At 45.9% G+C, this 144,179-nt stretch overlaps 4 protein-coding genes and 2 long non-coding RNA genes across 18 annotated transcripts; 4 read left to right on the top strand and 2 right to left on the bottom strand.

Moving 5' to 3' along the window:
- Positions 1-47,022: 47,022 nt before the first annotated feature.
- LOC139839124 (uncharacterized) lies at positions 47,023-48,020 on the top strand. The gene is made up of 5 exons (XM_071829170.1): positions 47,023-47,052; positions 47,088-47,350; positions 47,444-47,648; positions 47,744-47,940; positions 47,984-48,020. Exons 1-5 carry the CDS (start codon positions 47,023-47,025, stop codon positions 48,018-48,020), a joined length of 732 nt encoding a protein of 243 aa, XP_071685271.1.
- A 2,836-nt stretch (positions 48,021-50,856) lies between these two features.
- Positions 50,857-53,247, top strand: LOC127293931 (protein VERNALIZATION 3). The gene is made up of 4 exons (XM_051323644.1): positions 50,857-51,129; positions 51,759-51,820; positions 52,004-52,044; positions 52,767-53,247. The coding sequence occupies exons 1-4, from the start codon at positions 50,923-50,925 to the stop codon at positions 52,994-52,996; spliced, it is 540 nt and encodes a 179-aa protein (XP_051179604.1). The 5' UTR covers positions 50,857-50,922; the 3' UTR covers positions 52,997-53,247.
- A 5,187-nt stretch (positions 53,248-58,434) lies between these two features.
- LOC127293929 (uncharacterized) lies at positions 58,435-61,980 on the bottom strand. 6 transcript variants are annotated; one of them, XR_007846243.2, is made up of 6 exons: positions 61,514-61,978; positions 61,128-61,221; positions 60,085-60,121; positions 59,561-59,710; positions 58,793-59,008; positions 58,435-58,710 (listed from the first exon to the last, which is right to left on the bottom strand). It is a non-coding gene; the product is annotated as an uncharacterized lncRNA (long non-coding RNA). The 6 variants fall into 6 exon arrangements; XR_007846242.2 differs by having other exon boundaries at positions 61,521-61,978; XR_007846241.2 differs by having other exon boundaries at positions 60,001-60,121; positions 61,128-61,980.
- A 1,296-nt stretch (positions 61,981-63,276) lies between these two features.
- On the bottom strand, positions 63,277-71,897 carry LOC127293926 (plant UBX domain-containing protein 11). 2 transcript variants are annotated; one of them, XM_051323640.2, is made up of 11 exons: positions 71,701-71,897; positions 71,414-71,478; positions 70,743-70,842; positions 70,489-70,541; positions 70,289-70,370; positions 69,744-69,809; positions 69,582-69,649; positions 68,090-68,302; positions 67,502-68,000; positions 63,878-64,135; positions 63,277-63,737 (listed from the first exon to the last, which is right to left on the bottom strand). In XM_051323640.2, the coding sequence occupies exons 3-11, from the start codon at positions 70,840-70,842 to the stop codon at positions 63,496-63,498; spliced, it is 1,581 nt and encodes a 526-aa protein (XP_051179600.1). In that variant the 5' UTR covers positions 71,414-71,478; positions 71,701-71,897; the 3' UTR covers positions 63,277-63,495. The 2 variants fall into 2 exon arrangements, with proteins under 2 accessions (XP_051179600.1, XP_051179599.1); XM_051323639.2 differs by lacking the exon at positions 71,414-71,478.
- Positions 71,898-72,266: 369 nt separating this feature from the next.
- LOC127293928 (uncharacterized) lies at positions 72,267-75,373 on the top strand. Of its 6 annotated transcripts, none has more exons than XR_007846237.2 (3): positions 72,267-72,821; positions 73,094-73,904; positions 74,111-75,373. It is a non-coding gene; the product is annotated as an uncharacterized lncRNA (long non-coding RNA). The 6 variants fall into 6 exon arrangements; XR_011742825.1 differs by having other exon boundaries at positions 72,267-73,198; positions 73,492-73,904; XR_007846238.2 differs by having other exon boundaries at positions 72,267-73,274; positions 73,492-73,904.
- Positions 75,374-93,903: 18,530 nt separating this feature from the next.
- LOC127293927 (adenylylsulfatase HINT3) lies at positions 93,904-98,253 on the top strand. 2 transcript variants are annotated; one of them, XM_051323642.2, is made up of 7 exons: positions 93,904-94,210; positions 94,539-94,594; positions 95,703-95,760; positions 96,121-96,187; positions 97,196-97,251; positions 97,371-97,477; positions 97,606-98,253. In XM_051323642.2, exons 1-6 carry the CDS (start codon positions 93,971-93,973, stop codon positions 97,437-97,439), a joined length of 546 nt encoding a protein of 181 aa, XP_051179602.1. In that variant the 5' UTR covers positions 93,904-93,970; the 3' UTR covers positions 97,440-97,477; positions 97,606-98,253. The 2 variants fall into 2 exon arrangements, with proteins under 2 accessions (XP_051179602.1, XP_051179601.1); XM_051323641.2 differs by having other exon boundaries at positions 93,907-94,210; positions 97,424-97,477.
- The last annotated feature ends 45,926 nt before the right edge of the window (positions 98,254-144,179 follow it).

The raw sequence follows: 144,179 nt of genomic DNA, 5'->3' as shown, positions 1-144,179 counted from the left end.
TGGCGTCTTTATGTTTTATGTAACCCTTGTACCAATTTAGCAGACCTTTCATTTGTCGAGGTAGATCCTCTTCCTGCGCAGGCTCGACGAGAGGGCCATTCTTCACATATGTAAATACTACGTCCTTCATTGGCGCCTCATCAAGGCCTAGCAGTGCACGAAGAGTGATACCTAACTCGGCCGCTTGTTCTACGGCACTCGTTACAGTCAATCCATGTGCTGCCGCAGCTGCTATGATATCGGGGGCATCCGGATCGGCGGCTTGCACTATGAGCGGGGCGATCGATTGTTTACTTTGTTCCCCGAGCTGGGCAACTTCTTTCCCCCTTTCTAATTTTGACTCGGCCTCGTCCTTCAAGGCTTTCTTCTCCGCCAACTCTTTCCTGTTCTTGAACGCGAGTGCTTGCCTACGAAGTTCCACGTAAATAGTCGTCGAGCAGATTCTTCGCGGCTTGGGACGGTGTGTTCAAAAATGACTTAGCCCACTGCTTTTCCTTGTCGGAATATCGGCTTGGGCTCGCCCTCTATTTTCTTCTTGACGCCCGCCTTCCATTTCTCTAAATCAGCAGCCGCGCCGCCTCGACTTCCTCGGCACTACTTTCCCAAGGCCTCCTGGAGAGGCTTCGATGATACCTCCGGTACCTTTGTTTTCTTAGGTACGTAAGGGTCCGGGTTAATAACCCAGGACTGCTTCTCGCTTCTTCGCCGGAGGTGGATTGGGGCGGTACCGGTGTCGATCACCCGCCGGACGAGGAGGCCTGGGGGCGGCGGCGTCGGGCGACGTGAATGAGGTGTATTAGGTGAAGCACCACCGCCACCGTCACCGCCACCGCCACAGTCACCGCCACAGCCCCCCCCAACGTCACCGACACCGCCACCAACACCACCGTACGGGGTGGACTTGTTGGCGCCTCGCACCGGAAACTTGATAAATTTTTTTACGCCATAGAATGAACGGCGCTTGACATCTCCAAGTCTTTTCACCCCTTCGTGTGTAGCAATGTCAATGTCCGGGTCCTCAAACCCTTGGACTATCTCCTCCACCGTCACACGAGCATAGCCATCTTGAATGGGGTTGTTGTGGTGGAGTGCTCCAGTGGTAAAGCACTGCCGATGGCTACCTTCATGGACATGTTCCCGATAGGATAATACAGATGACATGCTTTCATCTCCTTTATATCGTCCACGGGGTAGCGAGGAGGCTCCGGTGCGGTAATTTCGACCACCGAGAGGCTCCGGTGCGATAATTTCTATCGTCGGTGCACCAGCCGGTGAGGCCTCCGTGGAAGCCACGCTGCTTCTTCTCCGCTGCTGGCTTCCGAGATCCATTGGATGATCTTCAGCATGCTGCGCCCGAGCTGCATCTCTTTCGGCGACTAGTACACTCACGGTTTTCTTCATCACATCCATTTCCGTTACCAACTTCGCCACAACATCGCATCCCGATCCATCTTTCTCTTACGGCTTCGTAACCGTACGGGTCATCGTTACGGGGAACCCTATTTTCCACGGAATGGGCCCCATGCCTCGTATACGTCCTCCGTGTTCGGGGTTCCCGAGGGCTTTTGTCGGGCGTCGTTCTCTCTGTTGAACCTGATCCTCCCTCTTGAGCCTCCCTCATTGCCTCAATAAGCTTTTTGGTGGGTGTAATTATTTTGCCCTGGTAAACACACTCCCCTGTCTCGGGTTCAGCGATCCCCCATGCCCGTACCACCAGCTTTTGGCCCTTGGGTCCCATCCCTCCGTACTGACGGATTCCTCGCGCCCTCGGCTCGTTCTCCATCTTCTCCCACTTAGGCTGCCAAAAGCGATACCCTCCTGGCCCCATTTTATGATTGTACTCCTTCTTGGCCGCATTTTCCTTATTTTTTTCGATAGTTCAAGGAACTGCTCCGATTTCTTTTGCTTCACAAATTCTGGCCAATCATGTTGCAGTTTCTCATATTGTCCTTTGAAATTCGGAGTCTTGCCCTGGTTGACAAAGTCATGGGCTAGATTTTGCTTGTATTTCCGGAATGCGTTGGCCATCCTAGAAAGAGCGAACTGTTTGACTAGCTTGCGCCTCTCCTTGTTTTCCGCAATCTTGTTACCCTCCTCATCGTATTTGCGGTATTCCGGAGGTAGAACGAAATGTTCCATAAGCTTGTTGAAGCAATCTTTTTTTTCTCTCTTATCGACAAAAGTGAAACCAACACGTGCCTTCTTTGGCTCATTCCACTCCTGGCGGGTGATCGAGACGTTGTCTCTAACAACGGCTCCGCATTGGCTGACAAACTTGGTGGCGTTCTTGCTGGGCTCCAGCGGCCTGCCGGTTGCTTCGTCGACAACATCGATGGTGCATGTTTCTCCTGCTTTCATCGTCTTGGTTGCGCCACGCTTTGACGACGTACTCGATTTTTCGACGATCCGGCCGAGGGCTAAAATAAGAAAGAGAGTCGCGCGCGTTAGTACACACACATTTATTCAAATCAGTTAGTTGTATCACCAGACGCTCAATATGTATATATATATACCTCGGCGCCGGAGGTGGTTGCTACTTCCAATTGAAGATCGTCGTTTATCGACGTTTCTTCGGCATCATCTTGCTGACGGCGCCCTTCATCTTCACCCTCAAGGTTCAGATAAGAAGAGATATCATCTTCTTCTTCTCCGGTCGGCACAAATGGAATATCACCATTTATGATGCCGAACATATGGTCTTCAGCGTCCGGATCATAGTTGTCCAGAATCGGGTCAGCTCTATCGTCCGCCATATGTTAGTCCTGAAAACATGTAGTCAAAACAAATTAATTAAGTGAACAAGGGCGGTGGCGGTGGCGAAAGGGCGGTGGCAAAAGGAGAGGGCGAGGAAGGGGTGGGAGAGGGTGTCGCGGCGGATTCATCGGACAAGTGCCGTGGCGAGGGGAAGGGCGACGTGAACCGGTTGGGCAAACAGAGACGGCGCGGTCTCGTGCGCGCGCGGCGGCGCGGCCAGCGTCTCGTTGTGCGTGCACGGGCGGCGACGACTTACGGCGGCCGAGGCGGAGGTGGCGGTTATAAGTTACAAAGTTTTAAGTTTTTTGTTATAAGTTACAAAGTTTTAAGTTTTTTTTGTTAAGTGTATAGTTAAAATTAAAACTAATTAATCCTGGCGGTGGCGAAAGGGGGGCGGTGGCGGTGGTAAAAGGGCGGTGGCTGTGGCGAAAGGGCGGTGGCGAAAGGGGGGCGGCGATGGCGAAAGGACGGTGGCCCTCACCACACCCCCTCCGTATACGCGCGGGGTCGGTGTGTGCATGCATGTCTCTCTCTCCATCTCTAAAAAAACAAAAAAAGCGCCGCCCCGCCCCCTCCGTATACGCGCGGTACCGGGTTTGACGTCGTTATTAAGTTTGACGCGCGGGTACGTGCGGTTCCGTTTGACGCGCGGGGTACCGGTTCCGTAAAATAACTAATTCATGTTAAGTTATTTTTTTGTTAAGTTAATTATTTATTTGTTAAGTTAATTTTTTCTTAAGTTAATTATTTATTTGTTAAGTTAATTATTTATTTGTTAAGTTACAATTTAATTAAGTTACAAATTTAATTAGTTAAAAAAAAACAAAAAAAACAAAAAAAAACAAAAAAAAAAGTGGGCGGGCGCCCGGCCCTTCTCTCTCCTTGCTCTCTCTGTCTGGCCGAGAAAGCGCGCGCCTTGATCGCCGCGGCTTGAGATCGAGAGGGGCGGCAGCGCGTGGCGCGACGCGTGTGGAGTGCGCGGCGTCGGCGAGTGCGGGCGGGCGCGCGAAATGCGGCCGGCGGCGCATGCAGCCGGTGAAGTTAAGCGCGCTCGTCGAGAAGAGCGCGGCGAGAAATCGTCGACGTACGGGGGATGCGCGCGGAAAGCAATGGCGGCGCGGCGTCGTTGGCGTCGGCGGCTCGAGCGCGCGACGATCGGCGGCTCGGGCGCGGCGACGGTCGGCGGCGGTGGATCGGGCGAGGCTTTGCCAGATTCGTTCGCGCGGAGAAGAAGAGGAACTGGCCGCTCAGGCGTGTCGCGCGCGTATTTATAACCCACACCTTTAGTCGCGGTTGGGGAGGCGACCCGCGACTAAAGGGTACCCTTTAGTCGCGGTTGGCCAGACCAACCGCGACTAAAGGATTTTTTCGCCGGGTTTTTCGTTCCCGCGCGCAACGACCTTTAGTCGCGGTTGGCAAAAATCTTAAAAATACAAATAATATATCAAAAAAATCAGAAAAATAAAACTAATTCATTTCAAAATTTTAAAAATACAAATAATATATCAAAAAATCAGAAAAAAAAACTAATGCAATTCAAAATCTTAAAAATACAAATAATATATCAAAAAACTAAGAAAAATAAAACTAATTCAATTCAAAATGTTTAAAATACATATAATATATCAAAAAATTCATAAAAATAAAACTAATTCAATTCAAAATCTTAAAAATACAAATAATATATCAAAAAAATCATAAAAATAAAACTAATTCAATACAAAATCTTAAAAATACAAATAATATATCAAAAAATTCATAAAAATAAAACTAATTCAATTCAAAATCTTAAAAATACAAATAATATATCAAAAAATTTAGAAAAATAAAACTAATTCAATTCAAAAATTTAAAAATACAAATTATCAAAAAATTCATAAAAATAAAACTAATTCAATTCAAAAGTTCGTTGGCCCCCTCTTCCCGCCTCTTTCCGCCGACCCCCTCTTCCCTCCTCGTCTTCCCGCCATTTCTTCCCTGTCTTCCCGCCTCTTTCTTCCCGCCAATTGTTTCCCGCCAATTTCTTCCGGCCTCTTTCTTCCCGCCAATTTTTTCCCGCCAATTTCTTCCCGCCACTTTCTCCCCGCCTCTTTCTTCCCGCCTCCTGTCTTCCCGCTCCCATTTTTCCCGCCATTTGTCACTACATATAGGTAGCCCGGCTTGGCCGACATCACATCTCTGCAATCTCTCATCACTCTCTCATGGCTTCCACCGCACCCACTCTAACCTACCAGCAGGTGGAGGAGCTTTGCGCCTCGAACTACCCTTGCCCTCCGGGCTACCGCGTCCTGCCTGGAGCCTAAGCGCCGGCGGCGTGCGGTCCCTCCCGTCCCTCGAGTGCTGCGCGCCGGGCGGCCATCACGAACCACTACTACCTCGACCTCACGCCGGAGCAGCGGATGAATCCTCGGCGGCATCCCGATAACCAGCATACTTGGGACGCCTTCTTCATCAATCGGCGTGAGAGGGCGCTCGCCGAGGTATGAGGAGGACGGTCCGCCTCCGGAAACTTCCACGAGGCCGGCCGTCGGCTATGGTGGTACGGCCGGACTCTGCAGAGCGTCATGGACTACATCACGGCCGGCGATATCCCCGCTGCGCTACCCTCGATTCGAGCCACGAGCGCCGCCCGGCAACGACGACGACAGCAGTGACGATGACGCCGGCAACTTAGAAGGCGACGACTACCAGTACAATGGCGGCGGCTATGAAGACTACGAGTATGCATATTATACGCCTAGGCAGGAGTATGACTAAATCACTCCAAATTTCATGTATGTAGGAGTATGACTTAGTCACTCCAAATTTCCTATATGCAGGAGTATGACTTAGTCACTCCAAATTTCATGTATGCAGGAGTATGACCTAGTCACTCCAAATTTCATGTATCATCAGTGCTATCTCGAGTCAATTGAATCATTCGAAAATGGACACCAAACACATCACGGGTAATATAATTCACATGATTCATTCAACAAAGTTTGGTACAATAAATTATTACACATCATTTCTTCCCTTGTGTCCCTGCTTGCTTACGATTGTGCCGTATCCATGGAGCATCCTCATCATTTAACTTAATGCTTGGGTCGGTGTTCACTTTGAAGGGCGGAATTTCAGCAAACATATTATAATCTTCTGACATGTCTGTCTTGTCCTCCACTCCCACGATGTTTCTTTTCCCTGAAAGAACAATGTGGCGCTTTGGATCATCGCATGATGTACTGATCGTTTTCTTATCTTTCCGTTTCCTCGGTTTGCTACTCATGTCCTTCACATAGAAAACCTGAGCGACATCTTTCGCTAGGACGAATGGCTCGTCAAGGTAACCAAGATTGTTGAAATCCACCATTGTCATTCCGTATTGCTGGTCCACCTTTACCCCACCTCCTGTTAGCTTGAACCATTTGCAGGAACAAAGGGACCCTAAAGGAGGGTCCATAGTCAAGTTCCCATATCTCCTCTATGTAACCATAATATGTGACCTTTTGCCCATTCTCGGTTGCTGCATCAAAGCGGACACCACTGTTTTGGTTGGTGCTCTTTTTATCTTGGGCGATCGTGTAAAATGTATTCCCATTTATCTCGTACCCTTGGAAAGTCGTTATAGTCGAAGATGGTGTCTTGGCCAACATGTACAGCTGATCTACAACCTTATTGTCACTCATTAAATGTTTTCTCAACCAACTACCGAAAGTCTCCATGTGGGCCTTCCTAATCCAGGATTCGGGCTTCCCGGGGTTGTCCGAGCGTAAAATATTCTTGTGTTTCTCAAAGTACGGAGCCACCAAGCTGGAATTGGTCGAAGCGTGTGGTGTGCTTCGATCGAGAGAATGGCCGTCCATACATATCATTGATTTCCTTCCGATCGTGCCTTTTCCACTTAGTCTCCCCCTCGTGCCGCGATCGAGGAAGACCAATCGGCTTAAGGTCAGGAACAAAGTCAACACAAAACTCAATTACCTCCTCATTTCCATAGCCCTTGGCGATGCTTCCTTCTGGCCTAGCACGGTTACGAACATATTTCTTTAATACTCCCATGAACCTCTCGAAGGGGAACATATTGTGTAGAAATACGGGACCGAGAATGGAAATCTCATCGACTAGGTGAACCAGGAGGTGCGTCATAATATTGAAGAAGGATGGCGGGAACACCAACTCGAAACGACAAGACATTGGATCACATCGTTACGTAACCGTGGTAGAACTTCTGGATTGATTACCTTACGAGAGATTGCATTGAGGAATGCACATAGCTTCACAATGGCTACTCGAACATTTTCCGGCAGGAGCCCCCTCAAAGCAATCGGAAGCAATTGCGTCATAATCACGTGGCAGTCGTGAGACTTCAGGTTTTGGAACTTTTTCTCCGCCATGTTTATTATTCCCTTTATATTGGACGAGAATCCTGACGGGACCTTCATACTGCTCAGGCATTCAAAAAAGATGACCTACACTTCTTTGGTCACAGCGTAGCTGCCACGACCTTGAAACCGTTCCGGATGCTGGTCATCAGGGTCTTTCAAACTTTGCTTTGGTCCTGCCGTGCTTCCTTTGTATCATTTGACTTCCCATACACGCCCAAGAAGCTTAGGATGTTCACGCAAATATTCTTCGTAACGTGCATCACGTCGATTGCAGAGCGGACTTCTAGGACTTTCCAATATTCTAGCTCCCGAATATAGATTTCTTCTTCCACATGGCTACGTGCCCGTCGGCTCCCTTCGGAACTGATTGTCCGCCAGACCCTTTCCAAAGATGACTTTCAAACCCTTGACCATATCAAATACCTCGGCACCGGTGTGTTCCGCAGGCTTCGGCCGGTGATCTGCCTTGCCGTTGTAATGCTTGCCTTTCTTTCTTCTTGGATGACCTTTCGGAAGAAATCGACGATGCCCAAGGTACACGTTCTTCTTACAATTTGGCAAATGTACACTTTCGGTCTCATGTAAGCGGTGCGTGCATGCATTGTATCCCTTATTTGTGAGTCCCGAAAGGTTACTAAGAGCAGGCCAATCGTTGATGGTTACGAAAAGCAACGCTCGTAGGTCAAATTCCTCTTCTTTGTGCTCATCCCACACGGACACCAGGTCTGCCCCACAGCTGTAAAAGTTCATCAACTAATGGCCTTAGGTACACATCGATGTCGTTGCCGGGTTGCTTCGGACCTTGGATGAGCACGGCATCATAATGAACTTCCGCTTCATGCACAACCAAGGAGGAAGGTTGTAGATTCATAGAGTCACGGGCAAGGTACTATGGCTGGAGCTATGCTAGCCAAAAGGATTCATGCCATCCGTACTTAGTCCAAATCTTTTTTTCCTTGCGTCAGGTGCAAAATCTTTGAACTCTCTGTCGATCTTTCTCCATTGCGTTCCATCTGCGGGGTGTCTCAACTCCCCGTCCGACTTACGGTCCTCTTTGTGCCATCGCAACAACTTGGCATGCTCTTTGTTCCTGAGCAGGACGTTTCAACCGTGGTATTATAGGAGCATACCACATCACCTTGGCGGGAACCCTCTTCCTGGGTTTCTGGCCCTCAACATCGTCACCAGGGTCATCGCCTCTGATCTTATAACGCAATGCAGTGCATACCGGGCATTCATTCAAATTCTCGTATTCACCGCGGTAGAGGATGCAGTCGTTGATGCATGCATGTATCTTCAGAACCTCTAAATCTAGAGGGCAGACAACCTTCTTTGCTTCGTACGTAGTGGCGGGCAACTCGTTATTCTTTGGAAACATATTCTTCAACATTTTCAGCAAGTTTTCAAATGCCGAGTCAGCTACACCTGCCTGTGCCTTCCATCTCAGCAAATCCAGTGTGCAGCCCAGCTTTTTCAGACCATCATCGCATCCGGGGTACAGCGCCTTCCTGTGATCCTCTAACATGCGATCCAAATTCTCCCTCTCTTTTTCAGTTTCGCAGTGTCTCCGTGCATCAGCAATGGTCCGACCAAGATCATCAACGGGATCATCACGTGCCTCTTCTTCACCTTCCCCTTCACCTTCCCCTTCACCTTCAGCATCCTCCATGAAAGTATCACCGAAATGAGAAAGATAGCTTTCATCATTGAAATCATCCCCTTCTTCATCTTCTTCCATTATAACCCCTCTTTCTCCATGCTTGGTCCAACAATTATAGCTTGGCATGAAACCGTGCCGAAGCAGGTGCATGTGAACATCTCTTGAGGAAGAGTAACCCTTCTGATTCTTACACTTAACACATGGACAGATAACAAAACCCTCCTGCTTGTTCGCATTAGCCACTACGAGGAAATCTTTCAAACCCGTACTGAACTCGCCGGAGAGTCGGTTACCGTACATCCATTGCCGATTCATCTGCATTATTATAATATAAAATATATAATTAACCATGCATCATGCATTTGTTAAACTAACTAGCTACAAACAATATAAATTAAACAATGAACTACACACACATGCATATTTTATCAATGACACATCAAAGGTTCAAGTTGCTAACCGCGATCGAGGAGGAAAAAATAAATGAGAAAGCTCAAGTGTGACTCCAACACTTCATATCATGTTTGTTTCATGCTCTTGGGGCATTTCATCAAACACCTTATGTGCATAAGAGGAACCAAAAGCAAACCTAACACTCACTTGTGAAGTTTGTGAAGAGAATGGCTCCAAATGGCTAAGTGTTGGCTGCTGGATGGGTATATATAGGGGAGGGGCTTTAGTCCCGGTTGGCCTGGCCAACCGCGACTAAAGGCCTTCGGGCACCTTTAGTCGCGGTTGGGCTGGCCAACCGCGACTAAAGCCCCCCACGTGCACCAGCTGGCCACCGTGCGCCCTGGGCCCAGGCCTTTGGTCGCGGTTCGCCACACGAACCGCGACTAAAGACCCCATTAGTCGCGGTTCCTTTACCTTCGCGACTTATGGGGCTTCCCGGAAGCCTGTTTTTCCACCAGTGTAAGACATAAATAATATATTTTAGATGAGTTGGAGGAGAGAGAAGGGTGGGTCATATGTTAATAAAGTACTTCATTTTTTATAGCCAACTATTATAAATGTTAGCTATATGGTGATTATAAATGACATGCATCTTATTATAGCCCCCAGTTAGCATTGGAATTGCTCTTATTTACATGTGAGGCGATCCTTTGAGCTGAACTTATGTTCAAACAGCTCCACAAGCGCGTGCACCATGACTTCATGCATTCTCAGCAAAGGAGAAGGTCGAACCTGCCCTCCTCAAAGTTATACGTTCCTCTGAACTGCTAATGAACTTTTTTTTAGAGAGAAAGAGGGTGGAGGTACGTGCAGGCATCCCTTGATTAATGGCTTTTGCGACTTTTGATAAGCAGATTTGCAATTTAATAATATCAGGGACAATCATTTGATAGTATATTGGTGGAATGATTCTGAAAGGGTTCATCCATTCTAGAAAGGCCCATATGTTAAAAAGCTAGCTATCTAGACTTGTAGTATAGCCATGCATATTAGCCTACATGACTAACGCCAATTAGCGTGTTATTTGTTTCAATAATGTGATATGATATGTATGAGCATAACAGGCATCCTTGTTTGTCAAAAAGGCCGGCCGATGGGAAAGGGGAGATGAAGAATATAAATGTTCATCAACGGATGGAAGCTATAGCACGGAGAAACAATGACACTATGAAAGGTAGATCTGCTAAGCCAGCGTTTCAGCTCACCTCGTCATACCATGAGCTCGCTACACTAGTATCCTGGCCTATCCACGCCTAATCAAATAATAACTTGAGCATATATAAGAGGTCATGAACCCTCTTCTCCAGGGAAATTAGCGTTGTGAAAGGGATTGCCGTCAGTTGCAATCTTTGTAAATCACAAAATCATGCTCTGTCTCTTTCAATAAGTCACTGGGGGCAATAACAACAAACACGTACTAGTAGAAAAAGGAGATTTAGTCCCGGTTCATAAGGAGCTTAACCGGGACTAAAGCCCACCTCTTTAGTTTCGGTTGCTTACGAACCGGGACTAAAGGTCCATCTACGTGGGCTGCCTATGTCGGGGCGAAAATGTTTCCTGGTGAAAAAAAATTATTTTATTTTTTCTAATTTTTTCAACTCATTTTTTCTGTTTTTTTAGAATTTCTATTATTTCAGTTATTTGCATAGTTTAGTCTCTACCTACACTTATCACTAGTCAAATTACTTACTCGTGGTCAAACTTCCCGCTCGTTCACCCATCCTCCCACTACTCCAGCACTAGCACGCTTAACTTCCGAGATCCATCTCATCTCGCATCTAAGTGCTTCGCGCGCATGTATGTGATACTAGTATCATATCAATTCTATTAACATGTTGGTCGGTGTCATATTTCTTTATTGTTTGAATTTTAAATAATTCTTTTAATAAAAAAGTAATGATGTAATAATAATCTTGAATAAATAAATAAACATTAACTTTTAAATTTGTATTATTTTTAAATTTTAAATTTTTTTATTTTTTTTGCCAAACCTGAAATCTAAAAATTGGGTAAAAGTAATAGTAATCTTTATGTAGGATGCAATTATTATTTTTAATTTTTTGAAAAATAAAAAATATAAATCCGTAATTTATAGGAAAAACTAAAATCTTCCTGCTTTCATATTTTCATTTAGAATTTTGAGAATCTAAAAATTGGCTAATCGGGTAAATCTAGGTGAATTCGGATGTAATTTTTTTCCACGATGATTTTGATATATTATACGTTTTTTCCGACGTCGTAGGCAAAAGTTAATGCGGTTTTACCATTTTTCAAACCTTTTTTGCAAAAAAAAATAGTGAAAATTTGAATTTCTTTATTTCACCGAATAGTAGGTTGCATAACATACAAGAATCTGAAAACATTATATTTTTTAAATTTTCTATCATTTTCTTTTGTATTTTACAAAGGAAAAAAAGGCGATCCACGGAAGGGTGAAGGGTGCGTGGGGAGTAAAAAACCCGAAAAAATCTTTAGTCCCGGTTGAAGATACCAACCGGTAATAAAGAGGTATGCGTCGGCCGCAGCCTGCCATAGCCCTTTAGTTCCGGCCGGAACATTAGTCCCGGTTCCCCAGCAGAATCGAGACTAAAGACCCCTTTAGTCCCAGACCAAAATTTTAAGGACTAATGTGTTGGGATGAAAGAACTTTTTTCTACTTGTGAAACACCAGGGACCCCACAACGTAACCATGACGGGCATCACTGGGATGACTGATATTTGTATCCAGATGATATAACTTTACACAATCATATGCCCGCTAAACCGGAGTTCCAACCTCTATTATGCCACGTTCTCACTACACCAGCATCTCAGCCTGTCCAGATTCAACCACAAAGCAACACAATCTTATAAGAGGTCCTGGGAATTTCTCCCAAGAGAGACTATCTAGATACGATGGGATATGATACTGGCCCGATGGTATGCATGTCACCTTTCACCGCTAATGGGGGGATAAATCCAACAAATCTTCTACTCACTCGTCGAGTATCCACCCGCAAAGCTATTGTGAGTGTCGAGATATATATCCGAGCGCCAGGACTATTTTCCTAACTATGTTGTTGCACAGATCTAGAGCTGTTAAATTGGATTATAACCACCATTGTGCCATGGGCATGCTTATAAGATGTCTTTTGACTTTTGAGCCATATCATTCATAAAGGGTAGCATGAATTTTTTTTTAACAAAAGAGTAGCATGATAGAGGTGCTACTCTCAAACTTAATTATAAGTTGTGCTTTGCCTCCTTGTATAACATATGCAGGACTAAGCTCAACAAAATCTTAGCATCAAGGCCCAGGATTGCGTAGCAAGCGGTATTAGATACTAGGTGCCAAGATATAAATCTTAGTTTATGTACGGCTTTTGGTTATGGTTGACTACTGATTTTCTTGGCCAGGGTTTCAACTTAGAACAGCTGCGTTATATATTCTCTCTAGATCTCTCTCGACTGCTAACGTGATACGATTGGAGACTTTACGTATCCTCCCTTTGCGGTGTTCATAACAGTTGGCGTGCTTCTCTATTAGGCATTAAAAAAATCATTTCGACAATTTATATTACTCGACATTAATATAGATGTATTTAGACACATTTTAATTGTTGACATAACCATTTTCGTGGCAAGTAATATGGATCAGAGGGAGTATATTTTTGATTCATTAATGGGAAATAACTTATGATTGGAAGGTTAGGAGGACAGTAGCACCCCCAACCCAGCAGGCTTGATATATACTTTGGTGTTTCATAAGAAGGCGGAATATTCTTCAGTGGAAGGCGGTGTTCCCGTCGATAGCGAGCCGTCTGTGGTGACTTCGTCAATCTCAAGACCCACACAATCAGTCTCTTAAAGGTGTTCACAGAGGTAAGTTGTGCGTGCGTGCATTCATAGGGGTCTTCATCTGTATTAGATTTCGCAAAAAAGTTTCATATTTTAACTATTATTATTTTATAATCCACATAGAAAACTTAATTTATTATTTTTGGAACATCTGATTAGCGTGGGAATTTACGGAAATCATGTTCATTATATTCCATTTTTAAAGAAGTTTTCATTGGAAAGGATTTTACCAAGATTTCCTCAGCTATACGGCCTGACATTAAAAATTCACAATCTTAATATTTTGAAGAAAAAATATAGTAACACAAATTTGTTTTTTTTAGAAAAGAAGGGTTGAGACCTGGACACTGCATCAAAAAGATTCATATGACCCACTTATTATTTTTATTAAACAAATGGCTGGCACAAAAGCATAAATCAAACAACCCGAAACCTCTACAACCCACCTACAACCTCGACAATGGGGAAGATCATGACATCAGAGTCTTGTGCTCTAGAATCACAACAACGCCCCACCAGCTAGATCCGGAGCATCACAAAGTCATTGTATGGCGAGCCAGGAGCATGCATCCAATCCAGCGGATAATTAGCACGCACCGCATGCACATGTTTACGAGATAGCACCTCCGACTCATCTTCAGGGAAAAGATCCACATAACCGCATATTACAAGAGATAAAAATTGGCCAAATTCTTGTCCTAATGAAACAACATACATCGTACTCCCTTCGTCCTAAAATAGAAGGCAAACATTTTTTTGTACGATCTTTGATGTCAACGTTAACCACTAATATCTACCAAATTATATGGATTCGGAATTTATAAATTGTATCACTACATTCATCTTGTAAATCACTTCCAATTTACATATACTAATCATTTTTTATTTATTGGACATATTATAAATACAAATCATAGTTAAAGCTGTAAGTTGTTGACCAACACAATATAAGAGCAACTTATATTTTGGACTAGGAGGGAGTATTTTTTATGGAGGGGGTAATTACACCGGTAGTGCATGAATTAAAGATATATATACGTTTCTTCCAATGATTGCATTTCTACTTATAGGAATCTTATAGCATACTACTGGTTAGCTACGTTTTATATGGTGCTTAGGCCTAACCGCTTTCGATGCGGACGTTTAGGACTCGGTTACGCGGGAGGTTGAAATCGCAGAGGATTGCTATGAGATTAGCATGTAATATATATAGCATGTAGTTAATACATAGCTTTTACTTTTAATTATCTCTTGGATACGCAGGAAATGCATACCTGGGTCGTCGTATGCATGTGCGGGTGGTTTGATTGCAAAATAAGTAGTACATGGTGCAGTATTCGTACTCTGCACACACACATATAGCGCAGAATAAGTCGTGGTAATTTTAATGCGCATGCACGCTGACGTGCTTTCCCCTCCTTCATTAATACTCGATTATTTTCAAACAAGCATATAATTAGCAAACATGGTTGCACATGTAAATTGCAAGGGATTATCTTAACTAACATCATTTTTTCAAATAGAACCATTCAACAAAAGTAAATAAAATGCAGAGTTATCATTATCAAAATGGTAACAAATGCAAGGAGTCCCAAAAAAGTTACCAACATACAGACTAAGGTAGGGAGAAGTAATTTCATTTCTAAGAACAATCAGGAATTTATAGTATGCAGAAAGATGGATGTTGCAGCTAAGAAAATTAACAAATGTTGGACATAGTCAAATTATTTAATTTGAAACACAAATTCTTTAATACACTTCTTTTAATCAAATCAAACATTTTTTACTAGCGGTGCAAATAATAAAATGTTAGTTTGGTTTAATCCAAAATGGGGAAATCCAATTCGGCTCCCGGGTGTATATGCTCCCTATACCGGAAAATTATGTTTCGAAATGTCAAAAAAATTCTACATGTACATCTCCACAATATATGTGTGTTTGCCAAGTCTCGTGAGGAACAATTATTTTTTCTGGTCTATGTAAAAAAGGGAAAATTTATCTTCTTAAAAGCCTTATTTTAAGAATTGAATTGTGTCTTTTTCACACACGACAAGACAAGTCATACCACGTGAAGATGTGCGTGCTAATTTTTTGTTTCAAATTTTTTAAAATTTTAAAATATGTGTAACATGCATTTCAAAATAAAGGGGGCATATGCTCCCATGTACCAAAACACCACTCCCTCCAAAATGAACATTTTATCCTAATGGCACAGCCGGTGAAACTGTGACTTTTTTTTTGAGAAACCCAGTACAACGCAGACGCTCACATACACGCGCATACACTCACCCCATGAATGCACACACGCACACCCTACCCCTATGAGCACCTCCGAAAGACTGAGCCGGCGGGGATCTTGAAATTGACGAAGTCACCACTGGCGCATCGCTGTCGACGGGAACGTCTCCTCCCACTGAATGAATATTCTGCCTTAATGAGACACACAGATGTCAAATCTGGGATTTGAACTCTGGTGGGCTGGAGGTAAAACCACCGTGATTTTGTACCAATTTAAATAAAATATTTTTACTAATTGTGTCCCGTTATAATAATAATTAGCCATTGGTGGAGATAGTCAAAATGGTCGATTTTGAAACACAAATTTTAAACACCATTTTTTAGTATATAGAAGAGGCATGCAGAGCAGTACTAAAGTCGAGCATGCACTAGTTCAGTAGTTGGATCAGAATGAGATGAAAAAAAATATTTAGAAAACCAACACGTAAAACAAAAGGAAACAAAATTAAGAAAATTGATCCATATCCTACATACAAAAAGGACTTCGCGCAGAGGAGCATGCTGGAGAGTGCACTTTCAGAGCAGGTGCTTGGTGAGCACCCATATCCAGACCGTCTATACTGTTTCAAGATCCGTGCAAGTTCTTGTTGTTCTCATCTCAAACAATTTCTCATTTTTGTATCTCTCACACCACACATTGTTTGAACTGAAAAATTTGCAGATCACTTAAACATAACAATTGGAATGTGGGAAAAATATTTTAGATTTTTTATGTCATTATTTATATATGTATTTCAAGATTTTTTAAATTTTAAATATTTTAAATTTTAAATTTCCACAAAAAAATCAGAACTATTTTTCATCTATTCTATTTTTTACTTTTTAGTGACTTGCAAAAAATCTAATCGAAATATTATCTAATTTGAGAGATAAAAAAAGAAAGACAAAAAATGAGAAGGTGCTCTCCATGCACCTGCTCCACCACACTTTTTCCAGCATGGTGGCGAGCTCGCTCCCATGGAGCTTGCGATGAGGAGCTCGCTGCCATGCAGCCTTGTTGGAGCAAGCGGCCGGAGAGCTCACTGCCATGAAGCTTTGCGCAGAGGAGCATAGTGACCGGAGGGCCTCACTGTCATGGAGCTCGTGTGGATGAGCACGACACCCGGAGGAGCTCACGCGGAGGGTCACGCCGGCAAGAGATCAGAGGAGCTGGCCACCTTAGAACTCAATGTCGACATGATAAATGAGGATTGCCTACTTGAAGAACAAGGTGGATGACAGATGGGTTAGACTAGTTATAGTGGTTAGTATCATAGGTGTAGTAACATAAAATGCTACATTTATTAAGTTGTAGACTAATCTTGCTTTGAAATGTGTGATGTGATGGTAACATAGCTAGTTACCACTATGCTCTCTTTACTCAATTAATAACATTCCATATCATCAAAATGCTTAGCATTACATGTTATTGATGTTACTACCTACGCTACTCCCCACTATGAGTAGTCTCACGATGCGAGGGTCACACCGGCAAGATATCAAAGGTTCTAGCTACCTTGGAACTCGATATCAAGATGGGCTGTCGTTTGGTTTGGTGTTAATGCCACATGGATTAGCAGGAGTAATAAGCCATTACAACGAATACTTAACCATTGGGCAATGTCAGAATACACGCGTGAGGTGGTAATACATATCGAATCTCTAACCAGTGCACCCTGCGGAAATGTCATCCTCGAGCAGAGACGGGTTCTCCTATGTATTTTCATGACCGCTTTAGTTTATTATGTAAAAGCATATTGTTCGAACGCTCGGACTAATAAACTTAACTATATGAAGAGTAGGTCGATAATTTAATATGCAAGATCATCAAGAGCTAAGCAGCCACAAGCCAAAAAAATCTCCAGTGTAGCTCTCCTTTAGCGGCCTTGGAGGCCCCTAACCCTACCACCTCTATACCCCCCCCCCCCCCCCCCCGTGTCCTCTCCCTCGCCACTGCTGGTCAACCTGCAGCAGCAGACCTCCCCCACCACCTTCTCCTCTATCACGAGCTACGTCACATTTCTGTCGTTGGTTCGAGTTTTCGTGGGCGCAATTTTGGGCTGCCTCACGATCTTGGAGGGTTCACTACACATGGAGGGGTCATCACCCTTCATCGGTGTGCTCAAGCATCGGGGCCATGGACGCCATCCTTGGGCACCATCGGTGCCATAGGCTGGGGCCACACCCCTCATTAGCATGGGTCCCACAGTGTCGTGCTCCACCAGATCTGGCCAGTGTGGTCGGTCTGTCGCCATGGCCAACAACCTCGGCGCTTGATTTGTTGCGTGGATTCACTTTTGTTCCACACATATTTTATTTGTGTCGTCTTCTTCCTCTACTGGTGGTCATCATTGGGTTGTGTTCTCCGTGGCTGCCTATGTGGCTGTGGGGTTGGTGTGTTGCGCTTGTGGCTTGTGTTCTCAGAGGGTAGTTAGGTTGTTTCCTAGTACTCTGGAGCGGTGGCTCCAGGTTGTGGGAACGAAGACGCCTGTGTGGCGGGTGGCGTCGTGAGGGTATTGGTTAGTTTCCTCGATCGTGAAGACAAAAATGTTGTTTGTGTGGAAAACACTCGTGGTCTAGAGGTCGCGAGATTGGTTTCTCCAGTCTATATCTAAGCAATGTCTTCTCTGAACCAGTTTCACCTTGCAGTGTGCGGTTTGTTGGTTGATGAAAGCTTTTCTGGTACGTAGCCAGTTTCCAGAGCGAAAGCCTTGCCAAACAATGTCGGTGCCGACGATGGCAATGCTTTTGATCATCGTTCCCTCCTGGGAGGCATCGCCGTGAGTTTGTCCCCTTCAACCTTGGCCTCAAACGAAAATGTTAGTCTAGTTTGATGGACCGGTTGGCGGCAATGCTTAGGCTTTGTTCCCTTCCTGGAAGTGCCATCCTATGATCCTTGATTTTCTTCGGCTACTTGTCAGGGGATGGTTTTGGTGGGTGTTTGTTATGTTGGCACATAATATGGTCTCGCTCGCGGCGGTGGACGGGCTTGGAGCTTTTTCTCCCATGGTGTTCAGGTTTCTTGTTTCCATTTGGTGCTCAGGGTGAGATCTATGTCTTCCAACGGTGTGGTGCCCTTCGAGCAAAGGCGAGGAGCAGTGGTCCCGGCCCTCTTCGAAGGATTGATGATAGCAGGATGACATCTCCCCCTTTCGAAATTGCGAAGACCTATATACTAAGTGCTTGCTAAGATTTTGACGTACTCCCTCTTGGGACGGATACATCCAAATTTAGATAAATCTCGGACAAATTTCCGTTGGATACATCCAAATTTAGATAAATCTCGGACAAATTTCCGTCTACTATTCTTCACCGCACCTACGCATGTGCTTTCAATGTAAGCTGGTTTTTTAGACAAAATAGATGTCTCACTTTTATCTAAATACGACCAATAAGAGCAGTAGTCCTCGAGGGCAAAGGAAGGATATACCTTCATCCTCAGAAAATAGCAAGTCGCAGATATTTCGAATTTAATTTACTTGCAAAACTTAATAGTTGAGTTTTATTAATTAAATCCATGTCTGAAATAAAGTGAAGTGAAGGATAATAACTACACATGAAATATGGATGAAAAGGATGCACAAAACCGGCCAAATATTTTCCAATTATTGCCATGTACGTCCATGGTTGTCTTCATAGCGCGTGGAGAATCGAGACCTGTTTGTCAAGGTGTATACATGGTTGAAGGACACGGCGAAAAATATTTTTATCCAACATAGATGACAGGGTGATCACCCGATTGGTATGACATCACCTTAGGCCACTAGTAGAAATATCTTATAGGAGAAAAAAAATAGTGACGGCAAGCTCTGAAAAGACCACGTTGCCGGTATTTTGCCAACATACATGCGGCGTGATACATCAGAAAACAACGCCGCAGATTTTGGCTACTGGCAGCGTGGCAGAAGGAATGGACGCCTCTGCTATGGTGACCCTAGTGACCCGGCCCGAACAAAAAAACAGACGGTGTAGCACATTGTGCTACGCCGCCCGTATAACATGTACCAACGATGTAGCCTAGTGTGACACACCGCATATATATAGTGCGGGCCCACCTACCTGGAAGGGAGACTTGTTCGACCTCACCCCGCGCGTTGTTGGTATCACTTCATCTCCCCCAACTACGCCGCCACCTCGGATCCACCCCTCAGGGCCCCGCCTCACACCACGGCGCAATGGATCCATCCCACCCCATGCCGTCGTTTATTCACTGCACCCCATGACGTTGTTTCCATGCCCCTGTGCCACAGCCTCTGTCCACACCACTATCGACCCACCGCGCCGCCTCCTCATTGAGTGTCGCGCCACCGTCTCCCTCCATTTTGATAGAATTGTATGTTATATGTGTAGTGGTAGGGTTTTTGTATTTGTTAAACAAAAATTTATTTGATTTAGATTGTGGTTCGAAAATACTCAGTCGATCTATCGGGCCGCCGCTCGATGAGTGTCGCGCCACCGCCTTTCATATAAAGTTGCTAGTTGACTTCCGCGCCGTTGCCTCCCTGTCTTGATAAAAAAATGACAGTGCTAGTTGATTGTCGCGTCACTGCCTCCATACCCTGATCTAAAATGAAATTGCTAGTTGATATATGATTTTTGTCTATATGATTTAGATGATGAACATTGTGTAGTAGATTCAAAACTTGCCTATTCTTTTATACAGGATATGGCACCGTGCAGAGTTTGTAGGAATGAACATCCTCATGGCCCTAATGTGTCGGGCTCCCGGTTCCATAACATGATGAGACCTAGGAATTTCGAGAATTCGGTGGTACAATGAATTAGTATTTTTCCATGCATTTATATCCATTTTATAGCCCCATTTATGTAATGCACACTAGTGGAAAATAGGGCTTTCGTGGGAGCCATTTGTCGCGGGCGCGCCTGCACCCGCGACAAATGGGGTGGCCACGTCGCTCCGAATCCGGCAGAGGCTTTTGTCGCGGGCCGTATTACGACCCGCGACAAAAGGGGCGGCACCCCTTTTGTCGCGGGTCGTAATACGGCCCGCGACAAAATGGCCATGCCTATATATATAGACAAGCAGCCAGCCACCCCCCACCTCATTTTTTCCTTGGTGGTGAAGGTGGAGGTGTATGCTAGCTCATTTTTTCTACATGTGCACAAGAGGTGTTTGATGGAATGCTTGTGAGAGGGATGCCACTTTGTTTTATTTGATAAGATTTCTCCTCTTTTTGATCCTAAAAGGTTAGCAACTATTTTCTCATATATATATACATAGTCCGTACAATACTAATTTTAGCAAGGTGATTGCATCTGATACATATATAATTGTACTTATGATGCAGATGAGTCATCCATGGATGTACGGTAACCGATGTGCCCCCGCTTTCAGAGAGGGCGTGAATTCTTTCCTACTTGTGGCCCAGGCCAACAAGTCGAAGCAAGGTTTTATGTGTTGTCCATGTCAAAAATGTAAGAACGAGAAGGATTACTCTTGCTCAAGAGACATTAAGAGCCACCTGCTTCGGTTTGGATTCATGTCCAGCTATAATGTTTGGACCAAGCACGGAGAAGAAGGAGTTATGATGGAAGACGGCGATGAAGAAGAAGATAATGATGAGTAGTACCGATCTATGTTCTCTGAATGCGATGATACTGCAATGGACGACAATGAAGAAGAAGGAGGTGAAGAACAGGCATCAGATGATCCTGTTGATGATGATCTTCGTCGGGCCATTTCTGATGCAAGAAGAGACTGTGGCACGGATAAGGAGAGGTTGCAGTTCGACAAGATGTTAGAGGACCACCACAAATTGTTGTACCCAGGTTGTGAAGATGGGCATAGAAAGCTGGGTAGCATATTGGAATTGCTGAAATGGAAGGCAGAGGTCGGTGTGATTGACTCGGGATTTGAGAAATTGATGATAATATTAAAGAAGCTGTTTCCAAGAAATAATGAATTGCTCGTCAGTACATATGAAGCAAAGAAGCTTGTCTGCCCTCTAGGATTAGATGTGCAGAAGATACATGCATGCATTAATGACTGTATCCTCTACCGCGGTGAGAAGTACGAGAATTTGAATAAATGTCTGATATGTGGTGCATTGCGGTATAAGATCAGAAAAGATGACCCTGGTGATGTTGAGGGCGAGCCACCCAGGAAGAGGGTTCCTGCGAAGGTGATGTGGTATGCTCCAATAATACCACGGTTGAAACGTTTGTTCAGAAACAAAGAGCATGCCAAGTTGTTGCGATGGCACATGGAAGAACGTAAGAAAGACGCGATGTTGAGGCACCCCGCTGATGGTCGGCAGTGGAGAAACATCGGGAGAGAGTTCCCGGATTTTGCAGGTGAGGCAAGGAACTTATACTTTGGTCTAAGTACAGATGGCATGAATCCTTTTGGGGAGCAGAGCTGCAGTCACAGCACCTGGCCCGTGACTCTATGTATCTACAACCTTCCTCCTTGGTTGTGCATGAAGCGGAAGTTCATTATGATGCCAGTGCTTATCCAAGGCCCAAAGCAACCGGGCAACGACATTGATGTGTACCTAAGGCCATTAGTCGATGAACTTTTGGAGTTGTGGGCCAAACCAGGTGTACGTGTGTGGGATGAGCACACGGAGCAAGAATTTGACCTACGAGCGTTGCTATTCGTAACCATCAATGATTGGCCTGCTCTCAGTAACATTTCAGGACAGATGAACAAAGGATACAATGCATGCACACACTGTTTAGATGAGACTGAAAGTAAATATTTGGGAAAAAGCAGAAAAGTTGTGTACCCGTTCAATCGTCGTTTCCTTACGCGCAAGCATCCCTTAAGGAAAAAAGGCAAGAATTTCGATGGCGAGGCAGACCGCCGTCCGAAGCCTGTCCCCCGTAGTGGTGCTGATATATTTGACATGGTCAAGGATTTAAATGTTATCTTTGGAAAGGGTCCAGGCAGTCGACCTGTTCCGAAAGACGATGACGGACACGCGCCCATGTGGAAGAAGAAATCTATTTTTTGGGAGCTAGAATATTGGAAAGTCCTGGAAGTCCGCTCTGCAATCGACGTGATGCACCTGACCAAGAATCTTTGTGTGAATATTCTAGGTTTTCTGGGCGTGTATGGAAAGACAAAAGATACACCAGAAGCACGGGAGGACCAGGAACTTCATAAAGGACGAAACGGCAATCATCCAGGGCAGTTTGTAGGGCCTGCCAGCTACGCTCTTACCAAACAAGAGAAGGAGATCTTTTTTGAAGCCCTATTCAGTATCAAGGTTCCGTCTGGTTTCTCGTCGAATATAAAGGGGATAGTAAATATAAAGGAGAAAAAATTCCAGAACCTGAAGTCCCATGACTGTCACGTGCTTATGACACAATTGCTTCCGGTTGCATTGATGGGACTTCTACCAGAAAATGTTCGACTAGCCATTGTGAAGATATGTGCATTCCTCAACGCAATTTCTCAGAAGGTAATGGATCCAGAAACTTTGTCAGGATTACAGGAAGATGTGGTTGAATGTCTTGTCAGCTTCGAGTTGTTGTTCCCACCATCCTTCTTCAATATTATGACGCACCTCCTCGTTCACCTAGTTGAAGAGATTAGAATTCTCGGTCCTGTATTTCTACACAATATGTTCCCCTTCGAGAGGTTCATGGGAGTCTTAAAGAAATATGTTCATAACCGAGCTAGGCCGGAAGGAAGTATCTCAAAGGGCTACGGAACTGAGGAGGTCATTGAGTTTTGTGTTGACTTTCTTCCTGACCTTAAGCCGATTGGTGTTCCTGAATCTCGGTATGAGGGGAGGCTGACTGGAAAAGGCACACTAGGAAGGAAAGCAACGGTGTGCAGGGACAAGATTTCTTTCAATCAAGCACACTACACAGTTCTATACAATTCCAGCTTGGTGGCTCCGTACATCGAGAAACATAAGAATGTTTTACGAGAAATAAACCCGGGCCAGCCCGAGTCCTTGATTACACGTCAACACATGAATACCTTCGGCAGTTGGTTGCAAAGACATCTCATTAATGACCCATATGTTGTGGAGCAGCTGTACTTGTTGGCCAGGTTACCATCTTCAAACATATGTACATTCCAAGGGTACGAGATAAATGGGAATACATTTTACACGATCGACCAAGATAAAAAGAGCACCAACCAAAATAGCGGTGTCCGCTTCGATGCAAAAGACGAGAATGGGCAGACCACCACATACTATGGATACATAGAGGAGATATGGGAACTTGACTATGGTCCCACTTTTAAGGTCCCTTTGTTTCGGTGCAAATGGGTGAAGCTCAGCGCTATACATATTGACGATAAGTACGGTATGATAACAGTGGATCCCAACAATCTTGCGTGCACAGACGAGCCTTTTGTCCTAGCCAGCGAGGTGGCTCAAGTTTTCTACGTGAAGGACATGTCTAGCAAATCAAGAAAAAGAAATCAACAAAAGAATACATCAACCGAGGAGCCAAAGCGCCACATAGTTCTTTCGGGGAAAAGAAACATCGTGGGAGTGGATGACAAGACAGACATGTCAGAAGATTATAATAAGTTTAAAGAAATTCCGCCCTTCACGGTGAAAATTGACCCAAGCATCTTGCTAAATGATGAAGATTCTCCATGGCTACGGCGTAGAAGATCACAACACTAGATGGCGATGTAATAATGTATTCTTCATTTATACTTCCCAAGACAATCTCTACATTTATGTAATAATGAGAACCCTTTCCCCAACATTGTTAGAGGAGACGGAGTCTTTCACGGGCTTGCATGGAAATTTTTCCGAGGAGCAGCTTCCGAAGATGTCGTAGGGCGTGTGCACCAACGACATCTTCGAGAAGCTGCGCCACGGGAGATTTCCCAACCCTTTCCTTCATCCATGGGAATGAAACTGTGCTTGGCTTGTTGATCTGCTTGGCAAGGCGTATCGATGCTCCTTTTATAGGCACGGCACCGCTTCTACTTTGTCTTATTCCTTCGACAGGGCGTCGTGCGCTACATGCTTTATCTCATCGAGCAGTGCGTCCACCCACGCGTCCTTATCCTGCCGACAGCTTTAGTCGCGGTTGCAGCCACCAACCGTGACAAAAGGTTACCGACACATCCTTAGCCTGCCGACAGCTTTAGTCGCGGTTGCAGCCACCAACCGTGACAAAAGGCCCTCCTAGATAAGCCTCCCCCAGTCTTTTGTCCCGGTTTGAGCCTCCACCCGGGATGAAAGTTTCGCGCGCCACTTCGTTAATTCCAGCCTATTTTCTTCCCGCATTCCCGCCATTTTTCCACTATATAAATGTAGGCTTGGACTCATATCTGCAAACCTCATCACTCTCTCCCATGGCTTCCATCGTATGTCTAACACCCCGGGAGGCGGAGGCGCTTTGCGCCTCGAACTACCCCTGCCCGCCCGGCTACCGCGTCCCGACCGGCTGGTTGCTGAGCGTCGGAGGCGTACCGGTCCCTCCTATCCCTCTTGGTGTGCCACGCGAGATGGCCATCACGAACCACTACTATTTCGAGCTCACGCCTGAGCAGCGGAGGAATCCCCAGTGGCATCCCGACTACAGCCCGACTTGGGACAGCTTCTTCATCAATCGGCGTGAGAGGGCGGTTGCCAGGTACGAGGAGGACGGCCCGCCTCCTTCGAACTTCAACAAGGCCGGCCGTCGGATGTGGTGGCGCGGCCGGACTCTCCAGAGCGTCATGGCCTATCGTGGCCCCCGCCTGCTCTACCCTCAATCCTAGCCCACGCGTGCTCACCCGCCGAGGTTCGACAACCGCGACCCCGATGCTAGCGACGATGACGTCGGCGACTATGATGACTACAGTGGCGACTATTATAGGGCTAGGCACGACTATGATTGAATGGCTCCAACATTCGAATCTGGCCATGTATCTTAATTTTCAGTTGAGCTCTGTACTTTAATTTCAGTTCAGTCGTAATAAATTTCGTGTCAACCACTTTATTGAATAAAAACAACCGTCAACGACTTTATAAACTAAATTTAAACTAATAGAACCGATAACGACTTTATTGAAATTACAATAAAATAGATAAATTACTAGTCTAGTCTCTACTCGTCGTCGGAGGTTGTCTCCGTCCAAATGTCATCCCACCGAGGGTCGTTTTCGGTCCAAGTTGTATTCGGGTTCTCGAGCTCGAAGGTGGCGACGGCCCGACAGTGGCGCCTGTTGGACCTGCGTTGTGCCCTAAGGATAGCGAAGAACGCGTCGGTGTTGTCGACGTCGTTGGGGAACTGCGCGCTCCACTGGCGCATCAACTCCTCGTCGTGCTCGGCGATGGCGATCCTGCGCTGCACCTGGCGGTGCCGGCGACGGTCCTCGTCATCGACGAGGCACGGCGGTGGCGCGAGGAACTCTGCCTCCTCTAGCGATTCAACATCCGGGAAGTTCATGTCGCGCCGTGGCCGCCGAAAACGCCACGCCGCCGCGTCGTAAGCGCGCGCCGCCAGCTCCGGCGTGTTGTACGTGCCGAGGGTGAGGCGGAAGCCACCGGCGCGTATCTCAGCGTAGAACCTACCGCTCGGACGCACTCAAACGCCATGGAAACCGGACGCCCCTCGACGACGTGGAGGCATCCCGAAGATGAGAATGAGCGGAGGAGGCGGTGGCGACGTGTGGTTGCGCCCGCACTCATCGCTATATATAGCGCACGCGGGGCATGGCACGTGTAAGCCACGGCTACACACGTCGCACGCCGCCGTCGGCGGGGTGAGGCACGTGGAAGCGGTGGCTACACGTCGCACGATGGCGTCGACGGGGCGAGGCACGTGTAAGCGGTGGCTACACGTCGCACGACGGCGTCGGCGGGGCGAGGCACGTGGAAGCGGTGGCTACACGTCGCACGACGGCGTCGGCGGGGCGAGGCACGTGGAAGCGGTGGCTACACGTCGCACGACGGCGTCGACGGGTAAGCGACACGTGTGGCACGGCGGTGAAACGTTTGATATGATGCGAGATGCAAATAGTTATATGGATGTCATATTCATGTTCATTGGATTTTTCTGATCAATTTTCATATATAAAACTTTTCTATTTGAGTTACCATTTAAAAGTTATTGAATTAACAGTTTTATTAAGTTAAAATAGAGGGTTTATTTTTAAAACAGAAAAAAAGGCTCCAGGGGCTGATCCGCGTCCAACGGCTCCAGGCCGTTGGATTCAAACGGCCAGAGCCGTTGGATGCACTTGGCGCGGATCCCCCTCCACCCCCTTTTGTCGCGGGTCGTGCCACGGCCCGCGATAAAAGACCCCCCCTTTTATCGCGGGTGGTGGCACGACCCGCGATAAAAGGGGGCCTTTTATCGCGGGCCGAGCCACGACCCGCGACAAAAGGGTCTAGGTATAAAAGGGCGCACCGCGGGCGGAGCCGCCACCCGCGACACACGGAAGAACCCTAACGAGGACTACTGCGCCGCCCGGGCTGCCCAATTCGCGCGCCGCGCCGCCGTCGTCTCGCCTCCGGCAGCCGCCCCGCCACCCTCTGCGCCGCCCTCGCCGACGTGTGCGCCGGCCCGCGCCACCCTCCGCCGCCCCGATTTCCCCTCACGCGCCGCCTCGCGCGCGCCACCCTGCGCCGCCTCCGCGCCAACCTCTGCGCCGCCCCGTGCCGCCGTCCGCCGGCCAGCGCCACCCTCCGCCCGGCGCCGCGCGACCCTCCGCCGTCGCCCGCGCCACCCGCAGGTAGCCGTCGACCCGCGCGGCCGCCGGTGCCGACCGGCCGCCCCGGCTTTTTTTTTCTTTAAGTTTTTGTTTTGTAATTTTTGTTAGTTTATTTAATTAGTATTTAGTTAGTTAGTTAGTTAGTTTAGTTTAGTTAGTATTAGTATTAGTATTTAGTTTTAATTAGTATTAGTTAGTTAGTATTAGTATTAGTATTTAGATTAAATTTAGTATTAGTTAGTTAGTTTAAATTTTTGTAGTTCATTAGTTAATTCAAATTTTGTAGTTAGTTAATTCAAATTTTGTATTAATTCAAATATTGTAGTTTGTTAATTGGCTAATTCAAATTTTGTATTAATTCAAATTTTGTAGTTAGTTAATTCAAATTTTGTATTAATTCAAATTTTGTTGTAACCGCGCGCGCCCCTCTCGCAAACACCCGCCGAGACCCCTCTCGCAAACAACCGACGTCGACTCCCTCCCCCCTCGCAAAAACCCGTCGCCGACACCCTCCCCCTCTCACAAACAGGCGCCCTCTCCCTCTCGCAAACACGCGCCGACACCCCTCTCCCTCTCGCAAACACGCGCACTCTCCCTCTCGCAAACACGCGCCCTCTCCCTCTCGCAAACACGCGCCGACACCCCTCTCCCTCTCGCAAACACGCGCACTCTCTCTCTCTCGCAAACACGCGCCGACACCCCTCTCCCTCTCGCAAACACGCGCCGCCGAGACCCTCTCCCTCTCGCAAACACACGTCGCCGACACCCTCTCCCTCTCGCAAACACGTGAGCATTGTCGAGATCCTCTACCTGACGCGCCCTCTTCTCCCTGCTCCACGCCGAGACTTCCCCTCCTTGAGCCTACCCCATCTGTGGTTAGGGTTAGGGTTTGGTTAGTGTTTGATTAGGGTTAGGGTTAGAACATGTACTTATCGATTTAATTCTTTTGCAGAAACAATGGATCCATTCGAACGGGACTTGGAACAGGAAGACATTTTCGCGAACATAATCCGCGATGGTACAGAAGCCGACCGAGAAGACCGCGACTCCGGTGATGGAGTAGCCCGCGACTCCGGTGATGGAGAAGCCCGCGGCTCCGGTCATGGAGAAGCCGACGGCTCCGGTGACGGAGAAGCCGACGGCTCCGGTCATGACGAGGTATACGATTAGTATAGAGGCATTAATGGAATTCTATATGTACATATGTATAGAGGCATTAATGGAATTCTATATGTATTCTCTTAGGCCTCCGAAGATAAGTTTGAGAAACGAGGCCCGGCAAAGAAGTTGGGCAAAAAAGACCACTTCGCAATTGAAGCTATATCACCGGAAGGCCAACCGGTGGTACCCGCGAATGTCGGAGTGACATTTAAAAATCAGTGCGGAGTTGTGGTTAGAGATCGTCTCCCGATCACTATCAGAGAATGGAACAAGACCAAGAATGTGTCCAAAAATCAGGTTGCCGATAGGTACAAAGACACACTTTTCGGCGACCTCATGGCACATTTCACTTTGCCAGATTTGGGATCGGAGTCTGAGAATGCTAAGCAGAGGGCGCTAGTGAAGAAGTGGGCTCTTAAGAAGATGGGGGAACTTTTCCGGGCGTATAAGAACCGGTTATGGAAAAATTATAAGAAAGAGAAGAAGCCTCCATTATTCGAGAACTATCTAGCGAAGCAGGAGCATCATTGGGAAGAATTTGTGAAGTACAAAGAATCGGAGGAGGCTGTGAACCTGTCCAAGAAAAACAAGAAGAATGCAAGCGAAAAGAAATATCACCATCATACGGGGCGAGGGGGCTACGGAGTAGCCATGCCTAAGTGGGATGCACAAGAGGCTGATATGGAGCTGAATGGGATCACTCCAGAACCCACGCGAGAAGGATGGGACATTAGGGCTCGAAATTGGTTCCTCGCGCATGGTTGTGAGTATGACATGAAGACAGGGAACATTGTTGAAAGTGACAGCAGGGTTAGGGTACCCAGGGAAAAATGGATTTCCATGACGACAGATATAAAGGCGGGAAAACTAAAGTTTGCTCCCGATAGAGAGAAAGACTTGCTGACGCTTGTCCTCGGTAATCCTGAGAAGGGAGGACGAACAAGAGGCTTCGGCCCTAGTGTTCCGTGGTCGCTTGGGTTTCCGGCCGACGCGGAGACTTATAGAAGCCGAGCGAGAGCTAAACAACGCCAGCTGAAGGTGCAGAATGACCGGATGTCCGAGTTCCAACGCCGACTTGACCAGCAGCAGCGGGAGCTTCAGCAGCAGCAGCGGGAGATAAATGAACTAAAAGGACAGCGCCCGCCAGATAATACCGCTGGCATATCTCAGCAACGAGACAGCAGCGTGGCCGACTCGGAGGCCCCTCCTACACGGATGATGATAGATGCCGGTCCTGGTGACCCCTTGGATGGAATCAAGGAGCAAACACCTTGTGATCTCCATGAGGTGTTCAGGAAGGTGTCTGTTAAGGTGGCGGTCGGCTATGTCTTACCGGCATTTGGACCTGAAGGTGAGCCGGCAACATGGCATGGCAATCCGATTCCAGCTGGGTATGCTCGTGTCGGGGTGGATTCAGTTGTCCCGTCGTGGGAGACATTGGAGCTCGAAATCCCTGGAGGTGATGGGGGGCTTACACTCAGAGAGGTGCTGGGAGAAATCATTCTCTGGGAAAAGAAGAACATCAGGCTGCCAGGCTGGGTAGCCCCTAGTACCAGTCGTCCCAGCAGGTCACCATCACCTCCTCCAGGTGATCGCAGGCCACCATCACCTCCTCCTACTGATCACATGTCGCCACCATCACCCCGTGGGTACGACGTCGACCACGACATCTGTAGTCCATCTCCATCTCCAGCGCCGCCACCTCCGCCCACTAAGACTCGGAATGCACCCAGCCGGAAGCGTTTCAAGAGTCCTGTCCGCAAGATGTCGCCCCTCCCAAAAGTACCAAAGGTTCCTCCCCCCCGTCCTTACGATCGTACTGAGGAGGAAAATGATGCCATTGTTAAGAAATACAATTATGATTTTTTTCATAAGCCAAAATCTCCATCGCCAGAGCCATACACAGAGAAGCAAATAGAATATGCTACTAGTTTTCTGAACACACCATCGCAATATGACTTACACGAGAAGAAGGATGACTATACACGCACTCTTGCGAAGGTAATTGACAATAAGAAGGATGAAAAGGCTAAGGAGAAGGCCATTGCTGGCACGAGCAAATCATCAGCTAGAAGTGCAGCCGAGAAAAAGTCAAGTTCAACAAGTGCACCCCTCAAGGCCAAGCAAACGACAAAAGGCAAAAAGAGAAAGGAAGTTCCCCTCCTCGGAGATCAGCCCAAACAATCGATCCCAGCACTCAAAGTGTTTAATGTTCCCAAGGTGTACCAGGAACATGGTGGTCTCGATATGGAAGAAGCTGCAAGGCTAGCGGCTTCCTGTTCCGTGGAGGAATTGCTGTCTGCAGCAGATGCTGCACTACCCACTGCTGATATAGCTCCTAAATTTGTCTACGGGGCCGACTTGGTCAGCAGAGACCAGCTGCATAAACTGCCAACATATATGCGGAATTTGCATCAGTGGTACCTTGATGCATGCAAGGAGAACATAAGGTACATCGTGGCGAGTATACCATGGGAATATTACTACCGAAAGGAGGAGATCCATATTGAGATGAATGAACTCTGGCAGTTATTCAATCTAGATGCCCTCGACAAATCTCTCATGAGTTGCTATTGCTTGTAAGTTGTTAACTACATATAAGTTCATTTTCATTCAGTTCATGTTCGTTTTCATTGCATATACTCATTATATCTTATGTGTTCTCTTATGCAGACTGAAGATCAGTGAATGCAAAAGTAATAACATTATCAATGTTGGGTTTATTGACCCAGATAAAATACATGTTGAAACGGTAAAGCATAAACGCGAAGAAACGGGGGGAAACCTACTAGGCAGTGTTTGGTTGCACGGAATTGAGGCTCGGAATTGGAATTGAGGTCCAAAAAGGCCAATTCGGCTTTTTTGTTGCGTTTGGAATTGGGCCGTGGAATTCGGAGGCCAATTCCGAGGTCCAGCCCCGCTAGTGCAATTTTCTGCCCCGCCAATTCAGAGGTCCAGACCTCTGAATTGGCTCGGAATTGGCTCGGGCCACCCACTGCCGCCTGCCGCCACCCGCCACCGCCCGCCGCTGCTAGGCCACCCGCCGCCGCCCACCGCCGTCGCCCGCCGCCACCCACCACCGCTCGCCGCCGCCACCGTCGTCGCCCGCCGCCACCCATCACTGCCCGTCGCCCGGGCCACCCGCCGCCACCCACCGCCACCCGCCGCCGCCGCCGCCACTTGCCGCCGCCCACCATCGTCGCCCGCCGCCTCCCACCACCGCTCGCCGCCGCCGCCACGCCACTGCCGTCACCCACCGCCACCCACCACCGCCCGCCGCCGCTGGGCCACCCGCCGCCGCCCACCGCCCGCCGCCCGCCGCCACCCACCGCCACCCGCCGGCGTCGGGCCACCCGCCGCTGCCTGCCAGAAGAGCGCCGCCACCGGCCAGACGAGCGCCGCCGCCGGAGAGCCTCTTCTTCCTCTGCCACCGGCGCGGTCCCGACTACCTCCGCCTCCCCGTCATCCTGCTCGGCTCCGCCTCCTTCCCCTGCGGCCGGCAGGAGGCGGCGCATCTCCGGCCTCCCCTGCACCAGCTCGCCGGCCGGTGGTCTGCTCCCTTTGCCCCCTTTGGTGGAGAAGAAGAAGTGCTGATTCAAGAAATTTTGCAATTCCACACAATGTGCATCCAAACAAGATTTAGAATTCCATTGATCTTTTGATTCTATAGCTGAATACCACGCGCATCCAAACAACATTTGTGGTATTGAATTGAATTGGTTGATTTGGTTTTCCATTGCCAATTCAATTCAGAGCCCAATTCATTGCAACCAAACACAGCACTAAGGTTTTTGGGGGAGCAATATTTCTGTGATTAAATATTGTTTCCTTACAACTACGAGTGAGAGTCTTAATGATCTTTTATGCACATTCAATTTTTCTTACTCGATGTTAAGTGTAATTCCTGACGTATATGCATAACATGTGCAGCTTCCACTGGATTCTACTAGACATTCAACCTGATAAGGGAATAGTTGAAGTAAGAGACCCACTGAGTAGAGGCGTGGACGGGTTCCACGACTTGCAGAAGTTGCTCCAAGTGTAATTTTCTTCATCGCCGCGCTTTATCTTTCGTGAGATATCAATTAATTATCCACTCATTCAATCATTCTTTTGCCTGGCAGGGCTTAGCAAGCTTTGAAGAATCATCATAAGGAGATTACCTGGGCAAAGAAGCTAACATTTACTCCTGTACCGTGCCCCCAGCAGCCACAAGGGACGAATCTATGTGGATACTACGTTTGCGAGTCCATTCGCATGTTAACCACTGAGAAGCAGAACAAAAATAAATTTGAAGTAAGCAATAACATTCACAACTTCATTTATTATCATCAATATTTCGTTATCAAGATTGATATAGTCATACTCATCTCATTTTCGTATATAGGTCGACTACATGCGGGACATACTCCAACCAAAGGAACACCTACTAGGAATCGCCGAGGAACTGGCGGGACTTTTGGTTAGAGAAGTATTAAACAACAAAGGCTTGTTTAGTCCAAATAGATGCTCTACCTCCAAATAGACGGTCGTTAGTACCGCTTGTCAGTCGACCGTGAGCTCCATGTATATATATATGTAAGGGAAGAATATGTAAGGGGAATCCACTTTTGCTTCCAATATTTGTTTGATCGATATATATAATGAATGAACGTGTACAACTTCTAGTAGCGTACAAATATATGCAACTTTTATTTTCGAATGAAAAAAATGAAATAACAGGCGGTCGGTGGCGGGGGGGGGGGGGTGCTGCACCCCTCAAACCCTAAAGCAGCTGCGTTGTGCGCGCGCCACGTAGAGGGCCTTTTGTCGCGGGTGGTAATACCGTCCGCGACAAAAGGGCCTGTGCCCTGCGCGCCCCGCGGCTGCCACGTGGTGGACCTTATGTCGCGGGTCGTAAGCGACCCGCGACAAAAGGGTGACCTTTTGTCGCGCCTCCCTTGTCGCGGCTGGCCGCCCGCGACAAAAGGGTCATACGACCAGCGACATTAGGCCTGTTTTCCACTAGTGGCATATAGGTGGTGTGCAAACTATCCGTGCAATATAAGGTTGCAGTTTAATAAAATTATAGGAGAGTCTGCACACTAACTATATGCATTACGTAGTTGGCCACCTATGTAATGCATATAGTTGGCCACCTATAGTTGGGGCTTTTGGTAGGTATCACTACAGGAAAATCAGGCGCTGCCGTGCAGCATATCATTGCCGTGAGGCACCGCACGGCAAAGAATTCTTTGCCGTGCGCCGCAAGAGGCACGCACGGCAAAGAATATGTGCACGGCAAAGTTAAAGGGCGGCGCACGGCAAAGATAAAGAGCACGGCAACCTCACCCATGCCGCACGGCAACGTTCCCTCGCACGGCAAAGTTCCTCAAACGCGCACGGCAAAGAAAACATGACGGCAAAGCCAACAGAGGCCGCACGGCAAAGAAACTGTGCTCGGCAAAGGACTGGGACATTGCCGTGGGCCTCCCTTTGCCGTGCGGCCAGATAAAATGCACGGCAAAGACGCCTTTGCCGTGCACTCCTTCTTTGCCGTGCGCCATACTTCATTTTATTTGTTTTTCTTTCTATTTTATTTCATCTAATACTTATATTTATTTTTTTATTAGTTTTACTTTTTGATGACTATTTATTAGTGTTACTTAAGACAATGTGCAATACAAAATTAATCTCCATGCTCATCCCCCACAAATATGAGGGTTCCGGTGCTCCGTGACCGTCCCCCTCCTTCCCCCAAAAGCGGGACGGCGGGTCTACCCCCGTTGATTTCTCCGCGCGAGGGTGCACAATGTACTTTTTCATTCTCTTAGGTTTGTTAGGGTAGGTTTTAGGTCCAGTTGCAAGTTTTGGTTGCATTTCGGTGCTCCGGGGGTCATTCCCCCCTAAAAACGGCTGTCTGTGGGCCCCGGATGGTCTACCCCTAGATGTCTCCGCGCGAGGGTCCACCAATATACCTTTGCATAGGTTTAGGTTTGTTGAGTCCATGGACATATGGAAAACCTTGTGTGGCACCCTTTGGCACAGTCTAGCCCCCGATATACCCGCGGCGGGACACTTCACCGTACACGTCCAGGAATCTGTTAAGTGTTATCGCCCGAAGGTGAGGGATGTCAGACCGGGGATCCATGCCATGCACCATTTGGTGAATTACACCTAGCATCACACTTTGACACATATCATAGGTCCACATGCAAGGTTTGGTGGGGTTCCGGTGCTCCGGCGGTCGTTATCCCCTCCTCCCCCCAAAGCAATGGAACGCGTGCCCAGCGGGTCTACCCCCGTTGATTTCTCCGCGCGAGGGTGCACCAATGTAACTTTTCATTATTTTAGGTTTGTTTTGTACATATACACATGGAGAACCAAAGATTGGGACCCTTTGGCACATATACCAGCAGCTAGAGCCATTATCACACGATCGACGGTGTGCCTGATCTACTGGTTAGGGTTAGGGTGTAGGGTTAGGGCTAGGGTTTAGGGGCTAGGGCTAGGGTTTAGGTTAAAGGGTAAGTATTTATGGTTAGGTTTAGGTTTAGGGTTTAGGGTTAGGGTTAGGGTTTATGATGCATGCTTCTGCGACTCGGCGTCGTGGTTTAGGGATTTAGAGGGGTTTAGGGCTCGAAGCCTCCCCAGTTTAGGGTTTAGGGTTTAGGGGAGCTACTTTTGCACCATTAGACCTTGCACCACACTTTGACACATATCATAGGTCCACATGCAAGGTTTGGTGGGGTTACGGTGCTCCGGCGGTCGTTATCCCCCTCCTCCCCCAAAACAGCGGAACGTGTGCCCCGGCGGGTCTACCCCCCTAGATTTCTCCGCGCGAGGTTCCACCAATATACCTTTTCATAGGTTTAGGTTTGTTTAGTCCATGGACATATGGAAAACCATGTGTGGCACCCTTTGGCACAGTCTAGCCCCCGATATACCCGCGGCGGGACACTTCACCGTACACGTCCAGGAATCTGTTAAGTGTTATCGCCCGAAGGTGAGGGATGTCAGACCGGGGATCCATGCCATGCACCATTTGGTGAATTACACCTAGCATCACACTTTGACACATATCATAGGTCCACATGCAAGGTTTGGTGGGGTTCCGGTGCTCCGGTCGTTATCCCCTCCTCCCCCCAAAACAGCGGAACGCGTGCCCCGGCGGGTCTACCCCCCTAGATTTCTCCGCGCGAGGGTGCACCAATGTAACTTTTCATTATTTTAGGTTTGTTTTGTACATATACACATGGAGAACCAAAGATTGGGACCCTTTGGCACATATACCAGCAGCTAGAGCCATTATCACACGATCGACGGTGTGCCTGATCTACTGGTTAGGGTTAGGGTGTAGGGTTAGGGCTAGGGTTTAGGGGCTAGGGCTAGGGTTTAGGTTAAAGGGTAAGTATTTATGGTTAGGTTTAGGTTTAGGGTTTAGGGTTAGGGTTAGGGTTTATGATGCATGCTTCTGCAGCTCCGGCGTCGTGGTTTAGGGATTTAGAGGGGTTTAGGGCTCGAAGCCTCCCGATCTAGGGTTTAGGGTTTAGGGGAGCTACTTTTGCACCATTAGACCTTGCACCACACTTTGACACATATCATAGGTCCACATGCAAGGTTTGGTGGGGTTACGGTGCTCCGGCGGTCGTTATCCCCCTCCTCCCCCAAAACAGCGGAAAACGTGTGCCCCGGCGGGTCTACCCCCCTAGATTTCTCCGCGCGAGGTTCCACCAATATACCTTTTCATAGGTTTAGGTTTGTTTAGTCCATGGACATATGGAAAACCATGTGTGGCACCCTTTGGCACAGTCTAGCCCCCGATATACCCGCGGCGGGACACTTCACCGTACACGTCCAGGAATCTGTTAAGTGTTATCGCCCGAAGGTGAGGGATGTCAGACCGGGGATCCATGCCATGCACCATTTGGTGAATTACACCTAGCATCACACTTTGACACATATCATAGGTCCACATGCAAGGTTTGGTGGGGTTCCGGTGCTCCGGCGGTCGTTATCCCCCTCCTCCCCCAAAACAGCGGAACGTGTGCCCCGGCGGGTCTACCCCCCTAGATTTCTCCGCGAGGGTGCACCAATGTAACTTTTCATTATTTTAGGTTTGTTTTGTACATATACACATGGAGAACCAAAGATTGGGACCCTTTGGCACATATACCGGCAGCTAGAGCCATTATCACACGATCGACGGTGTGCACGATCTCTTGGTTAGGGTTAGGGTGTAGGGTTAGGGCTAGGGTTTAGGGGCTAGGGCTAGGGTTTAGGTTAAAGGGTAAGTATTTATGGTTAGGTTTAGGTTTAGGGTTTAGGGTTAGGGTTAGGGTTTATGATGCATGCTTCTGCAGCTCCGGCGTCGTGGTTTAGGGATTTAGAGGGGTTTAGGGCTCGAAGCCTCCCCAGTTTAGGGTTTAGGGTTTAGGGGAGCTACTTTTGCACCATTAGACCTTGCACCACACTTTGACACATATCATAGGTCCACATGCAAGGTTTGGTGGGGTTACGGTGCTCCGGCGGTCGTTATCCCCCTCCTCCCCCAAAACAATGAACGTGTGCCCCGGCGGGTCTACCCCCTAGATTTCTCCGCGAGGTTCCACCAATATACCTTTTCATAGGTTTAGGTTTGTTTAGTCCATGGACATATGGAAAACCATGTGTGGCACCCTTTGGCACAGTCTAGCCCCGATATACCCGCGGCGGGACACTTCACCGTACACGTCCGGGGAATCATTAAGTGTTATCGCCCGAAGGTGAGGGATGTCAGACCGGGGATCCATGCCATGCACCATTTGGTGAATTACACCTTGCATCACACTTTGACACATATCATAGGTCCACATGCAAGGTTTGGTGGGGTTCCGGTGCTCCGGCGGTCGTTATCCCCCTCCTCCCCCAAAACAGCGGAACGTGTGCCCCGGCGGGTCTACCCCCCTAGATTTCTCCGCGGAGTGCACCAATGTAACTTTTCATTATTTTAGGTTTGTTTTGTAAATATTCTCATGTAGAACCAATGTTTGGGACCCTTTGGCACATATACCAGCAATAGCTAGAGCCATTATCACACGATCGACGGTGTGCCTGATCTACTGGTTAGGGTTAGGGTGTAGGGTTAGGGCTAGGGTTTAGGGGCTAGGGCTAGGGTTTAGGTTAAAGGGTAAGTATTTATGGTTAGGTTTAGGTTTAGGGTTTAGGGTTAGGGTTAGGGTTTATGATGCATGCTTCTGCAGCTCCGGCGTCGTGGTTTAGGGATTTAGAGGGGTTTAGGGCTCGAAGCCTCCCAGTTTAGGGTTTAGGGTTTAGGGGAGCTACTTTTGCACCATTAGACCTTGCACCACACTTTGACACATATCATAGGTCCACATGCAAGGTTTGGTGGGGTTACGGTGCTCCGGCGGTCGTTATCCCCAACAACCCCCAAAACAGCGGAACGTGTGCCCCGGCGGGTCTACCCCCCTAGATTTCTCCGCGCGAGGTTCCACCAATATACCTTTTCATAGGTTTAGGTTTGTTTAGTCCATGGACATATGGAAAACCATGTGTGGCACCCTTTGGCACAGTCTAGCCCCCGATATACCCGCGGCGGGACACTTCACCGTACACGTCCGGGAATACGGTAAGTGTTATCGCCCGAAGGTGAGGGATGTCAGACCGGGGATCCATGCCATGCACCATTTGGTGAATTACACCTTGCATCACACTTTGACACATATCATAGGTCCACATGCAAGGTTTGGTGGGGTTCCGGTGCTCCGGCGGTCGTTATCCCCTCCTCCCCCCAAAACAGCGGAACGCGTGCCCCGGCGGGTCTACCCCCCTAGATTTCTCCGCGCGAGGGTGCACCAATGTAACTTTTCATTATTTTAGGTTTGTTTAGTACATATACACATGGAGAACCAAAGATTGGGACCCTTTGGCACATATACCAGCAGCTAGAGCCATTATCACACGATCGACGGTGTGCCTGATCTACTGGTTAGGGTTAGGTGTAGGGTTAGGGCTAGGGTTTAGGGGCTAGGGCTAGGGTTTAGGTTAAAGGGTAAGTATTTATGGTTAGGTTTAGGTTTAGGGTTTAGGGTTAGGGTTAGGGTTTATGATGCATGCTTCTGACTCCGGCGTCGTGGTTTAGGGATTTAGAGGGGTTTAGGGCTCGAAGCCTCCCGAGTTTAGGGTTTAGGGTTTAGGGGAGCTACTTTTGCACCATTAGACCTTGCACCACACTTTGACACATATCATAGGTCCACATGCAAGGTTTGGTGGGGTTACGGTGCTCCGGCGGTCGTTATCCCCTCCTCCCCCAAAACAATGAACGTGTGCCCCGGCGGGTCTACCCCCCTAGATTTCTCCGCGCGAGGTTCCACCAATATACCTTTTCATAGGTTTAGGTTTGTTTAGTCCATGGACATATGGAAAACCATGTGTGGCACCCTTTGGCACAGTCTAGCCCCGATATACCCGCGGCGGGACACTTCACCGTACACGTCCGTGAATCATTAAGTGTTATCGCCCGAAGGTGAGGGATGTCGGACCGGGGATCCATGCCATGCACCATTTGGTGAATTACACCTTGCATCACACTTTGACACATATCATAGGTCCACATGCAAGGTTTGGTGGGGTTCCGGTGCTCCGGCGGTCGTTATCCCCCTCCTCCCCCAAAACAGCGGAACGTGTGCCCCGGCGGGTCTACCCCCCTAGATTTCTCCGCGCAAGGGTGCACCAATGTAACTTTTCATTATTTTAGGTTTGTTTAGTACATATACACATGGATAACCAAATATTGGGACCCTTTGGAAAATATACCAGCAGCTATAGCCATTAACACACGATCGACGGTGTGCTCCGATCTTGGTTAGGGTTAGGTGTAGGGTTAGGGCTAGGGTTTAGGGGCTAGGGCTAGGGTTTAGGTTAACGGGTAAGTATTTATTGATAGGTTTTGGTTTAGGGTTTAGGGTTTGGGTTATGGTTTTTGATGCATTCTTCTTCAGCTCCGGCGTCGTGGTTTAGGGATTTAGAGGGGTTTAGGGCTCGAAGCCTCCCGGTTTAGGGTTTAGGGTTTAGGGGTGCTACTTTTGCTGCATTAGACCTTGCACCACACTTTGACACATATCATAGGTCCACATGCAAGGTTTGGTGGGGTTCCGGTGCTCCGGCGGTCGTTATCCCCTCCTCCCCCAAAGCAATGAACGTGTGCCCCGGCGGGTCTACCCCCCTAGATTTCTCCGCGCGAGGGTGCACCAATGTAACTTTTCATAGGTTTAGGTTTGTTTAGTCCATGGACATATGGAAAACCATGTGTGGCACCCTTTGGCACAGTCTAGCCCCCGATATACCCGCGGCGGGACACTTCAGCGTACACGTCCAGGAATCTGTTAAGTGTTATCGCCCGAAGGTGAGGAATGTCAGACCGGGGATCCATGCCATGCACCATTTTGTGAATCACACCTTGCATCACACTTTGACACATAGAATAGGTCCACATGCAAGGTTTGGTGGGGTTCCGGTGCTCGGCGGTCGTTATCCCCCTCCTCCCCCCAAAACAGCGGAACGTGTGCCCCAGCGGGTCTACCCCACTAGATTTCTCCGCGCGAGGGTGCACCAATGTAACTTTTCATTCCTTTATGTTTGTTTAGTACATATACACATGGAGAACCAAAGATTGGGACCCTTTGGTACATATACCAGCAGCTAGAGCCATTATCACACGATCGACGGTGTGCACGGTCTCTACTGGTTAGGGTTAGGTGTAGGGTTAGGGCTAGGGTTTAGGGGCTAGGGCTAGGGTTTAGGTTAAAGGGTAAGTATTTATTGTTAGGTTTAGGTTTAGGGTTTAGGGTTAGGGTTAGGGTTTATGATGCATGCTTCTGCAGCTCCGGCGTCGTGGTTTAGGGATTTAGAGGGGTTTAGGGCTCGAAGCCTCCCCAGTTTAGGGTTTAGGGTTTAGGGGAGCTACTTTTGCACCATTACACCTTGCACCACACTTTCACACATAGCATAGGCCCACATGCAAGATTTGGTGGGGTTCCGGTGTTCCGGCGGTCGTTCTCCCCCTCCTCCCCCAAATACAGAGAATCGGGTTCGACGGCTGTTCTACCGCGATAGATTTCTCCGCGCGAGGGTGCACCAATGTAACTTTTCATTCTTTTAGGTTTGTTTAGTACATATACACATGGAGAACCAAAGATTTAGGTTAAAGGGTAAGTATTTATGGTTAGGTATAGGTTTAGGGTTTAGGGTTAGAGTTAGGGTTTATGATGCATGGTTAAGTATTAATGTGTTAGGATTTATGGTTAAGTATTAATGTGTTAGGATTTAGGGTTAGGGTTTAGGGTTAGGGTTATGATTTAGGGTTATATGATTTAGGGTTATATGATTTAGGGTTAGGGTTATGATTAATGTGGCTAGATCAATGGGTTAGGATTTAGGGTTAGGGTTAGGGTTATGGTTAATCACACATTTCTTGAAAAACATGAAACATATAGTATTACATAATACACATTTTGAAAAACAAGTTTAATATAATTTACAAATAAAACTTAATGTTATTGATAATTTACAATTAAAATTCTTAGTGTTATAGAAGTGGTAAAAATAAAAAAAAATGCTTTGCCGTGCGCAGGCGCACGGCAAAGAAGCCTGCCGCACGGCAAAGGCACCTTCACATGCGCAGCAAAGCTTCCCTCAAGACGGCAAAGAACCTTTGCCGCACGGCAAAGAAGGCCGCACGGCAAAGAAGGCGGATAAGGCGCGGTCGGGACGTCCTGAGCCAGACAAATTTCTCCCCACCTCCACGCATCCGCACGACCTCCCCACACGCCGACCTCCCCACACGCCGCCGCCGCCACCTCGACCACGCCGCCGCCGCTGCCTCCTGCTGCTCCTCCCAGGCGCCGCGCCGCCACCTCGACCACGCCGCCGCCGCCACCTGCTGCTCCTCCCGGGCGCCGCGCCGCCGTTCGCCCCCACGACGCCGTCGCCGCCACCTCCTGCTCCTCCCAGCCGCCGCCCGGCCCACGACCACGCCGCCGCAGCCCCTTCCCCGGTCCACGGAGTCTCAGGTCAGGCCCCCTCCCCTCCTCCTTCCCATTCGCACACCGTGGCGACCGCCGACAGCAGCACCACCACGACGGGGCCGGGAGGCCGGCCGCGCGGCGGGGAGCGGGCCGACGAAGGAGTTGACGGAGAGGTCGAGGTGTGTTAGCGCGTTGCACCCGGCGACGGCGGCCTCCGGCCGAGGTAGTTGGCGCCGAGGTCGAGGGACGCGAGGCGCGGGATGCGGCAGAGCGACGCGGGGAACGGGCCGGCGAGGTTGGTGTTAGCGAGGGAGAGCGCGGTGACGGCGCCGGCGGCGTCGCAGGTGACGCCCGTCCAGGCGCAGGGCGTGGCGGCGGTCGGGTTCCAGTCGGTGAGCGTGCCGTCGGGCACGGTGAGCGCGCGCTTGGCGTCGAGCAGGTGGAGGCCGTCCTGGGTCAGGGCTTGCGACGGCGTGGCCAGCAGGCCGGCATTGGCCGCGACGGCGAGCAGCAGGAGGGGGAGGAAGGCGCCCATGGCGGCGGCGGGAGGGTTCTTTGTCTGCGCGCGCGCGAGGCGTGTCAGGTCAGGGTCAGGCGCAGGACGGCGACATGGTCGTCGGCATTGGGAGCGGCACAAAGGCCAGGACCCAACGGCAAGGAGCACAAGGAGCTCCATTGTAGTAGTGGGTTTAGCTAGGGCAGTGTTTGTTTACGGTTCCGTGCCACCGTGCGTGTCTTTATGTAGAGATGACGGCCTAGCTAGCTTTACTGGCATCCCGGTATGCACATACGGCGAGCAAGTGACTGAAAGTTCTGCCACGGATCAAAAATGGTTCAAAGTCTTGTAAAATATAAGCAGTTGGTGCATAGCAGAGCGTCTAGTAAGCCAGAAGATGGAGCATGTTAAGACAAATGCTCCGAGCCCTCGCTGTCCTCTTCTTAGATGTAACATTGCATTACCTCATTCACAAAGCAGCAAAAGTAACATTGGCTTTCTACTGCTCCATATACTCTATATACGCGCATACATGGTAATTATTAATAGCCCCTAATTGGTTTTTTTTTGTTATGCAGGCGATGCTTCGAGGTGGACACGAGGGGCGGCGTCGCGGGGGTGTTTGACGGGCGTTTCGGATCTTCTTCGACGATTCTCTCAGAGGGTCGTTGGTCTTCTTCGCCGGCTGTCGGTCACGCTTCGAGGGTGAGAATCCGTTCGCCTCTCTTGTACCTAGGTTTTTTCTTTATGTCTAGATCACCAAGTCTGTCGCGATACCTAGGCGTCTCTTCCCGACCGTAAGGGTTACGCGGATAAATATGCATTAGTGGTCTCGCATATTATGAACCGTAACTCTTACGGCATTTATCGGGACAGCCGGCGGATGCGTAGTTGGGTACGTTCTCCCTGCTCTACCCCGATCCGAGACAGGATTTCGGTAGCGCCTCCCCGTTGTTCTCCGGATGCACACCCTCTCGGCTTTTTGCCGAGACGTGTATCGGGAGAGCAGCGGGGAGGTGCCCGAAATTCTGTCTCGGATCGGGGTAGAGCTGGGAGAACGTACTCAATCTACGGATCCGGCGGCTGCTAGGAGCCCACCTAGTAGAGTTTCAGGTTGATGCACGCGTAAAATAAATAAATATATGATGCATTTATTTCGTATTTGATATATAAATGCTATGTTCGTCTGTTTTGTTGCTGATTAGAGGATGGATAATCGTGGCTGGATGTACGATGGCAGAATCGGTCGGTGGAACTATCTTGATGAATGGGGAGAAAAGACCGAGCGCTTGTGGATAGGGCGTTTGCCATCCCTAGCAGACCTATAAGTGTTTGGTGCCCTTGTAGTAAGTGCGCTAACCGAAAGGCACAGGACAAGGAAACTATGAGTATGCACCTGATCAAGTTTGGGTTCACACCGTCCTCAGGATTTGGACTTACCATGGAGAAAAGGCAAAGAAACGTGCTAGGAAGGAGGTGCGGCAGATTCAACCTAGGGGGGAATATGACACTGGTTTTGATAGGTGCTTAGAAAACTTGGCTAATGGTAATGTGCCTGAAAGCTCTCATGTAGAGGTGGAGACACCTCAGGATGCGGAGACAAGTGAGGACCCGGAGGAAAACACAAAGGAGTACTATGAGGCTCTGTTTGCTTCGCGAAACCCCTACATGAAAATACAGAGGTTACCCAACTAGATGCCATCGCTCGCCTTATGGCCTTGAAGTGCCATAGGAACTTGTGCAAAGATGGGTTCGATGAACTTCTGGTCATCGTAGGCAGCCTTCTGCCGAAAGGGCACCTCTTGCCGCAAAACTTCTACTATTCGACCAAATTGCTCAGTGACCTTAAGATGTCATCTCAGCAGATACACGCTTGTCCAAAGGGATGCATGCTATTCGTGAGAGGAGCACGCTGACACAAATTATTGCATCAAATGCAATTCCTCTAGGTACTTTGAGGTGGACCGCAATGGTGATGGTCAGAAGAGGCAGACCACGGTTGCCAAGAATATCCTCCGCTATCTTCCAGTTCTACCGAGGATCCAGCGGCTCTTCATGACCGAGGATACTGCCCAGCAGATGAGGTGGGCCGTGGAAGGAAACAGATACACCGACAAGATGATACATCCGTCGGATGGTACTGCATGGAAGAACTTTGTGAAGAAATTTCCATTGAAAGCAGGTGACCCGAGGAGCGTAGCAGTTGCGATATCAACTGATGGGTTCAATCCATATGGTATGTCGGCTGCAGTATACAATTGTTGGCCAGTGTTTGTTATTCCCATGAACCTCCCCCCTGGCGTCTGCATGAGATCAGAGAACATGTTTGTGTCGATGATAATCCCAGGGCCCAAATACCCGGGCAAGAACATGAATGTGTACCTGGAACCGCTGGTGGATGACTTGGTTCGTGGCTGGGAAGGTCGCGGGATCCGAACATATGACGCATCAAAGAAGGAGTACTTCGATATGTATGTGTGGTACCACACGTCCCTGCATGACCTGCCAGCACGTGCTTTGTTCTGCGGCTGGTGTACACATGGGAAGAGGCCTTGCCCACAAGCAAGATGCCAGCCGTGACTTTCTTCGGCTAAACAAGGGAGGCAATTATTCATGATTTGATGATGCTCGTCAGTTCCTTGAGCGGAGGCATGAATACTGGAGTGATTTAAAGATTTTCAAGAAAGGCCGTGTTGTCCGTGGCCCGAAGCCAATTCCGAAGACCGGAACGGAAATCAAGGCCGAGTTAGATGCTCTTCAGCCTAGCCCTGATGGGAATGGTTTCTTAGGATATGGGGAGACACACCAATGGACTCACAAGCCGTGCTTATGGAAGCTCCCTTACTTTGAGTTTCTCGAGCTCCCGCATAACATTGATGTAATGCACACCGAGAAGAATATCAGTGAAGCCATTTGGAGCACGATTGTGGACACTGAGAAGACGAAGGATAACATAAAGGCTCGAATTGATCAAGAAAGGTGGTGTGATAGGCCGGAGTTGAACATGCAGCCACCTAATGGTGCCAAAAAAACTTGGACTAAGCCACACGCTCCGTTCTGCCTCACAAAGGCCCAAAAAAGGGAGGTCTTCCAATGGATGAAGGACTCCTTGTTTTTCCCCGATGGGTTCGCAGCCAACTGGATGAGGGGCCTGAACATTGAAACGCTGCGAGTACAAGGACTGAAGAGTCATGACTACCACATATGGCTTGAGCGGATAATGCCGGTGATGATTCGAGGCTATGTCCCTGAGAAGACTTGGCGAGTGCTAGCGAGGTTGAGTTTTTTCTTCCGCCAGATTTGTGCTAGGGAGTTAGACACTAAAGTGATTGAGAAGCTGGATGAAGAGGCACCCGTGTTGCTTTGCGATCTGGAGAAGATCTTTCCTCCGGGGGTTTTTTAATCCGATGCAACACATGATCCTGCACCTCGCGGAGGAGTGCTTAAAGGGGGCCCGGGTGGGGCCGTTGGCGATTTGGTCCCGAGAGAGAAACACAAAAGCTTCGTCAAATGACCGGCAATAAATGCAAGATCGAAGCATCCACAAATGAGGCAGTCCTGAACGTGGAGGTGGCAAACTTCACCACTAAGCACTATGATCCCAACATTCCCACAAAGCACAACCCGGTCCTCCGTTTAAATGCCGCCAACAATGAAGAAGTACCCAAGCTTAGCATCTTCGTGGGGCTTGGTGGCAAGTCAAGTGGCTCGAAGCCGTACAGAACGGACCTACCGAGCGGACCTTGATCCACTCGTATGTCTTAAACACCATGGTCGAAGTGAAGCCGTACATCGAGTAAGTGCGAACCATTTAATTATTCGCAAACGTTCACTCGTATGTTCGTGGCTAACTCTTCCTCTTTTCATCGGTATAGGAAATTCAAGGCTATACATTGGAAGAATACCCACAGGGAGCCTACCCCGGAAGAATCCAAGCAAATTTTCGATAAGGGAGGCGGTTTCGGTTTCAGTAGCTGGTTTTGTAATTTGGTACTATTCTATCCAAATTAGCTAGCACTTCCTACATTTATCGGTCATTTCTCGTTCTAAACTTCTTGTGCTAAACTTGTAGGCAAGAACTGACAAAGAGATGAAGTCAGAGCTAAGAAAAATTGCTAGGGGCTTTGACCATTCCGTAGAAGCGTTCAACTCCTATGACGTGAACGGGTATCGCTTCCAGACCCATCAATACACAACAAGCCGGCCCAACGCGAAGACAATAAATAGTGGGGTGGTATGTCAAGGTGATGATGGGCTCCATTACTATGGAAGAGTCGAGGGTATATACGAGCTGAATTACGGGTTTCACAAAGGGCTAAATCCCGTCGTCTTCAAATGCCATTGGTTTGACCCACGTCGGGTGAGACGGGATCCTGAAATTGGGTTGGTCGAAGTTGAAAGGAACTCCATTTATAAGGGAGAGGATGTGTACATCTTGGCAACCCAGGCCTTTCAAGTATTCTATCTCCCGTACGCGTGCAGAAACCCGACAAAACGTCTACATGGATGGGATGTTGTGATGACGGTGCCTTCACGCAATAGGCCGCCCCCGCCAAACAAGGACGATTACCGCCGCGTAGACCCCACAACAAGGAGTGTCGAGTTTTATCAGGAAGAAGGGCTCCCCGGCCATTTCACAATCGGCTTGCCGACTATCGATGACATGGTCGTAGACGATGAACAAGAAGACGCGGGCATGGATGGAGACAATGCAGAAGATGAAGCTGAGGATGTCTGTGCCCCGGAAGACCTGAGTTTGCTCGAGGCGTTCAAAGCAGGGATTGACCTCGATGCAGATGGACCACCTCCAGGTTTCATTGATGATTATTGGTTCGCCGAGCCTGATGACGATGAGGAGACACGCGGTCCAATCACGGATGGCGACACAGGCTACTGATCTATGTAGTAGTAATTGTGAGGCTAGCCTATTTGTAATAACTCCGTGTAATAGAGATTGTCTAGCTAGGTTATTTGTAAGAACTCCGTGCTATGTTTGAGAGAACTCTATGGTAGCTATTTGTTGCTTCCACTAATTAATTAATGTTCATCCTTTTGCATTATTTGTTGCTTTCATTAATGTTCATCTACTTATATTTCTGTTGCTTTCACTAATATTTATCTCTTTACAATATTGCGTACTAATAAACCACTCTCTTCATTTGTGTTTGCAGGTGATTGAAGCATGCCGCCAAAAAAAAGGGGTGGCGGTCTTAAAAAGAAGCTCAAGGACTTGGTAGGTGTAGGGACTTCGAGGCGGGGCCCCCCACCTAGCCCCCCTCCTAGCCCCCCTCCTGTCGCTCCCACAGGGCGGCCTCGTAGGAAGAATGCGACGCGGGTACTCACTCCTAGTCCTAGCCCCCCTCCCGCAGCCGATGATGATGACGAGGAGGAGGAGGGGGTGGGTGGGGAGGACCAGGAGGAGGAGGTGGGTGGGGAGGACCAGGAGGAGGAGGGGGGTGGGGAGGACCAGGAGGAGGAGGGGGACGAGGAGGACCTCTCGGAGGATGAGGGGTTGGGGAACTTAGTGTTCGATCCTGATCCAAGCCTAGAGTGGTGTGAGCCGGAGGATTACCAGTACGTTCCAGCTTTGGAGAGGCTGAGGCCACGTGATAGGAAGCCATATCGGCGTGGGATAACACAGCTCCCCTCGCTGAGAAGCTGGCGCTACAGGCACGTTGTTCTTGTGCCCTATGGAAGGAGGTACATGTTATTTTTTGGCATTTCGTTATCGCAATTTTGTCATTATCAAAATTATTATCACATACATATTGATGTTGTCGTTTCATGGTGCAGCTCGTTCCAGTTTGAAGACCCGACGCAGAGACCGCCACGTGGGTACTCGAACATCCTTGGGGGCCTACTTAGGTGGTATTTCCCTGGGATAGTCAACTTCCCTACTGGTGGCTGCGACGTAGCTTGGAGGTGGGCGCACTACAGCCTCGCGGAAGATCCTCTTGGCCGCGGCACCGCGGCGGATATGGTTGTTGCCAAATTCTGGGTACGTGACTTTTGACTTCTTACCATTCATACACTCTCCTTGGTTCACAATAATTGCACTAATGCCCCTTGTTTTACCTATGTGCATGGTTGCAGAAATACTTCAAGAGGGCCGAGGGCAAGGAGAATGCGTGCGATGATGTCCTACACCAGCTTGCAAGGAAGAGGGTGACTGGCATGCACTACGAGGCACGTATTCAATGCGTCCGCGACTGGCACGCCGACCGCTTCGTCCACATGAGTAAGGAGGACGCTCGCGACACGCTCATGCAGCCGTGGCGCATTTCTTGCAGGTATTTGCATTTTTGTTTTATTGATTTATTTATCGAAATGTAGTTTATTTTACCATAATGGGTTTATCTTGTGCATTTAGAACCCTCTCTCGACGTCGGCAACGACGATAGGTGCTTTCGTGCGATGGTCATGTGGTGGACATGCCCCCGCACCTCAAGAAGCACGAGGAGGGCAAGGCGAAGCGGGCAGAGATGCGAGGTGGATCGCATATCCAAGGCAGCATCCCCATCTCTCTTCACCTGCGAAGGAGGTGAGCAAATTAATGGTTCCTTCATTCTTTGAATTCATGTTATATATTTGTTAACTCCGCAAGGGTGTGTCACTTCACTCAATTACATGTTCTCTTTTGCAGAAGTCGGGACAGAGCGAAGCCTAACGTCTTTGCCGTGCTAAAGAAGATGAAGCAAAGGAAGACGCCCGATCCCGAGACGGGGTCCTTGTGGGTTAACCCGCAATCCGAGACCCAAAGGCACGGCGTATGTCTCCCAGTTCACGCAGAAGCACGGCGAGGACGCCACTCCAGCCGCCGAGGACTTTGACCCAGAGGTCGCGGTGCTTGCGGGAGAAGGCTTGAAGCATGGCCGCCTATGGTTTGGTGACGGGTGCGTCGACCCAGCGAGGGTTCCCTCTCTCCGCCAGATCCGTCGTGGTCGTAAGAGCGGCCAGCCTGAGGTAGAGCCCCGGCCACGGGCTTCGGATCTAGCTGTCGAGCGGTTACGGGTATGTTCTTCCTCGGGTCTCTACATTTCCTTTACATGCTTTCCATTGAAATGTTAATGACATCGCGGCAACACAACGTAGGAGGAGATGGCAGCGAAGGAGCAGGCGGCCCAGGAGCAAAGGGCGCAGATGGAGCAGCAGATTCTCAGCACCAAAGCAGAAGCAGACACGTATGATGCAGCAGATGCAACAAGAAGAGCAGATGATGCAGCAAAGAAAGCAGTACGTATGAGCTGGCTCATGAGCCGACGGCTCTGTCTTCTCCACCGGGAGTCTTCCTCCTCCACCTTACTCCATGTGGATGCCGCCACCGCCCACTCAGACCCGGGGACACCTATCACCGTCAACAACATGAACATCATCCGGAGCATGAACCTCGGTGAGTCCTCTTGTGCCCAACCCGCTACTTGTACTTGTTCAAGTGTTCAATATGCAATGCAAATGTTCATTCCATCAACCTGCTTATAGATTTTATGTCACAAGGCAATGACAATGAGGCCGGCGGAAGCGGAGGAGGACAAGGTTGATGGCATGGTCTTCGTGCACTCGTGGTCGTTGCAATGGATTGTTCGCACTTGTTATGGATTGTAATATGGACATTGCTATGCATGAACTATGTGTGCTCGATGTGGACTCTATGTAACGGATTGTATGCATGAACTATGTGTGCTCGATGTATTTGTGGTGTTGTTGATGTGTTTGGTGATCTTATGTTGATATATATGTTATATATGCTATATTTGTGAAATGCAATATTTGAAATGCAGGGATAATTGAAAAATAGCAAAAAAATGAAAAAACCAGGCCCCTTTGCCGTGTGTGTGCACACGGCAAAGGACATTTGGTCTCTTTGCCGTGTGCACACGCACGGCAAAGGGGCCACGTGTCGCCTAACCGTGCTCCTGGAGCTCCTGGGGCGTGCCCGCATGGTTCTTTGCCGTGCGTGGCAGAGCAAGGCCGCACGGCAAAGCGTCGCACGGCAAACATTGTTGCGCACGGCAACGCAGGGCGCACGGCAAAGAAGTAGGGCGCACGGCAAAGCAACGGCGCACGGCAGCGATGGCGACGCACGGCAAAGATCCCTCGCACGGCAGCGTCCGCAGCGCACGGCAGAGATGGCGACGCACGGCAAAGGGCGTTGCCGTGCAATCCGTCCATGCGCACGGCAAAGGCAGCTTTGCCGTCGAAGACTTTGCCGTGCAAACTATGCCGTGCGTGCACGCACGGCAAAGCCTTTGCCGTGCGTATAGGCCTCTTTGCCGTCCAATGGCTCGCACGGCAAAGCCTGTTTCTCCCGTAGTGTATATACGACTTTGACTTCGGCCAAACCTTATATTTTTTAACAGAGGGAGTAACAAGATTTTGTTTTAGAAAATATATTACTCCCTCCGATTTATATTACTTGCCATTGATATGGATGTATGTAGAACTAAAATATATCTATATACATCTATACTAGAATCAACTAATATGGGTCGGAGGGAGTATTAAATGCAGGAGTACAAAGACATAGTAGCCACAATACATCTTGTCCCGACAGTTTATTTCGTGTATCCATGGTTGATTTCCTTAGCATGCTAATCATACCTGCTACAATCTCCGAATTTTATGATACTTTACATGGAGTGCCGAACCGAATGCTGTGGACCCATTATCTGGAAAAGAGAGAATGCCATGGTGTGACATGGAGTCACGTGTCTGATGTCATAACCAATTAGACTAAGAGCGACAAACGAAGTCTAACACCTAATATGCCTTCGTTCTCCCATGAGGCAACCATGACTACTCCACCACACTCATCTGGCCTAGCTAGCGAGCTTGTCATTTCAGCTAGCAGCGGCAGTGTCGTGCTTGACGGGGCCTGGCCTTAAAGTTAGTTCACTTTTATGCGATAATATACGTTATATGCATCAAACAGGTCCAGATCTAGGGAATGTGTGACGGTGCAGCCTAAAGATTTATTCACAAACGAAAGAGAGGAAATGATCAATGCGCCCGCACTAACCCGTAAAGGATGAAGAAGGAGCTTCTTAACCTATTGCCACCATCTAAATACATTCTTATATGTCCTAGAACATATTCCGAGATTCTTGTAGAAATTTGGCCTCCGGCTAGCTAGTGATCAGGATGTCTTGATCATCCTGATCTATAAATAGCCCCCTTCTCTTCGACATCTTATTAAGCCCTAACAGTAAGCCACATTTGAGCGTCTTACATTATCCTAGCTCATCAAGCTCTAGTAGTGTCCCTTTCTCCCAATCATGTCGATGATAAATATGTCCAGGGACCCCTTGGTCGTCGGGCACATTGTTGGCGATATCGTGGACCCTTTCATGACCACTGCGTCGCTGAGGATCTTCTTCAACAACAAGGAAATGACGAACGGGTCTGAGCTCAAACCATCTCAGGTGTTCAAGGTTCCAAGAGTTTATATTGGTGGGCGAGACATGAGGAACCTCTACACGCTTGTAAGTGTGCATGCTGGAAAATCATTTATTTTGTTTTTAAGACGCTTCACGTAAGATTGCGTCGATTAATCAGCTGTGGTTTTGTTTTCATGTGTTTAACTTAAATTCCGAGACTGGTCCTTGCTAGAAGATAATTTAATTAGGTTTCCGCGTGTCTACATATATTAGTTGACCCAGCTCAGGATATCTCCTAAAGCGTCTACAATAGCCCCTGGAAATATTGAATGGAAAGCAAGGAATATAAATTTCGTGTCGACTTCTAGAGCCTTGAGGCGCTGCGTCTGTTAGTTGATAATCCTAACTCACTTCGGTAAGGTGTAGTATTTGGAGCACAACTCAGTTGTAGTTTGAATTGCGGCCTAATTTTGCATAATGGTAACACCATAATATTGTGGATTTGTCTGCCGTCGTTAAAATTTTGCATATTGGTAACTCAGTATATGATAGCATTGGATATTTTATGAATTGGTGAAAGAGATATAACTCACAATCTTCATATCTAGGTGATGGTAGATATTGTGGATTTGTCTTTGGTCGTTAAAATTTTGCATATTGGTAACTCAGTATATGATAGCATTGGATTTTTACAAATTGGTGAAAGAGATATAACTCATAATCTTTTTATCTAGGTGATGGTAGACCCTGATGCACCTAGTCCCAGCAACCCTACTGAAAGAGAGAACCTTCATTGGTAAGCTCTTCCATTTAACTTTTCTCCACGCGCCTGAGTGGTAATCCACACACCGTCTCCGGCCAGTACAAGTTCACTTTATATGCATGCCCTCGGGTATGCTGCTCTTCGTGGTTGATTAGAGGAACATACGTACTATCGTCTCAACATAGTACTAATTGTCACTTTCTCTTCCATGTCTAGGTTGGTAACTGACATTCCAGAGACTACTGATGCAAGTTTTGGTAAGTGATTTAACTCAGTGGTCCGTCTTGTTCAAGTTGTTCAAGACAATTAATGTTTTAAGTTTCGGCGCCCACAAAGCCAAAGACACCGTCAGGGTTTCTATGCTACAACCAAATAAATAAACATGTAGTAATTAGGATTGCATTTTAAAGAGAACACGATTCTAATTTGACCTTAAGCTTCAGCGAATCGTGGAACGTCAATTACACTCCAACATTTTCTGTAGGTTAGGATTATCAGAAGACATGATTATAGGCAGGAGTGTCAAAAGGATATGTATTTTTCTTAAGACACTGTCAAAAGGGCATGTACAGTACAGATGAACTTTTCATGCATCCAAAAAAATTCTGAAAAAATTAGATCTCCATCTCAGCGTGTAAATATAGGATTTGTTTCAATAAAAAGAGACGCTTGTTATGCTCAATCCGGCTTTGAGATTTAGTTGCATTGCGTCAAATGGAACACCTGTTTAATTGATGAATACATACATAAAACACGATGTTTTGCGATAGAAGAAATTGTGTTTGCTCTCGATGGTTGATTTTTGTATCGACCCTCTCTACTCCAGAATGTGTAAACTATGAATATTTTTATTGGTTTTTAATAAAAGGTTGTGTGCATTGACCGATACAGAGGCCGAGTATCCCCCATTTCGAAGAAAAAAACACGAGTAATCTGTATTGTACTTTGATTCGCTTGTTTACTACATTATATGCAACAGGAAATGAAATAGTCCCCTATGAGAGCCCACGCCCAACAGCAGGAATCCATCGTTTCGTGTTCATCCTGTTTAGGCAGTCAATCAGGCAGGCCACCTATGCACCAGGGTGGAGAGCAAACTTCTGCACAAGGGACTTTGCAGCGATCTACAATCTTGGACCGCCTGTCGCTGGGATGTACTTTAACTGCCAAAGAGAGAATGGATGTGGTGGCAGAAGGTACATTAGGTAATATAGTTGGGGCATTACCTCACATATATATGCCAATATAGTCGTTTCAAGTGTGTGTTTTTGCCTCTCTGAAGGTAAAATAGTAATTGGGAGATAAGTATATTCCTGAAGCATAACATATGCTTGGATGTATTGGGGGATGTTGTGTTGTATGTGTTGTGTTGTGTTGGCATTGTATCCTAGCACAAGATAAGAACTTTATATGGTGGTACACTAAAGACTGCAGCATGTCCTTATTCCCGTTAGCTCTAATTCCAAAGGAGTTGTGAGTTAATATATTTCCAGAAGTTAGAAAATTACATGATCTGGGAGATACGCATTTATACTGGTTGTGATGCTGAAAGACAAACGATGGGCCTTTACCTAGCATTGTGGTAAGGTAGATATATATGTTCTCGACAAAATAAATATATTACTATCGCGAAGATACTAATTACACCCATCATCACAGTATCCTAACGGCAAAACGGATGCACACAACTAAAAAAAAAGAAACAAGAATTACAAAATAGAAAAGTCACTATACAGTGATCTATTCCTTATAAGAGCGGACCAAACACCACCAAAATAGCATCTGAAATCCATCTTCCCTAAAAGCGACGCCTCAAAAAAAGAAACATTGCACAAGCATCGTCAATGATCTGATCATAGATCATTGGTTATTACCTAGGAGAAAGTCCATGCTCACAAAACAATAACTTCAACAAAAACATTGTCAGGCACAACCAATTAAGATCAAACCTTAGATTTTCATCCTGCAAGTTTAGAATTTGAATTTCTCATGTGTTGTCGCCCCCGCTTGTTGATGCCACTGCTCCAAGTCATGCATCACCAAGCCAAAACCCCATTGATGCCACTATTCAAACCACCATTACTAGTCATCAAATCTCGTCTTCCATGCCATTCTCCGTGACCGACTTTATCATGGGACTAAAAACATATCCCACGATGGCAAAAGATTGTGAAGCTTCGCATCACTCCTTCTAAAACCAAACGTTTAGAAAAAACATGGTTGCGCAAGACTGAATCCCATCCGATCTGGTAATCTCCAAGCATGTCGTCCATTGAATTTCATCGGTTGAGTCTTTTGGAACTCGACACTCCAGCCAGATCAACGAAGACATGCATCAAGTAGAATATCGTCATGGCGTGAGAGGGGTCCTAGGACCAAACCCCCTTCATTCGAAGTCAGGCCGACAGTCCCCACACCACCGGCCGTCACCGGCCGCCAGACCCACCGGAACTAGACCAAAAAATCGAGAGCGGAGAATCTAGATGGGACTCAATTTCCATAGCACTTCCTCTTCCACGGGATCACACCGAAGTGCATCGTCGAGGAAGTGGATCAGCGCCACCGCCTCAACTAGAGGACTCTGCCCTAGCCACGCTTGAATGTTGTCACCGCGATCCCCCCCCCCCCCCCCCCCAAGCTCCTTAAGCGTTGGGGACTGCTAGCGCAGACGATATCGGCAGCAACAACGGCGAGGATCTACACCGGAGAGGAGCTTTTGGTGGCGGCTAGGTTGACCGGAGCAGGACGGGAGCCTCTCTATTTTGCGTAGAGTTGGTCCCAACTATATATGTGTATTTTTCTCATGGTGTTCCGCAAACTCTCCCTCGTTTATAATTATCATTATAACACGAGTTACATGTGAAACATATTTGATATCAATATTCAACATATGGCGCGCATCAAATTGAGTAGTACATATATCTTTTTTTCCGAGGGCGGTTGGGGGGTATATATATCTTTACTCTCAACCTCGTGAAGCGATACATAGGGCCAGCCAATCCCATCCCTCCACCAGTTAAATCTCGACATCAAGAAAACATCTGACTCTGTCAGATGGGACTATCTCCTAGACAGACCGCGCCACCTGGGATTCCCTAGTAGATTAAGAAACACAGTCTCCGCCCTTCTCACCACGTCCTCGTCGTGCAATACTTAATTATGAATGGAATCCAAACTAATCCCATCAGGTATGAGCTTGCCACATCTTCCACTCTTCTTTATCAGTTGTTGGGTCAGGCGTCCTCCATTCGCATCATGCTCTATGCAGACAGCGAGGCTATTTTGGTGGTAATTATTAAGAAAGACATTCGAAATCTTTCCTCTATTCTACAGGTTTTTGGCGAGGTGACAAACCTTGTCACGAAATGAAAAGTGTGGTTGCCCCAGTAGATGTTACGCTCTCAATCTTGATGGCATTCTCAGCTATTTGCCGGCCCCTTAGACGACTTTCCCTATGCGTTACCTAGGAGTCTAGGACTCCCTCTATCTCCCTTCTGACTCTGAAGAGTGGACGTCCTGACTCTGAACACGCTCTCAATTGTAGCCAACCGTCCTTGTCCGAAGCTAGCCTACAAGTTCCTTGGGCCCTTTGTTGTGCAGCAACGCATTGGTAAAACAGCATATAAACTGAAAATTGCGTGAGGATGCTCGTATCCATCCAGATTTTCACATCTCTCTGTTGAAGCCTTTCACGCCTGATCATACACACAGAATCAGTAATGCCAAACTGTTGAAATGAATATGATGTCGTGCCGTTTCTCTACTCTTATTCTGAATCCTCATCTTGTGGTTGCTATCTCTAATCAAGACTGGCTCATCCGAGCCGAGCATGGAGTGACCCATGGATTCCCAGAGAGAATGGCTATCATCCCATATAAGTGCAAGGTTGATGCAGATATAGGTAGGTTGTTGATTTTTTTCCTGACGAGACTACAGCTTTACTTTGAGCAAAGGGATATAGATGATATTCTGAAAATCCAAACATCTCAAAGAAATGAAGTTGATTTCATTGCAGGGGAACCAGAAAGAAGGGGAGATTTTACAGTGCACAGCGCCTATTGCCTAGCCCTCCATACGAATATGCAAAGACAGGGCAGGGGTGCCGCAAGGCGCAAGTACGAGAGCTGACGGTGTGAGACCAACTAGAAAACCATATGGCAATGCCAAGTGCCGGACAAAGTTAGGGTTCTTGCATGGAAAGTGTGCAGGAATGCAATATCGACCCGGGTGAATGTGGCAAGAAGAGGCATTGATACAAACAGAATGTGTCCCATTTGTGGGCTTGGAGAGGAGGATCCGTTCCACGTTTTCCTGAGATGTCCTCATGCACAACAACTATGGCGAGCAATGACAGAAGTGTGAATGATGCCGCATGATGAGCTCCTGAAGAACACTGGGCCCAGGGTCGAAGCCAGGAATGTTATCCGGAGGGGGCCAATGAACAAAATTTTGCTTGGAGGGGACCAGATAGGCAAATATCCAAAGATTTAGGGATCAATTCACATATATTTTATGAGATCTTTCAGCAAAATTTCCAGCATAGGAGCGCCATGGCCCCAGCTAGCACCCCCCTAGCTCCGTCCCTGATTGCGCCCAAGTGGTTGTTGCATCTACTGTTAACCATCCTGGACGTGCAACGGGCACCGGTCCTAATGACCAGGCGGATATGGCACGCACACAATGAGCTAACGCATGATAAACCTTTCCCTTCCATCGAAGGATCCCATCGTTTCCTGGTGTAAGATATACTAGGAGGCATTGGCGCGGCGACACGCCGCGCCCGTGGCGGAATCTCGAAAGAGTGATGGCAGAGTTGTATGTAGGTTGATAGTTATGTGGAGTTATGTTGATAGTTATAGTATGAAAGGACGATCTAGTTTTTTTTTTTTTTTTTGAGGTAACCAATCCTTCCTTTATTCATATAGTAACATTTTTGGGTACAAAGAAAGGATCAGGGAAGGAACCCAGCCAAACATGACGACCAGTTTGTAAAGCTACTGAAAAGGTTGCAAAATTATGAGCTTCAACATTACAGGTCCTTCGTTCATAAATAACAGTGGACCTATTGAACTGGCGTCGACGATCCTTAATCTCCATCAAAACAGGGCTATAAGAAGCCAGACTTCCCTCATCGATGGATCGCGAGATAACCAAACAATCTGTGGTCACCTGAACATTTTTAAGTGAGAGATCCTGAGCCAAGGCGAGCCCCTCCGAGCAAGCAAAAGCTTCCAAAGTTGCAGGATCAGAAATGCCTTAGCTGTGAAAGTAACGCACATGTTTTCCCCGGGCTGAGAAAAGCCCGATGCATGAAAACCATGCCCAAACCAGGCCGGGACAAAAATAGGGAAAGCCCATCGAGCCGCGGGCCAGGCCACTTTGTTAAATGGAGATTTCGGGCTACCTAGGCCCGGCCTGGCCATTGGGCCAACAAACGTAGGTCCAGGTCCGGGATCGGCCCATGGCCAGGTATAGTGCACATATATGCAATCAGGGGTAACTGCCTTGCAGGGTGTCAACCGTATGTACACTGGGCTAAGCCAAACGGAGTTCATGTGTGTTGTACGGAGTAGCAAAATTACACGGTGGAGATAATAACTACCATAAGGAGTGGATCTTGGTGCCTCTTTATGAGAGGCGTGGTGTTGTTCAGCTCTTCTTAATTGGTGCTTAGTAAGTGAATCTGTGCACACCAGAATTTGTTCATGCTAAATCACTGCTCGTGTGCTGTGCTCATGCAAGAGGCACTTCTATTGACGAATTGCTTGAGAAAACCCTTCATAAGCTGGGCAACGATAGGAGCAGGCTAATTTAAATGGGCCATGGCAGGAAATGCGGCCCATACTTAGTTAAGCAACTCCAGTGATATTCTCTGCTTCCCCTAAAAAAAGTGATATGCTCTTGTGAGGATGCTGTAAAGGTGAAGGTCGAAAGAGAAACAAAAAGAAAAAGCAAGTGAGCAATCTGGGGGGAGAAGATGGTGAGAATGGGCGTAGAAGGGGGATGGAGGCGACTGTCGTCGGGGGACGGCCGGGCATGAGATTGCTGGGCAGCAGGCCATCTATTTGCTTCTTTTTGGGCGTTGGCACTGGTGTGACCGGAGCACCGGATCTAGACCCTCTGTGGTTAGTTCGTGCTCTACCTTGCAGATGCTAACGCTGACCTCCATCAGCGTTGGCTACTGGCCTGGGCGGTGGTTGGGGCTGAAGCAGCTGGGTATGCGCTCTCTTCCGCTGCAGAGGAGGTGGTTGGGGCTGAAGCAGCTGGGCATGCGCTCTCTTCCGCTGCAGAGGAGTTAGCAAGCTAGGAGGTGCTCTGTCGGAAAGAAGATCCATGGGGATGTAACTGTGTGACGATGAGCAAGAGTGAGCATGGACCAAGCCATCAATGACTGGTATGTTATCTTCTCCTGTAGTGTCCTATACTGTGGTTGGTTCCTGAAAACTGAAGAAAGAACAAATAACGTAGATGCAGTATATTTCTAAATTTAACAGTCCACTGTCTGTCGGAACATATGAGTAATTTGCTCTATCGGTATTCTCTCTATCGAAGTCTTGCTTATTTAGAATCTCAAGCTAAATTGATTAGGCAGCTTTAGGTCCTTTAGATAGCTTTGGGCTTGAGAAGTGACAGTGGCGAGGTGCAGATTCAGTGAGCTGAAGCATAAAAAACTACCTTTTACATGTTTGTACAATACAGATATGCAAGATAACATACATCACATAATAAACAGTCAGACGAAGCAGTTCTCAGCTTATTGCTTGAAAATGTAACAAAGCTAAGTGTTGGCCGTATGCTCCTTATATCGGTAGAAAACATACAAAAAATTAAGAACTGGCCATGGCCACTCCTCTTGTATTTAAACCAAATGCACGAAGCGACTTTAGCTCCTGAGGGTTTGTACACAACTTCTATACTTGCGCCTGAAATTAGTGCTATGCAGTCAGTTTTGAGATTGTCCATTTTAATAGAGATGAGTAAACAAAATAGAATCTGAGAGGTTACCATAGCAGTACCAAAACAGAAAGAGTTCCATGATGGCGACACCATATAGAAATAGATGGAGCACCACGCATTTGCACTTTGTCTGCATATATGTCCAGGCTAGATCAGCTAAGTGCAATTGCAGGACCTTAATTTCCAGCGTTTTTGGTATCGTTTCAGTAGTGGTACACCATGCGGTGCACTTATAAGCAGTTACTAAAAGATAGGCATTCATCCCTGAGGACAAAAGCAAAATGAACAAAAGCATTAGCCAGCAGGTCCAAGTAATAATAATTAATCTACATATAGAGAATGGAAGAGCATAAGAAAACGAACATCCACCGAAAAATGTGACAGTGTAGAAAAAATGTAGTACATGGAAACACGTGTATAAGAATGCCTAGAGATGACCAAGCACTTCTCAGTATACTATATTACTTGGTCGCTTCACCAGATTCATCGAGCGCTAACACTTTCAATCCCTCACTTAATGTTACTCTTGAGATTGCAACATAAAACTGGCCGGGTGAGAAAGCCGGCTTTGCAAGTAAATGCCAACCTTGTTAAGAGCATGACCCTGAAATTTTGTCAATGGTCATTGCATACTATCACAACTTTCTAAAACTATTTCTTCTCAAGGTACCCATAGAAGACAGCCGGCAACCTTATTAGTAGGAGCACGCTATGCCAAGTAAGATGCATCGGAATACATCTCAGAAAGACATGATCAGAAAAAGGCAGCTGTGTGTTATATCAAGTGGAAAAGAGATCCAAGAAGGGCTAGCTTACCCCTCTCGTGTATCCATGGGCACTGCTCCCTCACCAACATGAAGAAGCCACGGTGCAAATTCTTTCAAGCCAGCCTGCTCCTCATCTGATAGCGCATGATTAGACAACCTCGTGTTTATGGGAAGCCTAAGCACATGCTACCATAGGGACCTAATAAGCAAAGAGTCGATGACTTCAGCTATGCTGCTCCTTTCTACAACAGGCAACACTTGCCTGAAATCACCTCCCAAAACAACAGTTTTTCCACCAAAATGAAGAGAACCTAACTCAGCATCTAAATAGCACACGGAACACAAACAATGCAGATTTATCAAAATCATTATTTGTAATTGTGGAACCATGTCAATTTTGATCTCAAGAAGCAGCAACACCTATGATGCAAAGAATCATTGTTCTGCATTTTTTTCCTTGGATAAAATAAAAGTTTGCGTTGTCGCAACCTCTAATGGATCCCTTCGAAGCCACTAAGTTACGCAAAATATTGCATCTTCATCCAATGGAGAAAATCAACTTAATGAGCTCACCGTCTCAAGGGTGATCCATAGGAGACAACACATCATCCTGTAGGCAAGCAAATAGGAGCACTTCATTAATACCAGATCGTACCACACACAATTTCAAAATCTAAGATCATCATGAAGAATCATTATTAGGCAAACCTAGATTAAGACAATAGAATAGGCATGTATTATATACCACAATGAAAAAAAGAAGCAAAATTATATTAAACAAACTGCCCAGGTGAACCTGCAAGTAACATCAGGTAGAACAACTGAGTACCTATGATGCATGTATAATTAAAAATACAAATCACAGTGTTCTATGTACTGTTTTCTTGTTTCCTACATAACAGACTATGGCCAAATAGAAGGAAACAACCTTCTGGTATTTCTTGTCGATGCATAACTACATGTGAAATGTCCAACAATTATTGTGGAGCTGGTGAAAGAAGCAACACTCTAAAAAGGGGATGCAATAGCAGACCTTTTAGTATTAAGCCACAGGTGAATCTGATTTAGCTTGACATTTGTAATAACCAAAAAAATGCGGCATTACATTAGCTGATTGCATATTTTTCTCGAATCATTTACAGTGTGAGCCCAAAAATAAACCTGATATTAGTCTCCATCTTATTTTTCTGGTCCAACAAAGAAAATCCACAAACCTAGACCAGGGAAAGATTACTAAACCATAATAAAAGAATCCAATCTCACACTGCTCATAAATGTATGGTGCATCTAGGCATACCAAAATATTTGCATAGGTTACCAAGAAAATGTATGAACAATTGATCATTCCACTAAAACGAAATGCAAATTGGTATTGACACTCTGCGTGAACAGTGAGCAATAGAACCAATTTATCTATTTAGCAGCGGAACAACTTCCCTTGTAACAACATTACATAAATATTTTGCTTAGATTATGGATAACAGCCTGAATATAGACCACCGCATGGGTATTGTCCAGCTGCTGCCCGAGGGACAAAACTAAGAAGCCCCTGGGAGTCTGAGACGGTAAAGAAACAGTAGCTTTTAAGTTTTCCTTTCAGGTTTGTAGTGCTGTACCTGCCAAGGGCGAGAAAAAGACTTTTGCTTCTCAGTCTTCTAATGCTGCGTTTCATGCTTATGCAATGGAATAGAATGAGCCGTCCGGAAGGAGCTGCAAGGAAACACAGGACGATGAACATACAATCAAATAATCGGTAGAGGATGCCTGTAAAAAAAGGGAAAAGGAAAAGGAAGAAAGAAAAAAGAACAAAGACAGGCGCAGACACTTGGAGACAGAAGAAAGCGTAGGAAGACCATACGCGAACCAGGCGAGGAACAATGGAGCGGAGAGGGCAAACCAAAATCTAATAACTTGCAAGGAGGCAAGCATGAAGGGGAAGATGCAAGAAAGGAAAAAAAAAAACTAAACCAAATCGGAAGGAGGAGATTGGAAGGACTCCAACCCCATACATCATGCCCTTTCCGGCCGTCAGTCAAGCGCCGCTACCCTTTGAAGATTGGAGAGAGGGGGAGGGGGAGAAGGCCGGCAGCCATGGGGAGGGGCCTCGGACTGGGAAGGTCAGGCCACGAGGAGGGGCCTCGGAGCAGGAGGGCTCCGGCAGGGGGGAAGTCGGAGCAACCGTGCAAGGGCACATGGATGACGACCCGCCTGCATATCTCCACCGTGGCCGCTCCTCCCGTGCGGATTCCCTCCAGTAGTACTGCTCCACTCTCCTCTGGCTGCGCGAGAGGTTGAGGAGGTAACCTCGGCGGGGCGCAGCGGATGTGGATCCTTCGAGATGAAGGAAGCGTGGTTCTCTCAAACGGCATGGAAAAGCGATCCTGAGTTCTGAGCGGAGAAAATGTGCTAATTTAGCTTCGGGAACAACCGGATTAAGCGGCGAGCAAAAAAAATTTAAAAAAAATCATCACGACGGTTCCGGGTAACCGGGAGAGGTAGGAAAAGGAAGGAACGGATCAGCCGGTATCCGGTGACCTGCTTGCCTAAAAAAAATTGAGAAATAAAATTCAAAATTACCAGTAGACCAGAGGAGGGACACGCGTCACGTAATGAACAAAGCAAAATCTAGGAAATTACCCCATCTACAGTATCAGAATCGCTAAGGATGCGCTAATCTGTCTAACTTTTATATAGGTATAAATGAATTCATTGCTACTGATTAAACAGTTTCCTAGTGCAGATATCGAGAATGGGAAAATGGTGCTGGACACTAACCTGGGGCTCAGGCGGAAGGACACGGTGGCCATTGAACATAAGAGGAAGTTGTCATGGAAACCTCCGAGAGACGGCGAGACTGGGCTCAATGTGGATGGGGCTTTTAGCAAGGATGGCGCGGGGATAGGCATGGCCATCCGAGACCATCATGGACATGTCATATTTACGGCATGCCGCTCGCTGACACAGTGCCGAGACGCGACGGTGGCAGTTACTAGCAATAGAGGAAGGGCTGCCTCCGGACCACTGGACAAGCCTGAACATCACACTGGAAACAGATTGCGCTGAAGCTATCGAGCTGCTCAATGAGTCAACTCCGAACACGTCAGTTTATGTGTTTAAAATCAATGTAATCAGAGATTTAGTACGGAAAAGAGACGTTAGCATAGCCAAGATTAGCCGTGACAGTTATGTGGTGAGCCACGAGCCAGCAAACCTTGGCCGGGTGACCAGTACAACCCAGTTCTGGCTCAATGACTTCCCTCAGGGAGTTGCTGTAGCCGTTGCTCATGACTGTAACCCTGTACCCAGTTAATGAAGATTCATTCCCCCGCAAAAAAAAAAAAAAAAAAACAGATATGAGCAATGACTCCGTCTGTTCAACAGCTCCTCTATGGATGTTGAATGGCGAAAACTGTGTCTGTATTAGAACACTACACAACTTTCCCACTGCCCTTCTGCACTGTGCACCATCCTATTACATTGACTTCATCCCCACCCAACTGCTGCAGTATTTTTGGTACCGAGTCCCAGTGTATTTAGAAAAAAACTTACAATTTACTTTCAGAAGTAAATGTTGGCACACTATGAGTCCGCAAATTTCATGAAAAGACTCACAGTTTATTAGCTGCAAATATCCTTTTACATTTAGTGCAGCCCACAGACAAAGGCATTTTTCCATGGTCCACATTCAGTATATCGTCACATAAGCATGTTCACATTTTTAAGATTTTTGAACTTAGAAATTCCCTTTCAAGAAAAAGTTCAAAGTGCAAAAACAATTCACACAAATCTATTAATGTCAAGAGAAAGCTGTACACTAAAATAGCAATTGTCCGTAATATGTATAACACTGCTGCCGAGAAGGTGCTATCGGGTGATTCGCATAAACCACATAGTTTGACACAGTTTGTTCCCAGTATATTTATTTATCTATAATTCGTGGAATGGTTCAGGTATCAACTATTTCTGATGCAGTACTGTCACCCACTATTTCTTCTCGTCCCCTCCAAATTCTGTAGAATTCCCATTCCAGAAAACATTTCTATCATCAGAAGGACCTTGTTCTTCACTGCTCAGAGTATGAATGTTGCTACCGAACTGCCGGGGCCGCCTTCTCAAGGTATTTCCAGAGCTATGAGTAGCTGCTTGTTGGCTCCCATTACTGCTGAGAGGTTGGGATTCAGAAGCTGCCCCCATTCCTGGGCGACTCGAGGAAGGAGAGCTCTGTCCTGTACCAGAGAAGTAAACATAATTTCACTGGTCAGAAATAAGAGAACTTACAGAACTTTAATACTACTCTGCAATCACATTCATTCCAAACAGACCAACAAGTATCAGCAGCAGAATCTAAGGAAATAAGAAAACATACTGTAATGCTGTGAGCCTTCATTTCCCAGTTGCTCAGGATTTCCTCTCAAGTAGGACAATGGATTCACGTATGATAAGGCTGTCCCCAGAATGCCAAAATATCCCCAACCACCTGAATTGTCTGAATCCACCATGTGGTCCAAATCACTGGATGGGGATGACGATTGGTGCCTTGCCACTTTAACAGATTGAGGGTTTGGAACAACAACAAGGGCCTGCCGGGTTTCAATGCCCAGCTCATACAATGACGTTTCCATATCTAAACAAGAATTTGACGATCAGTTAGATCCTAAATGGTATCGTGTAAAATCATAACATAGATATCTGATAAAAAAAACAATTGTAATGCAATCGCAGCACAAGTAAAACACAATGCAACCATACCCAAAACACCTTATTCAGTCTATATCATTGCAGCCAATGAAATTAAGTTAACCTCAAGAGGCGGAATTTGCATGCAGATTTTTCTTCTGAAGTCTGCATCAAAAGACCTTTTATCTGAACTAATAGCTAGAAGTAGTTCAGGCACCTATTTCCAACTTATTAACTAAAATGAAAGCGTTACTTCATGCTATCCTACATCTTACCTCTGTTCCAAAATAGGACGTTTTGGTAGGCTAAAGTAGCCTACCTAAACTTCTTACATTTTGGAACAGATGTAGTACCAAATAGATGATTAGAATGTTTGGCTGTGTGCAACCAAACTTTAACACATAAATGCTCTAACACTCCTGGTGAAACGAAACTTCAATAAAACCTGTGCTGTGTTATTAAGGCATAAAAATTACTCAAGTAGATCTCCAAAATGATACAGAAAATATTCAATATTTCACATGCAAACAATATTGGTCGATTTTCGCCAAGAATGAACCAAATGATTATGCTCTTCTAACATTGGCTAACATGTTAGGATAAGTAATGTCCAAAAGTAGAGGCATGGGAGATTATATGCTTGTAAAATAATCTATTTTAAAACGTTACCGCATCTACTCCCTCCGTTCAGTATTATAAGATGTTTTAGATATTACAATGTCGGCTAGGGACAGACCGAACTGAATGAACCTACACACTAGAATGCGTCTAGATACATAAATTTTCAAAAAAAAAGCATCTTATAATGGTGAACAGAGGGAGTATTTTACAAGCTATTTATCATAACCTTCAACTAGTCTTAGTCTTACCAACTCTGCAGCATTTCAAAAGCATACAGGCCTTCTGTTCCTAGATACTCCCACCATCCATATTTACATGGTGCACACAAGTTTTGAGGTTTAACTTTGACCAACAAACATGTGTTATTTGCTACCAAAAATATACAATTGTCTTCGTATTCGAGAAAAAAATTCGACGTCTAATTTTCATGACACAATATACAATTGTCTTCGTATTCGCTGGGTGCTGATGTACTATTGGTTAAATTGATGGTCAAAGTTAAATCATGCAAAACGAGGATGCTATGTAAACAGGGACAAATCGAGTATTAATTTTGCTGCATTCTTGTAAATTTGATGCTAGATTCTCTCTTCGCCCTAATTTATTCACCCTCTTTGCTGGGTAATGATACATGGCTATCAATAAGAGACATCATTCCTCATCATTACAGACTAATGCAACGACAGACAGTGGCGAACCTACAGGGTATGCCCACCACCTGACATACTATGCAGCCCAGGCCAAATGTGTAGCAGAAAACTAAAATAGTCAGCACAGCGAGCGAATCACGTAATCAGCAGTTAGTGATCGATACGAAAAAAAGAAACAGGCAGCAAGGATGGAGCCGAGCAGTTGCACCAGGTCGCCAGGTCATCTCGATCTTGATCGATCTAAAATCCTAGACGTCAGCACCCAGCGACTACGGCCACGCCGCCAAGCCCAGCTAGGTCCAGTTGTAAATGAGCGATCGCTGATCGGGACTTCTGAACTCGGACGCCGGTCACTGCACGCCACAACGCAGGACCTGGAGGTCCAGTTCGTTCTCCGCAGCCTCGCCGGGCACACCAACACGCCGCAAACCAGTAAGTTTGTCTTTCGCTGGCCGTCGGAATCCCACAATAAGAGGCCATGAGCCCACGACAATTGACATCGGGATGCCGCACCCACACGCCAGTAGTCTATGAAATATGATACTATCATCGAAATTGGGTACATAGGAGTATTACTCATTGCTTTGTTTACCATATTATTACAACACAAATTTAAGATTACTTATCAAATTGGTAAGTGTACTTAGCGAAATGGCGATCAATTTCTTTTTGGTACAGCATTCTCATTAACAAAATCCTAGGTCCGCCACTGACAACAGACTGCTAACACCTTGTTTTGGCTCCCAAGAATTGAATTTGCTTCAACCAATTAGGTTGATTTGAAATAGATTCTAAGAGACAAGTTCCAATATTTATGTTTTGATGTCACATTGAAATGTAAGTTATTCCTTACGAAACTTCGTTGTTTAGAATTTGAATCTTGAGTTCATACATACAAATTTTGCTCGAATCAACTGAAATTTGACAACCATTGTTGACGTGCAGGTGAGCTTCAGTGAGCTATATAGGTAGGCCAAACTGTACATGTATGTCCTGTACACGCTTTCATAAAACTTCCATATTTAAATTTCCAACCCCGTGTAGTGTCCGCATGCCAAACAACGGCTTGAGCTTATTGGCGGATCAATTTGTGCATGTGGATCAGACGTGCTTGTATAGGTGGCTTTCCTAAATCTTCATATTTAAATTTTCAAGTTCGCGTTCACACCATAAATTTTTCACTAGATTGTCTGAAATGTTCAGAGATGACTTAAGTCATAGAGGAGCAACTTTGTGCATTTCGGTGGGTCCATGTGTGCATGTATGTGCAACCAATAATTCCATGTGATTCTAGCAAACAATTGGTTTAGTAATATTCTAAGTCTCTGGGATTGGGTTCGAAATTTATTGTTCCAATTCCTGTGGCAGCCAAAGGCTAATGTTCCAGGAATCCAGATTCCAGAATTCTAGGTCCAATTCCCGGAAGCCAAACGAGGTGTAAATTCATTAAATTGTCAGCTTCAGAACTTTCTAGAAGTTGTGCGGGTTAAAATGTGAATTAACGAAAAGGTTTACAAATAAACATTGATAAGAGCAAGTTTAGAAGGGATGGTGATTTATCTCTGCCCTTGAGTTTAGAAGGGAAGGGATGGTGATTTATCTCTGCCCTTGAGCAGACAATAGCAGATTATAAATATAGATACGACATTTTCAGTGTTCCATCTTGAGCTTTAGGGTGGAGCTACTAATGTCAAATGATCCAAACATGAGACCATCAGGAGTAGGATGCTCACCCTCTGTGGAATCCTACACCAACTTGTCGAATTGGTAGTAGGAATCATGTTTAATGCAACATGCAAGTATCATACAGAAGCTTAATCCATAGATTTTAATCGAGCAGACAGTTACTACTTATTCGCAGCTAATTAACGACACATAGTGTAGAACAAGCTCTCGCGGCCTCACCCATGCAAAAGTTGTAAGACTTAAGTATTTTCCTTGTAATAGAGAACTGAATGGGATAAGCCTCTCGTCAAAATGCGGGATAAAAGAATGATTTACATCATACATATGTGCATAGGTGCAGGGTCAAGATTCAGTACCTTGTTCCGTGAATATTTTTCTTGGATAAAGCATCGCAAGATTATAAGATCCAATCGCACTACCTTTGTTTTCATCCACAAAATTCTTCACCTTCCTTAAAACATCTTCTTTTGTCAATTTAATCTGCAGGCTAGGTCCATTAGGTATACGAATGACTAGCTGAATATCATCTTTGTTTGCAGAATCTGAGGTCACATCAACAGCGCTGCTAGTTGTTGCCTTATCTTGTTCCACAGGCAACTCTGAAGAAGTACTTCTACCAGTGATTATGCTAGCAGCTGGCTCAGAAGGAACTGTATTGCTAATCTCACCCACCTTATTCTTTCCTTTTAGTGGTGGTGTACTACCTGTTTGATTTGGATCCGTGCAACTGTCCATATTTGAGCTCGCTGAAAATTCTGGCAACACAGCCTTACGTGCTGAATCTAACTTCTCCTCAGTGGTTATATTGCATGAAGCTGAATCTGATTTTGAGCTTTCACTTGTCTTGAGAAGTTCCTGGTGTAATACAAGCAGTAAGTTATCCCTTTCCTTTCTCATGCATAAAACTGAATTGTAGCAGACTAAGGACAGCAGGGAAAACTTACAGCTTGGGTTATGCTACTAGGTGGTTGTGCTACCAGATCAGTAGAATTAGTAGATCCACGGACTGAAGAAGACTCTGGAAATTGACTTGGTGAATTAGAATGATCTTCTGAAGTAGATGAACTTTCTGTAGAAGGCATATTGGTAGAAGCGGTATTCGCAGGATCAGCCATTCTTGAGGCAAGTGATGCTGCTAACAAGGTTGCTGCTGTCTCCTACAACAATCCACAATAGACCGTATTTAGCAAAGCTATAGCACTAGTCTGAAAGTGTAAAGGATGTCTTAACACAGATCATATAGTAACAGGTACCAAAATCATAATATGTTATACAGAGAGGAAGACAACTCTTATTCCTTTTCTGGAATATATGTTTGCCCGCAGATCAATCAGAAAGGTCAGATTTTGATGTAAAAGAACACAAGTATAAATCCAAAACATACAAGAATATAATTTAACACTGTGCGATGGTTGTTATTGAACCATCATCTCAAGCGACTGTATGGCGGTGAGATCACTCATGAGTTCAACTGAATTTTAATAAAAGAGTCGCCTATCCTCCGATTGATTAATATATTTTCTCTGACCCATGCACTGATGCACATGAATGTTAATCAAACTACAGATTTGTACCACACAGTTCTATTTATAGCTATATGCTTACAAAGTCAAATCATTTGAAATGTGGCAGAGTTGAATTGAACTTACGAACTAAAAAGTTGTTCAATCAAAACAAAAGAAACTAGAAAAGGAAGCTTTTTATACCCTCACCAAAGCCCAGATGAACGCATTATAGCTTAAAGCAGCTGATGTATTGCTTTGTGCAGCTGTAGTGACTTAAGAATAAGAATTGGCTATGACCTGCACGAGCCTATTACAGCCACTATAGCATGCAGTGTCACGGCAATTCAACAGATGCATTTCTAGGTTCCATACGATCAACTTTTTTTTTCCAACTTCTAGTTATCTTGCTACCTAATTTTTCTGTCGTCACCCCAAGACTTGACACAGGGACAATACTAACTATAATTCTTAAAAAGGACAAGTTATTTACTTAGATATTGATTGATTAACATCAGATTGGTGCAATCATACGGGAGCATTTGGCACCTGCCATTTCTCCACTATCCTATCAGCAATCAAAACACTAGTTTAACTAGCTATTTGAAGTGTGTGATCTAGAAACTGAGGCAAACCATCATCTCAACAGCATCTCTATCGGTTTTGGAATCACAAAGCGAATCGCGCGGCAGCCACCACGGCGCATGCACCACCGTGGGCACCAAGTCGTTTTTGCATGGGATATACACACAGAAAATATGTACATATTGTTCCAGTGAGAAGGACAGAGTTGTAAATTACTTAACTCTCAAGTGGGCTCTGCTACCCAAAGTGATAAAAAAATGCAAGTATAGAAATGAAAATAACTGAAAACAACTACGGAACAAGCTTGCAGTAAACTCTAAGAATGATCTGTATTTTCAGCAATTTATACCTGCAGGTGAAGGGCAGCCCAAGCCTTCTCAATGCTTTCCTTAAGATCTTCGGGGCTAATATACCCCTCTGCGAAAAGACTCAATCAAGCACTGGTCCAGAATAGTCACTTAATGAAAGACAATTTCATCACAGAAAATTGTAAGTATTAATGTGTCCATACCATGATTCCATAGCATAGCGCCATTCAGTCCAACGACAGATACACTTGGGATAGACTTCTGTGGATCTGGTTGAGAAAAAGTCAAGGACAAAACTGCGCAAGAAAATTAGAACATGATTATAGTCATAGACATGAGGAAACAACATATTCTTCATTACCCTGCAAGACCTGTCCCATGGATGCTAAGATGGGACCATTTAAGTACCAAAAATAGCTGTAAAAAGAACTGGAAATATAACGTTGTAACTTCTAAATTAAGCATATTAAAAACACGTTTCACCATTGAAGATAATTGCAAACTAGATAAACACCATCAAATAATTGATACCAGAGTTTTAAGGCAAGAATGTGATGTTGATCCAGCAGCTAATCCAGAGTGATCATCAGCATATTATCTTTTTCTTGAACACGCCCCAACGAGTGTGTCATATTGTATTGGAAGAAAACGCCAAGAAGGTGCAGACTACATCCCAAACAGACTAAAAACAAACAAAAAAAAAAGGATGCCAAAGAATCAAAAGGCAAATGTGTGTGTAAAAGGATACAGATAGCTGAAAATTGCAATGCATCAACATTGCCATGTTTTAGTTGCAAGAATATGCAACATCTGCTAATCACCCCAGCCACCTGTGAAATACAAACATAAGTGGTTGCACAAAAAAATTGCTAATGCAATATGTTGCTACTTACTAAAAAGAAAGAAAATGATTCGTTTGTTCAACGAAGGAGGTTTGAAGAAACTCACATGTTCATCAACCAATGTAGACTGTTCAATCCTACTTGAGGCCTCATCTTCACCTGAAATGAAGCAATTAATGTCTTATCAATAGGTTGGACTACTTTCAGATATATTAAACTAGCACTAGAATATCAGTCCGCATAGGATTGTATTGGATAGCATATTTAGTTATGCATGGATATTGTCAACCATTGTTGGGCTATCAGAAAGTAGTACAAAGATAACATGGCTGCAAGAGTTGAATTTAACAACAATCTTACCTGATATGTAGATTACAAAGAGTTTTTTCTCCCTTCTTGATTGATTAATTGCCTCTGGAATTGAACCTTTGTACGTCAAGGAATCAATTGTATTTTCCATCTACGGTTAGAGAAAGAGAAAATGTATCATTGATTACATCAATCAAAGAAAATTTTAGTTCAAAATTGTCTCTTTACAGATAGTGATGCCAACATAATTGGAGAATTTGCACTAAAAGGTTTTATTCTCTTTTCGTCATCCTCTTGAGGAACTACAAAATCTTCCCTAATTGTTATGCACAAGGCAATTGTCTAGTTGGCCATTCAGTCAAGTGTATCCAATAATATAACAACAAGAGTGTGCACATGGAACTAAATGAAAAATCTCGAAATAAATATACATTTCCATCTCGTGACCAAACACAAATCTAAATGTGTTTCCACGGCCTATGCTGCCTAAATGCCCCTTTCCACCCCGTCAAACCATACATCCAAGAACACTGAGATCACCAAGAGCACCGCAGAATCCTAAAACACCACTGGCAATAAGTGGTACGCGAAGGCCAGCTAGGGCCAAATATGTGCAGTAATCTAATCGAGGCAAAGCACGGAGGGAGCCAATAACTAAACCCGAAGCAGAAAGGTAGCTCAAGAATTCAGCGGAATTCGCAGACTAGTCAACCAGGGCTTACCTAGCAATAAGCAGACGGTACTACCAAGATCGATCAGGAACAGGGCGTAACTCCGACGACCGAATCTGTACACGCACAAGCACAAGCTAGCGCGTCAAACACATCACAAACTATCCAAATCGCATGTCAGTGTACCAATTAGAGGTTTATTCTAAACTAACAGCGGAATTACACCCTGCTCCCCAGAACATTGCTGAAACCTTTCGGAAAGAAGAGCGGAACTAATCCGTCGCCAGAAATATTGGTCAAGAACTCAGCGGGGGAGTGGTGCTGACCAATTGACTTACAGAGGAAGGTCGATCCGGATCCCGGATACGGCAGGAGGGAAGATCGAAGGACGAGTGGGGCGGCGGAGTAGGCAACGAGCAGGCGGCTTCTTGGACCGGCGATGGTCGGCAGCCGACTGATACGAGTCGCGGAGGGGAGAGATCGACTGGAGCTATGGAGGATGAGGCTGTACGCCACTACGCCTGGCCGAGACGAACCCGGTTTTTTGTCTTGAGATACAGACGAACCCGGTTGAGGCTGTACGCCACTACGCCTGGCCATTTTTTTTTCTTTTCTTTCTTTTTTTTGAGAATTTTTTCTTTTGTTTCTGACGACTGTTATTTTGTCTAGCTATACGTGAAACACGAGTACACATCCCATCCGTCCATAATTAAGTGTATGTTGAGCTATAAAAAAAATTAAGTGTATGTTTTGTTAAGTCAAACTTAATTTTATAGAAAAAAATGTAGTACTCCCTTCGATTCAAATAAATTGCCACAACTTTCTCTATCTCTACTATATACTTATAAAAAGACTAAAATGGTTCCTTATTCTGCCCAATACGTTTTAGTTTTGGTCGTCCCACCTCCCCTCCCTTCGTCGCCCACTCGCCTGGCCAGGCATCTTTCGTCGTCGTGGTCGTACTTCCGTTCCATGTCGTGGACAGATCCGTTTTGCCCGTCCCTAAATCACGCGCCCACCTCGCTCTAATCCCGCCCCATCCCAAACCTCTCTCGCCCCTCCCCTTCCATGCCTACAGATCCACAGGCGACGGAATCGCCGGCGCGGAGGAGGCCCGAGGTCGGCGAGGAGGCGCCGACCGTCCCTACATGCCCATCTCTCTGCCCTAATTTTCCTGTCCTCAATCCCTTGCAACGGCGCGTGTCGGAGGGTTCTGCGGTGTTTATCATCTATGTTTCTCCTCCAAAGCCCTAGCCGCTCTCTGATCTTGGCATCTTGCCACTCCAGGCAGTCCGACAACACACATGCAGTCACGCCAACGATCGGCGGGTGTGATTTCCCCCACGCAGCTGCAGCTCCTTCCACCAAACCTGCCCGTCCGGCCGTCCCTGTCGGTTGTCCCACGGCCGCTGCAGAACAGAGCAGGACAGTCCAATCTTTGATAGTCCCTGCCTCCTTGGTAATTTCCTCAAACAAATTTTCCCGTATGTATTTTGTAGGATCTGGTAGCCTAATTGCGTATGGTTTTAAGGAGTGCTAAATTTGGTCATTTGTACTTCTATAAAATATTCTATCAAGTCATGATTTTCATAGATACTTCAAAGAGATCAACACCAATATTTAACTGAATTTGTTTAATCAACATGCCCTCCTATTTGTGTGTGCTTCAGACTTTTTTTAAATAATTATTTTGGCCGTGCAACACTGTGTTTTATCTTTTGCGAGCCCCAGATGTGCTACAAAAATCTGAGCAAGCAAGCATATATTCACCCAATGTTGCGATGCCACCATGGAGCAGATGCTGGTGATATATGTTGCTGCACCAGCCGAGCTGAGGTAAAAGAAGTGAGGAATGGATATTTGACCCAGGATTTGGTCAACTCATGTGAATATTTTGTTCCTCGCTTCAAGGGTAACCTTCTACTTAGTTCTGAGATTCACTATTGTCGAATGGGTTGGATTTTTCTCTTAATATTATATCTGTTCTACTCCCTAGGGCCGCATATAAGTTCTGTTTAAGTATTGTCTTTAGTTTTCTGAACACCTGTTTGTCTTGCATGAGGTACAATCAAGAAGTTATTGAGACCTTTGTGAGAACGATCTTTTTTTTTGTTTTTTTTCACATTCAGTTTTATTAGCGCTAAGCAGTGGCCGTGAAGCGATTGAGTAAAGGAGAGGAGTGGAGAGGATGGCGGAAAAAGGTGCCACCAGTGTTGATTCTCTCCGGGGCGACGAGGAGCACGGTCATGCTCCAATCCACTTTTTTGTTTCAAATTAAGTTCTATTCACATTTTTATATGTGATATGCCGGATCTTCAAATTTGCAATTGGGCTTATTGAGATTGTAGATTAATGCTCAATCATGATAGATTACATGCATGGAAGGTCAAAGTCATGATAATTTCATTTTCAAAGTTATCTAATATTTAATGTTCTGAATTTGTATGCTCTCTGATTTGTCTTTACAGCTACATGATTCGGCTTTATTTTTGAATGCTCGCATTGGACAGCTGATTATTAACAAGCTTCGTTCAGCATTAAGGTCAGTAAATGCCATCATTTTTCATTTTGTATGTTCTGTTGTCCAGTTATTGGACGAGGTATTCAGGTGTGTGTTGTTAAGCCCCTGGTTTTACCGTAAATAGGAGAGCAAATTTGCAGAACAAATGTTACCAGGAGAAAAGTTTAGAGCATATTTCTAGATTTGAGTGAGATTTTTTTAAAAAAAAATATGTGTATCTCATTCAGGTCATATCTGAAGAGATTGGGATGAACCTTGAGAACTTTGGTTCTCAGATGTAAGGTACATGTAAAAAGGTATGACTACTAGAAGCCTGAGCATTTTTTTATGTCTTTGCAGTATGCTAATTGTAAGCATAATATTCTGATGTTGAAAAATCTCTTAACATCTTGCAGTATAGTTATCATCCCAAGGTTTTAGTCTGTGGATATTAAGCTTATTATATTTTTACCAAATTGTTTTATCAATAAAATGCTCAATTCAGCTGATTGTTTCTGAAGATGACATTGTTTTCTTGATGGAGATGGGGACAAGAACATTGAAGTAAGAGCAGAACAGGTTCATGCAGTGTGGATTTAAAGTATTGGGACATGTGTATTCCTTTTCATCTTATTTGAATTATGTTGACTCACATGAATATTGTGTTACACTGTAATTGAGCAAAGCTTTCTGATTATGGAAAGGAAAAGCTGCTGGAGCTGTCAGCTAGAGGTGTTTCCGTTTTAAAGGTGAGATAACTTGAATGTGGTACATGCAAATTTGAGAGAGAACCAGAACTCCTTGTTTTATTTGCTATTTTACAGTTATCAATTTTGATAAATGTACTAAAAGATAAATGCTATCTCGACTAGCATTTCATCGGGATTTGAAGTGCAGTGATGGATCCAATGTATCATCAGTATTTTTTAGTCATGGCTAAATAGAATTGCAGTGATGATGTATTAGTTTCACCAGTAGTTAAATGATATCAGAATCAGACTAACAGGTGAGGAAGCGGCTGAAGGGGTCAGTACATGGTATTTACAAAGTTCATGTCTTCTTAACAGTGAATGCTAAATTTAATGACTCACTCTTACAATTGATGTCCAGAGAACATCAAGCATGCAAATTTTGTAAATGTTTGTTTCATACATGGCAGGGTGTAAATGATGAGATCTTCTCGCCCTACACTTTTCTTCTTTTTGTTGCATATGCTGATATAGAAGAAGGAAGTGTATCTCCACAAAAGGATTTCTCAGAATTTAAAGAATCAACTGGTATACTAGATTGACTCGCCGGGGACACACCGAGGGGAAGGAGATAACCACCGCTCTGGGCATTCAGCATCAGGTGTCAATTCTTTTGGCTGGTAGGACAAGGGCGACAAGGCAGAGCCTACGGGGAAACTAGACGGACAAGGGGAAGTCTACAGTGATGAGGAAGTTTTGTAAAGCTACTAATATCTGCCCGCTTGTACTATAATTTCTCTAAATATAATGTTTTTTCATGCACTGAACTCTCCTTGAGCAAAGGGAAGGAGAATGAAATTCAATAGTAGAAAAGATATACAACATGAGTAAGAACCTGGAGGCACCAAGATAAACAAGTGAGCTTGCTCATATTTTCATTCCACATATTTTCAATCCTATTGATGGATAAAACTTATAGTTCTGTTTTATTTAAAGATTTCGTTCCCAACAAGCTGCACAACACTGGCTTGGCGAATTATTTTTAAATAATACACTTTTTGTTTATTTTAGAAATAATACTCATTTTTAGGTTTGCCACGAATAATACACCGTCGGGTTCGTTGAACCCGATTTTTAAATATTGGGGTAGCAGAACCCGAGTACATAAAATCGGGGCAGGCAACCCCGACTCATTCTTTTGGCGAGAGGCGAAAAAGGAGAAAGAAAAGGAAAAGAAAGAATCGGGTTTTAGAAACCCGATATTAGTGAATTGGGTTAGGCGACCCCGAGATTCCTGCATATTTCGGGTTACTCTACCCCGATTTTGAAATTTCGGGTTCCTCTACCCTAATTCTGAAATTTCGGGTTCCTCTACACCAATTCCTTCTTTTTCTTTTTCCAACACGCGGAAACAGGATTAGTCGGGTTCCTCTACCCCGATTTTGAAATTTCGGGTTTCCTAAACCCGACAGTGTATTATTCCTGGAATATCTCAAAACTGAGTATTATTTCTGAAATAAACAAAAAAAATGTGTATTATTTAATAAAAAATCGCACTGGCTTGAATCACTATGTCGTTGTGAATTAGATTTTGAAGTTTTGTTTGTTGTTAATTTTTTAAAACGAGATGTCTATTGTTATTTGACCAACAAAGGAATGGTTGTTCGGGATTTAAAAAAATTAGGTATACCTAACACTAAAAGTTGTGTGACATTTTTTAAATTTAGATATTCTACTCCATCCATTCCATGAAATTTGTCTAAGATTTTTTTAAAATTTAGGTATAGATATCACTAAATAGCATCTAGATACATCAAAATTTTGATAAATCTCAGACAAATTTCATGGGATAGAGGGAGTATTTAAATATCTTGTATCTTGAACATGCTATTTTCACCAATAATTTAGTTGTATGTTTGTGTAGACGACCACAATTTTCGTGATGTACATACGTAATCTTTTGATCTTTTGCATCCTCCACACTGTAATCTTTTGCATTCTCCACACTTTTTGTTTCAGACATTTGATGTTTTTGTAGATTGTAAAGAATGGCATACCTGTGTGGCGCGATTGCGGTATGTATTCAGATATTTCACCGATTGGTACATGTTCGTTTATATATGAACAAACATAAAATTTATCTGCTGATACACGCTACAATCTTTTGCTAGCACGCGTTGAATCGAATTAGTGATAAGTCGATTAGGAAATTTCATGTATCAAAAGGAGAGGTTGTTCAGTTGACAATTATGATGGTCCAACACAAGTGTGAGACAAAAGTAACAAGAAGACCAAGAGCTTGGAACCATGCAGATGCACCTCAATGTTGTCTTGTTATTGCATTCGGTATTATCATGATGTAGTATATTATGATATCCTTGATTTGTTCTGCATTTTGATAGTAATTTGTGAATTATATATGTACATTGAGAAATAAAATTTGAGAACCCGTAGCAACGCACGGACATTTATACTAGTATTTATATATGGATGTACCTAGACGCGTTTGTTGACGAGCATGGTAGGACAATCTATGAATCGGTACGTGAAGTGGACAATTAATATAGTGACAGATCTCTCTATAGAAGGCCAAGCTATGGAGAGAAAGGAATGAGGGAAGATCATTTCTTCGGAGTACTGGCGCTAGTCCTCCGAAGAAATGTGCTTCCTGGCAGCCATCAAAGGAAGGAATTCTGAAGCTAACTGTAGATGCTAGTTTCCAAATCTCAACATGAGAAGGTGCATCTGGATTGGTGGTTCGTGATCATGTAGGAATATTGAAAAGAGAATAGGCTATAATGTATGAAAATGTTTCTACAGTATTGATCACGGAGGCTCTAGCCATTCGTGATGGAGTCAAACTTGCTGCTGACAGTGGCCTTTCCCGCATCGATGTCGAGACGGATGCAAATGAGGTCGTTAAGCTATGGAGAGAAAGGAATGAGGGAAGATCAGAGATTGCACCAATTCCGCGCGAGATAGACGAACTGGGAAGTAATTTGAAGTACTTCCAACTGAATTTCATTTGGTGGGACGCAAATGAAGCAGCACACCTATGTGCTAAGCAGGCTACATCTAATAGAAGGAGATGTTTATGGATAAATTATGTTCCTAGGTTTTTAGTTGATTGTCTCCAAAAATATTGTAAGCCTCATGATTGATGAATGAAAGCTACTGATTCATAAAAAAAAAAGACTAGATACATGCATATCTAGATAAAGTTGAGTTAATTAATATGAATCAGGAGAGTAGCATGTACGACACTTATTTAGTATCACTAGATTCGTTTTTAAATGAAGTTTCATAATGTACCAATTTAATATCGTATATTCTGCTATTTTTCTGTAAAATTGATCAAATTTTTAAAAAGTTTATAACTTAAATAAATCTAGATGTATCATTATATGTAGACGGAGGGAATACAGTAGAGCAGTAATAAACTCATTGTGAAAGGCAAGTTAGAGCATGTTTAATTCGTAGGATTTCACGGACGTAGAGATAGAAAAGACAAAAATATGATAGGAATGTGTGTGCAATCTCATAGAGTTGCAAAAGCATATACGAAATTGAGTGTTTGATTTGCAGGAATAGGAAACACATGAATCTTTGAAACCATAATTATATCATGATTAAAATAAATGTAAAGTTAAGTTTAGGTCATTATTATGCAACTTATGACCATTGTCTTGTTCTTAGTGTATAGAAATGCAAAAAAAAAGAGGCATGAGTAGATTCTAGAACTAGATGATACCCCGCGCTTTGCTGCGAGAACTCATGCGGACTCTCCAGTCAACTATATTATATAACACGTAAAATTAATAAAACTGTTATTTAGTAGCAATGTGCGTACTGAGTACCCAAAAACAATGAGAGGTTGCAAAGTTGAAAGCGAACCATCAAAAGGAAGAAATCTGAGCCTCCTTTTTTTTTGTAATCTCCTCATTGGCACTCACGGACGCACGGGCATCAACACGAATGACTAATGAGCTTTGGTGTGAATGAATGATAGCCAAGTTTCACCTCCTCCGCAGTGTGTTGTCTTACACTTCCTAAAAGAGAAATAAATAAAAAAGTTAATCTGCTCACATGCAATCCAATATGGGAAAAGTTGCATGAACCACGCCAAATGGTTAGAGGAACAGGAGGCAAAAACTTACATCAAATGGAGATGAATATGCTTGCTGCAGACCCAATTCATCTGGCCGATGCACCTCTGACACACCGCTGCTTCAGGTGGAATATTGCCATTTTGCAGGAATTATTAAGAGAAAAAAGAGGCCACGCTGGTTAACTGCCTGATTATCCGGAAAAGCACGGCTATTGCATTAGTGCTTGTGGGCGTCGCGGTTGCCTGTAGAGATGCTGAAGAAGCATGGCCAATGACATGGAGAGGTGAGAGGGAAGGCGCAGGACTAAGGTGTCACAGGAAATCCTTCCCGGCAAATTGACTTCCCAAGAGCGAACCTGATGAATCCAAGACTACGGTTATATGGAGAGTGGAGACTGCGCTACCAGAGAAAGTGGAAAAGACATGGAGGATGGTCACCAGTGGCGTTCAGATTTCGATCAGAGCAGAGACGTTATCACCCAGATGCAGTGGAGCGATAGGAATTGATCTACTCCACGACTTTAAAGGGGAACAAATCCCTCCATCGGTTACTCTTGATTAGAGGATATGAAAAGGCAAAAATCCATCAATACCTTCTTCAGATAGTAGGGGCGTTTCATCGGTGTAATTGAAAGTATAGAGATGGTAAACCTAGAGGGGGGGGTGAATAGGTTTCTACAAATTTTAATTCTTTCTTTGCAATATTAGGCTTTGCGGAATATAAAGATGAGCCTAATGCAAACTAGGTGAAGCAACCTATATGAGGATACAACTAACTCGAGCACGAAGGCTCTCACAGTGATTAAATCACAAGTAAGGAGTTCGGTTAGAGATAACCGATAGCACGCGGAGACGAGGATGTATTCCCGTGTTCCCTTGCTTTGCAACAAGGTACGTCACGTTTGGAGGAGTGGAGGTCCCACGAAGGATTCCCCGCGCCACGAAGGCTCACCCTATTCTCCGGAGCCTATCCCACGAAGGAATAGCTCACTCACTTGTGGTAGACTTTGAGGTAGCCTCCAAACCTTCACAATCTTGCCCGGAGCAAATCCACAGCCCGGATGCTTCCGGACTCCTCTTGCCTACCTAGGGTTTCCAAGGAACCCTAGGAAGCAAGCTTCTCAATGAATACAAGGGGGAATGAGATTTGGCTTGGTAGAACGGTGGATCGGGTCCTCCTCTAATGATTCCCCGGAAGGATTTGAGTTTGAGTGGAGGAGGAGGGAGATCTGAGGCTTTTGGTGTTTCTAGCAATGGAGTATGAGAGAGAGAGCTCAAGAACAGTTTGTAGTGTAGTGCCTAACTGTTCAGAGGTAGGAGAAGACCTATTTATAGTGTTCTTCTAAATACGGCCGTTGGTCACTTGCCACATCAGCAGATTCTTCGAGAAACCCGGTCAACCGGATTTTGCGCCGGACAGGCCGGTCCACAGCCCGGTCAGACCGGGCCACAGACCGGGCCGGCCGGTTTCCAACCGGAGCTGGGACCGGGACTTGACCGGGCAGGCTTCTGGGCTTACTGGATGTGGCCCGGATGTCACAGGCGCAGAACCGTTCTTGACCGGGCCGCTGGTCGCGCCGGTTGGCAGAGCCCGTGGACCGGAAGCAGCCGGTCCGAAACCGGGCTGGTGACCGGACGCGCGCCGGATGGCCGTTTCTTTATCGGATGTCGCCCGGATGGCACCGGTCCAGGGTCCGATTGGCGACCGGGCTGCCCGGTGCTGGGCGGTCCGACCGGATTCGTGACCGGCCTGGCTCAGAAAAACTAGCTGATTTTTCGTCGAATTGGGGGGGTCTCCCGTTGCCTTTTGTTCCATTGCTACACCATCATACCTCTTTGGCTAATACCTGAAAGTCATCTTGTAGGCATGTATTAGTCCAAATACTCTAGCACGGTGTCATAGATACCAAAATAATGGATAAGGGTAAAATACCCTTACAATCTCCCCCTTTTTGGTATACGATGACAAACCGAGCTAGAGTAACACATAGATATTATGATAAGCTCTAAACCTTGATTCCATAGAAGATATTACGACAGCTCCCCCATAATGTGTGCACTTGGAGAGTTTGCGTTTGAATGCAAAGTGCACCATTTGTGGAATATGAGAAGCTCCCCCAATATCTTTAGGAAACAAGCATGGTATGGACAAGTATATCAACATATATAAGCATAAAGCATGATTATCCATAAAGCATAATTATCCTAATCATAGAGTAGCACACATAATAGTCGTCCATACATATCCATACACGAATCATTCAAAGTAGCAAATGGTTCTTGAGAAATCAAAGCAAATACGCACAAGCCATATAAAATCCAAATAAAGCAACTCCCATGGCTTGTGACAACGAAAGAACCCCGTAATTCTAGACTCTACTCTCTTCTCCCCCTTTGGCATCGGAACACCAAAAAGGCGAAGAAAAGAGGAGAGATGCTAGCGTCCCATCAATAGAAGTGGGGCACCGCGGATGGAGAGTTGCCATCACCATCCCCATCGTCATCCTCGTCATCATCATCCTCATCATCATCCTCTTCATCATCATCCTCATTACCGTCATCATCCTCTTCATCATCATCATCAGCAGGAGGTGCATGAGCAAATCTACCACCAAAGTACAGAGAAGGATCAAAGTTCTGGAACATCTCATCAGTGAGAGGAGGCATCTCCCAGTCTTGTGCATGGACAGGCTCCAACTCAGGGCCAGGAGGAGGGATAGGCACATTCCTAGCAGCCATGAACTCATTTTGGCGCCTCCTTGTCTCTTGGTTCAAAGCGAGACTTTGATGTGCAACATCATGTGTAGTTTTGCACATCTGCCATAAGCGAGAGAAGAACCGTGCGACACCACGCTGTGGGCGGCGAGAGGAGCTGGAGCTAGCATGGTCATGGCGTGCCTTGGACCGGCGCTCAGAAGGCATCATTTCCGGAACATCCGGGTTATCACCTTGGGCAGGGATTTTGAATGCTTCCATCCTGACCCGCTCACCTAAAACATTGAGAGGTGCGGGCACAACCTTGTTGATGAGCAGCTGAACGTACTGGGCAAGGTTAGGAGTCAACCTCTCGCGAACACAGCGCCGTAACTCGCAGTAGATGAGATCACAGCCATCAATAGGTTGCCGGTGCTCAGGGAGACAGTAGTACATCAAGTTCAGATGGTATGCACGGCATTCACTTGTATCGCCGGACTTGCTGATGAGAGTCTCACGGAAGAGCTTGGCAAGTAAGAGGTAGGAGTAGTACATCCCGGATATGGTGGGAGGTCCAGTGTGGGCTCGGCGGATAGCAACCAGCAATGTCCCCACGGTTGAACTTCGCTGAGAATATATCTTGAAGCCAGAAGTACGCCCTCCACCAAACCCCAAGGCTTCACGTAAATCAAGATAGTTGCAAGTGTATTGCTGTTTGCCCGTCATCCAAGTCATAGTCCGAGCTGCATCATCATGGAAAAAGACCGTGCGGTGAACCGTCTCACCAAGGTTGGACAATAGCACCCATCAGTAGGTGTCAAGCACATAAGATCATACAACCCCATCCGCCTCAAGGTCGCAACCACAAAGCGGAACTTGGTGGCTTCATACATTCCAATGACATCCTTGATGGCCTTGGGCATAACAATGGTGCCTTTCTTCATGTACTCGCGGGAGTCATAGAATTCTTCCCACATGACTTGCTGTGTGTTGGTCCAGAAGAATTGATCTCCCCCTGTGTAAGTGGGTTCCGCAAAGCGATAGGGGTTGGACTCTCTGAGTCTTCTCCATGCCCCAATATGCACACTACCAGTATGGAAATCTGGCAGTACCTCATCACCATCCTGTGCTGCCTCTTTATCTTTCCTCTTATTGGCAGATTTCTTGGTTCGGCCTCCAGTTGAGCTGCCACCCCTAGTCAGAGGAGCACGACCAGTAGAGCGCCGGGATGGAACCCCGGAGCTCCGCCCTCTCTTGGCAACATGGCCAGGGTTCGCTTCAGTCCATTCATCACCTGTGAATCAGCATAATAGGGAGAGGATAGCAAAGAGGTAAGTGTACATGTCATCAGCATATGTGAGGAAGCCAAAAGCATAGCCTAGGTTCAAGTGTCTCGACGAGATCATGCGAAAAAGCTGAGCGAGCCGGCGCAGGAGCCGGTCCGACCGGACGACAGACCGGATGAGCCGGTTGGCCATCCGGTTGACCGGGCTGTGCGCCGGACCAGCCGGTCGAGAGGCCGGTCGACCGGGCTGTGGACCGGGTCATGCTGAGTTGTAATGTTTGCCCAGAAATTCGACATAAAATCATGCAAAACTCACAAACTTGAACATAGATTATACCAGGAGAGTGAACAATGTGCATAGGAGGGGTGTGACACTCTAGGTGGCATGAGGACTTACTAACCCTAACCCTAACCCTAACTTTTCTCAATTTTCCTAAAAAATGAGCAATGTGGGAGGGAAAGCAAGAGGGAGAGGGATAGGGAGAAAGATTTACCCGAAGACATTGTCCTCTTGGCCTAGGTGAGCAAGAGGAACTCGTGAAGAAGGCTTGAGGACCAAATCCCCACGATCTCCCAAACTAGCTTGAGAGGGACCAAATGCTTTGGTGAAGATGCTTGTGAGATCCCGATCTATGTTTGTGTGAAGTTTGGGGAGAATCTAGTGGTGGGAAGTGCCTAGGATGTGGTGGAGATGATGGAGGCGGCGGCCATGGAGGTTTGAGAGGTGGGGGATAATGAGGAAGAAGATCCCCAAGGGGTATCCTCTTCAAAACATAACAGCCCGCACGGCCGGTCGGCAACACCCTGGCCGACCGGGCCAAGGATCGGACGACCCGGCGCACAGGCCGGTCCGACCGGGCCAAAGGACCGGCCAGAGACAATTTTCCCAAAAATGTGTCATTTTGCCTCGTTTTGCCCTTATTCTTTGTGTAAATGTGTGTGAGTGCTCATATGATGACATGTACATATAGATAGATAGATGATGATGAGATGAGCATAGACATGGGATGGGAAAACACAAAGTTCTCTAGGCATACCCATTGGAGTGAAAATGCAAACAAGATACAAATAGCTACAATGGGTATGATTCGAAGTATATCAAGAATCATAAGAGTATTTTGAAATAGTTTTTGCAATAAGATCATTTGGCCTTATATAGTCAAATCAAGTTGTAATGAAGGCTCAATGAGGGGCGGGGGATTACTCCCCCTATGTGAAAGCGCAAATGTCATGAGACCTCGAAGAGACATGCTTGGGTCCATATAATGACATTGGGTCTATTTATGTTGCACACATAGGTATGCATCATACCAAGACATGGTAAGATGACTATCCCCATATGTGCTATGCCTCTAAGCTAGATAGCAAGATAAATGCAAGAATATAGTGCAAGAAGTTAATCAATCCAAGTTTTTAGGATCAAGAATACCAAGTTCTCCTCTCAAGTTAACAAAGCGGGCTTCATCCAAAGGCTTAGTGAAAATATCCGCCAATTGGTAGGTTGTTCCCACATGAGTGAGATCAATATCCTTATTGGCAACATGATCACGTAGGAAGTGATGGCGAATGTCAATATGTTTGGTGCGACAATGTTGAACCGGGTTGTTGGCAATCTTTATTGCACTTTCATTGTCACAAAGAAGAGGCACCGTACCAAGAGACACACCATAGTCTTTCAAGGTTTGCTTCATCCATAACAATTGAGTGCAACAAGATGCCGCGGATATGTATTCGGCTTCGGCGGTGGATAGAGGCGGTGGAGTTTTGTTTCTTGGATGACCAACTCACCAATGACCGGCCAATAAATTGGCAAGCCCCGAGGTAGACTTCCGATCAACCTTATCACCGGCCCAATCGGAATCCGAATAGCCAATGAGTTCAAAGGTTGACCCCTTTGGATACCATAGCCCGAGAGTAGGAGTGAGAACAAGGTATCTTAGTATCCGTTTGACCGCCACTAAATGGCTCTCCTTGGGAGCGGATTGAAAACGAGCACACATCCCTACACTTAGCATGATATCCGGCCTAGAGGCACAAAGGTAGAGCAAGGATCCTATCATGGAGCGGTATACCTTTATGTCCACATCCTTCTCACCGTCACATGAACCAAGTTGCCCCTTTACGGGCATGGGTGTCTTCATTGGACTTGCATTGGTCATGTTGAATTTCTTGAGCATGTCCTTCACATACTTTTCTTGAGAGATGAAGGTGCCTTTTGCAAGTTGCCTCACTTGGAAGCCTAGAAAGAACTTCAACTCTCCCATCATGGACATCTCAAATTTCCTAGTCATCAATAGCTCAAAAGCTTTGTTATGATTGGGGTTAGTTCCACCAAAAATAATATCATCAACATATATTTGACATATAAAGAGGCCACCCCCTTTAACCCGCTTGGTGAAAAGGGTGGAATCGACCGTACCCATGCAAAACCCATCATGTAGTAAGAAATCCCTAAGGAACTCATACCAAGCACGTGGAGCTTGCTTGAGACCGTAGAGTGCCTTATGGAGTAAATACACGTGGTTGGGTCGGCATGGGTCTTCGAAACCCGGGGGTTGAGCCACATATGCGGTTTCTTTTAGGGGACCATTCAAAAATGCACTTTTCACATCCATTTGATATAATTTGAAATTGTGGAAAGATGCAAATGCAAGCAAAAGACGAATAGCTTCAAGACGGGCTACCGGCGCAAAGGTATCCTCAAAATCCATACCTTCTATTTGGGCAAACCCTTGCGCCACTAACCTTGCTTTGTTTCGTATAACAATGCCATTCTCATCTTGCTTGTTCTTGAATACCCATTTGGTCCCAATGACATTGATGCGATGATCCTTGGGTCTCTCAACTAGAGACCATACTTCATTACGAGTGAAACACTCCAATTCTTCTTGCATGGCAATTACCCAATCCGGATCAACCAAGGCTTCATGTACCTTAAGTGGTTCAAAACTAGACACAAAAGCATGATGTTGACAATAAGTGATAAGTAATGCATGGTGTCTACGAGTTACCACTCCTCTTGAGATGCTACCAAGGACTTGATCCACTTTCATGTCACTTGCCCTTGTAGCGGCCTTGATCTTCCGAATGGTTCCTTCATGATCAATGAATTCATCTCTTGCAAGTACTTGATCATGAGGGGCCACTTGAGCTTGATCATGAGTAAAGGATGTTTCTTGATCGTCATCATGATCTTGCTCCATGGAATGAGGATCTTCTTCTTGTTCTTCGGATTGAGACTCATCTTGAGTGGAGGATGGTTCTTGAGTTGCACTTGATGGTTCGGCTTGAGTTGAGCTAGGCTCTAATTGTGGCGTGCTTGAGACATCTACTCCATCATCTTGATCATCGTTATGAACCTCCATGGGCCGGATGTGTCCAATGCCCATATGCTTGATGGCACTAGATGGATCAACATCATTACCTGCAACACATGGAACAACTTGCTCCACTTGGGAGCCATTATCCTCCAAGAACACCACGTCACAAGATACTTCAATAGTCCCGGAGGACCGGTTGTAGTATCTATAGGCGTGAGAGTTCTCCGCATATCCAACAAATATACCCTCTATGGTTCTAGTTTCAAATTTACCGAGCTTTCCTTTGTTGTTCTTAACAAGGCATTTGCATCCAAAGACACGAATATACATGACATTAGGCTTGTTACCGGTAAGGAGCTCGTATGGGGTTTTGTTGTGGAGGGGACGGAGGAAGAGCCGGTTGGAGTAGTGGACGGCCGTAGAGATGGCTTCTCCCCAAAAGTTGTGGGGTGAGTTGAATTCACTCAACATGGTTCTTGCCATCTCAATGATAGTCCGGTTCTTCCTTTCAACAACACCATTTTGTTGAGGGGTGTATGGCGCCGAAAACTCATGCTTGATGCCCTCATCATCCACAAACTCTTGCATAGTGTAGTTCTTGAACTCGGTGCCATTGTCGGTCCTAATTGCCTTGATCTCGGATTCATACATACGTTGAGCTTTCTTGGCGAAGGTGATGAACTCTCTATGGGTCTCGTCCTTAGACTTAAGGAGAAAGACCCAAGAGTATCTTGAGTAATCATCAACAATGACAAGTCCATACTTGCTTCCACCAAGAGTATCATAGTGTGATGGCCCAAAGAGGTCCAAATGAAGGAGCTCCAAAGGCCTAGATGTGGTAACAATACTCTTGATGGGATGCTTCTTCTTGAGTTGCTTTCCGGCTACACATGCACTACAAACACGATCTTTCTCAAAAGAAACACCGGTTAGTCCCACAATATGTTCACCCTTTAGGAGTTGTTTAAGATTCCTCATGTTAACATGACCAAGGCGGCGATGCCACAACCATCCTTCGTCATGCTTGGCCGCCATTAGACATGTGGAGAAGGAGGGGCTCTCTTTCGAGAGGTCAACCACATAAAGGTTGTTCTCCACAAATCCAACAAGGACCAATTTGAGATTGTCACTCCTAAAGACTTGCACATAATATTTAGTGAAATATGAATTGTAACCGGCATCGGCAAGATGATATATAGAAAGTAAGTTATAGCCAAGGTGTTCAACAAGCATAACCGTCTCAAGGCACAAGTCCTTAGAGATTGCTACCTTGCCATATCCAAGTACCTTTCCCTTTGAGTTGTCACCAAAGGTAATGTTTGACTTCTTGTGGATATCTTCAATGAATTGATCAAGCACACCTTTTCCTCCGGTCATATGATTGGTGCATCCACTATCAAACACCCATTTTGGACCAGGAGGAATACCCCTACAAGATCAAGTAGAGGATTTAGGAACCCATCGATTAATGGGTTCCTTTGCAATGGCAACAATATCTTTTGGTACCCAAATTGAGTACTCTCTATAAGCATAGCCATTAGGAGGGCCAACATAGTTAGCATAGACATCACCATAATAATCAACAAATAATGCATAGTGATCGTTTGGCCCCGTGTGGGCACCACTAGTGGCTTTGCCCTTTGAGGCTTTGCCATTGTTAGTGACCTTCTTGTTCTTATCTTGAGCGGGTTTCTCCTTCTTGTAGTTGTTCTTCTTGTGAGACTTGGGAGTATATCCAAGTCCATACTTTTGATTGTTTGACCTTTGCTTACTCAAGAGGTCATCCAATCCCATCTTGTTCTTGGCGGTGGTGAACTTTGCAAGTTCCTTTGTTAGCCTAACATTTTCCTCAAGAATAGATGCTTGCTCACAAGAAGATTCATTAGGATGATAGTCAAGACCATATTTGGTCACCAAGGACTCAAGATATGCATTGGTCTCAACATGCAAAGAAAGTTCCTCTTGTAAACGAACATGTTCCTCAACAAGTTTAGCATGCTCACTAGTAAAGGAAATGGAGGAACAAGCAAGCTTTTCAACATCAATGGGATCCTTCATTGATCCAAGAGCCTTTTGTAGGATTCTTGAAGTAGATCATGATTCTCTCCAAGTTTCTTGAGCTCATCCTTGACAAGCTTGTTAGCTCTTTCAAGGTGGTCAAGATCCCTAGTGAGAGAAGCATGAGCAACTTCAAGTTCCTCCTTTGAAGCATTGAGCTCTTGGATCAATAATTGAGCCCTATCAATAGTTTCTAGGTCCTTAACTTTATCAAGTTCATAAGTTTCAATTTGTTGCTTAAGGCCTTGAGATATGCACCTTTCGGTTTTTAGCTCTTGTCTTAGGAGATTGAATCTCCGTTCCTTCTCATTCAATTGATATTCTAATTCCTCAATGGACTCATCCTTTTCTTTGAGTGAGTCCATCAAGAAATCAAACTTGACAAGAGCTTCACCACGAAGGGTGCATCTAACATCATAGAGTTCCTTAAGCATAGTTAATTCTTCTTGATCTTCATTTTCATCATCAAGAACACTAGATAGGGAAGGTGGAGGTTCCATTACCTTGGTTTCCCTTGCCATAAGACAAGAGCCAATGATTGGAGAGGAGGGAGAGTCATCGGAGTCATCATCTTGAGTTGTTCTTGCCATGAAGGAAGAGCCAACATCATTCTCCGTGGAGTAATCTTTGGAGTAGTCATATGTGAAGAGTGACCCGGGCTTAGAGTATGCTAAACCGGCCACTCCGGCCTCCTTCTCCTCATCTTCCTCTTCTTCATCGGACAAGTACTCGGCCCCAACAAAAGCTCTTCCCTTGTTCTTCTTGTACCTATCGTTGATTGGGTTCGGCTTCAATCTTGGTTTGACCCCTTTGATGAACTTTGGCTTGTCTACCCTTTTCTCATAAGGGCACTCATTTGCAAAGTGGTTATCTTCATCACAATTGTAGCAAGTTCTCTTCTTCTTCTTGTCATTGAGGAGCATTGGGAACTTTGCCTTGTACTTCTTGGCAAAGAAAGCAAAGTCGGTAGCAATGTCACTAGTTGAAGTCATCTCTTCATCTTCTTCAATCTCATAGTCTTCTTTGCTTTCATGGTCGGCTCTAGCTTTGAGAGCAAGGTTGTGTGACGCTTCATGGTTGTGTGAGGCTTCATCAACACGGTTCATTGCCTTGAGCCTCTTTCCGGCTTTGGCCATGCTTTCATTGGCGGCCACATAGGAGACAAGATCATCGGAGTTGAGATCGGCACTCTTGGTCATGATTTGCAAGTTGAGTCCAAGGTTGGTGTCTTCTTGTTTGACGGCAATCATAGCAATGACCTTGGATTTTATGAAGGCTTCGTTCATCTCAAATCCGTCATTGTACTTCTCAACACCAAGTCCCTTGACCCTTACTTTCAGAGCACCAAGCCTAGCATAGGCATCAAATATGGATTCTCCATCTCGAATCATGAATTGGTAGGCCTCTTGCTTTGCGGTCTCATAGAGAGCTGATTGGATCAAATCGGTTCCCTCTTGTAGTACTACGATCCGATCCCACAACTCTTTAGCGGAGACAATGTCATCGACTTGATCAAGAAGCTTGCGGTTGATGCCACTTCTAATCTTGTCACGTGCGGATGCATTGAGTTGACGGTTGTAGAACTCGGTGGAGGTCAACCGAGTGGGATCTTGTGGCTCCGGATATCCATGAACAATGAGCTCCCATAGCTCCACACCGGCAACGAATATGAGATTCCATAGCAGATTTCCAATGTGGAAAGTGAGTTCCATCGTAATGGGGAACGGTCCCACTATGGTTTATATGAGGCATGGGTGAAGTGTTTCTAGGATAGTTATAGTTAACATCATGGTAGGACTCCTTAGAGACCGAAGCCCCACTAGAAGTTCCACCCGCAGTTAGGTTCTTAAGCATGGCAGTCATTTCTGCCATTTGGTTTTGTAGCTCATCCTCCTTTTTCTTCTTCTCGGCCTCATATGCCAAGAATCTAGATTTCATCTCTTTAACCGAAAGGTTAGAGTCTTCATCTAGACCCTCGAAGAGTTTATCCATCTCACTCTTAAGGCGGTGAAGCCCTTAATAAGAGTCCAGGCTCTGATACCAATTGAAAGTATAGAGATGGTAAACCTAGAGGGGGGGGTGAATAGGTTTCTACAAATTTTAATTCTTTCTTTGCAATATTAGGCTTTGCGGAATATAAAGATGAGCCTAATGCAAACTAGGTGAAGCAACCTATATGAGGATACAACTAACTCGAGCACGAAGGCTCTCACGAGCGATTAAATCACAAGTAAGGAGTTCGGTTAGAGATAACCGATAGCACGCGGAGACGAGGATGTATTCCCGTGTTCCCTTGCTTTGCAACAAGGTACGTCACGTTTGGAGGAGTGGAGGTCCCACGAAGGATTCCCCGCGCCACGAAGGCTCACCCTATTCTCCGGAGCCTATCCCACGAAGGAATAGCTCACTCACTTGTGGTAGACTTTGAGGTAGCCTCCAAACCTTCACAATCTTGCCCGGAGCAAATCCACACCCGGATGCTTCCGGACTCCTCTTGCCTACCTAGGGTTTCCAAGGAACCCTAGGAAGCAAGCTTCTCAATGAATACAAGGGGGAATGAGATTTGGCTTGGTAGAACGGTGGATCGGGTCCTCCTCTAATGATTCCCCGGAAGGATTTGAGTTTGAGTGGAGGAGGAGGGAGATCTGAGGCTTTTGTGTTTTCTAGCAATGGAGTATGAGAGAGAGAGCTCAAGAACAGTTTGTAGTGTAGTGCCTAACTGTTCAGAGGTAGGAGAAGACCTATTTATAGTGTTCTTCTAAATACGGCCGTTGGTCACTTGCCACATCAGCAGATTCTTCGAGAAACCCGGTCAACCGGATTTTGCGCCGGACAGGCCGGTCCACAGCCCGGTCGAGGGCCACGTATCGGGCCGGCCGGTTTCCAACCGGAGCTGGGACCGGGACTTGACCGGGCAGGCTTCGGGCTTACCGGATGTGGCCCGGATGTCACAGCAGAAATCGGTTGCTGACCGGGCCGCTCGGTCGCGCCTGCCGATCGGGCCGGGCCGTGGACCGGAGCAGCCGGTCCGAAACCGGGCTGGTGACCGGACGCGCGCCGGATGGCTTCGTTTCTTTACTGGATGTCGCCCGGATGGCACCGGTCCAGGGTCCGGTTGGCGACCGGGCTGCCCGGTGCCAGGGCCGGTCCGACCGGATCTGTGACCGGCCTGGCTCAGAAAAACTAGCTGATTTTTCGTCGAATTGGGGGGGTCTCCCGTTGCCTTTTGTTCCATTGCTACACCATCATACCTCTTTGGCTAATACCTGAAAGTCATCTTGTAGGCATGTATTAGTCCAAATACTCTAGCACGGTGTCATAGATACCAAAATAATGGATAAGGGTAAAATACCCTTACAGTAATGAAAGCGGAGATCGTGAGGAAGAGGAACAGAGTCTGCCATCGCTCAGACCATAGAGAAGAGGGACGGTCAATCGATGTGTATGCCGATGGAAAAGAAAAACATAAACAGGTCAGTGGACTGGTCTGTACATATGGTCATTTGAGCTGGATTTGATCAGCATGTAGAAAACACAACGCACGGAACGGAATTTGTTGCACAGATGGAAACGGACAGAACTTGGCTGACATGGATGATTTGTTGATGTGTATAGACTGCATGTTAAGAGAAATATATTAATGAGGATGAACTTCTTAGTTATATATAGGATTCTTTCTATAACTGAACAAAACTGAAGCAAACCACTTGATGACATGGTATAAAAATGATGACATGGAAGCTTGCTGAGGTGGATAGGCTGCATGTAAAGAGAAATGGGATCACCTATTAAGAATAGAAAGACTAGATGATACCCCGCGCTTTGCTGCGAGAACTTAGAAAATTAAGTTATGTGTATGTCGTGAGTTATGCTTTAGGTTGAACAAAAAACATCGAAAGAAGGAAATAGTAGTAAAACTAAGGAGCATAACAAATACATATTATTTGTGATTGATATATGTTAAATTTGTATCCAAAACATGATTCACCAATATATACTGAATCCTATAAGAATAGCAGAAGTCAGTACCCATTCATTTATAATTCTTGTGTATAACAATAAAAAAGGTATCATAGATGTACCAATGAAAGTTTAAATATTTTCTAACCTGTAGATTCATTTACAATAAATGAAATGATAACATTTACAAAAATCAATTAGAGATTGATCTGAACAAAATACAGAAATTCCAGATACTGGGAAGACTAAGGTATTTTGTAACCGACACATAATAAAATAGAGAATGATCCAAGACAACATAAATAAGATATGGAAGGTCATGTATGAAGCTACTATCTGAGGCATGGTCACAAAGGATGCAACAATCAGGACTGGGTATAGTTTGAGCACGAAGCATGCGGACTCTCCAGTCAACTATATTATATAACACATAAAATTAATAAAACTGTTATTTAGTAGCAATGTACGTACTGAGTACCCAAAGAATATAAACAATGAGAGGTTGCAAAGTTGAAAGCGAACCATCAAAAAGAAGAAATCTGAGCCTCCTTTTTTTTGTAATCTCCTCATTGGCACTCACGGCCGCACGGGCATCAACACGAATGACTAATGAGCTTTGGTGTGAATGAATGACAGCCAAGTTTCACCTCCTCCGCAGTGTGTTGTCTTACACTTTCTAAAAGAGAAATAAATAAAAAAGTTAATCTCTCACATGCAATCCAATATGGGAAAAGTTGCATGAACCACGCCAAATGGTTAGAGGAACAGGAGGCAAAAACTTACATCAAATGGAGATGAATATGATTGCTGCAGACCCAATTCATCTGGCCGATGCACCTCTGACACACCGCTGCTTCAGGTGGAATATTGCCATTTTGCAGGAATTATTAAGAGAAAAAAGAGGCCACGCTGGTTAACTGCCTGATTATCCGGAAGAGCACGGCTATTGCATTAGTGCTTGTGGGCGTCGCGGTTGCCTGTAGAGATGCTGAAGAAGCATGGCCAATGACATGGAGAGGTGAGAGGGAAGGCGCAGGACTAAGGTGTCACAGGAAATCCTTCCCGGCAAATTGACTTCCCAAGGGCGAACCTGATGAATCCAAGACTACGGTTATATGGAGAGTGGAGACTGCGCTACCAGAGAAAGTGGAAAAGACATGGAGGATGGTCACCAGTGGCGTTCAGATTTCGATCAGAGCAGAGACGTTGTCACCCAGATGCAGTGGAGCGATAGGAATTGATCTACTCCACGACTTTAAAGGGGAACAAAGCCCTCCATCGGTTACTCTTGATTAGAGGATATGAAAAGGCAAAAATCCATCAATACCTTCTTCAGATAGTAGGGGCGTTTCATCGGTGTAATGAAAGCGGAGATCGTGAGGAAGAGGAACAGAGTCTGCCGTTGCTCAGACCATAGAGAAGAGGGACGGTCAATCGATGTGTATGCCGATGGAAAAGAAAAACATAAACAGGTCAGTGGACTGGTCCGTACATATGGTCATTTGAGCTGGATTTGATCAGCATGTAGAAAACACAACGCACGGAACGGAATTTGTTGCAGAGATGGAAACGGATAGAACTTGGCTGACATGGATGATTTGTTGATGTGGATAGACTGCATGTTAAGAGAAATATATTAATGAGGATGAACTTCTTAGTTATATATAGGATTCTTTCTATAACTGAACAAAACTGAAGCAAACCACTTGATGACATGGTATAAAAATGATGACATGGAAGCTTGCTGAGGTGGATAGGCTGCATGTAAAGAGAAATGGGATCACCTATTAAGAATAGAAAGATTCCTTTGATTTTCGTATGGAATGAAAACCAAATAAAAAAATTCCTATATTTTTTCTATGCTCATTTTCTTTATATTAAATCAAATGGATAATAAATGTAATCGATATTCGTTGCCGTTGACCCAAGGAAACCTGTACGTGAACGAAACACGAGTACACACACCAGCCCCATATCCCACACCCACGCCCAAAATGTCCCCGCCGAGGCGCCTCGCCGTGCTCCACTCCCACCTCCGGCCCGAGGTCCCGCCGCCTCCCGCCGGCAGAGGCGAGAATGAGCTGACGGAAGGGCAGGAAGCAGTGGTCTCTACCTCTCCGTGCGCTGTCGCCGGCGACGACCGCCTCAGCGCGGCGGCCGGTCCGGTGGGGGATGGGGAGCTGGAGACCTGCGTATTCTGCCGGATCATACGCGACGAGGCGCCAGCTTTCAAGGTGGGTCGCGCTCTCTCTTCCTCTTCCCAATTTGTTCTTGCTGCATCCGTCGCTTGTTCCGGATTAGGTTGGGCCGTGCTTGATACAGAGGGAATTAATTACATGGGAGCTTCGTCCACACATCCAAAAACCGTAGCGTCTCACACTCACAGCTTAACACCCAAGTTTGCTGTCTCGGAATCTGGTCGATAAATGGAAATACCTAGTTCAGCTGTTTATACTTTATACATGAACACGGGCCTTTATTGACCGAACTTATTAACCATGCTTTGTGGGGACGGACTGCTAGTTAATTTGCTTTCAACAGCGTTATCTGTGTAATTTGCAGGTCTACGAAGACGATGTCTGCCTCTGCATATTGGATTCTCATCCATTGGCTCCCGGGTAAAACTGATTCGTTTCTTTACCCATATTTTCCATTCTATATGGTTGGGAGTTCTTGACATATGTTAGCTTGGAGCATTTCCAGTTTGTAGAAATATTTGCCATCACTTTGCTGGAACTTTTGATTGCCTTGATTTATGTATTAAATGAGTATATCATGTTGATAGATGCCCTCCTTCGTATTTCTTAGGGGATGTTGATTTTAAGAATTTTCTGGAAAAATCTAGTGCAGTACAATTTTCTGTATGGGTACATGGTACAAATTTGTGCGATTCTTAACACGACCTATGCTAGTAGTTAGTATTTTTTGGCATCACTTAGGGCATTTCTTTAATGCTCTTAGGCCATTTGATTCTGTAGAGTATGAATATAGGTGTTTCAGAACAGCTGAAAACCTGTTCTGATTCGACCTGCTTAACCAAGTTTATAGGTTCAGATTGGAGCCCAAACTATTTTGATCCATCAATGATCGTTTTATGATTGAGTTCTTGAACTTTCTCTTTGGTGGAATTTCTAGGATTTGTAATCATGATATGCCATACGAATGCACCCATTGGACCATGTCGACAGTTAATTTTAAATTTGATGAGATAATGATGTTTCTATAAAATGCACACTCATAATTTTTTTTTAAATTACTCCTACAATATCTTGAAGTACTAGATCTTGAACTTAATTTCAAACAAGGGAAAAATATGGGAAAATGTGGACGAGGGTGAGTCTGTTTTTATATTAATGATTCTAGCTTTTCAAACAAAGGATTATATCATATTTTCTTGCCCACGAAACACTGCTAAGCAAATAGTGACCCACACATTTTCCTACTAAAAAAGGCTTTGGCAGTTGGTTGGTTGGGTGGAATGAACATACCATGTTTCAGTAAATCATACTCATTTACTTATTCTGTATAAAAATAAAATTCAATTAGCAATGCTTAGCTTACTAACTGTACAAGTTCTTTACCTTCAATCTTCTCTCTTTGATCAACATTCATCTTACTTGTCTTGCTATGCTTAGCCATATTCTTACCTTGTTAAGTAAACTAGGTTTCTTGATTTTTTCTTCTTCTTATTTTATAATGTCTCCTTACCATTTTTCACATATGCAGGCATTCCTTGATAATTCCAAAATGCCATTTTTCATCACTCGAGGCCACCCCACCTACTGTAAGTTATTGGCAGTAAACATTGACATTTTTCGTAGCAAACTGTTGTTTCTTGAGCTGGTACCTATCCTGTTTGGTAGTTTTCCTTTTGATATTTTCTCTACAGGTAATATTTTTTCATTAATCACGTCCATTTTATAGTTTTGACTTTTCCATGTAAGTGGACTCATGAAAAACGCCTTCCGCTAGCAAATTAAATGGAACACATAGTATCATATGCCATACCCATATAGATTCTCTTCTTAGGAATTTAACCAAGCAAATGCTACAATGTTATGTTATTTCCACGATCTGATAACTAATCCATTGGATTAATCACTGTTGAACGTCTTTTGAGGTTAATTTATTGTTTTTGTGCCAGGTTGTAGCAGCCATGTGTTCCAAAGTACCTTTTCTTAGCAATGCGATTATGAAGGCTACTCAGTGTGGTAGGTGGACGGCATCTTTTTCATTGTTCTTTTCATAATTGTTTTCGTAATGAATTCTTAAAATTAAAGATGTGCAGTAGACCTAAATTTTCATGGCTTCTGTATAACCCAGTGAAATACCTTTTCACAAATTATTATCAGTCTCTTGCACATAATTTTCCCCACATATTGCTATCTGGCTAAATTCAAAGAACTTTTACAGGCTGATGAGTTCTCCAAAAGAACTCCTCAAAGTATTTTCTGCATTAGTCACGACATGCATATATTTAGCAATGCCTAAGTACCCCGCAAACCAGATCATTGGTTGACTGGCTGAACTGCTGCCAAGTTTCAATCTTTCTACTGTAGATTACATAAATCTGCAGAAGTATGACAAGATTGTCCTGAGATTCAATTACATTGCTTCAAATCCATAATAGACTGATACAAACCCGAAAGGAGAAACATTATACCAGCAAGCTAATGTCACAGAATTAAATAGGAATCTTACCTCTACATGAACCATTCAACACTTAAACTGTGGTAATGTCTAGTTTGATACCAGTAATGATATGCAGGTCAATGTCTGGTTAGCAAAAAAGAAAAAAACAGGTGTGCCATTTTTTGATTACCAGTGTTGCGCTCTGGTAGCCTCACTGGTCTCCACATGTTGTGAAGATGGGCAGATGACTTACTCTCGAGGGCTTATGCATTGTTTCCCTGAGATCTATAAGAAGCATGAACACTTTCTTGTATTCCTCACCCAGCAACATACTTGTCAATTTCAGTGTACAAAGAAAGACAATTGATCATTAATTTGCTCTTGTACTTTTCTCTTTCACACAGGCAATGAATCGTGTAACATGGTTAGCTTCTGTAATCTTTTATTTTGTATTATGTGAATTTGTAACATGACTAGTAAATTAAGCACAATTTGAAAATTGCATGGTTTTTTTGTGATACATTTAAGGATGCCATTTGTTATCTATCGTTAGCTCATTAATTTGATTTTATTATCTTGTAAATCAGATTCATTCAACTTGGTGGTCAATAATGGAGCAGCTGCGGGACAAGTTATTTTCCATGTGTGTAATAATATCTCAATCTTGAAAATATGCATAGGCTCTATCTTATGTATCATGGTTTTCCATTAGTGCATCATGCTCACTTCCACATGATTCCTCTGCACCTCTTTTGCATATAGGTCAACTTGAAGAACTATGTACTGATCTATCTCATGTTTCCTACTATCTACAGACCCATTGCCACATAATTCCTCGTAAATCGGGTGACGAGTTGTGGCCTACAGAGGTATGTTGCAATTCACATTTCTATATTTCCATCTTCAAAATCTTGGAGCCATAAGTTATGGCTGTTGGTAGCAAAACAACTTGTCTTATCATTTACTGATATTTTTCATGACAATTAAAATATTACAGAGCTTTAGAAGGAGCTCCATTGAGCCAAATGAAACCTCAAATCTTATTAGCTGCATCAAGGAACAGCTTGATTCTTCTCTGAAGACTGTAAAAACTGAAGCGGCGATCGAGAGCTGATTCAGTTGTCCAGTCAAGTACATAAGTACATAATATGCGTTGGTGGCATATTTGAAGCAATTCATCTGTTTATAACGAAACTTAAGTGTCATGTTTGGAGTTGAGAATTGCTCGATAGTTTATAACGTGCTTCGATATACGTTTAGCAGTTTCAATAGGACTGATACCGTAAGCACTGTATAAAATATTGCAACCGAGCTAAATAAGGTCGAGTTATGCCTAGTGTTCAGAAAGATTGCTGCCTTGGTGGCGTGCTAGATAGCACGAAATGCTTTCCTCTCTCCCAAGAAGGTGTCGGCGACCTAGAGTTCCACCCTAGCAGCCGACGCCATCTGCCCCATCTTCGCCTCCTATGACCGGGAATCGATGGGTCCCTGCCCCTCCTCTATGATGTTTACATAACAATAACTTTGTTGTATACGTCCATTACAAACCCAGGTAGAAAATAGGAGCTATTTATGATCTTGTGAACATATTGTCTTGTTAAAAACCTTTTATGATAACCTTGAGAATAAACTCATAAAAGGAAAAGGAGTGCAATATGATGTTTGCACATGTTATAAGTTGAGACTCTTTACACCGAAAACTAATCTCAAAGTCAGACCTGTATGTACCAACTCCATGAACACTCCGTTTTTTGAATTGTCATGAACACATTTTGAAATGTCAAAATTGCTAAGGACATGCATTGTGAAATAAGTCAACCAGGTTATTGCAGGATATAATCTGCAAGATGTTTATTTTCCCCACTTTTGTTGTAACTTATAGGGATAAAATAATTAATGGGCAATATGCTTAATGATATTGCTCTTTGCGCATCATGTTTGCATCTGCCCAACACAAATAGTATTGCCTTTGGAGATTCTTTTTTCGAAAAGGTATTGCCTTTGTAGATAGAATGCTGCTATACATATGATCCTTTTCTGTCCGATGGTTGTATGATGTTTTGATCCAGCGGTGTGTGCTTTGACCCTTCGGAAATGCTGTGTGTATGATCAATTTGCTACGATCTTTGTACGACAAGACTGCAGGCCAATATTGCAATGCATGGTCCACATTCTGACATGTGAGGTGTCGTATGAAATTGTCGTACAGATGTGTCATGTGTATAGCATTACTCTTGACCCTTATACCATCTTACGCCGAAGAAAAGGATCGGATGCACATCGTACAGGAAAATCATACGCACAGCAGTTTCGTTGCAAATAATGGTTAGGGAGTCAATGGAACCAATATCACATACATGTTGTATGCTATTTATCAGTTTGTGATGTAGCACACATGCATGTGATGTCTCTCGTTGATACTGTTTTTCCAGAATGATTGTTGGATGTAGGCAACACATTTCTGTTAGGAAGACTTTCAGAACGATTTTCTCAAAAAATTGAAAGAATGGGTTAAGAAATACTCTCTCTGATATATGTCGATGATTTGGTTGTATCTAGACATATATAGATACATCAGAAATTACGATAACTAATTAGAACGAAGCCTTGTAAGATTTCTGGCGTGTTGGCTTTAATGTGTGGATAAGTGGATAATACGATGCAGGCATCAGATTGTATTTTCTTCCATAGTTAAAAAGAAGTGGGTACATACAAAACTTTGTCACATGCATACCAACACGAAAGTCGGCGATGCTTGTGAGAGCAGCATGCATGGCACGAGAGCTAGGCAGCATAGAGGGGCATCTTTCTCTCACGATGTCCAACTACAATATAAAGAAATTGAAGGTTGCGTACATATACATACAAAATTAACTACAGACTCCCTTCACATGTAACATGCGGACAATGAACCTGCAGCTAGAGGAAACTGGAGAAAAAACAGAATCATCACAGAAGGTAGTATGTGCCTCGCAAGGCTATTGCAATTGCCAATGTCCAGTCTCTTGTTATTTTGCTGCTGGCCGCCATTTGTCATTTTCTCGCCGCAAGGAGATAAACTGATCTAAGACGTAATGCCAAGCCGTCTACTTGTTCGTTTCCCTAATGTCAACAGAGGAATCTGACTGCTTACAAGTGGACTCATAGTCATGCACTAGTTCTCGTAGTACACTGTACACCTTGTGTTGAGACTTGAGAGAGACGGTGTGTTTGGTAGCTTGTATGCTCGTTAGCCAAGCCCGGTGAAAAAAAAAAACGAGTGATTGGATGACTAGAGGAGGCATGCGTTGTTGCACGAGTCTTAAACCACTTGTTATAAACGCGACGCGACAATCAAAATGAAGAACGAACAAAGCGGACCATGTAGGAGACACAATATTTTAGCATGGAAAAATCCTCTTCAACAAATAGAGGAAAAACCTCGGGCGTCAGCCAGCAAAACTTTACTAGCTATATCGAAAGTGTTTACAAACGCCGTGGGTTATCTTATGGAGTGATTTACCCTAGCTGGTGGCTTACAAGATGTATATATAGGCGGTGATGATGATCCGTACCAAGCCTACCAGGGACGGGCGACGGGCTCAAGCCTCCTCTTGGCCTAATCCTACACGAGTATTAAAGCACTACCAAGGCATGCCCGGTAGGAACTCCCGAACCAGCAATTTTCCAGGGCAAGGCCAAAGGGGAGCGCAAAGCAACAACGATGTGTGCGCAGGAGCTTGCACTCGAGATGGCGGGATATCATGAAATCCTGGCAGGTTGTGCGGCAAAGCTAGGGGTCACCTCCCTCTTGCGGTCACCTCCTCCATTAGCCCCCACCAAAAATCCCCATTTCCCTCTTTCAACACCGGCGGTGGCAGGGATGCAGATCCACCCCTCTAGTTTATACTCCCGCATTGTACCCCTGTCATTATGTGGAGGAGCTCATCTTCTTTGTCCCCAACTGACATAGGCATCCCCAATGGGCCTGCCGAAGATGGTACCCGGGGTTTACTGAAGGCCCACGACCCGAAGGATAAGAAGAATCGGAAGCCCAAATTACTATTAAGGAAAGCTAGAGTTGTATTAGGAGATAATATTTGTAATCTTGCGGGATGAGTTGTAAACCCTCCCGGACTCTGTAACTTGTGTATTACGAATCCCTTGGCTCCGCCTCCTATATAAGGGGGAGTCGAGGGACAAAGAAAGTATCAATTCATTGTCTCACAAACCCTAGTTTTCATATCGTCGAGCACTTTTCGGCTGAAACCTTCGAGATCTACTTGCCCTCTACTTCCGACTAAAACCCTAGTCTACAACCCGTAGGCATTGACAAGTTAATCCCTTGTCAATTGGCGCCGTCTGTGGGAATTAGAGGCGTCAAGGATCTGATCTCGATGGCACAATCAAGATCGTCGACTTCATCAACAGCAACCAACGCGATGGATAGAGGTAAACAGATCAAAATTGATCTAGTCGATTTTGTTCCTCACCCGCCCTCCCGTTTGGATGCATATGCGTATCTGGAGGAGCCCATGGAGATGACGTTCGGAAAGTTCCACTTCCGCGTCGAGAAAGAAGGAGCGTATCGTCTCGAAATTCCGATCTCCTCGGGATTATCGGCGATCGATTCCGATTTTTCGAGCTCAACATCGTCAACCGAGTCAGGCGACGAGGAGACTTCATCGCCACGCTTCATCAGCACCAGGGCAAGCGAAAAGCTCGCCAAGATCTTCAGGGACATGTCCTTCGAGTCATCTGCGGACTCCGATATAAGCGATGACTCGAGCAGCATCGACAGCTTCAACTTCATCGGCAGATCCATTACCGTTGGAAAGGTCTTCACCAATCTCTATGATGGTGTCACCAAACCCAGCAAGGCTCAGAATCCAAAATATCATCAGATTTATGCCATTGGAGAACCGAGTCGCGATCAGGAGGAGACGTCAGGCTTTCGATGATTTGGGAAATCCATACGTCGATCCCTCTGACCTTAGGCGAGGTCTAGGCAGTAAATATGTTGGGCCTACACCACGTCTAAGGGTTCAACTTCCACAAGAAGCGTGGGATAGAGCCGCAAGAGCTATGGATGGTACAGAACCAATGGCCACAACCGCTACGACAGAAGAATTGCAAGCATACCAATATAGGCTCGCCCGAGCTGGAAGAGAATTGGAAAAACAGACAGCTGCTCTGAACAGAAGAAGGGAGGCAGCTTCCGCATCAAGCAGGCGAAGGGCGGAGTTAAGTCGACATTCAGGAACTTCGGGAGATAGCCACAGAGAAGCTCGGAACAGAGCAAGATCTAGGCTGCAAAACATACCTGAGGCTGATAGGGAGAACCTGGTGCAAAACCTCGATATGTCCTTTATGTCAATAGACACAAGAGGGAACATTATCCCTAAGACACCAGAAGCTGGATACATGGCGACGCAAGCATTCATCCTCGCATCCAAGCCACCTCCCGGAGATCCAAGAGAAGCATTGTACAATATGGCTATGGCAGGAGTTGGGGCCATGGGAACGGCGTTTGTAACGACGCCTCCCGAAGGATCAGCAAGGCAAAATAGTCCACGACCTGCTGCGGTAGCACCAGGCCCCGAGAGAACAAGTGGAGCAAGAGACACAGCAGCGCAAGCACGGGTGGACAGAGCACGACAAAATATAAGGGAACATCGGCACTCCCCAGAGATAGATGACGAGGATATGTGCGGGCTGCCGTGCTTTACAAGGAGGGTCCAGAAAACTCGAGTTCCTTCGGGGTTTAAGTTACCCGATAACTTCAAAAAATCCGACGGCCTGCAAGATCCAGAAGATTGGCTAGTTGATTATCTCGAGACGGTGAAGCTGATAGGAGGAACCAGAGCAACAGCCATGCAGAGCATCCAAGTACATCTGAGTGGAGCCGCGAGGTCTTGGATAAAGAAGCTTCCTCTGGGTTCCATCGACAGCTGGGACAGTTTCGAGGATGTGTTCGTCAAGAACTTTCGATCCACCTGCAAAAAACCTGCATCGTTAGAAGAGTTGAGAGCGTGTCGACAAAAGCAGGATGAATCAATTAATGAGAAAGTATATCCAAAGGTGGAATATCATTAAAAACTTGGCAGAGAACATATCTGATGAGAGAGCGATAGATGCGTTTGTCGCAGGAATCCGACGAGGAGATTTTGTCAAAGACTTGGGGAGAACCAACCCAAAGACAGTATCAGCGTTGATGGAAATAGCAAACAGGTGGGCAGATGGAGAAGACACTGTCCACAATAAGCGGCACAGGTCACCTGAAGAGGACCGTGGTCAAAATTTTCAAAATAGACAACGATTTCCTCGGCAGTACTCGAGCTAAGACGCTCCTGGACAAATATCGGCTGGCTTTCGAGCAAGCGCTGGAGGAGGCAATAGAGATGACTATCAAAGGAGCAACGAACAGCGAGGCGACAATAGAGATGGCTCCAGAAATAACAGGCAAAATAGTGGGCCAAGGTTCCAGAGACCTTTCGTGTCTCCCGAGGATATGATGAACGGGCCGTGTCAGATGCACTTCTACCTTGACAGCAATGGGAAGAGATAGTCAGGACACCTGCAGAAGGACTGTCGAAATTTTCAGGCAATGCTAAGGTTCGCAGGGCAAGCCAATGCTCAGGCGACAACTAGAAACCCTCAAGGGCCCAGGAGTGAGATCCACTTGCCACCTCCTCCCGCAATTACGGACGAAAATCGACACCAGCTCAGAATAGCGGCAGCACCACAACCACCTCCATACGTTGATCCCAACTCCAACGGAGCGGTCTCGATGATCCAGAAGGGTAGGCCGTCCAATAGAGCTCAGAAAGTGATCTCGCGACAAGTGTTTATGGCAGAGAAAATGCCTCCACCAACGATTGAGTACCTAAATTGGTCAGGGCAAGACATTGGCTTCACAATAGCAGATCATCCGCAGCAAGTTCCTCGACCAGGGCAGTCAGCACTTATCTTACCAGCAGTGATCGCAGGATTCGACGTATCTCGAGTATTCATAGATGGAGGCAGCAGTCTAAACCTTATGTACGCAGATACACTATGGAAGATGAACATATCTCTAGCAAATCTGAAACCAACCGACACACGCTTCCATGGCATCACGCCAGAGAAGCCGAGTTATCTGTTGGGGCAGATCAATCTCGACGTTCAGTTTAGGACCCGAGAGAACTACAGAATAGAAAGGTTGGAGTTTGAAGTCGTGGATTTCCCGTCGCAGTATCACGCCTTGTTGGGATGACCAGCATATGCCAGGTTCATGGCGGTACCACATTACACATACTTGTTATGGAGGTTACCTGAACCTAAGGGACCAATCACAGTCAAAGGAAGCTTCGCGTTAGCCGATAAATGTGACAAGGATTTTCATCGACTGTCAGAAACTTTCGGGATGCAAGCAGAATACATGGCGTCAAGGCTCACGACTGATTATGATGTGTTGCCAGATGTAGGGAGGCCTAACAAAAAACCAACCTTTAACACTGCGAAAGATTCCAAGGAGGTGCAGATTCACCCGACAGATCCGAAGAAAATGACGTCCATCGCGATAGACATGGACCTCGCATAGGAAAGCGCGCTCGTCGAGTTCCTCCGTGAGCACTGGAAAATCTTCGCATGGTGTCCAGCTGACATGCCAGGAGTACCCAGAGAACTTGCCGAGCACCACCTAAACTTGGATCCAATAGCGAGACAAATCAAACAACCTTTGCGGCGTTTTTCGGAGCCAAACCGCAAAGCTATGCTGTCAGAGATTGATCGACTAAGAGAAGCTGGTTTCATTAAGGAGCTGCATACAGAGGCCACGTGGGTAGCAAACCCAGTGTTGGTTCCGAAGAAAAACACTAAAATCCTTCGCATGTGTGTCGACTTTACGTGTCTCAACAAACACTGTCCAAAGGATCACTTTCCCCTCCCAATGATCGATCAAATTATCGACTCCACGGCAGGATGTGAACTTCTTTCCTTCCTGGATGCATACTCTGGTTATAACCAGATCAGATTGAAAGAAGAGGACGAGGTCAAAACAGCGTTCATTACACCTTACGGTGTGTTTTGCTATAGAACAATGCCTTTTGGTCTGAAAAACGCGGGAGCAACATATCAGCGGATAATGCAGAAGTGCTTAGCAACACAGATTGGGAAAAACGTACAAGTATACATTGATGATGTCGTCATAACATCAAAAAAGGGGGCAACGCTAATCGAGGATCTGAAGGAAACTTTCGACAACCTCGACAAGTTTAGTCTTAAGTTGATTCCGACGAAGTGTTCTTTCGGCGTCCCTGCAGGAGAACTTCTCGGGTTCCTAGTCTCAGCAAGAGGGATTGAAGCTAATCCCGAAAAAATCCAAGCTATCGTAACAATGAGGAAGCCAACAAAGTTGAAAGAAATACAACAGTTAACTGGGCGAGTCTCAGCTTTAAGTAGATTCGTCGCCAGGCTAGGAGAAAAGGCGTTAGCGTTCTACGCTTTAATCAAACAAGGAGAGAAGTTCCAGTGGAACGAAGAGGCAGATAGAGCCTTCGAGGATCTTAAACGCACAATTTCGACACCACCAATCTTGGTGGCGCCGAAAGAGAAGGAACCCCTCCTGTTATATATTGCGGCCACACCACAGGTGGTCAGCACAACACTTGTTTTCGAAAGAGAAGAAGAAGGAAAACTCCATGGAGTGCAGAGGCCGGTATATTTCATCAGTGAAGTTTTATCGCCTTCAAAACAGCAGTACCCGCAGTACCAGAAGCTAGCATATGGAGTGTTCACAACCGCAAGGAAATTGCGGCACTATTTTTCGGCACACCCGATAATAGTGGTCAATGAGGCGCCTCTATCCAATATACTAAACAATCCAGAAGCTACAGGTCGTGTCTCCCTTTGGGGAATAGAACTTTCTCCTCGGGACATCACGTATGAAAAAAGAAAAGCAATAAAGTCGCAAATTCTACCAGATTTCATCGCAGAGTGGATGGAGTTGCAAAACACAGGACCCCCGGATTTATCGAGAACTTGGACAATGAACTTTGACGGGTCCAAGAGGGTAGAAGGAGCTGGAGCAGGCGTGATACTCATATCACCTGAAGGCGACAAATTGAAGTATGTCTTACGGATGACGTTCCCAAACGCGTCTAACAACGAGGCTGAATACGAAGCTCTTATACACGGGATGAAGATGGCAAAATCTTGTGGTGCAACTCGACTAAAAATATTTGGTGATTCACAATTGGTGGCTCAACAAGTCATGAACCAATGTGATACAGTCAATGATAGCATGGTGGCATACAAAGAAGTGTACAATGAGCTCGAGAAGTTATTCGATGGATGCGAGGTAAATCACATCAGTAGGCTGAGCAATGATGAAGCCGATGTTCTTGCAAACATCGGGTCGCAGTGCCTCGCAATTCCACCTGGGGTGTGTTTTGGGAAGAGATAACCAAGAGGTCTACAAAGCCAAAGAAAGCACAGAAAAAGCAGAAGGATGAGAAAACCTCGACGACCCCTAATGAAGTAATAGAAGGGGAGGAGGAACAGGAGCTAGTGATGATGGTGCAGATTCCATGGATGCAAGCTTACATATCATACATATTAAGGAAAGAAATACCCGACGACCCAGTTGAAGCAAGGCGAGTTATTAGACGATCCAAAGCTTTTACGGTAGTCAAAGGGGAGCTGTATAAGCGAAGTATCTCGGGTGTGTTACAAAGGTACGTTACACCCGAAGAAGGAAGGATAATCCTGAAGGACGTACACGAGGTAATATGTGGTCATCACGCGAGCAGTCGAGCTATTGCGGCCAAGGTTTTCCAGGCTGGATTTTACTGGTTGACAGCAATCGAGGATGCGAAGGAGATAGTACGAACTTGTGACGCGTGCCAGAGATTTGCCGCGAAGCCTCACTCTCCGGCAGCGGAGCTGATGCCAATACCATTGTCTTGGCCCTTTGCTCAATGGGGCCTCGATATGGTGGGAAAGTTACACAAGGCCTCGCCAGGAGGATACGAGTATATGCTCGTCGCTGTCGACAAATTCACCAAGTGGATAGAAGCAAAGCCGATAAATTCACCAGACGCAACGTCAACAATAAAGTTCGTGAAAAGCATTGTTTTTCGGTTTGGAGTACCTCATAGCATCGCCACGGACAATGGCAGTAACTTTACATCCAAGGAATTCAAGGTATACTGCGCAGAAGTAGGCATCAAATTGCACTTCGCGTCAGTTGGGCACCCGCAAACCAATGGTCAAGTCGAGAAAGCCAATGGCATCATCTGCAAAGGTGTCAAGAAGCGCTTGTTAGGACCATTGGAAAAAGCTCGACATACGTGGCCAGAAGAGTTGCCAAGTGCATTATGGAGTATTCGAACAACGCCAAATACAGCGACACAAGAGACTCCGTTTTTTCTGGTTCATGGAGCTGAGGCAGTACTGCCGATAGAAATAGAGCATGATTCTCCAAGAGTCACAGAATACGATGAAGAAACTTCCAGAAGAGCATTAGAGGACGATGTCGATGCACTTGACGAAGCTCGAGATGAAGTACTATCACGAGTCACCAAGTACCAGCAAGATCTGAAAAATTACCATAGTCGATGTTTGCGGCCAAGATCCTTTCAGGTTGGAGACCTAGTTCTACGACTCAACCAAAACAACACTGAAAAACTTGAGTCACCATGGCTTGGCCCTTACATCGTCACGGAAGTAATCGAAGGAGGAGCGTACAGGATAAAGGACAAGAAGACAGGAGTTCCCGAGAAAAACCCCTGGAACGTGACGCAGCTAAGGCATTTTTACGCTTAGTGTCGAAATATAGTCCTCCTTGTAAAAATACAATGTACTGAAACGCCCGCGAGTTTTCAGACGCACTCTTTTCCTTTCAGGGCACCGAGTGGGGCTGAAAGGTTTTTAATGAGGCGGGCTCGCAGTGCTGCAATATAGTAAAAGATATTGGTGATATACATCTTTCTTCGTCGACAGGCTCAGGGGCTCATAACCCATAGCAACAAAAAATATATATATACTCTCGCAAAATAGAAAATTCATCGAGATGAAAAAATAAACTTGAGCTCCGGCCAAAGGCTCGGGGGCTTTACAAGATAGATTACACCTTACAATATAGACAACTTCATCGTCAGGAAGAATTCGACACAAAAAATATATATGACTTCCCGCAATATAGTACAATTCAGTTGATACCTAATATATTATCTATGGATAAACCTTTGTTATTTGCAGCGGTTGTCGTATGTTCAGCATAGCTCCCTCTTACAAAGAACTCAGAGTCCATCCGAAGAAGTTCGTCCATCATTTCTTCGGCTACAGGAGTTACGACATCATTGATTTTGTCGATGTTCCTTTTTCGCTTCGACTGCTTGGCTAGACACTTGGCGACAATCTTCGTCAGATCTAATTTTCGGTAGCAGATCTGTATCATAATCATGGCGAATCTTGCCCTAGCAGACAGTTGAGCTCGCAAAAAATTATGGATACGAGGGGCATCCCAAAAATTTTCCATCAGAGCAGGAAGAGTGTCTGGTATCTCGTTCCGAGGAAACATTGTACTATAAACCAAAGACAGGGTTCTGGTACAAAAATCAAGGAACTCACGAACTTGACAGGCGCGGTCCTGAAATCTGACAATTTGCCGGGTGCGTTCTGGAGTGGCCCAGAACAGAGAACCATGGTCAAGTGAAAGATTAACCAGGAGATTGTCCTTGTATCTACCCTTTGGTCTTCAGCAGCAGTGTCCAGAAAGGAACCTATTTGGTGACAGCACAAGGAATTTCAAAGGAGGAAACAACGAAAAAATAGAGGAAGTTTTAGTTTGCAAAGCATACCCGACATATCCAAGCTTGCTTCATTCATCAACTCGAGCATAAAATTCTCTCGGGTAGTAGCCTTTGCAGCTTCAGAAAAGGTGGCTTCTTTGGCAGCTATGGCTTCTTGAGCCTGCTACAGTGCAACTTTTTCCCTCTCGGATGATTTTCGAGATTGATCCATTATTATAAGTGTTTACTTCTTCATATACTGAAGTTGCTGACGAAGCTCCTCCAACTCTTGTGTTGAACCCTTACTCGAAGAATCTTCAACAAACTCATTATCGACAGGCATTTTCTTCGAGTGGGAGGAAGCAGGAAAAACATCGGAGGGACGAGGAGTTGAAGTGTAGTTATCAAATATCAAATGAAAATAAAAGTTTCTACATCAATCATCAAGCAAAGTAGATTTCCATTGATTCTCAGAATATTTACAAGGCATTACAATGGAGGATATCCTAACGAACTAGTAGGATAAGTGTCGCCAAAGCTACTCTGGCGACAGCATCAAAAGGAAAAAAGAAAAAATAAGAAAGACAGGGTGGTCTACTTGACCTCCGGCTTGGATGAGCTTGGAGCAGGAGTTGGCTTGCAACCGATGAAGGCAAGGATTGGCTTGGAGTTAGGCTTGGCAGCCTTAATCAAAGATTGCCACTTCTTCGTCTCCATCTCCTTTATCTCGCCAGCTTTAGCCCAGTCGACGTCCTGTTGGCTGTCAGCAACCAGAGCAATAGTGCCCTCGACGCCAATCTTCAAGCCTTCTTGGCGAAGTTTAAGTCCAAGACCTTCTTGCTGTTGAAGCACTTGGCGAGAGTTGTGAAAATCTTGGGTTCTTCTTTCTTCGGGAAGAAATAAGGAAAAAGACGTGACAGACCTGCTCTGGCTTCAGCAAGACCTTCGCGTGCTTCTTCTCCATGAAATTCAAGAAGGGAAAGCTCGTCAAGCAGCTGATCGCCTTCAGGACACTCCAAGTCAAAATCTTGATGTGGTTTCTCTACAAAGAAGCAAAAGAAAGATCGTCAAAGATTGCGCAAGGATAAATTTGACAACCCGAAGAAGTAGCAAAGGTTTGAGGGCTTACTGACAAAACGTCGTCTTTGCGATTGCAAGCGACTAAGGATTTCAGCTTCATGAACAGCTTGCTCGGATATGTTGTCGCTCAAGGCAGTTTCCGCGTCATGAAGTCTTTGTCGAAGATCTTCGACAGCGGCGGCATCTGCTTTAGCTTTCTTAGCATATGTTTCAGCCTTCTTATGAGCCTTTTCACTTTGCTCCAGTTTACGAGCAAGTGCATCAGCACGTTTGTTGGCTTCCACAAGGTTTTCTGACAAAATAGTCGACAGCAATCACAATCATGACAAGAAAGGAGGGAGAGGTCATTTGCCAGAAGAAGTAGCAAAATATTACCTTCGGCTTTTTTAGCATAGTCACGGTACCCGACGAATTGGGTACCGAGACGGATGAATTCCTTCATCAAAGGCTGGCAAAGGAAAAAAGAGAAGCAAGCATGAATAAGGTAAAAAGCTCGACAGCAAAAATTAAAAAAGAAGCGAAAAACAAAAAAGAGTCGATAGCATCGAACAATATTTTGCACAAAAGAGGAGAAGTGAGCAACTTACGTCATCCAGAGGAGGAGTCGTGGAGACACCAAGTTGTAGGGCAGGCTCCGTGGCTGGTCGACCCTAGCCCTCTTTGGCGAAGGGGCACGGGGGCTTGCAGGCGGAGTTGGATGCTCGATGTTTTGCTGAGGAGGCGAAGTTTCATCTCCATCAGGATGAGCTTCAGAGACAACTAAAGTACGCGACGTACTCATTCGAGCAGTCACGTCAATAGGTTGATCTTCATCCTCGTCACCGCTGCAATAAAATGGCGACAATATAAGAATCAACATAAACAAAAACATCGAGAGCAAAACACCAAAGAGTAATAGGGAACTTACGAGCTAACAAGAGCATCCTCATAAGGATGGAAAGCTGTCTTCCTTTCGAAAGGACCAGCTTCTTCGGCTTTGGAGGAGCTGGAATCGGCGACTTCATCCCTTTTCCTCTTGTTCCTTGGAGAAACAGCGGAAGGAAGGGAGCGTGTCGAGGCAGTGGCCTCAGACTCGGCTTCTTTTTCAGAGGAAGCCGCGGATTTTGGAGAACCCGCGACTTCACTCTCAGGGCGAGAAGTACCCTGGTTGTCATCGTCGACGACGGTACGTTCTTCGACTTCTCCACCTTCAGGAAGAGGAGGAAGAGAAGCCAGAATAGGGTGGTTCTACGAAAAACAAAGAGTGTCGACAAAAAGTTATGCAAAAGACGCTAGCAAGATAGTAGTCGACAAATATTAAAAACTCGAGAAGATAATATAGTAGTCAAGAGGAAAAATTACCTCGGGAAGGGGATTGGCGCCACTATATGGCGTAATGCGGCAAGAGGATGGAATAGTATCCTTCTTGCTGAGCGACGAGATTCTTCGGATCAGTTTCTCCAAATCCTTCACAGCAAGGTCTTTGGAGAGCCTGTCGCCGTCTTCTTCACCAGCGTACATCCAAAGGGGATTTTTGCGAGCTTAGAGAGGCTGCACTCTAATCCTAAGGAAATAGGTTGTGATTTGAATACCCGACAGTTCCTTGCCACAGGTGTTCTGGAGCTCGTGGATGCGAGTCATCAGCGCCTCTGTCGCCAATTTCTCATCTTCCGTGGCTTCAGCATCCCTGGAACGGCGGCGAAGGATTTTGGCTCCTCCGTCGAAGGGAGCGATATTGTTCTCCACTGAGTCGGAGCTCTCTTCGTGCACATAGAGCCATCTCTTGCGCCACCCTTGGATGGAGTCGGGGAATTTGACGTCGAAGTACTCGACGTCAGAACGAACACAGATAACAACGCCGCCGATGTTATAGGCGACGTTGTGGGAGCCATTACGGCGGAGGCAGAAGATGCGCTTCCACAGAGCCCAATTAGGTTGGACTCCGAGGAAGCATTCACACAGTGTGATAAAAATCGACACGTGAAGGATGGAATTGGGCGTCAGCTGATGCAGCTGAAGCCCATAGACAAAAAGGAGACCTCGAAGAAACTCGTGGATAGGGGGAGAAAGACCGCGGATGAGGTGGTCAACAAAACTGACCCGGTACTCGATTGGAGGCGATGGATAGCTCTCCTCCTTGGGGAAGCGCAGCGCGTTCTCCTTCTTGGTGAACCCCAGCTTCTTCAGCAGGTTCATATCCTGACTGGAGATCTTAGATCTCTCCCATTCCAGATCTTCGGTGGCCATCTTGGACTCAGGAGTGCTATGCCTGGTGAGCCGCGCGCGTGGTGGCATCAATGAGAGTGGAGAAGAAAGGCGTGAGCGTGGTTGAGCGCAGGAGGCAATGGGCGCAATGGAGGATTTTTTGCAGAGGAAGAAGAGGTGCGGCGCGAGCGAAAGTATTGATGGAGGAAGACGATGACCTTAAATAGAGGTGCGGTGAATTGACGCACCGTTGGATGAAGAGATTGCGGGATAGATGGTGTACACGTGGACAAGGGGTAAAAAAGTAATTTCATTCAGAAGAGAAAGAACAGGAGCTACGGTACGTGCGCCAGGAAAAGTGGAGGATGTGTGTCCCCCACTTGCACGACGTGTCAACTTGATGAGCAATTTGGGCCCGCAAGGCAGAGAGAGCAGTTCTCGCGTTTTCCCGATACAGCGGTCGTGGCTATCGTCAGCAATGATGTCACCTTGGCAAGAGAAAAATTCGGCTAAGCAGCTTCATAAGAATGGCGACAAGCAGAAGATTGTTGATTATTTCAAGAGCCTTTGATCAAATACAAGTTTTGGATCAAATGCTCGGGGGCTACTTTGGAACAATGAAAAACTCGAGAGTGATAAAATAGAAATGGCGAGAGCCTATGATCAAATACAAGCATTTGCTCATAGCCTCGGGGGCTACTCCCATCGGGAGCGCTGGTCGCGCACCCGACAGATATGAAAACTTTGAGAAAGAAGGAAAATATAGAAACGTAAGGCGTTGAGCCTACACCCAAGCACAAGTCCTTGGCTGTAGCCTCGGGGGCTACTCCCATCGGGAACGCTGTTCCCGTGCCCGAAGAAATTATAAAAAAGAAAGAAAGAAGAAAAAGTGAGCATATTTCGAGTTATATAAATAACTCTACATATACTCCCATCGGGAGAGCAATATAAGTCATCCGTTGACTCAATAAAATGTGCTATTCCAACAGCCGAAAAAGCACTCGACAATATATTCTCAGAGCGCCAAAGTTGCGAACAGTCTCTGAATGCCGCAAAACTTTGCGAAGGTAAGACCCCAGATCTATTCTGAGTGGCGTGGCGCCGTCTCTGACGTCGGTTTGCTACTTTTTTTCCGTATCAACAGATACGAAGAAAAATCCTAACGGACGCATTAGGTACCCGATAAAATATGACTGGGACTCGACAGAATGGTAAGACCTTAAGCGGCACCTGTCGATGTTTACACCAGTATCCCGAGATCATGTCCAGGGACGTGATCTTGAAGTAGGTTTTTGCGGATTGCCACTAGAGCAGTTAACTAGTACCTGATCCGTCAGATGAACTAGCCCCAACTACCATTATCCCTGTGCAATATATAATTTTGTATCCAAAGATATGTGGTAAAGTTCAGAGCTATTGAATGAATATAAAGTTGGAGATTTTCCCTGATTCTGCGATTCAAGCAAAATCTAGGGGGCTACTGACATAGGCATCCCCAATGGGCCTGCCGAAGATGGTACCCGGGGTTTACTGAAGGCCCACGACCCGAAGGATAAGAAGAATCGGAAGCCCAAATTACTATTAAGGAAAGCTAGAGTTGTATTAGGAGATAATATTTGTAATCTTGCGGGATGAGTTGTAAACCCTCCCAGACTCTGTAACTTGTGTATTACGAATCCCTTGGCTCCGCCTCCTATATAAGGGGGAGTCGAGGGACAAAGAAAGTATCAATTCATTGTCTCACAAACCCTAGTTTTCATATCGTCGAGCACTTTTCGGTTGAAACCTTCGAGATCTACTTGCCCTCTACTTCCGACTAAAACCCTAGTCTACAACCCGTAGACATTGACAAGTTAATCCCTTGTTACCAACATCGTTGTCTCCATGTGAAGAAAATATAGGGGGTGTTATTTTTCTTCTCGGACTCCGGTCGTGTCCATCGTCTGCCATGACAGAGGTAAATCACACTCTCCTACTCTTCTGTCTGCCCCACTGTAGATCGATTTAGGTAGAAGTGTGTTGGGTCAATTTTGCCATTGCTCATGTTATACTGCCTTGATTATGGCAACCAACTCCAGCTTATTCATCATGCAGCAACACTCATCACTATCATTTAGGGTTGGATCATGCTGCACATAAGAGAGAAATCACGCGTGCTGCCTTTACTCCTCTCACCTTCAATCCCATCTTTTTTGCATGGGATTCTCACTACAAGAAAAGTTGCCATGGCCGACGAAGTTGAAGTCGCGCCGTGGTTGCTGGTGTACCATGGCCGACGATTTTGGGTCTGTCCGTTGTGCATGTCAAAACGTTTTTTTTCTCGTTTTTGAGGCCACCTAGCCCGACGAAAACGGCCAAAACGTTGCGTATGGTGGCCCGGGACGTGGTGCATCTCGAATTCTCGGGTTCGCCGGCCGAGTCAACGCAAATCCGCACCGCCGAGGGATGTAGGGCCCAGATGGCAGCCTCTCTGGCATTGTTTTTTTTCTCGATCGCGCCATCTCGTTCAACGCTCTCCGATCGAGCCGTTTACGATGCAGGATCATGGGTCCCGCATGTCATCCTCTATGAACCAAAATTCTTTCTATTCTTGGATTTTTTTTGACCCCCTGATTTCTGGCTACTTCCTTTTTCTTTTGATCCCTTGCCGCCTTGGAAATGTTGACACCGCTGCTGCTAATTGAGACCCGCATGTCATCCTCTATGAGCAATCAACTTTCTTTTCTTGGAGTTTTTTTTGGCACCTTGATACGTCTCCGACGTATCGATAATTTCTTATGTTCCATGCCACATTATTGATGATTTCTACATGTTTTATGCACACTTTATGTCATTATTATGCATTTTCTGGAACTAACCTATTGACGAGATGCCGAAGGGCCAGTTCCTGTTTTCTGCTGTTTTTGGTTTCAGAAATCCTAGTAACGAAATATTCTTGGAATCGGACGAAATCAACGCCGAAGATCTTAGAATCCCCGGAAGCATCCAGAACACCCGAGAACCGCCAGAGGAGGGGCACAGGCCCACCAAACCCTAGGCCGGCGCGGCCAAGGGGGGGCCCGCGCCCCCCTATAGTGTCGTCGCCCTGTTGACCTTCTGACGCCGCCTCTTCGCCTATATAAAGCACCTCGACCTAAAACCTCGATACGAAAAAGCCACGGTACGAGAAACCTTCCAGAGCCGCCGCCATCGCGAAGCCAAGATCTGGGGGACAGGAGTCTCTGTTCCGGCACGCCGCCGGGACGGGGAAGTGCCCCCGGAAGGCTTCTCCATCGACACCACCGCCATCTTCATCACCGCTGCTGTCTCCCATGAGGAGGGAGTAGTTCTCCATCGAGGCTCGGGGCTGTACCGGTAGCTATGTGGTTAATCTCTCTCCTATGTACTTCAATACAATGATCTCATGAGCTGCCTTACATGATTGAGATTCATATGAGTTTTGTATCACAATTCATCTATGTGCTACTCTAGTGATGTTATTAAAGTAGTCTATTCCTCCTCCATGATGTAATGTTGGCAGTGTGTGCATCCTGAAGTACTTGGTTTATGCTATGATTGTGATCTCTTGTAGATTATGAAGTTAACTATTACTATGATGGTATTGATGCGATCTGTTCCTCCTTTCATAGTGTGAAGGTTACGGTGTGCATGCTATGTTAGTACTTGGTTTGGTTGTGTTGATCTATCTTGCATTCTAAGGTTATTTAAATATGAACATTGAATTGTGGAGCTTGTTAACTCTGGCATTGAGGGTTCGTGTAATCCTACGCAATGGTGTTCATCATCCAACAAGAGTGTAGAGTATGCATTTATCTATTCTGTTATGTGATCAATGTTGAGAGTGTCCACTAGTGAAAGTATGATCCCTAGGCCTTGTTCCTAAATACTGCTATCGCTGCTTGTTTACTTGTTTCTTTGCGTTATTACTGCTGCGTTACTACGCTTGTTTCTTGTCCTGGGCAAAGCACTTTTCTGGTGCCGTTGCTACTGCTCATATATATTCATACCACCTGTATTTCACTATCTCTTCGCCGAACTAGTGCACCTATTAGGTGTGTTGGGGACACAAGAGACTTCTTGCTTTGTGGTTGCAGGGTTGCATGAGAGGGATATCTTTGACCTCTTCCTCCCTGAGTTCGATAAACCTTGGGTGATCCACTTAAGGGAAAACTTGCTGCTGTTCTACAAACCTCTGCTCTTGGAGGCCCAACACTGTCTACAGGAAAAGGAGGGGGGCGTAGACATCACACCTCAAATTTGGTCACTTGCCTTTTTCTTTCGATCCCCTGCCGCCTCTCAAACGGTGATACCGCTGCTGCTAAATGGGACCCGCATGTCATCCTCTATGTACTATAAAACTTTCTTTTCTTGGATTTTTTTGGCACCTCATATTTGGTCACTTACCTTTTTCTTTCGATCCCCTGCCGCCTCTCAAACGGTGAGACCGCTGCTGCTAAATGGGACCCGCATGTCATCCTCTATGTACTATAAAACTTTCTTTTCTTGGATTTTTTTTGGAACCTCATATTTGGTCACTTGCCTTTTTCTTTCGATCCCGTGCAGCCTCTCAAACGGTGATACCGCTGCTGCTAAATGGGGCCCGCATGTCATCCTCTATGTACAATCAAGTTTCTTTTCTTGAATTATTTTTGGCTCCTGATATTTGGTCACTTGCATTTTTCTTTCGATCTCATGCCACGTTGAGGACCCTGCAGGCTCATGGGACCCGCATGTCATCCTCTATGTACTATAAAACTTTCTTTTCTTGGATTCTTTTTGGCACCTCATATTTGGTCACTTGCCTTTTTCTTTCGATCCCGTGCAGCCTCTCAAACGGTGATACCGCTGCTGCTAAATGGGGCCCGCATGTCATCCTCTATGTACAATCAAGTTTCTTTTCTTGAATTATTTTTGGCTCCTGGTATTTGGTCACTTGCCTTTTTCTTTCGATCTCATGCCACGTTGAGGACCCTGCTGGCTCATGGGACCCGCATGTCATCCTCTATGTGCTATAAAAGTTTATTTTCTTGGGTTTTTTTTCACCCTCTGATTTTTGGCTATTTCCTTTTCCTTTTGATCCCCTGCCGCCTTGGAAACGTTGAGTAAGCTGCTGACTCATGGGACCCACATGTCATCCTCTATGTACAATCAACTTTCTTTTTCTTTTGATCTCAAGCCGCATTTGAAACGTTGAGACCGCTGCTGCTAATTGGGACCCGCATGTCATCCTCTATGTACAATAAAGTTTCTTTTCTTGGATTATCTTTGGCTCCTGATATTTTGCCACTTGCCTTTTTCTTTCGATCTCATGCCGCCTTTGAAATGTTGAGTAAGCTGCTGGCTCATGGGTCCCGCATGTCATCCTCTACGAACAATAAAAGTTTCCTTTCTTGGAGTTATTTTTTACCCCTAATTTCTGGCTATTTGCCTTTTTCTTTTGATCTCCTGCCCCCTTTGAAACGATGAGGACGCTGTTGGCAGGTCGGTCCCACATGTCATCCTCTGTGAACAATAAAAGTTTCCTTTGATGGATTTATTTTGAACCCCTAATTAATTTTGTCGTCGTGGCGAACGAGCAGATGCCATGGGATGGCTTAAGTTGGGGCCGAATGGGCGCTAGAGGATTCGGGGGAGGGTTTGCGATTAGATAGGATGAACTTCCGGATGCTTTCCTCAAGAACACAACCAGAGGCCGGTATGCAAGAAGAAAGACAAGAGGAAGAACTCTGCTCTAGATCGCTTGCTTCATTGATCTCAACATGGTTACAGGTTTCTGGGCGTACATGAGCTTCTAGGGATCGACCATCCAACCTCCTGGATACGGGGATGCCCCCTCTCCTTATATAGGGGAGAAGGTGGCTTACAGAGCAATAAACCCTAATGGCATCTTTGACTGGACAAACTACTTTACAAAGCTACTTTAATCATGGATGACGCCGGGGTCTTCTTTAATCAGGAACGCTGACGTCCTCCGGCTTCTTTCAGCGTCACCCCTCTCTTTGGTGCCAGGGCTCCGATTAAAGTCACTTTGCTTAGCTCATCCTTGTCTTCTAGCTCTGAAGAGAATCTTTGACCGGTCTTGCCGACCTGCCCTCCTTCCGGTATCTTCTTCATCCGGTTCCGGTATACCCCTCTGGGGATACCGGCCTGCTTTTACTTATCCAAGCTCTTATCTTTGCGCTCCGGCAAGAATATTAAACCGGTATCTTGATGGCCCAAACCATCCGGTTTGGCATGCCTTTGGCATACCGGGGGTCATCCCCCCAACATTAGTCCCCGAAGCTGGTATAGTCTGGTGGATTCTATCCAACAGACCATGCCAGGTTCTCTTGTTTTTAGGATGCCGGTTTAATATTTTTGGCGCTGAGCTTGGATCCGGCATCTTTGCCCGAACTTACCTCTTCTCTCTTTGCAAGGTATCCTCCGGTATGTTTTTCTCCGGTATCTTGGCCATTAATTCTTTCCTCGGCGAAGTCGAGAATTTCTCGGGCCCCGCGCCTGTCAGTGACATGCGCACTGTTAACTGTCGCGCCAGTGTCAGGGGTCACTTCCCTTCGACTTCTGCGCGCGCATTAAATGCCTCACAGTGGATCTCCGTGGCCATTCCGGATCCGTGTGCACTTCCGTGTGGCTTTCCCTTTTCACGCGTGTATTCTCACGCCACGTGGCGGCCTGTGGAATGAACCGCCGCGGCCCGCGGAGCGAACCGCTGCGGCTCGACGGTTTTCGGCCCACCTTCTCTCTTCCTTTATAAGGCAGAACCGCCCCCTCTTCTTCCTCTTCTCGCATTCTCCGCTCTTCGTGCACAGTGCTTCTTGCTCTCTGCGCCTCCGCCGTTCTCCGTCCGCCGCTCTTCGCTCAAGCCCCGCCGCCCGGCGAACTCGCGCCGCTTCTTCGCCGGACTTCACCGTGCGGAGGTTCTTCACAGTGCTCCCGTTGCGACCGCTGCATTCACGCTTCCTCGCGCTCTTCTCTGCTCCGCCGTCGACGGAACTCCCCGGCGACCGCAGGCCCACTTCTTCACCGGCGAACCTCTTCTGCAGCGACTGCGGCGCCTCAGGTTAGGTTTAATCTGAGTTTGCTCCCCTTTTGCTTGTATTCTAGATCTTGGGTCGATAGTGTATTTATTTCCCCTTTTCGTTTGATTTTTCTCTTACTCGTAGATCTTCGCGCGGGGGCAAATTGTGGGATTCCTGTTTTTCTGCACCTAACCTTATGTCTAGCGAGGAGTCTTCCTCTGCCTCCTCCTCTGCTTCTTCCTCTGCCTCTTCTTCGGCTTCTTCTTCCGGTAGCCGGCGTAGCCAATCTTCTGATAGATCTACCGCCAATCCTGTTCCGATGGATACCGACTCCGGTAGCCACCAAGAATCCGGTAGCTCTAGCCAAGCTTCCAGTGTAGATCCTTCCGGTGTGACGCGTGGAGCCTGGATGGGCTCCAATGTTACCCAGTATGAGATTGACTGGCTATACCGGTCCCGTAGGATTCCGGAGGGAGTAACCTGCCGGCTTCCTGGTGACGAGATTGAACCGGTGCTTCAGCCCGGTGAATATGTTGTTTTCCTCGCTCACTTTGAGCGCGGCTTCGGCCTTCCTGCTTCCGAGTTTTTCCGGAAGTTCTTAGATTTCTACGAACTTCAACCTCACCATCTCCCCGGCAATGCCGTTTTTTACCTTTCCTGCTTTGCCACCTTCATGGAGGCTTATATCGGCATTCGTCCCATTCGCAAGACGTTTGCCCGCTTCTTTGCTCTGCGGATTAATTCCGTTTAGGGCAAGGAAATTCCTAAACCCAAACCCCCCGTTCAATGCGGGTCTTGTATCATCGGCTCCCGCCAAGGGAGCCCTTTCTTCAAATTTACCTGTCTCGAGTCATGCCGGTTATGGCAAGGGACCTTCTTCTACGTGAAGAACAACGGCGCCGCAAATCTCATTGATCTGCCGCCTTTCAACCCGGCGCCGCCCAGCAGAGCCAACTGGAGCTACAACCCGAAGTCAGATCATATCGAAACCAACCGGGTGGTACGCTACATGGCGAACCTGATGAAGGTGACCAACTTCTGCTCCGATGATATTATCTGCACCTTCATCTCGCGCCGGGTGCTTCCTCTCAAGCGCCGGCAGCATAGGATGAGCGAGATGTATGGTCCTGGTGATCCCACCAAGGTTACCAGCCTTCCTCTCAGCAAAAAGGACGTCGTCCGCAAGGCTAAGCAGATCTGCCAGACTGCCATGCCAGATGATTGGGAATGGGGCCTCCTACCTCTCAGTACTACAAACCCTCCGACCCAAGAAGTAAGAGATTACGCAACTCGGGTCAGCTTACCGGTAACTTTTTGCTGTTGCTAACCTTCTTTTTACTTGTTTCAGGCCAAGGACCGCTTCCCCACTATTCACGCAGAGCGACGAGGCCCCTGCGTGAAGCGTGCGCTAGATTCTGTTGACCCGGATCCTTTCATCCGGTGGCAGGACCTGAAGATGGGCAAGACCAAAGCTTCGCGCCTCGGCCCGTCCGTGCCGGAACCAACCGGTTCCTCGGACGACCTGACCGTGCTCGAGGTACTTTTCTTTTTTGATTTCTTATACTTTTTTCATTATTGCTCCTTTGTAGATGTTCTCTTAGCTATCTCGAACCTGCAGATCCATGAGCACGCGCCGCCCCTGCGAGCCGAGGCCGGTCACGAGTTTGTGGACAAGCTCATGGCCCAGGGCCAGAAGAACAAGGTGCCGGCATCTGACGCCGGTTCCAGCCAGGCCCCTCCCCCGAAGCGCTTCCGGACGGAGCCTTTGGGGCAGAAGGAAGTAGGTGTGAGGCGCTACAAGCGCAAGCAAATGCCGACCTCCTCTGGGTAAGCTTCCGTTTTCTTGCTTGTTTATTTTTACCAAGTTCTTTTGCCGGTTGCTTTTTTCCAACTCTTTTCTTTTCCTCTTATACAGCCCTGCGCTCAAGCTTGGCCCGAGGCCTGCGGGCTCTGAGGGTACCGCGAGGACCTCAACCCCTCCTCCTCACTCAAGCCCGGCACCATCTGGTGCCGGCAACATCTCTGCCTCCCCTCTGGGGGGCACTTCAAGTTCGGGGCGCGTGGCCCCTATACCGCCAGAACACCGCGTGGAGGAGGACTTTGTCTCCCCTCCAGAAAACCAAGACACCGGTGCCAGCAACATCGGCACCGAGGAAGAAGCTGCCGGGCGGGCGGAACCTCTGGTTCCTCCCGTCCTTGAAAAGAAGAAGAAGACTTCCGCGCCGGAAACTTCCGTGCCGGAAAGTTCCAACTTGGGTGACGCGCCTAGCGCTCCCCCTTCTCCAAGAACTGCTCCAACGCCACCGCCGGATGCTCCTCGCACCGAGCCAACCGGCGCCACTCCTACTCCGCCGCCGCCCAAGACCTCAAAGCTCATCAAGGGAAAGGCGACGGCCTCCAGCGCCCCCTCCGGCGGTCCGCAGCCCTTGGTGCTGCACGTTGCTCGCGCCGCCAGCGCTGCCAGCGAGAAGGCCACCGGCCTGCTCGGCCGGATCACTGAATTTCAGCGCGAAGGCCGGGAGCTGGGGCATCTGCTGCCCTACGCTCAGAAGTGGAACGCCGCGGACATGACCCCGGCGACCCGCGGTATGGGCAAGGACAGGCTGCCGGCGCCTGACCCTGTTGGGGACCGGTCCTCCGAGGAGCACTTCATGCGGCTTCGTCGAGCCGTCAAGGAGCTGGATAGCGCGTGGTATGACGCCACGAACAACTTGATGGTAAGTCCCACCAACTCTCTTCAACTTTACCGGTTTCCCTGCTTCCGGATCTTTTCTGTCTTTTCTTTAATTTCATGCCGGTTTCTCTCTTTTTTGCTGAATCTTGTCTATCTTCCCAGTCCCCGAGTTTTGTGTTGAGAGCGTAGCTCTTAGCACGAAACTTAACTTAAAAATGCGCGAAACCGGCATAGCTAGTCCCCGAGTTTCGGGTTAAGAACCTTGTTCTTAGCGCAAAACTTAGCTTAGAAACGCGCGAAACCGGCATAGCCAGTCCCCGAGTTTCAGGTTAAGAACCTTGTTCTTAGCGCGAAACTTAGCTTAGAAACGCGCGAAACCGGCATAGCCAGTCCCCGAGTTTCAGGTTAAGAACCTTGTTCTTAGCGCGAAACTTAGCTTAGAAACGCGCGAAACCGGCATAGCCAGTCCCCGAGTTTCGGGTTAAGATCTTTGTTCTTAGCGCGGAACTTTTAACTAATCTCTTTTTCTTGAACAGCTCACGGCTGACGCTCGGAAGGTCCTCTTTGAGGAGCTTCTATGGGAGCACCGGGACCTTGCTGAGGCACATGACAAGTGCCAAGGTAAACTTTTTGTACCTCCGGCATCTTCTTACCGGAAAGCTTTCTTTCTCTTAAGACTCATGATTTTTGTTTAATAGTCATCCCGGAAGCTTCTATCGAGGCCCTCAAGGCACAGCTCGCCACCGCCCAACGTACGACTTCCTGTTTTCCGGTTGGCTTGCTCCTTCTTCATTTTACCGGTGCAATTTTTACTAGCATCTTCTTTCCGGGTTCCAGAGGAAAAGGACCAGCTTATCCGGTAGCACCAAGAGGAGTTGAGCGCCCAGAGGACCAGCTACCAGGAGCTCAAGGGTCAGCTCATCCAGCTTGGCCTTGACCATGCCAAGGCGCTGAAGGCTGCCGAAGCCGATGCAGCGACCAAGCTGCATGAAGCGCTGGAGGATGCCGGCAACTCCAATGCGGTGTTGCAGGCTGAGCTGGAGGAGCTTGCCAAGGCGCGGAAAGCTGCTGAGGACAAGGCTGCACGGCTGGAGGCGGAGCGGAAGGAGTATGACCGGCTAGTCATGCAAACTGATGCACACGCCTTCCGTAAGTTTCTTCCTTTTTCCTTTTCCAGTTTCTGCTTATACGCTTGTTTCTTCCGGTTGCATTTTCTTAGCTTCTTTCTTTCTTTGGGTAGGTCTCTTCCCGGATTCTCAGGCGTTTGCCATGAAGAGGGTTGAAGAGCATCGCGTTGCCCAGGCCCATGAGAACCTTGGTGCGCCATGGGACCCCTATGACCATCTGGTTGCGCTGAATGCGCGGGTCTCCCATATGCGCGCCATTGATCGGAATCTTTCCGACGTTCCTGATGTAGCTACCCAGCTCTTCAGGACTCTCTGGCCTGGAGAAGTGGTGCCAGACACCTTCTCCCTCATCAGCGACCGCCTCAAGGGTGCCGGCAGAAGGATCCGGGAGTGGCAGTGCTCTGCTGCCCGCGCTGGGGCAGACTCTGCACTCCGCGTCGCCTGCTCCTGGTATCCGGAGCTGAACCTGGACGCCCTCACCGGAGTGCGCGAAGATGCTGAAACCGATCTGGATCCGGTCGTCACCGCTAAGCGGCAGGATCGTGCATACCACCTCGCGGAGTACGCCGACGTGCGCACCTTCATCCCCCTCCTCCAGATGTCAAAGATTATCTCAGTGACGAGGAGGAAGGTGAAGGCGAGGAGGAGGCCGGAGCTGACGACGAGCCTCTGGATGGTCCTGGTGCTGGCGACGCTCCGCCTGAAGCCCCTGTTGCCTTATTATCTGCTGTTAACTATTTGCCTGTGAAATGCTTGTTGGTCCTGCTGGACTTAAAACACTGTCGGTTAAATTCTACCCCGGTATGCCGGGGTTCGTGATGTAAAACTCTAAATTTCCTTTTGGTTGTGGCACAACAGTTTATGCCGGTATCCAAGAAAGACAACAACTCACATCCTGCGGTGGAATCAATCACTTGATCGATCCGGGGTAACGGGAAAGGGTCTTTCGGGCAAGCTTTGTTCAAGTTGGTGTAGTCAATGCACATGCGCCACACCTTTGGAGCTTTTGCTTCCATGTTCTCTTCCTTCTTCTTCTCGACCAGCACCGGATTGGCTAGCCACTCAGTGTGCAGTACTTCCACGATGAAACCGGCAACCAGTAACTTTGTCACCTCTTCTCCAATGATCTTTCTCCTGTCTTCAGCAAACCGGCGCAACGGCTGCCTTACCGACTTTGCATCTTTCCGGACATTCAATGAGTGCTCAGCCAGCTCCCTCGGAACACCTACCAAGTCATCTGTAGACCAGGCAAAGATATTCCGATTCTCACGGAGGAAGCTGACGAGCGCGCTTTCCTATGCCTCATTCATGCCGGCACCGATACGAACGGTGCGCTCAGGGTAAGCCGGGTCCAGCACAATGTCCTTTGTTTCTTTTGTCGGCTTAAATGCTGGTGTGCCCAGGTTCGCACTCATTGCCGCTAAACTCAGCTGTGAGGACTGAGCCAGCGCAACTGCAGTTTGCATCCTCCTTTTTTCTTCAGCGATCACCAGCGATTCTGCCAGATTCGATCCGGCGGAAGCTGTTTCCAGTGAGACTTTGTAGTTTCCCACCACAGTCAAGGGTCCACGAGGTGCTGGCATCTTCATCTTGAGATATGCCGTGTGGGTTGAGGCCATAAAAGCAGCCAATGCCGGTCTCCCCAGCAGAGCATGGTAAGGACTATCTAAGTCCACCACCTCAAACTCAAGATTTTCAACTCGGCAATTGTCACGCCCTCCAAACGATACATCCACCCGGACTTTTCCAACCGGTGCGCAGGACAGGCCCGGAACGATTCCATGGAAAGTCGTACGTGTTGGCTGAAGCATGTTTTCTGTTATGCCCAGCATGTTCATGGTGTGCCGATACATGATGTTTATGCTGCTCCCATTGTGTATCAGCACCTTGCTGAACTTGACTCGAGCGTTTGGCCCTTGCATGATTGGGTCCAAGACGAGAGCATAGCCACCCGGGTTAGGCATGATCTTAGGGTGATCCTTGAACGACCACGAGATCTCTTGATCAGACCACAGCATGTATTTTGGTACGGCCGGCATCACCGCGTTTACTTCCATAGAACGGCGATGCAGGCTCTGTCTGTCGGTTGGCTCAGTTACGAACACAACGCAGCACATATCTGAGTCATGGTAAACATTCCGGCCCAAAGGTGCCGGTGGAGGCGGTTGGCCATTGCCTTCTCCCACCTGGTTAACTTGCTGGTATTGCTGCCGGTTTGGCTGTACCGGTAAGGCGTTTGCCCCGGTGAGCGGTGGTGGTGGTAGCTGTTGTTGCCGCGGCATGTCTTGCGGTGGTTGTGCATCTTTCACCGTTCCCTTTTGCATCAAGTACTTGGTCCAGGTACAATCCTTCGTCAGATGATTTGACGGGTGTGCCGGATTCGGTGTGTGCCACCGGCAAGGTTGGTCCATGGCAGCTTCCATGGTGTACTTCGCGGGTTCTTGCCAGTTCTTTTTCTGGCCCCAGGGTTTCTTTTCTACCCACTGCTTCTTAGGACCCGCCCATGGCTGCGATCCGGTTCTCTGTCTCTGACTGCCGCTGGCCTCAGAGTTTTCTTGTACAACAGCAACTTGCTGCGGACCGTACCTTCGATCCGGAAAATCTTCCCTTCTTTTGTTGTTCCGGTTATCCCGGTGTTGCTCTTGGCGCTGCTGTTCCGGCTCAGGTTGCACCGTCGGCTGCGTTGGGTCTCCCAACGCATAGCTATCCGCCACACGTATCATCTCTGCCAACGTTGTCGGCATGTTCCGCTGCAGCTTTTGCCACAACGGTGAACCTCTTCTGCACCCACTGCTAAACCAAGCAATGGCTTGTGCCTCTATCACCCCTTCACAGGAGTTCCTTGTAATGTTCCATCAGGCCAGATAATCCCGGTCTGTTTCGTTCTGGCGCTGTATGCACAGAGCGAGCTGCTGCGGCCTATTTGGCCTTTGATAGGTGCTGCTGAAATTGCTCACGAAAGCTTCCTCAAAGTCCAACCAACCATTTATACTTCCTGCCGGCAGGTTGTTCAGCCAAATTCTTGCCGGTCCTACCAAGAATGATGGTATGATTCTCACGGCCCACCGCCGGTTTCCTCCTCCTGCTACGGTTCCTCCGCCGCCTGCGACGTATACCGCGGTCACGTAATCCGCAAGCTAGTCTTCCGGCTTTGTGGTGCCATCATATGTTTTTGTGTCACGGGGCAACATGAAGTTGCGAACTGGTGGCTTTTCTTTCATGATCCTTGGGCCAAAACACTTTGGGCCCGGGGGACCTTCTTCCTCGATCATTTCTGACAAGTATACTCTATCCATACGGTGCCTCGCATCCCGTTCCGGTAGGTATCTTTCTCCCAGACGTTCCCCCAACGGGTTCCGGTATGCTGCCGGACTTGTGGAATCAGCCTCATCGTAACATTCCGGTACCGTGGCCCTTGCCTGCCGGTACCTTGGGGGATCTATTTCCTCCTCATCGTACGCCGCCCTTGCAGCTCGAAAATTTTGCCCGGTCTCCTGTCTACCGGCATGATTGTTTCCGGCATAGCCTTCTTTGGCGTAGCCTCTGTTTGCCCCTTGGCCTTTTCTGCCGGCATCATATTGCCCGGCTTGTTGTTTTCCGGCAAGAACCGGATCATACACAGTCATCTGCTGCGCATTCATTTCTTTTTCTCTTCTTCTGTCCGGATGGGGGGACGAAGCCTGCCCATGGGACTTGCTACCGGCATTTCTTGTCGAACGCGCGGATTTTGAAGCCACAGCCTTGTTCAGCTTATCAAGCTGCTCAGCATTTTGCTGCTCGATAGTTTCAAGAATTTCCCGGACACGCTCTTGTTGTTTTGCCAGAGCGTCCCCGGAAAGCGATTCACACAGTTGCACAGCAGCTTTAGCAGCTTTTATTGTTTTATCCGGGCTACTGTACTTAGGTTTTTCTACTATGCTCACAGATGCAGAAGTGCTTTTGCCGGCATGAATTTCTTTACGCAGATCCTGGTCTAGATTGCGAGCCTTAAGCCGGTTTTCTGGTATCCTAGCAGCATGAGCGCTAACAGAAGCAAAGCCATGGGCAGCGTTATACTCACGTACGGTTAGGTTCAGCTCGCGCTCCGCCCTGACGACGTCCTTGCCGCTCTCGAGTATCTTCTGGCGCTGCGCCTCCAGCTCCGCCTGAGCCGCTGCCGGGTCGATGTTCTGCGTGATGGGGGTGGCGAGGACGTTCATCGCCGCTTGGAGTGGTGTTTCTGGTGGTGCGGATGATGCTCCCGCAGCGCCTGCGCCGCGTTCCAGCGGTGGCTTGGCCGCACGGGTCGAAACCGCACGCCCAGCACCTTCTTCCGCAGCTTCTTTGCCGGCGTCGATCGCGCCTGCCATCATCACCTCCACAATGCCAGGAGCACGGCCAGCATGTAGCCATCTTGGCGGATCCGGTGCCACCAGTACCGGCGAGAGGCACTGGCGCACAGGGACGGTGCCGAAGTAGATGCGGTGGCTGCCGAACTCGATGATGCGGCCGTTCTTGGGGAAGATGCCGCCGTTGGCAAAGCAGCCCGCGTTGTCGTTGATGAAGTCCATGGCGTAGATGCGCTGCACCAATGCGGAGACCGTACGCTGGCCGGCGACGTCGAGGATGCCCGCCCGAATGTGAACTCCAGCAAGCGCCACTTCATGCCCCACGGTGGGCGCCAACTGTCGTCGTGGCGAACGAGCAGATGCCATGGGATGGCTTAAGTTGGGGCCGAATGGGCGCTAGAGGATTCGGGGGAGGGTTTGCGATTAGATAGGATGAACTTCCGGATGCTTTCCTCAAGAACACAACCAGAGGCCGGTATGCAAGAAGAAAGACAAGAGGAAGAACTCTGCTCTAGATCGCTTGCTTCATTGATCTCAACATGGTTATAGGTTTCTGGGCGTACATGAGCGTCTAGGGATCGACCATCCAACCTCCTGGATACGGGGATGCCCCTCTCCTTATATAGGGGAGAGGGTGGCTTACAGAGCAAGAAACCCTAATGGCATCTTTGACTGGACAAACTACTTTACAAAGCTACTTTAATCATGGATGACGCCGGGGTCTTCTTTAATCAGGAACGCTGACGTCCTCCGGCTTCTTTCAGCGTCACCCCTCTCTTTGGCGCCAGGGCTCCGATTAAAGTCACTTTGCTTAGCTCATCCTTGTCTTCTAGCTCTGAAGAGAATCTTTGACCGGTCTTGCTGACCTGCCCTCCTTCCGGTATCTTCTTCATCCGGTTCCGGTATACCCCTCTGGGGATACCGGCCTGCTTTTACTTAGCCAAGCTCTTATCTTTGCGCTCCGGTAAGAATATTAAACCGGTATCTTGATGGCCCAAACCATCCGGTTTGGCATGCCTTTGGCATACCGGGGGTCATCCCCCCAACAAATTTCTGGATATTTCCTTTTTTTTTTCCTTTGATCCCCTGCCGCCTTGGAATCATTGAGGATGCTGCTGCCTCATTGGTCCCGCATGTCATCCTCTCAGAACGGTAAATGTTTCTTTTATTCGATTTTGTTTACCAAATGATTTTTTGGCTTATATTTTATTTCGATCTCCTACCGCCTTTAAAACGTTGAGGACGCTGCTGGCTCACGGGTCCCACATGTCAGCCTCTATGAACAATAAACGCTGAGGATGCTGCTGCCTCATCGGTCCCGCATGTCATCCTCTTTGAACGAAATGTTTCTTTTCTTGGATTTTTTACCAACATATTTTTGGTTTATTTTTTCTTTCCATCCCCTGCCGCCTTTAAAACGTTGACGACGCTGCTGGCTCATGGGTCCCCGATGTCAGTCTCCCCGTACAAGAAACATGTGATATCTTGATTATTTTGCAGACAATAAACAGTGTATTGCGCTCTGAGCTATTTCAAACGGATAAATTAAATCTTTATTTTTACATAAACAAACTTATATGTTGAATCTCCTTGTTTTTTTGTTTTTGCGAAGCATAGGACTTTCCTATTTTTTTAGAAAATTCCGAACTTTCCTGTTTTGGAGTGGGCTGAAATTGTTCGAGTCAAAAGGCCAAGCAGGATAGTTCGAAGGCCCAGATGTCCAGATGCAGCCCAACTGAAATCTTTCTTCTTCGATTTTTTTCACCCCCTGATTTCTGGCTACTTCATTTTTCTTTTGGTCCTGTGCCGCCTTGGAAACGTTGAGACCGCTGCTGCAAAATGGGACCCGCATGTCATCCTCTATGTATAATAAAATTTCTTTTCTTGGATTCTTTTTGGCTCCTGATATTTGGTCACTTGCCTTTTTCTTTCGATCCCGTGCAGCCTCTCAAACGGTGATACCGCTGCTGCTAAATGGGACCCGCATGTCATCCTCTATGTACACTCAAGTTTCTTTTCTTGAATTATTTTTGGCTCCTGATATTTGGTCACTTGCCTTTTTCTTTCGATCTCATGCCACGTTTGAAATGTTGAGGAACCTGCTGGCTCATGGGACCCGCATGTCATCCTCTATGTGCTATAAAAGTTTATTTTCTTGGGTTTTTTTTCACCCTCTGATTTTTGGCTATTTCCTTTTCCTTTTGATCCCCTACCGCCTTGGAAACGTTGAGTAAGCTGCTGACTCATGGGACCCGCATGTCATCCTCTATGTACAATCAACTTTCTTTTCTTTTGATCTCAAGCCGCATTTGAAACGTTGAGACCGCTGCTGCTAATTGGGACCCGCATGTCATCCTCTATGTACAATAAAGTTTCTTTTCTTGGATTATCTTTGGCTCCTAATATTTTGCCACTTGCCTTTTTCTTTCGATCTCATGCCGCCTTTGAAATGTTGAGTAAGCTGCTGGCTCATGGGTCCCGCATGTCATCATCTACGAACAATAAAAGTTTCCTTTCTTGAAGTTATTTTTTACCCCTAATTTCTGGCTATTTGCCTTTTTCTTTTGATCTCCTGTCCCCTTTGAAACGATGAGGACGCTGTTGGCAGGTCGGTCCCACATGTCATCCTCTGTGAACAATAAAAGTTTCCTTTGATGGATTTATTTTGAACCCCTAATTAATTTCTGAATATTTCCTTTTTTTCCCTTTGATCCCCTGCCGCCTTGGAATCGTTGAGGATGCTGCTGCCTCATGGGTCCCGCATGTCATCCTCTCAGAACGGTAAATATTTCTTTTATTGGATTTTGTTTACCAAATGATTTTTGGCTTATATTTTATTTCGATCTCCTGCCGCCTTTAAAACGTTGAGGACGCTGCTGGCTCACGGGTCCCACATGTCAGCCTCTATGAACAATAAACGCTGAGGATGCTGCTGCCTCATGGGTCCCGCATGTCATCCTCTTTGAACGAAATGTTTCTTTTCTTGGATTTTTTACCAACATATTTTTGGTTTATTTTTTCTTTCCATCCCATGCCTCCTTTAAAACGTTGACGACGCTGCTGGCTCATGGGTCCCCGATGTCAGTCTCCCCGTACAAGAAACATGTGATATCTTGATTATTTTGAAGACAATAAACAGTGTATTGCGCTCTGAGCTATTTCAAACGGATAAATTAAATCTTTATTTTTACATAAACAAACTTATACGTTGAATCTCCTTGTTTTTTTGTTTTTGCGAAGCATAGGTCTTTCCTGTTTTTTTAGAAAATTCCGAACTTTCCTGTTTTGGAGTGGGCTGAAATTGTACGAGTCAAAAGGCCAAGCAGGATAGTTCGAAGGCCCAGATGTCCAGATGCAGCCCAATTGAGATCTTTCTTCTTCGATTTTTTTCACCCCCTGATTTCTGGCTACTTCATTTTTCTTTTGGTCCTGTGCCGCCTTGGAAACGTTGAGACCGCTGCTGCAAAATGGGACCCGCATGTCATCCTCTATGTACAATAAAATTTCTTTTCTTGGATTATTTTTGGCTCCTGATATTTGGTCACTTGCCTTTTTCTTTCGATCCCGTGCAGCCTCTCAAACGGTGATACCGCTGCTGCAAAATGGGACCCGCATGTCATCCTCTATGTACAATCAAGTTTCTTTTCTTGAATATTTTTGGCTCCTGATATTTGGCCACTTGCCTTTTTTCTTGCGATCTCATGCCACGTTTGAAACGTTGAGGAACCTGCAGGCTCATGGGACCCGCATGTCATCCTCTATGTACTATAATAATTTCTATCTTGGATTATTTTTGGCTCCTGATATTTGGTCACTTGCCTTTTTCTTTCGATCCCCTGCCGCCTCTCAAACGGTGATACCGCTGCTGCAAAATGGGACCCGCATGTCATCCTCTATGTACAATCAAGTTTCTTTTCTTGAATTATTTTTGGATCCTGATATTTGGTCACTTGCCTTTTTCTTTCGATCTCATGCCATGTTTGAAACGTTGAGTAAGTTGCAGACTCATGGGACCCGCATGCCATCCTAATTTCTGGAGTTTTTTTTACCCCCTAATTTCTGGCTACTCTTTTTCTTTTGATCTCAAGCCGCATTTGAAACATTGACACCACTGCTGCAAAATGGGACCCGCATGTCATCTTTTATGTACAATAAAGTTTCTTTTCTTGGATTATTTTTGGCTCCTGATATTTGTTCTCTTGTCTTTTTCTTTCGGTCTCATGCCGCCTTTGAAACGCTGAGGAAGCTGCTAGCGCATGGGTCCCGCATGTCATCCTCTATGAACAATAAAAGTTTCCTTTCTTGGAGTTATTTTTGACCGCTAATTTCTGGCTACTTCCTTTTTCTTTTGATCCCCTGCCGCCTTGGAAACGTTGACTAAGCTGCTGACACAAGGGGCCCGCATGTCATCCTCTATGTACAATCAACTTGCAAGATCTTGGAGCGAAAGAGCTTGTATAAGTGGGACCCATATGCCATCCTCTATGTACAATAAAAGTTTCTTTTCTTGGATTATTTTTTGCTCCTGATATTTGGTCACTTTCCTTTTTCTTTCGATCTCATGCCGCCTCTGAAAAGTTGAGTAAGGTGCTGGCTCATGGGACCCGCATGTCATCCTCTATGTACAATAAAGTTTCTTTTCTTAGATTTTTTTACCCCCTGATTTTTGGTCACTTGCCTTTTTCTTTCGATCATATGCCGCCTTTGAAATTGAGGTCGCAGGTGGCTCAAGGGTCCCACATGTCAGCATCTATGAACAATAAACCATTCCTTTGTTTGATTTATTTTTTACCCCTAATTTCTGGCTATTTGCCTTTTTCTTTTGATCCCCTGCCCCCTTTGAAACGCCGCTTTGGCAGGTCGGTCCCACATGTCATCCTCTATGAAGAATAAAAGTTTCCTTTTTTGGATTTATTTTTGACCCCTAATTTCTGGCTATTAGCCTTTTTCTTGATCCCCTGCCGACTTCAAAATGATGAGGATCTTTGTGCAGATCGGTCCCACATGTCAGCCTCTATGAACTATAAATGTTTCCTTTCTAGGATTTATTTTTTACCCCTATTTTCGGGCTACTTGCCTTTTTCTTTGAAACGTTGAGGACGCTACTGTCTCATGGGTCCCACATGGCATCCTCTCTGAACGATAAACCTTTATTTCTTGTTAACGACAGGTTTATCAGTATTATTTTTGCAGACTAATACAAGCTCTTTCGATCCAAGATCTTGCAAGTTGATATATTAAATCATGGAATTATCAGGATATGTTTTAAATTTCAAATCCACTTTATGAATTTGTAAAAATACCGTTATCCATGTGGTTATGGAGCGATCAAGGATTTTCATATTGTGCATGAGCAGTTTCAAAAATTGGAACCCAATAATTCAAAATAAATAAAAACAACTTTTATGTAGAATCTCCGTGTTTTTTTTTTGCCAATCATAGGATCTGTGTTTCATTAGAAAAGGGCCGAAATTGCATGATCAGAAAGGCCCATTTGTGGTTATTGGGCTTCGACAGCCGGAGCAAGTAGACCAATAACAATTACCATGTAGATGTTCGTTGGCAACCCAAAAGTGAAATATTGGGCCCAACAGGGGAAGGTTGAACAGTACTTTTTCTATTGGGAAGGTGGTACATGGGGTTATCCTGACAAAAAAAATGGAACATGGGTTACTGAAGGTTGCCCATTTGTGCCCAATATGTTTGTTAGCAGGAGCTTTACCTTCCACTGCCGCCGCCATGGTCGAGCTAGCGGTACGGCGGCGTCTCGAGCTCGGGATAGCGCAGCGTCCGCGCGCGCCCCAAATTAAGGTACCTATTAAGCAGAGATACGTACCGGCGACGAGCACATCGGCCTCGCGACGGCACCTACGATAGGCTCGGCTGGCCTTGGGGCATTTACCCCTAGCCTCTTCAATGCTCAAGTTTTAGAAATGTTTCTGGCTCTGTTCAACACTGGATCAAATTTGTCAACATGACCATTTTTATGGAGTAGCAACGAGTTGAATCTCTCAAAACTCTTTAAGTTCTGCAATATAACGACTAATTGGGACTACCTTATACAAAATGATTACATATCCTTATTTTGGAAGCAAGCAATCACACACTTATAGTTTGCTAGTCAGCTGCACGTAACGTTAAAAATCGGCAATTATAATGAATAAACCTGTAATCTTCACTTAAAATGCATTAAGGAGCATCAAATTTGACAAATCAAACCATGTCTTACTGAAAATTGACATGTCTTTCTCATGCAGAAATTAAAATTATCCATGCATGTGCGTTTATACAGGTTAAGTTTTGCACGTATTATTTTTTGTACTAACTTTTCTGACTACCTTCAAAGCTCCAATCCTTCTTCATCATCTTTGTTGTACCGCACTGATGCAAGTGAATGTGAGCTGCTCGCCAGACGCTACTTCGTGTCCGATATGTGTACTATGCCTTCTCCATCAAGTGCTAGTTACGCCTCTGTGCTAATTAATTCTATCCCAGTGCCTACATCCAGCACAAACCTCTGTCATTGCAGCTATGACTCACCTCGACCATTGGAGCCCAATCACAAGAGCGAGCTCGATCAGTCGTCTCAACCAGAGAGACATGTGTGTCATGGTTAGCTATCTACAACTTCCTGTCTTACTAAAACCGTGCCTATCATAGAGATCACCTCGCTGGTGTAGCAATGGCTGCAAGTAGCTGCTATGGGGATAAGGAAGAAAAGATTTAAAAAATGGGGTGGGGCCAACAAGCAGCTCGGAAATTATTGTATTGCAAGTTCATATCAACAATTATTTTGCCCGGAAATTATTGTATTGCAATTTCGACGATTCGCACTTGATCATACTTTTCATCGGCTGCCCAGTTTGGCTGACCGGTTTGTTTATTCGCTAGTGTCCTCCTTCCTAGACACCCAAGTCCATCATCATGGGCACTGACAAGGTGTAATATAAGATATATGCCACAAAAATAATACGTAGGATTGATAATGAAAATAAGTTTCCAATGGTCCGTGTCCAACAAGGGACGAGTAATTTCTCTCCACTTCATCCTGACGTGTGTGGTGAGCAAGCCCTCCCATCAGTATCAGAGGAATTTAATTTGACAAGGGCTACAGGAAGACATCACCAAGAAAGGGTGATGCATGTCTCCTTCAACAAACACAGCAGTACATGTCTGAAGCAAGTACATGAACACAAGTACACCACCATAATAATACTACATGAACACAAGTGATGCCATCGGTTGGGGAGGCCTAAATAAAACTTAAACTTAATCCTAATCTAATGGACGTCGGTTGGGGCGCGCGACGGGTCTGCCTCGTCCTCGTTCTTCGCCTATGCCGCCTACGACCGTGCCCGCTTCTCGTCCCATGCTTCGCGATAGGGGCGGCGCCAGGGGTATTCTTGCGTATGCAGCTGAATACCCAAGATTTTGACAAAACCTTAGAATTTCCTCATAAATCAGGGAAAAATTTGGCAAATACATGAGGATTTGGCAAAATGAATACACAGGTTGAAAATGAATACCCAGCACATCATCACTGGCGCAGCCACTGTTCGCGCTTCAGGCGTTGGAGCATGGCGGACGCCGTCAAAAGACCTTGCCGGCGGCGCTGTCCCAGCGGTTCAGTCCTTAGCCGAGAAATCTCCTTCTGGAAGAAGAGTATCGCTTGCTGGCGGGTGAACGGCTCATAATGGCGATGAGCCCTGTCCTCGCAGAACTTCCGTTAGGAAGCCTCCAAGATCCGGAGGTCGTGCTCGCTGTACTCCTCCTTCAACCGTGGGTCCTCGTCGTTACCGGAGCTGTACTCCGCGTCGGACTCCGGCTGCGATGGTGGTGGAGGCTGCGCGTGGACTTTGAGGCCAAGCCTACAGAACCTCGTCTTCCGATGGCGCGGCATTTTTGAGGTGGAGAGGAGAGAATGGAGCGTAAGCGGTGGTGGAAATGAGAGGATAGCACCGCGGGGGTGGACGGAGTAGTAGGTACTTCATGCTGGTGGTAGGCAACTACCCTCATTTACGGCGGCGTAGGCGACTGGACGCCGCGTGTCCGGCCGCTGCCCTCGTGGCCGCCTAGGTTTAGGCGCGGGAGACCATTAAACGCCGGGGACTACCAACCTTCCCGTGTCGCCTTTGATGCGAACAGTCGCGTCCTCCCGCTGACAAGGCGGCCCCACACGCGAAAACCGTCGTGCCGCGAGGCGCCGACGCGCCCGATTCGCGCCCTTCGCCGGTGTGAGCCCAAAAAATGCAACTACTACTACTGTACTAGCGTATAGGGTGAGCAGGCCCTCCCATCGATGTCGAGAGGAATTTGACAAGGGCTACAGGACTAGTTACATCACCAAAAAAGGTGATGCATGTCTCCTTCACATGGTCTTCTTATGTCATATAGTAAGGCACTAGCAATGATCGGCGCGGCGTGTCTAACTAATATACTCCCTCTATCTCAGAGCTTAAGGCATAAAAATAAATTCGATTTTTGATCAAAGCATGAGGCGTAGCGTGAACTCTATCCTATTTCTACCGAAGATGCCCCTCTCAGCCGTTTCTCGTTTGCTAAAAACAAGGAGACGATTGACCCAGCTATGGCATGCACACGGTATTCACGCTGAATTAACTGCTCCTCCATTCAATCTCCTCTAAAACCGGTGCCTCATTGGTTGTATACGGTGCATGCATGAGATGGTAGTTAACGAGGAGTCTGATGCGGCTACTTTAGGGAAGAGAGAGAAATACGGAGTAAAAGGAGTGAGTTATTAGAGATTTATGAGGGGCAAGTATGGAAGCTCATTTGCATGCCAACCCTCCTTAATCCTAGCGCCAATTTATTTACACCTTAAGCTGTGAGATGGAGTAAATGTTTAGCAGTTGTAAATATTTATGGGATTTTCATCAGCAATGATGATGGCACAACATGAAGTGAAGTTTAGCAGTTGTAGCATGATTTTCTTTTTGAATAAATGATGCTCAAACTCACCGATTCTCAAACTGCCCTTACAACGTTAAGGGAGCTGATATTAGGCACATACCCACTTTCCCTAAGCCCTGAGACAACGCAATCAAACATCATGCTATCCGGAAGTCTGAAACAATCTCAACTGTGAAGAGATCAACATTTAATTTAACAAAACTGTCTAATCCTGATGTGTAGAGAACGAATCCGTTGCACATATTGCTGCAACTCATAAATAGATCACAACACAACTTCAGGATTATTTTTTACAGAACACAATTTTGTGATGCCATTTGTTATCACTCCTTGGTGTGTATCTTGTGCAGTATCGGTTAAATTGCTAGGCCATCTACTAATACTGAGGGTTCATCTGTCCATTTGTGAAAGTAAGAGTTCATATACTTAGCCAAATGCTCAGCTAGCTACCCCATGTAGGAAACTGACCGTGTGAAGGTAATTGCATCCTTCTAAGAATTTGATCTATTAAAAGACATCTGAAAACAAAAGACGGCTACCCTGAAGTAATTGAGTGTAAGATGAAATACTAAAATTGCTACACCAGCAAAAGTGGACAGTTGCCTCATCTAAGCTGGTCTAGTGTACATCCATGTCTAACATGTGAATATGTGAGCATATGAATTAGCAGCCAAAAACAACAGACTATTTTCAGGGAAAGCACGGCAAAGTAAATGCAGATAATTCTACTTTAGCAATCGTCTCACCTTGACACATGTAATATGAACTATAGTTTCATGAACAGTAATTAGTAAGAACAGAGAAAAGTAACAGCTGCCTTAGTTGATATAATCTAAAAATAGTAGCTGCCCATTTCAGCTAATGATTTGTCCAGATGAAAAGCCCAACAGAAAACTAAGCATCAGAAACGTCCTAATAATATATAGAAACTAACTCTACATCAGGATAAGAATGAATTCAGTAGCTAACTCTATTTGAGTCCTTCTGTTACTTTGACTGATGTTTACATACTAAAGTGGTACTGCAATCATGTTTCTGTGACTGACATCGAGCATTCTTGCAGTTTTAGCATTTGTGTCATCTAGGTTACTATTGATGCGTAGCTAATAGTGTAGTGAATGGAAACTGGACCGACCTTTTTTTTCTCTGCAAATGATGGATATACCTTCTTTTTCTCGAATACACACCAAACTATGTCATCTGTATTAGAAGAAAGCACTAAAGTAGTGCAAATACAACTCTCAAAGCAATATCAAAAAGAAAAGAAGAAAAATGAAGCAAAAAACTTCTAAGCTAGGCTATGTAGAATCTAAAACGTATCCAGTTGGGTCATTAGACTGGCACGTTGTACATCCCTGCACCCATCGCAAGAAACAGTGTGAAGACCAGAGCCTGAAGCAGTGTCTACACCCAAACAATTCAGATATGAACAACAATTGACAATACAGAACATATTAAATCATGCCAACGTTACCTCAATCGTCCGTGGCTGACATTGCTAGATTCAGGCTCAATAGTATTGCTTCATGTTGCCGTATGATGATCAAAGATTGTCCGCCAACCTCGGGTCATCTTGCCCTGGAGTTTAGTAGAGACAAAAATAACTGTAGTGTCCCCCTAAGTGTAGTAGTACACTGGACCAGCTTAGATGAGGCGATATAAAAACAGTAAAAAGAGAGCTCTAATTCATATTTGTGTATTAACTAACGAATTTTCTTGTCAAGCAAATAATTGTAGCATTGTTACCATTTTAGTAAATTTATAAATCTTCCTCGCAATTAAATGTAACAAAACTACAATCACCGACAAAAGTATAACTATTTTGAGCAGATCTCCTTTGTAGGACAGAGGAAGACACACAAAAAAGAATCCTAATAAAAATATACAAATGCTTCCCGATGTGTTTTGTTTCAAGCATTAATGGCTCAGACCTATGATTATGTACTACCAATGCAAAAAAAAGACTTCTGCCAATTTTCTCATTCAACTCCATGCCTTCATGTAATTTACAGAACAAAGTACTACAATGCAATAATGCTAGAAAATAGAAATTCGTGGTACTTATGACAAAACATTACCTGGTTTGTTAAATCCAAGATGGCATTAGCGCAAGAAATTTAGTAATTAAACATCAATTAGACGTACAAACCTGTCATATTTGTCAGCATGAAAAGGCTCGAGGGCAACTCTCGTATGCAGCTATTCGCAAGAAAATTGTAAGAGGCAAGTAGTAATTAAGTAAACTTTAGTTTATCCTATACTTTCACAGAATAATAAATTGCATCAACTGGGGTATGAAATAGAACGGGAACCTCGAAAGAAGATACAGAACATGAAATTTTGATTATATTGGCTCAGACACAATGGTGATATAAAAGATGGTACACCTTGAAAAGTAAATTAAGGGCCTACATGCTAACTCTGTTTCTTCATATGACCAATAATTCAAGACTTATGTTCAGTCCATGACTAATATTTTGGTGCGTACCCTTATTTCATCAAACAGTATAAAACAACAATAGATATAAATAACCTAATTTTCTCGTATTTGCAAGTATCTAAACCTGGGGAAGGAATACAACCCTAGACGATAGGGCCACACAGATGTTTTAATCTCACCGCAAATCCAATTCGCTTTAATTCATAAATTCAAATATAGTTAATCATCGGTATAGTAAAATATACTCACACAGGAGGAATCTATTTTTACTGAAACAATGTATGCAAACATTCGAATTTCTTTAGTGACAAAATTTAAAATACGACAAAATTTATGTGGTATACTTTGTAAGAACCGAGAGAAATATCATGATAAAATGTTAGGTTTATGTAAAATAGCAAGAGTTGTAGAAAATTTAAAGTTGCAGGAGCCTAAAGATGATGATATACTGAACTTCAAGTTACTTGTGAATAATAAACCAATGCGTGAGTTATAAGGCAGAAGAATTTTCTTTCACTCCAAGAGGACACACCTCTATAAGAATGCTTCATGCTGTTTCCTGCATGTAAGCATTTTGTGTCCTACTGGAGTGAAATACCCATGATTCGAACTGAAGACCTGCCAGGACATGGAAATAAAGAGGTAACCTGCTTCTATTTTTACAGCATGAAACTAAATGTGCTCCTCATGTATCTGCAACATGAAGCTAGCTCTGCATATGTTCCGTTATGCAGGAAAATGTATATCAAGAAAGAATCCTATCTAAATATCATAATAATAAAACCTGCCTCCACCACTTCATCCTAATATATACCAAGCAAGCAACTACTTCGGGCCAAGAAAGCAGTTCCAAAATAACATGGCAGAATTAATATCTCATGGTCTGCAGAAATAAAGTCAATTCATATACATTGTGTCTTGTTTGCTTACCCATGCATTCCTAGATTCGAGCAACACACACAAAGACCTTTTATTGGAATTGTCAAGGTGATACATAATTGAGTAGAGAGAGTTGTATGTCCCACTTTCTTTGACCTGCATGTAAGTGAATATTCAGCATCTGATCCTAGATATCGTACCAAAGAATTAAGAACAGTCCATGAAACTTACATAGAGATCCAATTTCTCATGGAAAAATGTGGGAAGAGGTATCAAAATGGAAGAGCAAGTGAAAGAAAAGAAGGAGAAGATGTACAACGCACCACAGAAAAATTTAACCTTATGATTCTGTTATCTTGGAGCTGTCGAGACCAGAGGCCAATTCAGTTGTTGTAAAGTGGCTGAAGTTACACTAATCATACATATGACCTAGTTCATGTTACCTCCAGTCTTCCAAAATACCTAGCATCACATCAATCAGGAAGAAGAGCACATGACCTTAAAATATTGTAGTGACATGTAAGCATAGTTTCAGCATAAAAAGGTGAATCGTATCATATAAGGAAAAAAAAGTATTTTAGATTCATTTATACATCCATGGTCAGCACCGCATGGGCACGTCGAGGAAAACCCAGTTGTAAAGCTAAAATACTTATATACATAATTGTTAAAGCTTGCTGCAAATTCAGGAATTTGGGTATAAAAAAGATATTGCATAGCAATTTTTGTGATCTAATCTCTAAATAAAAAGTTCCTTCATAAGAATGATTAAATTATTTTGTTGCAGAGATCTCTACTGCAAATAAGATATATCCTTAAAAAAATCAGTTTTAGTGCTTGGACCTGCAGGCATGACATATCCTGACATGAGATTGATTTTCTAAAGCAAAAGCAATTTCATTTGAACAACTACGATTGGCGTGGAATACACCGGTGTAACTTCACTAAATAGAAAAGGTCTGCTAGAGATGACAAAACGAACATACATGCATGCTTTTTCAGTTTGATACAATCTTCCTTACTGATTATTCTTATAATTTCAACACATGGAAACTTCGCTGCCATTTATAGTGCATATAAAAGGGAACCTACAGAATTTGAGAGCACAAAGTATAAGGCTCGACGAAGCTGATCTTGATCTCCCAAGTTGAGCTTCCACTGTTAATCTAGTTGTTCTCCGCATATACATGAAAGTTATAGCCAAGAAAAAAAATAATTATACCTGATCTGAAAGAGCTATGAAAGAGGATTTCTGTAACTAAGCACGTAAAAGATGATCTTATTCCTAGCTAAAAAATAGCCTAGATCTGATTGCAAAATAAGACTCATCACTTGGCTACGGTAAGCAAAAGACTACTTATGGCATCACGAAACCATTTGTGTTTAACTTGCAAGAGAAAAGGTAGAGAGTTGGTTTGGTTTGGCTGATTGAATTTGACGTACGTGGAGCAGGCGCTGCGGCAGGGTAGTCTGGTAGCGGGGGAGAAATTCTTGTTGCTGCCGCGATGCGGCGACGGCTCTTGGTCTCCTAGATCTGCAACTCAGCCAACATACACAAAAAATTCAGAAAAGAAACTGGACAATACATTGGAAAACGGGGATCGAAAGCTCGTGGTCGACCTTGGCTGGCAGCCTCCTCGCCGGCTCTGCTCCTCCCCGCCACTTCCGTGATAGCATCAGCTCGACGCGGATGTCAGCGACCACACAGTATGCACCTCACCAGCATCTTGTGCCGGCCAAGCCCCGGCCGAACTCGCCGCCTCTGCCTCGTCGCCCAAGCAGCGCTGCCTGCTGCCGCCTACCTCCTGCCTCAGTGCTTGGCTCCACCGCCCCGAGTCGTAGATTGCCAACTACCTGAAGCGCCTCTCGACGCCAGGCCATAGCGCCCGTCCCTCTATCTCCGCTTGAAGGGATCAGGCGAGGCGAGAAGCTCCGGCGGCGGAAGCCGGTGAATGTGTAGGGGATTGGCGGGTGGAGGATGTGGAGCTCGTCCGGACGCTGGGCACATCGCTCTTTGCGCCGTCGCCGCCTCCTCGCCGACGCCGGTCCTCCCCTCCGCTCCCGCCACTGGCGCAGGTCGACGCGAACGTCCGCGACGGCTGCACCTCACCAGAAGCTTGTCACGGTCAGGCTCTGATGACCCACAAGTATAGGGGATCGCAACAGTCTTCGAGGGAAGTAAGACCCAATTTATTGATTCGACACAAGGGGAGACAAAGAACACTTGGAAGCCTTAACAGCGGAGTTGTCAATTCAGCTGCACCTGGAAACAGACTTGCTCGCAAGAGTTTATCAGTAGTAACAGTTTTATAGCAGTAGCAGTAGTGAAATAACAGCAGCAGAGTAACAAAGACAGCAGTAGTGATTTTAGTAAACAGCAGGATTAAAATACTGTAGGCACGGGGACGGATGACGGGCGTTGCATGGATGAGAGAAACTCATGTAACAATCATAGCAGGGCATTTGCAGATAATAATAAAACGGTGTCCAAGTACAAAGCAATCAATAGGCATGTGTTCCATATATAGTCGTGCGTGCTCGCAATGAGAAACTTGCACAACATCTTTTGTCCTACCAGCCGGTGGCAGCCGAGCCTCAAGGGAAACTACTGGATATTAAGGTACTCCTTTTAATAGAGTACCGGAGCAAAGCATTAACACTCCGTGAACACATGTGATCCTCACATCGCTACCATTCCCTCCGGTTGTCCCGATTTCTGTCACTTCGGGGCCATCGGTTCCGGACAGCGACATGTGTATACAACTTATAGGTAAGACCATAAACAATGATTATCTTGATGAAACAATAACATGTTCAGATCTGAGATCATGGCACTCGGGCCCTAGTGACAAGCATTAAGCATAACAAGTTGCAACAATATCATCAAAGTACCAATTACGGACACTAGGCACTATGCCCTAACAATCTTATGCTATTACATGACCAATCTCATCCAATCCCTACCATCCCCTTCGGCCTACAGCGGGGGAATTACTCACACATGGATGGGGGAAACATGGCTGGTTGATGTAGAGGCGTTGGCGGTGATGGCGGCGATGATCTCCTCCAATTCCCCGTCCGGCGGAGTGCCGAACGGAGACTTCTGGCTCCCGCGACGGAGTTTCGCGATGTGGCGGCGTTCTGGAGGGTTTCTGGCGACTTCGACTTCTCCTCGTGCGTTTTTAGGTCGAGGCCGATAAATAGTCCGAAGGAGGGCGTCGGAGGCCGGCCGAGGGGGCCACACCACAGGGCCGCGCGGGCCCCCCTGGGCCGCGCCGCCCTATGGTGTGGGGCCCTCGGGCCTCCACCTGGTTCGTCCTTCTGGTTCCGTCAGTTCTCTGGGAAAATAGGGCCTTCTGCATAAATTCCGAGGATTTTCCCGAAAGTTGGATTTCTGCACAAAAACGAGACACCAGAGCAGTTCTGCTGAAAACAGCGTTAGTCCGTGTTAGTTGCATCCAAAATACACAAATTAGAGGCAAAACAATAGCAAAAGTGTTCGGGAAAGTAGATACGTTTTGGACGTATCAACTCCCCCCAAGCTTAGCTTATTGCTTGTCCTCAAGCAATTCAGTTAACAACTGAGCGATAAAAGAACTTTCAAGAACACATTTGCTCATATGATGTATATATTCTCATGCTATGGCTAATACTTAAGCAGTTCATAATGAGATACATGCAAATAAGATCATCTAACAGCTATGTCAATCATGGAGAGGTACTAACAATTAATAATAAGCATCATGAATCATGTATATAAGCAGGATTGCAATGTTCATAGGAGAGTATGATAAAGTGGTATCTCGCTTGCCTGTATTTGATTGGCAAAACATAAATGCCCGGGCACCTCTGGAGTTCATAGAAAGACTAGAAGTAGTGATTGTCAAAAATAAAAGCATCAAAGTTATACCACAATCAATCATATTTTGAGACAAGCATATTATACTAAGAATGACAGTTGTGCTCTCAAGATAGTGCTCAAAGAAATAATGGAGACACAACATAAAAGTAAAAGATCGACCCTTCGCAGAGGGAAGCAGGGATTAACATGCGCTAGAGCTTTTCATTTTTATAAAGACAGGAGTAAAATTATTTTGAGAGGTGTTTGTTGTTGTCAACGAATGGTAATGGGTACACCAACTACCTCGACAACCGGACTTTCAAGAGCGGCTCCCATGAATTATTGCATATTTATGTGGCACTCCTTCCAACCTTTCTTTCACAAACCATGGCTAACCGAATCCTCGGGAGCCTGCCAACAATCTCATACCATGAAGGAGTGCCTTTTTATTTTATTTTTATTATGATGATGACACTCCCCCCAACCTTTGCTTACACAAGCCATGGCTAACCGAATCCTTCGGGTGCCGTCCAACAATCACAAACCATGGAGGAGTGTCTATTTAAGTTAATTAATTCGGGACTGGGAATCCCATTGCTAGCTCTTTTTGCAAAATTATTGGATAAGCGGATGTGCCACTAGTCCATATGAAAGTCCGTCAAAAGTAAATGACAAGGTTGAAAGCTAAACACCACATACTTCCTCATGAGCTATGAAACATAAACACAAATTGAGAAGCATTTTGAAGATTTTAAAGGTAGCGCATGAGAATTTACTTGGAATGGTTTGAAATGCCATGCATAGGTATTTATGGTGGACACTCTGGAATAACTTGGTTTTCATGTGTTTGGAAGCACGAGCAGCGTTCCCGCTCAGTACAAGTGAAGGCTAGCAATAGACTAGGGAGCGACAAATCAAGAGAGCAATAACTGTCATAATCATGCTTGCGGCAAAATAAATTAACGGAGGCATAAAAGTGATACAAGAACTCTGAAGCAATATAGATCATTGAGGCTTAATTGACTTTTTGTTCAGTCATAAGCATGCGTGAGCATGTGCCAAGTCGATATAAATGAATTATTCAGAGGAGGATACCACAATGCCATACTTACTTATGAATAAAACAATGCAAGCAAACATCCATGACATGCTACTCATATTAATAGATTGGAGCTAATCCTGAGAGATCATAAACTACTAGACTTTCTCAAATAACATATACCTCACATGAACCAACTAAGCATGCTCACATGGATGAGTATATGTACAAAAATGAAAACAAATAGAGTTCATACCAGCCTCTCACCACAATCCA

This window comes from Lolium perenne, chromosome 4 (assembly GCF_019359855.2).
Source record: "Lolium perenne isolate Kyuss_39 chromosome 4, Kyuss_2.0, whole genome shotgun sequence".
NCBI classification, from domain to species: domain Eukaryota; kingdom Viridiplantae; phylum Streptophyta; class Magnoliopsida; order Poales; family Poaceae; genus Lolium; species Lolium perenne.
This window is presented reverse-complemented; position numbering and strand designations above follow the sequence as displayed.

Coding starts and splice junctions, on each gene's coding strand:
- LOC139839124 (XM_071829170.1), top strand. CDS start 47,023: ATGATGATGACGAGGAGGAGGAGGGGGTGG. Junction 47,053..47,087: donor CGAGGAGGAGGAGGGGGTGG/GTGGGGAGGACC, acceptor GTGGGTGGGGAG/GACCAGGAGGAGGAGGGGGG. Junction 47,941..47,983: donor CCGTGGCGCATTTCTTGCAG/GTATTTGCATTT, acceptor ATCGAAATGTAG/TTTATTTTACCATAATGGGT.
- LOC127293931 (XM_051323644.1), top strand. CDS start 50,923: ATGTCGATGATAAATATGTCCAGGGACCCCTTGGTCGTCGGGCACATT. Junction 51,130..51,758: donor TGAGGAACCTCTACACGCTT/GTAAGTGTGCAT, acceptor CTTTTTATCTAG/GTGATGGTAGACCCTGATGC. Junction 51,821..52,003: donor GAAAGAGAGAACCTTCATTG/GTAAGCTCTTCC, acceptor TTCCATGTCTAG/GTTGGTAACTGACATTCCAG.
- LOC127293926 (XM_051323640.2), bottom strand. CDS start 70,842: ATGGAAAATACAATTGATTCCTTGACGTACAAAGGTTCAATTCCAGAG. Junction 70,542..70,742: donor CTTTGTAATCTACATATCAG/GTAAGATTGTTG, acceptor GCTTCATTTCAG/GTGAAGATGAGGCCTCAAGT. Junction 64,136..67,501: donor AAAAATATTCACGGAACAAG/GTACTGAATCTT, acceptor ATTCTTGTTTAG/ATATGGAAACGTCATTGTAT.
- LOC127293927 (XM_051323641.2), top strand. CDS start 93,971: ATGTCCCCGCCGAGGCGCCTCGCCGTGCTCCACTCCCACCTCCGGCCC. Junction 95,761..96,120: donor TCGAGGCCACCCCACCTACT/GTAAGTTATTGG, acceptor TTTTTGTGCCAG/GTTGTAGCAGCCATGTGTTC. Junction 97,478..97,605: donor ACGAGTTGTGGCCTACAGAG/GTATGTTGCAAT, acceptor AAAATATTACAG/AGCTTTAGAAGGAGCTCCAT.